Here is a 144,179-nt window from a genome sequence, read left to right as displayed (position 1 = left end):
AGGGAACTTGGTATGGGCTGGTACCCAGAACCTCCTTCATTACTTGGTGGTATGAAGAACACGGTGACTTTATCAAGCAGAAGAGAAGTGTCTGGCAGGCAGATTTCAGGAAAACTCTAGCATTGACATAACTCTGGTTGTCAAGTGCAGAATAGACTGTAAGTAGCCAAGGAATAGAAGCAAATGACATAGTGAACTACCTATTACAGCAATGTAGGCAAGAGATGGAAGCATCTAGAACATGGATAGGATCAGGTGCTGTTGGGAAGAGGCAACTGGAAAGTTAAGCGTAGTCTAGCTACATGATAGGTTGCTTGTAGCCTGAGAGAAAGACAAGCCATGAATGCAGCTTATTAACTTCAAATTTAAAAACTAATATAGCTCCATCAGGGCTTTGTGCATAGGAGTTGGGTCTTGGTACAAATGCAATCATTCATGATTATCCTAAACATAATGATTAGTAATGATAAATGAAAGTCACGGTGAGCATCCATTAGTAACATGGAAATGCCTTCCAGAAGAACTAAAAACATTCTAAATATTTGGCACAGGCCAGGGGGAGCAGGTAGTTTGGAGATGTAAGAGAGATTAAACAGATTTATAAAGCTATGTACATATGGCCACATAAGATGACATTAAGTGAAATGAACCCCAAGATAGGGACACAAGTGTTTTTTTTTTTCTTGCTATTGTTTTCAACGTATTTATAATGTACTACATGATTTTTTTTGTTTCTCTTGTATGTTTTTCCCTCATGATGTAACCCCTGTTTTCACTGTATTTGATGTCAGTGCCCTATATCTTGTATATATATTTTTCTAATGTTGGGAAGACCCATTGTAACAATGAGATGTACAAGACACTATGCTGAAAATGAACTTTACAACTTGGGGGGAGGACTTTACAACTTGGGGGGAGAGGAAGGGAGGAGTTGGGGAGGTAGGGAGGGAAGGGATGGTAGGGGAAAAACAAAACAGGAGGTTAAAAAAAACAAAAGAGGAGGTAACAATACTGGATAGGAAATGTACTCATTACCTTACTCATATAACTGTAACCCCTCTATACAGTAAAGATTTATGTGCTGGTCGCTGGTGGCTCATGCCTGTAATCCTAGCTACTCAGGAGGCTGAGATCTGAGGGTTTGAACTCAGGGCCTGGGCACCATTCTTGAGCTTTTTTGCTAAAAGATAGTGCTTTCTCATTTGAGCCACAGACTTACTTCTGATTTTATTCTCTTTTTTTGTAAATTATTGGAGATATGAGGCTCATGGACTTTGCTGCCCAGGAGGGCTTTGAACTATGGTTCTCAGATCTCAGACTCCTGAGTGACTAGGAAAACAGGTGTGAGGTACTGATGCCCAGCTCTCTACAAATTTTTCATACTAGCTAATTCAAAATATACTTGTATACATATTCATTTGATAAAAGAAGGATTCTCTGTGTATACATAGTAAATTTAATATATCTCTATTTACCTATAAAATGAAAATATAGTCAGACATTGGTGGCTCATGCTTGTCAGCTTGGCTGCTCAAGAGGCTGAGACCTGAAGATCTTGGTTTGAAGCCAGTGGAGGCAGAAAAGTCCATGGGACTCTTAACCTTCCCCCCCCCAAACTTAACCAGCACAAAGCTGGAAAGGGAGGTGTGACTCCCTGATGCAGAGTTCAAGTTCCACTACCCACATACACAGCATCATCATCACCATCACCATCACCACCATTATCACCATCATTGAAGCACTCCAGCTAAGGGGACAATCAGAACAGAAGAAATTGGCCAGGAAAATTTCACCAGAAGGAAGAGAATGGTGAGAAAGACTAAAAAGCCAGGAAATTGCACTATCCGTGAGAAAGAGGGAAGGCTGGGCAGGCAGGCAGAAAGCTTCAAAAAGAAGCAGCCATTACCGTTTTGTGAACTGCAGACTCATTTAAAGCTTGGAATCCCCATTTCAAAAAGAATCATCTAAATATTATAGTTTGTGTATAGACTTACTATAGGCAAGAGTTAAGAATGCCCTATCTAAGACGCTGCCATAAAGTATGCATTTTAAAGACCAAATGTGGCTCAAGTATGCAGACAACAGGAAGGTATAACACAGGCATAATGCAGAGATTAAGATGTGAATTTTTGTTGTTGTTAACCAAGGCCAATGGTAGTGAGAATCCATAACCTTACCTCCTTGAATAAAGATGGATTGGAACATGATGCTTCCAGACAAGTGCCTACAGGCTAGACAGATTTCCCGCTATTTCTAGAAGTGGAACACATTGCTTGTGTAGCCCTGCCAAACCCGTTCCCATTCACTCCATCTCCTGTTGCCTGGAAGATCCCCGGGATCGTAAGAGCTTCTGGAAATGGAAGCACAAGAAAGAGACGTGGCAGAGATGCCCACAATCAAACACAGCCACTCCAACCGAAGCACCGTCACAACAAATTGCTACTGTCTGAAGGCCTCTTGCCTTTAGAGACGCAGCATGATCAAGCCCGGATGGCTGTTCCCAAGTGAATGAACAAGCAGGAGTGAACAGATCATCACAGAGAGAGGATATCGCTCATTAATTAATAGCTTTAAATACAAATGTCTTTTATGGCCCTGAGCATGGAAGCATCTGTGAACTATTTATACTTTATCACCTACCCCTTCCCTACGGCGCCTAGTGGAAATCCTATACAAATTGTAAAGTCGGTCTTTAGAACATGTATCTTCACCTTGTAAGAATAGCACATGTTGATGTTTGCAGTGAGCTGTGGAACACTGAGGTAGAAGCAGTCTGTTCAGAAAGCCGGTTGTCAAGGAAACCGCACCCTCGTCCAATAGAAAACCCAAAGGATCTTCCAAAGGAATCTGGGGGAGGAAATATTCGAGCATGGCTTGCCTTCACGCATGCGTCCTATTGATCCATAGATGGTGACCTGAAGTTTTTATTGGTTATCTCATGTTTCAAAAAATCCCACTTCTCTCCACTGAACTCTAAGCAAGAGATCAACCCCATGTGATTATAGATTCAAATAAACATATCTCATGGCTTTTCCCTCAGTGTCTATAGCATATGTTAGAAAATGGTTACAAGAATTAAACAGGGGGGTAAAAAAAGATCTACCTGTCCTTCATATTATATGGCAAAAAAAATTATACCTATTTGAATTTTCTAACTAGCAAACTCTGTCATGTACACAGAGAAACCAGATGCAGGAAACTATCAAGTGTGAAATGGTTCTAAAATGGTCCAGAATTGGGACCAAGGCAATATTTATTAGCCAGCCTTCCATGTGTGTACATTCCACTTTTTTTCCTCTGCAAAGGGAAAATGAATATTTCATCAAGGTAACTCAAAAACACAGAGCGTTCTGCAAATCACAGGAACAACAAAAGGCAATTTTGACGGGAGGAAATGAGGCTACCTGGGGTGGTAGTTAAGAGGTGTGTGTAGGAGGCAGCTAGGCCGGTGCTATAACCCAGAGATGTCTGCTTCTTGCCTGTAAAGTGAGGGAAGGTTTTTTCCTCCTCACCTACCTTATCTGTGAAAGGAGTGTAATCATACATTCTTCACGGAAGTGTGCAGGAGATCACATTGAGATACTATATGTAAGTCCTATTAGTATTGTCTGAAGTACCTATGACTATCAGGTAATGCAAGAATGTTTCTCTTCTTAAGTCTAAATGAGTAGAACAGCAGTATATTGCTAGACACAGCCAAGACACATCTTATGATGATAAGTAGCAAGAATAGAGTTGGTTCTCTTTGTGAGGCACTGATTATTTCTAAGAGACGCAGAGTCTGAGATGAAGTCACAAAATGAGAAGACATCTTCAAATGGCAGCTAATACTGTGAAAGAAAGAACGTTTGTTTGTTCCACATTATAGCATAGTTGGAAAAAGGATTCTTGGCCTGCTTTTCTGAGTAGCTTTTGCTCCTGAGGAGTTTTTATTCCTACATGACAATATTTTTAATTATGTTTTATGACAAAAGACAAATTGAGAATTTGAATTTGGGAATTCTTTGCCTTTTTCCCTGCCACCAAACAATTTCAACTCCTCATTGTTTTATTCCAACATTACTGTATTATTCTTCTTTTCATTGGCCTCCCACTAATCTATCCTGCAAGTAGTTTTATTAGTATCATTTAAATGACACATTTTATTCTCATAGAATTCCCTGGAAATGTGAAGGGGCCACATTCCAATCAAGAACTGCTATCAACTGGGCACCTATAAATTCACACCTATAATCCTAGCTGCTCAGGAGGCTCAGGTCTGAGGGTTGTTTCAAAACCAGCATGGGGAAGACAAATGCAAGAGAATCTTATTTCTCATTAGCAAGCCCAAACCCAGAAGAGGACCCATAACTCACAGGGTAATGGGCCAGCCTTGAGTAGAAGAAGCTAACCAAGAGAATAGGACGCTAAGTTCAGACTCCAGTAACCAGCCCCCTCCAACCATCACAGAAAGAACTGCTGTCATCACACATGTATTTGCCTTCAGAACTCTCCCTCATCCACAGGGACCCCCTGTTTTCTGTAGGTCATACCAGTCTGTGACCAGCATTGTCCAGTTCTTAGCCCATCTTTTCGTCCTGCATCCAAATGCCATTCACTCTGAAAAGATCCAACTCAAGCTCTACCTTTTTATTAACTATTTCGACAGTCCCCGCAATACTCTCATGAACTTGCCCGACCTTCTCTCCCATAAATTATCTCCTCTTCATCCGGCAGACTCTTGTTTATGTTTCTATGGGGTCCTTTTTGTGTCATCCTTCCAATGAGTGACAATAAATGAATAATTATTACATTAAAATTCTTGCTGCCAAACCAATGACTGGATATAAATTTAAAAATACATTTGCACATGTGCACAATTTTGAAACCCTGGACTTGGCATTATTTACATTCCAACTATATTACATTTTCAAATAAATAGCATTCTCTCTCCACCTACACTGAAATCAAACTGACTTATTCTAAATCAATGTCTAAATAACAAACACGCTGACATCCGACTCAGCTGTCAAATCTTATTTTTAAGTAGCTAAATAAGAGAATGATCTGACATTTCTAAAAATTGGGGTACATATCTTTTCTTCAGCACAAGGATAAGTCTGTTAGCCTAAATTCCTGGCTATGAAATTCCCCTTTTTGCTCAAGTTTTCACTAAATGAAATATTTATCTCCCACACATTCCAACTTAAGAATAACATCAGGCACTGGTGGCTCACACCTGTAATCCTAGCTACTCAGGAGGCTGAGATCTGAGGGTCACAGTTCAAACCCATATTGGACAGGAAAGTCCATGACACTCTTATCTCCAATTAACCACCAGAAAACCAGAAGTGGAGCTTTAAGTGGTAGAGCGCTAGCCCTGAGCTGAAGAAATTCAGAGACAATGCCCAGGCCCTGGGTTCAAACCCCAGGACCAGCACACACACACACACACACACACACACACACACACACACACACACACAAAATAGAATAAAATAACATAGCTTACTAAAAGCAGGGCAAAGAGGTATCTTTTTATTGATTTGGGCAAAAGTCAAACTTAAGATTTTTTTTGTAGCAAACATAGTTTACAGTAGAATGATACGATTTAAAATCCTCAGTCCTGCCTGGCACCAGTGGTTCACTTCTAGCTCTTCAGGAAGCTGAGCTTTGAGGATAACAGTTCAAAGCCAGTGCAGGCAGAAAAGTCAGTGAGATTCTTATCTCCAAATAACCACCAAAAAGTCAGAAGTGGAGCTGTGGCTCAAGTGGTAGAGTGCCTACCCAGAGTTAAAAAAAAAATCTCAGGTACAGCACTCATTCTCTGAGTTAAAGCCCTGTACTGGCACAAAAAAAAAAGACAAAACAAAACAAAACTCAGTCTCTAGACAGACCTCATTTCACCTGAATGTATTTCATTTCTAAACTAACAAAACAGCTACAATCATGTTGCATTTTCCATTTTTCTCCACTTCTACGAGATGAACTGTACATGGAATTATTAGAGAGCTTTCTTCTTATATCCACTAGAAAATTTGATTTTAAAGTCAACATTTATTCGGTTTCTGCCCTTTCTAAGATTTCCTGACAAAATACAAAATGTAGGCCTTCAAAGAACTATCAGTTAGAATGAGGCTCCGCTTCACTGAGACAAAGGAACATGGCTGGGTTCAACAAGAGTAATAGTGTACTATTTGTGTAGACCCAAACCATATCAATCCCATATCATCTTTGAACACTGTGGTTTACCACATTCATTTACCCCAATCTCATCCTCAGAGACCTGACCCAGTTAGTTTGGACCCTACCCCTAGTCTACTCCTCTTACTTTGTTGGTTTTAAGTATCTGAGGAAAAGTATGGGAAGATGCTTTCCCAGAATTGTGGTGTTGATCGTAGCTGAGGCTCTGACATGTGAAGGGAGATCAACTGAAATGTTTCCTCCTATACCACTAAGGAAGCGGACTAACCAGAACCTCTGTTCATCCCTCTAGAGTTAGAATGCTGCCACCTCTTCCCCTCATCAAGGATTTACTATTTAAAAGATGCTGATTTATATAGGATGCAAATGTGGTTCTCTAATTATCTCATCTTAAAATCTCCAGAAACGGAGAAAAACAACCTTCAAACCATCTTCTATGATGAACCTATCTAAACATCTCTTGAAGGTTGGTGGCAGCCAGGTTACGCTTCCAAAGCAGAAACCATAGCAATAAGATAGGATGAGGAAAAATAGGAGACATTTCACAGACCCATTCCCACATTAAAAAAAAAAAAGAAAGACTGTTCCTCCATCCCTTTTTGTAGCATAATAAACTGCTAAGAACCAACAGTGCCCAAATAAGGAGAGTTTTCATTCCTAAATGAAGAGGACATTTGAAGGACTGTAAAAACTGAGTTCATCACCCAAAGGTTTGCATGGGTGCTGTTCACTTGTATCCAAGAATTTGGCTGCTGGTCTTTGTTTCTGGTTAAAATTAACTTTCACTTCTGGTGAATCTTAGAAGTTTATCGTGTGTGTGTGTGTGTGTGTGTGTGTGTGTGTGTGTGTGTGTGTGTGTGTGTGTGTGTGTGTGTGTGTGTACTCAGGACCTTGTGGCTCACTTGGCTATTTTGCTCAAGGTTACATCTCTCTAACTTGAGCCATGTCTTTACTTTTGGCTTTTGGCTGGATAGTTAGAGATCATTATCTCACAGACTTTTCTGCCCCAGCTGGTTGCAAGCCATGCGCTCCTCAGATCTCAGCCTCTGAGTAGCTAGGATCAGAAGCCTGAGCCACCTGTGCCTGGCAGATCTTTTCTTTTTTTTTTTTTTTTTGAACATTTACTCTCCTATGAAATCTCTGTAACAACAAAAAAGAGATACCAAAGCCCCCAAACAGCGGAGAGGTGGGATGCTAAGGAAGGACATGTCCATGCTGTGGTCACCACATCACGCAGATCATCACCAACGAACACGTCCTGAAGGTATCCACGTCCCGTGCACAGCTCTGCTGCAGGCCCCTCTCCGGTGCCATGTCCCCTTCTACATCACAGAAACAGGACTTGCAACCAGCACAACTAGAATTCACACCCATCTCCAAATCCCATGGTTTCCTTCCCTCTCCACGTCTTTCATCAGTTAGATCTGTATTATACCTTCTTGTCTCCTTGGAGGTTTTGCCAAGGATGTAGGATCAAAGAGAGTTATAGATAAAACTTTAAAAAAAAATCTGAAGCCCTAACAACAACACTCACCCATAAATGATCTCAGCCATAACTTCCACCATGCACACGGAAGGCTAGGAGGATGGAGAAGACTACAAGGAAGACCAGAACAACCAGTTCAGACTAAGGGATGCTGAGTCCACAGGATCTGCTGCAGAAGGGAAGTGACTGGGCATGGGGCTGTCTCCTGCACCCACATTCAGTGTTACTTTGTAGTGTATAAAGTAAAAGGGAGGGAAATAGGATGATCTTCCATTTTCTGTAACAAGCCAGGCTTTGTTGTACATCCTGGAAGGCCTACTTATTCATATGCCTCTTCAATGTCTACGCAAAACAACAACAACAAAACTGCCATCTCTACACAAAGGCAATAAATACCAAGGAAAGCAGCTAGGATTTGACAAAGACATTTGTACCACCAGTACATCAGGGTCATTAATTCCTATTTGACTCTGCTATGAAACTAAAAATCCTCATTAAAAATAGTATTTCCTGAAGTGCCACTGGGATGTATTGACTGTCAAAGCAGCACTTCCTACCTGTCCACGGAGGCTCAGTATTTATTACCCACTTACATTCGAGTCTTTTTCTTCACAGTATAATGAAAATACATCTGTTCACAGGCGCAGCCTTGATTCATCCCATTATATTCCTTCATAGAATTGGTAATCTGACAGATATTTGCCAGTCACTAGGAAAATGGGTACTGGGTTTAAGTTTGAAGCTCCAGGTGATTGAACTGAGATGTGTACAAACTTCCAAGAGAGAATTCGTGCTCATTATTTGTTCTTACAATGTGATTGGAACATTTGCCATTTCCAATATAATATGATTTAAAATAATGGCTAACTTTTACTGTGGGTTCTTGCATGTGCCAGATACTGGCATGAATCCTTTATCTACATTAGTCATTGAATTCCTTCAATAACTTTATAAAGTTGATGTATTTGTTGTGAGCATTTTATAGACACAAACTAAAAGTTGTATGAGAATAGATAGAACATCTGAGGTTCAGCAGATATCTGCCTGTGAAATGTAGGAGGTTTAGCAGCATCCTGGGCCTCCATGCTCTGGGCTTTCACCCTGCAGGCCTCCATGCTGCAGCTGCCAGGAACAGTTCCCTTTTCTCCCGGTGCTGTAGGTGTAACCATCAAAACTGCCTTCAGACATTGCCAAACTTCCCTTGGAGAACTAAAGATGCCTCTGGCTAGGCACCACTACCCTAACTCAAGAATTCTCAGTGGAAGTCATTTCACCCCGAAGAAGGCAACATTGGGTTGGGGTGGGGGAATGCAAACAAAAAACCTCCTTCTCCTTAATTATGAAGCACGTATGTGTATATTACAAAACCGTCTGAACAGACTCCTTAAGAGAGAACTAATGACAAAAATGTGGATTCGAGTTTATAGTTGTGATATCTGCAGGAACAGGCCAGATAGTCGGGTGTGAACTCTGAGATGAACCCTGATTTCAGTGACTCCCCTCTGAATGACTGGGGAAGGTCTCTGATCGCGATCTGCAATGAGAGCACTGCGTTCACCTTCCTGAGCGTTCACCTTCCTGAGCAAGCACTCTCCACCATGGCCTTAGCCCTGTGGATTAGCAGACTTGCTACTTCGAGGTTTGGGGGTCAACCAAAGACTTCAGACTATTTTTCAAACATTTTCATTCCAGCACAAACTAGAGTTGCCAAGAGCAATTTTTCTTAAACTTTTAAATCCTGGGTGTATTTCAAAGGAAATTTATCCATATGGTTCTCATTCATTTACTCTTAATTTATCAAGATGGTGCTTTGTGCAAACCAGTTGACAACCCAGGAGCTGTACACATGTTTTATGTTTTTTAACTTGACCCAAGAAGTTGGGGTTTGCTGGGGCTAAACGGAACTTGAAACCCTTTAAGTTTGCCAATACTTGGCTAAGTGTCATGTTTTTCCCCTTTCACTAATCATTCATTTAGAACCTATGGTTTTGAGGTGAAACATTTTATGGGAGGAAAATCAAGAGTGATATCAAACACTTTCTTAAGAAGTGGACTTTTTCTTTAAAACTGGAAGATAACAAAGATGTGGCCAGAGAATGATATATTTGAAGAACACATTGCCTCTATACTGACCTGTACTAAGGGGTATATAATACTAAAAGAATTAAAAAGCTGTTTTTAAAGGTGGGGGTAGGTCAGGCAAACATTTCTCTGGTATAATACTGTGCATTTATAGGAGAATGGCTGGAAATGTCTCCCATGTTTCTCCATGTCTATCCTGTCCCTGACAAACTATTAATACTTTAGCACTCTTCTTTTTTAATATAGTTCCATCTTCATGGAATAATCACAATTGACATAAAAAGGCTAAATATATATATATATATTTATATATATGAAATAAACAGGATGAATCTTTAAAAGGTGCTTTATGAACTGCATGGAATAAATTATTCAATGTGAAGACTCTAAAGGTAAATTTTAAACTTCCAAACATACCATCAAATGTTTTGGAAACAAGTCTTTCAACACTGAATAAACATGCTGTCCATGACTCTGTTCTGGGGGAACAGCCTTTGCCTGCTAGGAGACAATGAACTCAATTTCCCTTTTGTTTGTCTATCAAAAATCTGGTTCCTCTGTGCTAGATAGATGCATTAAAAAATAAGCAAAAACAAATTCAAGGGATAAATCTTAGCCCTCAGAGATGTGGCTGCAGGGGGAAGATGTAGAATTGTGCCAATTGAATATTGGTTCAGAGGTATTTTCAAATCATTTTCTCATCTCCCCACTCCAAACCTACTGAATACAAATCTGCATGAGATGTGCCATAAATGCACACTTTGTAAGTATCAATGTTTATAGACAGTAGGGCTTAAGACCACTTAACTTAGATCACTGTCTTCGCTAACTGAAAGGGTTAACAAATCAACTCAGACTTACACAAGGCAAACATATTACCTAGAATCAAACCTCAATGACTTTTTCATAAGGACACAGTAAGACTTCAAAACGAACTTGAGAACCAGACACACTGAGCATGGCTCCCGAGGTTGATGGAAATACCAGCCACGCCCCACGGCCCACAAGGGAGGGGCAGGATGCAGTGACATACGCCCGCCGTCCCAATCACGCAGGGAAGTGCAAACAAGAGGACCACAATCCAGGATCACCCGAGGGTAAAGCCAGACGCTATCCTGAAAATAATCAAGGTGGAGAGGGGCTTGTGGCATGGCTCAAATGGTGGGTTGCTTGTGTGGGGTGCTGGAGGCCTTAAGTCAGACTCCACGAGAGTAGTCAGTGAATCACAGGCTGGCTGCTTTATTGCCTTCCTCCAAAACCTGAAGGCAATGAGTGTTGTACAGACCTGCACAATCAGACTTCAGCCACACCAGATAGAAAGGTACCCACAGGGAACAGGAGAGGACCGCATGCCCCCGCTCCATCTCAGACCCCCTGAAAAAGGTCCTTCTCCACCATCCCACCCTGGTCTCCATCACCAGCACCAATCCAAAACCTTACAGAACCAAAGCTTGTGGTACCACTGGGCCCCTACTCTGGTATCATTTTTCACATTTAAGTATAGGTCAATTATTCTCACTGGAGACACTGTTTCTAATGAGTGGCTCCTCTCTTTTATTGATAGGATTTCCAATCTGATATAGGTAGAAATGCACAAGAGCTCCAATTAACCACCATTTTAAGCATGTATAATAAAGATTAATATGGATGCTCTTTCCAGTGCTTAATTCTAGACATGAAAGAGGTCTTGGTATGTTTGTAAGATGAATGAATCTAATTTACAAAAACAATATACTTCCCCTCAAAATGATAGCACCCTCCTTTCTTTTTCCTGACTATGTAAAATTAGATCAACGTGGTGTAATTCAAGTTGGTTCCTAATAAAAAGCTTTGTGTCTCAAGTGAAGAAGAAAAGTCTGTTCTTAGACGTTCAAAAGGGCATGAAGGCTGATAAACTATATCTATAGCTCAGAGACGGACAGCAGCTGTTGCAAGCCATCACGACGGGCCGATCTCGTTTTTCCAAAGTCCTGACCACCTAACTGCTTCCACAGAGCAATTGGGTGTGAACGCTTGAAGAGCTCAGCAATGAATGCCATAGAGAAAGCTCCCAGCATACGCTGCCTTTGCTAAGGTGTGACACAGTAGGTCAGGTGAATATTCAAAGTAGTATTCAGAAGAAAATTAGCACAAAAATCTTACAGCAATCATTTGCTTGTAGAAGATGGGAGATGAGACTATTCCGGAGAAATGGGGAAGAAGCGTTGGGAAAGTCTTCTGCAACAGATAAGCCCATTTGGTCCATTTCAGTTCACTGATGCCCAAAAGGGAAAAGAGGGGAATGCTTGGATTTCTAACATATAAACTGCCAAAGGAACCTGAGGTCAGATGAAATGAAAATGGAGGGTATGGTTGGGTTAGGCTAAGTCATGTGTGCATTCTACTTGTGTGTGTGCACATGTGTGCACAGTATATTTCTCATGAAGCTTGAGGATATGATAAGGAACTAATTATATAATTAATCAAATGTCTTTTGCTATCTCTACTTAAGTGTTCACTATAGAAATGTCTAACACAGAAATGCATATTTCTTCTTCAAGTCAGTCTCTGAATAGAATGATCCCTACCTCCTCCAGATTTCTATCACAGCTCTTGTTAGACCTAAAAAACCGACAACTGCCAACTTCCAGCTCTTAAGAGACCTAGCAGAGCAAATGTTTAAAAAGGTATTGATGAGGGCTGGGAATGTGGTAGAGTGCTTGCCTAGCATGCATGAAGCCCTGGGTTTGATTCCTCAGTACCACATAAACAGTGGCACTATGGCCCAAGTGTAGAACGTTAGCCTTGAGCCAAAGAAGCTCAGGGACAGTGGCCAGGCCCTGAGTTCAAGGTCCAGGACTAGCAAAAAAATGGTATTGATGAAAAATTGTTCTCAGCTTTTATCTTAAATACATTGACCTCTGGGACAACTTACAATCAAGAAAAAGAAATTCAAGATTGTAGAACTATAAACCAAATGGTGTTAAGGTTTCTTCTACAAAATTACAGACCTGTCATTCATGAAGCAGACTAGAACATGAGTTCACATCTGATTCTGGACCTCCAACCATACCTTCCATAGTAAGGTCTAAAATCTCAGCTAGGGGAAGATTCACCTTTCTCTCCCATCTTCCACGAGCATTTTTTCTTTAAGTATTCACCATTATCCCTAGAGTATTCATTAAAGAGAACTGCTTCTTATTCCTCTTTACTTAACACCCTGTAAATAAAAGTTCAAAAGTTTTCATAATAAATCTCCCATTTACAATTCTATGTGATTTGTGGTTCCTTATTAGCCCCTCTCTGATGCAGGCATATACATAATAATATCAGAATCAAAAGCCAAAATGTGTATTATTCATGAGGCTTGCCCTATAAGAATTGTTCAAGGGAAGTCTCAGTTAAGATGAAATAATACTACACAGCCACACTATAGCATCTGAAAATCTAAAGTAAAGGTGAGACAAACGCAGTTGTAATAATACTGTAATGTTTCAACTCAGGCATAGATTGTTTTTGAATGTCAGTTCTGGAGCTTGAACTCAGGACCTGGGATTTTGTGCTCAACACTAATGCCATACCACTTGAGCCATGACTCCTCTTCTGGCTTTTTGGTGGTTAATTGGAGATAATAGTCTCACTCATGGACTTTCATTCCCGGGCTAGCTTTGAACTGCAGTCCTCAGGTCTCAGCCTCCTGAGTAGCTAAGATTACAGGAGTAAGCCACTGATGTTCAGCTAGGCATAGAATTTAAAAGAGAAAGCATCCAAAAACCTGCAACTATAAGTCCATACAAATGTATATGAATAATAACAGATATGCACTTTATATTAATAACCTAAATAGTTTGTATAGAGTAGTAGAAGTTTTATATATAGTTAAAGAAGTTGTCGATAAAAAATAGATTTTTATAAATAGGAAATATTTAATCCTGATGGTTGCCACAAAGAATATATTTACAGAACATACATGAAAGGAAATGAGAAAGGAATCAAACGTCACTGCAAAAACTCAACAGAACAGCTGGGCATGGGGGCTCATACCTGTAATCCTTGCTACTCAGGAGGCTGAGATCTGAGGATTATGGTTCAAAGGCAGACTCAGCATGAATGTCCCTGCAACTCTTATCTCTAATTAACCACCAAGAAGACAAAATTGGAACTATAGCTCAAGTGGTAGAGTGCTAGCCTTGACCAAAAGGAGCCCCGTTATAATGCTCAGGCCCCATGACTGACGTAAATCAATAATAAATAACCAAAAATTTTAAATCAACAGAATGCGGAGAAAGTTCATAGTAAGAAGAAAACTGGAACACAGACAAGTCATATGGAAAACAGTGAACAGTAATGAGTTCTTGCCTGCCCATAATTGCTCTAAATATAAATGGATTAACCTCATCAACCAAAAACATAGTATGAATAATTGGATTTTTTAAAGATGTAATTATATGTTTTCCACAGGGGACCCACTTTAGGAATAAACAGATGGAAATTAATAAGGCATTCCATACAAATGGTAATCACAGAGAACAGAGGTGGTAGACTTAAATCAGGCAAGGAGACTTTTAGTCAAACTATCAAAAGGGATAAGGATGGATATTGCAGGATAACAAAATTATTATTAATTCATGAGGAAGATATACAATTAGCATATATATACACACCTAATATATGCCTAATAGTGGAGCCCCAAATAATAAAGCAAATGTTGACAGAACTGAAGACAGAATTGGATAACAACAAACAAAATATAGGATATGTTAATATCATACTTCCAACTCAGAAAGATCAACTAGACAGAGAGTCAGGAAGAAAGCATAAGATTTTAATAACACCATATACCAATTAGACCCTAAAAATACAGAAAGCAGTCCGCTTACTGCTCAATCTCACACAGAATATACTCTGATGCAGACTATGTTAGGTCCTAAAATTAGTCATAATAAGTTGGAGGAGATTAAAATCATTCTAACCACCTCTGTGTGTGTGTGTGTGTGTGTGTGTGTGTGTGTGTGTGTGTGTGTGTGTGTGTGTGTGTCCTGGGGCTTGAATAAGGGCCTACATATTGTTCTTTAGCTTTTTTACTGAAAGTTAGTGCTCTAGTCCTTGAGCTACAATTTTACTTCTGGCCTTTCAGTGGGAAATTGGAGATAAGAATGTCATAGACTTTCATGCCCAGGCTGCCTTTCAACTTCAATCCTCAGATCTCAGCAACTTGAGTAGCTAGAATTACAAGTGTGAGCCAATGGTATCTAGTTATTCTAATCATCTTTTCTAACCATGATGGAGCTAAATTAGGGATCAAGGAAAGAAGAAAAAACAAAAGTGCACAAATATATGAAAATTAAACAATTCACACTTAAAGAACAAATCAAACTAATCAAAAAAGAAATAAAAATACGTTCCAATAATTTATCACCACAATAAAACGAAATAACATACAAAAATCCATGGCATGCCGCAAAGCTAGTACTTAGAAGTTTCTAGTAGTAATTATAATAATAGAAGAAAGATCTGAATTATATTATATACATTTACATTATATTAATTATAATAATAGAAGAAAGATCTGAAACCAGTAACTTATCTTCTATTCCATAAAATAAGGAAAAGATGAATCTGAACCTCAGACTTCACAGTAGGAAGGAAACACAAAATGCTAGAGCAGAAATGAACAAAATGGAGGAAAGAAAATGAATAGATAATGTTAGCAAAGCTGAGTTATTCCTCTGGAAAGCTCAATGAACAGCTGCACTTAGAGCTTAGCATAGATAAAAAATGCAAATCAGAAATAAAACAGTAGACATTGTGAGGCCCAAGTAACAGAAGGATCACGGGACTCCTATGCATAATTATCTGCCAGCCACTTAGATAACCTACAAGAAGTTCCAAAGAAATGGACAACCTATCCAGGATGAATCATGATGAAATAGAACATTTTGTAATAAGGGTCTTGCTGTTTTGCCCAGGCTGATCTTGAACTTGTGAGCTCACGTGATCCTCCCATCTTAGCCTCCCAAGGGGAAGAAATAAATAAATAAATAAATACACACATTGCCCACTAAAGATAGAATAAGGACTTCAAGTCAGTGATCAATAACCTCCCAGAAAAGAATAGTTCAGACAGAACCAAAAGCTTCATAGGAAAATTCTACCAAATACATAAAGAACAACGTGATGACATTGTACTCCTAAACTGACATGTTAAATTAAAACCCCTATGCACAATTACTTAAAGATAAGTAAATAAATAGAATAATAAGCACTAGTCTTTCTTAAATTCTCCCAAATGAAAAAGAAAGACGCTTTTGTAGAAATGAAAATAATCCTAAAAAAATCACATGTAATCTCAAAGGACTCCAAGTAGAAAAATCAATCTTCAGAAAGAAAGGCAGAGACAAAAGATACACATATCCTCCTTTTATAACATAAAACAAGGTGACAGGCTTCGAAGTGGCATGGGACTGAAGACAAACACAGACCAACTGAAAAGAAGACAGAATCCAGGAATATACCCTCATGCATATGGCCAACGATCTTTAGAAGAAAATGTTATGGCAATACATAAGGATAGCTTCTTCAAACAAATGGTGTGGGTAAAACTGAATACACACATGCAGAAGAATGAAACTGGACCTTGTATTACACCAGACACAAAAGCAAACCTAAAATAAAAAATGTTAATAAACTTAGGTGAGGACCAGAAAGCATAACAGTTCTGTAAGGCCATGGGGCTTCTGGACATTAGCCTTGAGACAGGCTTAGGGGATGACTTCAAGAGCTTATACAAAAAAAAGCAAAATGAGGTGAAATGACACCAAACTGAAAAGGAAAAGCAAAGGGATTGATAAACTTTAAAGCTAACCTACAAGTTGCGGGGGGAGAGGGGAGAATATTTACAAACCACATATCTGATACGAAGTTACTACCCTGAATTTGTAATAAACTTCTATGAGTCAACAACGAGAAAAATCAAACAACTCAAGAATAAGCAAAAGGTGTGAATACCTATGTTTTAAACGAGATCTATAAATGTCTAATAAGCATATAAAATGTTCAACATTGACAGATCATTAAATCATTAGGAAGATGCAAATTAAAATCACAGTGTGTTATTATTAGACCACACCTGTTGGAGAGACCATTGTTAAAACTAAAATGAAAGAAAGAAAAGAAAACAGAAAATAACAAATGCTGGTGAGGATACTGAGAAATTGAGTCTCTTGTATGGATTTTAGTGGGACTGAAAAATGATGTGGCCCAGTATGAAGATAGGATGGTGTTCAAATAAATGTGAGTAGAGTTAACCTTCGATCCAACAATCCCACTTCTGAATATAGATATCTGAAGGACTAAGGATCTCAAATATAGATTTGCCCACGTGTGTGCAGTATGATTCATAACCATACTGCAAGAGGTGGAGGCCACCTAAAAGTACTTCAGTGACTGAATACATAATGAAAATGTGTCATATGCATGCAATGGAATATCAATCTGCATTCAAAAAGAAAAGAATCCTGTCTAGCTACTACATGGCTAGACCTTGAGGGCATTCTGTTAAGTGAAATAACTCAGTCATAAAAAGGCAACTATGGCATGGTTCCACCTATATAAAGTACCCAAAATAGCCACGCTCTTAGAAAGTAAAATACTGCTTGCCAAGGAATGGTGAGGAGATTGGGAAAAGGCCAACTGTTCAAGGGTAAGAGAATTTATCAGTTTTCCAGGATGGAAAACTTTGAGAAATATGTTGTACGACAGTAGTCATATATTTAAATACTATCGTGGTGACCATTTGAAAACGGCCAAGATGGAAACTTGAATGTTATATGGCTTTGATCAAAATGAAAATATGGTTTTGTTTGTTGTTGCGCCAGTTCTGGGGCATGAACTCAGGGCCTGGGTACTGTGCCTGACTGAGCTGGTTTGCTCAAGGCTGGTGCCCTCCCACTTGAACCAATCTTCCACATCCAGCTTTTTGGTGGTCTCATGAGCTTTCCTGCCAGGCTGGCTTTGAACTTCAGTCCTCAGATCTCAGCCTCCTGAGTAGCTAGGATTGCAGATGTGAGATGCCCTCGCCTGGCTTTAGAAATGTTTTATCTCAGAGAGTGTTCAATGAGGTTATCTCTAGACAAAGCTATTTAAAGCTACCCAGGATGCATTGCGCTTTACTCTGAAACCTTCGGCTTTCTTTATCAACTATTTTTTAGCTATTATTCCTTGAAATATCACAACCCCTAACATCCTTTCACTACTTTGCTTTGAAAGTGTTGCTAGAGAGATGCTCTCCGTCGTATTCACTGGTGTTTTCTTAGATATCTAGAACTTTTCTGTGCTGAATGCCAGGGGACCCTTTTACATACATGCTCATCAATTCAGTAACATGTCAAGCTATGTTTAAACTGTCCAATAGGCTTTAAATTTCTGGAGTCATGTTTTGTTTTCTTCCTGGACGCTTTGGTTACTTATTTTCAGTATATCCATCTTTGTGGCTCTACCTGGATGGGATCAGAAGGAATCTGTGGTTCACGGGACCGTAAGAGATCTGTTGACTCCCTTGGGTGAATGATTTCTCTCCACACATCAGGTTGGTAAATTCTTTCATGTGTACTCATAATCGACAGCTTTTCTGTTTGTTTGCTTGTTCCCTTGCTTCATTTTATTTTGCATTGGTTTTTATCATTTTAATTAGCATCAACTCATAGTATAAGGGAGTTCCATGTTGATACATCCCTCTAAGCATCCATCCCTTGACCCACCTCAACCTTTCCTTCACTCTGCCTCCTCTCCTCTCTCTTCCTCTTTTGGCTTTCTCTGCTGACAGCACTTGGGTTAAAGGCTTCCTCTGTGTCTCTGCACGTAGTCGGTGTGTTCTTTTCAGTCTCTATGAGTTTTTGCCTCTATGGGCCATCTGAAGCCACAGCGGTGGGATACAGAACGACATGGAGAAAGTGTACATTTAGAAACCACAGGCCTGCAGCTCTGCCAAGGGTTGTTTTCACAGGTGATGGTTTCGCTCCCTGCCTCAGCGGTGAACAGATTTCCCCTTGCTGTGTCTTGGGCACAGGAGAACATTTTCCTCATCTCTATTTGATGGTTTGGGTAGCGTTTATTCCAAGTCTGTAGAGGAGCTCCAGTTACACAGCAATACCAGCCGTGTCTCCCAAGCTTAGTGCTCAGCCCAGAGCCTGAGACTCCTTCTCCACCTTCCTGGCTGCTGTGGAATCCACTTTCATGTGCAGCCGTTCTAGCTCTGATTAATTGGACATTGTTTTTGTTCTGTTACTTTTAACACATGGCTCTATCTATTTGTATGTATGTATGTAGACATGCTTAGATATGCTTACAGATATGTACATGACATAGAAAACTCATATTGGAGTTGTAACTCCAAGTCAGATGCTTTTCTAGTTGCTTAACCCATGTGTTCTCCTGAAATCCCACGATGATTTTTCAGCAACTAATGATATATGAGTTGAGAAGAAAATAACTTATTCTGCTTTAATGCCCTTGTGGAATGACATGAAACCTATTTTTATCTCCACGTTGGGGTTAATGTGGCACACAAATTGAACTTCATAAGCCTGTCTAACATAAAACAGAGGTCACAAGAAACAAAGTCATTCTACCATAAAGGACCAAAACTTTTTTAAAAAAACAAAACAAAACAGACTTTTCAAATCTTTTACTTCTGGCTCTGAATACAGAAAAGACAGCAAGATTTTTTTTTTCCTGAAACTTGTTGCATCTATTAAGAACCTTCAAAGAGAACTCTTGTGTTTTTCACCTTTACATGTAGTTTCTCAAAGCATCTGGGATTTCTGGACATCTGAAATGCCTTAAACAATAATTCCAGATCTCTCAGCAATAATGTTTATGTTCTCTGAGTCTCTGCCAACATTTGCATTCCATTTGCTTCATGTAAAGTGTTTAATTCACAGGACAACATGGTCTTGCATTGTTATGGTTATCAAGTGGAATTCAAAGCATTGTGGAAGTTATTACTCTGAGAGTGGAGAAAGGCCTGGGGTGGTCACCAGAGGTTTGCAGCCTTGCTTCTGCAGGTTCTTGCTGACTTCAGAGGGGAGCCCTGCACTGGATGAACCTTTCTCCTGATGCCACCTGTAGCAATGTTAACTGCAAAACTCAACACTTCCAATACTTGCCTTATACATCAAAATTACTGTGCTCAGCTAGAAAAGCTTACAGACCCAAATGCTGTACTGAACAGTGGAATGAAGATGTACTGGTACTTCTGAAAAACATAAATGTCTGACATTTTTCCAGTAGGAAGTTTAAACACAGAAGTCTCTTCTTTCTCCATTTATTGAATACCTAATATTTGTCAGAAAGTTTAGTTTCTTTCTGTCTTTTTATTTTCTTCATGCATGTTGGTCATTTTTTTAAATTTCATAATTCTATGGGACTGAATATTCAGGTTTTCTACATTACAAATGAAAAATAAAACTACTGCTGAGTAATAACATTTGGAACTCTATGTCAGGTCATATGACTTACATGTTATAGAATCTGGATACGAACCTAGTCAGCCTAATTTTAAAGTGTCACAATGACACATAACATTAGTCGTTTAAATAAACTAAGGCCATGCATTTTACTGTTTCACCAAGATAGCTGACATAATTTGTTATGAATATTTCAGCAGCTCAGAGAAGTCAATAGCACCATTAGGCACTTAGAATTTTGTCAGCTATCATAAACAAAGAGTCTTCTTTCATCTCCTCTCTTTCTTTCTTTTTTTTTTTGGTCTGGTCCTTGGGCTTGAACTCATGGCCAGGGCACTGTCCCTGAGCTTTTCTGCTCAAGGCTAATGCTCTACCAATTGAGCCACAGTTCCACTTCTGGCTTTTTGTCAGTCAATTGGAGATAAGACTCTCACAAACTTTCCTGCCCAGGCTGACTTTGAGTTCTGCTCCTCAGACATCAGCCTCCTGAGTCACTAGGATTACAGACGTGAGCCGTGGGCACCTGTCTACCATTCCTCTCTTGTTTCGTATGTGTGTACTGGTTCTGTGGCTTAGACTTGGGTGCTTGAATTCAAATGATCATTTTCACTCAAGGCTGTTGCTCTACCAACTTGAGCCACACATCCACTTTCAGCTTTTTTTGCTGATTAACTGGCTTTGAGAGTCACAGATTTGTGACTCCTCAGACCTCAGCCTTCTGAGTAGTGAGGATTGCAGGCAGCCAGGCTCAGCATCATCTATTTTACATTCGCTTTCAGTATTTTCAGTATCTCTGCCACATGCACCAAAGATTGGTTTATCAATGGCTACTGCCTCAAAGTCAGTTCATTTTATCCTAAATTCAGACCTAGTCAACTTCCTCGTACGTAGAAGAAAAATATATGTGTCAGGGGAAAGCCGCACTTAATAGAAGACTCTTCTGTAAGACCAATAGTAGTCATTATCTGGCTTCAAACCTTGGTGCTTTCCAGAGCACTAAGAGGGCCGACTGAAAATGGTCTCCACAGCACTAACCAGAATAAACACTGAGATCATCCATATAGTATTTAGGACAGTTCTACAACACTAACATACCAATTCACTACTTACCATTGTTAATGAAAAATTTGAGGCTAAAACAGTAAACCTAAGATGGTAAGTTAGGTTAAAATGAGAAAATCCAGAATGCTAAAAGTTGTATTTTCTGCTTTTACTTGCTGTATATCTTTGGACAAGATACCCATCTCTGTGCCTCTCAGTTTCCTCACTTGTTGGATGAAAATTATTATCACGCACAACTTAAAGAATAATTGTGAGAACAGATACATACTCCATGGATGCCTTAAGACCAGTGTTATACCAAGAGAAAACAGTAAGTAAATTCATATGACCATTTCAACTATTGTAGCTTGAAAGTATTTTTTAGTACCAGAACTGAGGCCTCATGCTCTCTCACTTGCTCAAGGCTCATCTCTATCACTTGAGCCACACCTCCCATTTCTAGAATCCCTTAACTTTGTTTGTCCAGCCTGATTTTGAACCAGGATCCTTAGATCTTAGCTTCCTGAATAGCTAAGATTATGAGCCTCAGCCATCAGCATCCGAATGACAATATTTTTAAATAGCACAGAGTTGGTAAAGAACAACTGAGATATAATAAATAAGTAAATAATGTGATTAAAGCCAGAGTATATGGGAAGAACATTTTTAAAAATCTAAGGGACATGAAAACCAAGAGAAAGGCGGAAATGAAAAAGCTAAGAAAAATGTGGAGGCAGAAGCCGAAGCACTTAGAAATTAGTTTAAAATTCGAAAATTAGAGAAAACCTATTTAAAATACAAGAATAAAACCACAACAAACTAAAAGCATATTTCAACAAGCAAATGTGCTATGCCAAGAGTATGAACACTTACTCAGAACTCCGAAGAACATTGTCTCCCATTGGTCGAAGACCCTCAGTTACGGGGTTAACAACGTCACCATCTTCCAAGGGTGAACATTCCTAAGGGAACAGCAGTTAACTCTGATAAGGTTCTTACTAAGTGGCATCTAGTCCTCTAAATCCGGACCTATTACCTCACCTAATGCTGACAACCACAGCATGAAATATGAAGTGTGTGACTTTTACATGTGTTGCAGGTTAGGGATTTTTCCAAGTTCAGATGTTCAGTACTAGGAGGAACCAGGATTTCAGGTAAAGGAAAAATGTGAATATGGGGAAAACATGTGAATATGGAGATTTACTGAGCCAGAGATAGGAAGAAAGGGAGGATGAGAGGGAGGGAAAGTGGGAGGGAGGGAGAGTGGGAGGGAAGAAGGGAAGGAAGGAAGGAAGGAAAGAAGGAGAGACAGAGGGAGAAAGAAGGGAGGGAGGGTGAAAGAGAGGGAAAGAGGGAGGGAGGAAGGGAGGGAAGAAGGGAGAGACGGAGGGAGGGATGGAATAAGGAAGGGAGGGAGGAAAAGAAGGAAGGGAGGGAGGGAGGGAGAGACAGAGGGAAGGATGAAGGAAGGAAAGAAGGAAAGAAGACAGAAAGAAAGAGAAAGAAAGAAAGATAGAAAGAAAAGAAAGAAACAGAGAGAGAGAGAGGGAGGGAGGGAGGAAAGGGAGGAAGGAAGGGAGGGAGGGAGAGAGGAAGGGAGAGAGAGAGGAAGGGAGGGAAAGAAAGAAGGAAAGAAGACAGAAAGGAAGACAGAAAGAAAGAAAGGAAGGAAGAAGGAAGGAAGGAAGGAAGGGAGAGAGAGAAAGAAAGAAAGAAAGAAAGAAAGAAAGAAAGAAAGAAAGAAAGAAAGAAAGAAAGAAAGAAAGGAAGAAAGAAAGAAAGAAAGAAAGAAAGAAAGAAAGAAAGAAAGAAAGAGAAGTTGAAGAGAAGTTTTGAAGTCTTTGTGATTTGTCTAAACGCCTTTAACCATTCTGTGGAACCCAGTGTGGAGGCCCATGTCAGGTTTCAAGGGCTAAGCATCAGACTTGTGGTTTGGGTTTGGTTTGATGTTGTTTGGGATGAATGAGAAAGTTCAGATTGGTCTTTAAATAGCAGCAGGACAACTCCACAAGACCTATTACAGAGGGTCACACAAAGATTAATGAAGGTTGTCAAGCTTAACCGCATAATAAAACCAAGATCTTTGCGCACATTTTCTACCTCTCCCTCTTTGATAGTTAATCAGGATTTTGGGATGAATACAATTATGCAAGTAAACATGACATCTTCTATGCTTTCATAAATCATTTATAGGAATTGCTCTGTATAAGTTATGTCTTAAACAAAGAGAAATAGGGAGTCAATAGAAGAAGTTACAGAATGCCTTTCTTTGCTTTCTGGAGAGAATTACAGGCAGAATTGCCGAAATAGGTAAAAGGAGTCTTATGAAAGCCATTTGTATGTTTTCAGGCCTCAGTCATACTTTGTGGAACAATGAAGATCAATGACAAGAGTTGTTTCGCTATTTGATGAACAAATGTGAAAAATAATTTCCAAACTGTGTGACTTGTTTATCTCTTAGTTAGCCATGGTGGAACCAGAATGTATTTGGTAGAGCAAATTGGATCCCAGACAAGACGATGCAACTATCTATGACTTTCTAGAGTTAATTTTTAGAAAAGAATGTGTCACCTTAATATAGAGACCTAACGATGAATGTTTGAAAAAGAGAGAGAATACAGTGTTTTCTCTCCTTATGTTCTTCTGTATAATTACTTCTTATTTGATTTTTGAAGTCAATATTTGGGAGATAAAATGAAATGGAAGATAGTTAAGAGCATTTGATTCTCGGATCTGTCATGCAAATGAACCTCTTCCAAGTTTGCAGAAGAATGTCTATGATTGTAATTAGGGTTTGGAACGCTAATTCAGAGAATAAAATCACACTTGACCTTTTCCTGAACTGAGCTGAACTTTCTGGGGTTCACAGGAATTCAGTTCCCTTCTTGGAGCCTTGAAATAATGTGCTGTTTTTAATTATAATGACTATCAGAAATAGTTCATTGTCATAATTCTATATTACCCAGGCATGTGTCAGGCTCTCACAGTTCAGTGACGGATTTCATGCGGCTGCTTCTTGACCTCCCTTGCTTTCCACATGCTGAGTGTCCATAGGTGATTGATTGATTCAACAACAGGGCTAGTGGATATAAATAGCAAACATCCCATAGGAAAGTTTAAGGATTGAAGGATGTTTCACATGTAGGGGAAAATAGTTCAGGCAACCCAAAAGAGGTTAAGAATCCTCAAAACAGAAGATCCGATTTCCCCTGGAATGGAAGACGGGGTGCATACAGTTATTGTGTGCCTATTCCATCTTTACTGTGGGCTGTTAGTACAGATTTGGGAAGGTAGTTACAGTTTGGGGAACGGGGTTAGGAATTTAGTCTTAGAGACACATTTGAAATCTTTTACATTTGAAATGGTACTTTTTCCCATTTAAAAATCTTTGCTAATCTTTAAGAAGTTGTACAAAGGGGTTACAATTCAACCTAGTCATGTGTGAGTACAACCACACCTTCTGAAATTCTCCCTCCCCCCCCCCGCCCCCCCCCCCCCCCCCCCCCGTCTATCCCAGACCGCCCCCCTCCCCACCCCCACGTTACCTGGTACCATGCTCACATGATGCACATTGACTTTTATAACCACATTCTCCCACCCTTCCTTTCTACGTTTGTCTGCCCCCCTTCCCTTGCCCGCCCCCACTCTCAACCACACATTTAGGCTTCTTGGTATTCATTCTGTTTCATTATAAGCTAATTGTTCAAAGGGGTCACTCTATTGTGACACTCACCTGCAAATACCATACCTGAGACCACACCCTCAAAGACTACCTGCATGTGATGTTGTCATACACATTTAGAATCTAGATCTAATTTGCACACATGCAAGGGAAAAAATACCAGTGCTTATGAAATATTCCCCCAAACTTCAAACTTTAAAGTATCTTAAATATTTACAATTATATTTTTACTAATTTTATACTCTCTCTCTCTCTCTCTCTCTCTCTCTCTCTCATAAACCCATCCAAGTTTCTCAAGGCTTGTTGCTAGTTCTGCCTTGACCCCAATGGGATATGATCCCCTCCCATTATAATGACTGTTATTAAAAATACAACTGATAACCAGTGCTGAAAAGAATATGGGAGACAATATATTGCTATCACATTGCTGGCAGGAAAGTAAAGTGGTATAAGCCATTGTGAAAATGAATGTGGCCTCAAGATGTATTGTACTCATAAACCATTTTGTCGAATGGCAGTTCCTTTGTACAACTACTTAAAGATGATGAAAATATAATTTGGAAAAAGAAAAAGAAAATGAATGTGGAGATGCCAAAAATCATTGAAAATAGAATGATCTTAAAACCCTGAAAGGCCACTTCTGCCATTTATCTGAGGAAATACCTCCAGACACAAGTTTACAGCACTAGTCAAGCTGCGGAAACAACACCAATATCCATTACTGAATGAATGTATAAAATAATATGGCACATACTTATAAGGAAAGATTATTTTACCATAAGAAATGGAAAGAAATTCCTGCCACTGTGGTAACTTGAGTGGCCCCAGGGAACATTATGCTGAGTAAAATAAGCCAGGCTCAGGAAAATAAGTACTGTACAACTTCACTTGCGTATGGAATGTAAAATAGCAAAACCCATAGCAGCAGAGAACTGTGCTGATCTCAAGGAATCAAGGAGATGATGACTCACGGGCGTGATTTTAGTTCTGCAAGATGAGGTACAGAACCTGGCACAGCATGGTGAATAGCTCTATGATGAAGTTTAACATAGATTAGAGTATAGCAAAACACTCACAACCATAATGAATCATGAAACATAAAATGAAAAAGCATACATCTCAATTGACTAGATTCGCTTTCCCACCACAGTTGACCCTGAAACCTAGGAGGGCACAACTGCAGGTCAAGATAGTACAATGCACATGATTGTCATATTCTGATTTGCAATGGGTAGGTTATACATGCATATATTTGCCTATGTGCATATATGTTTATGTCAGGAGAAACAAGGATAGGTCGATCAAACTCAATAGAAAAACAGATAGATAGATAGATAGATAGATAGATAGATAGATAGATAGATAGATAGTCTTTGTTTGTATATATATGTAGTTGTTATATATAGTCTTTGTATATAGTCTTTATATATGTATAGACTATATATACATATATATATGCATATAAAAATATATGTACAGGGCTGGAAATGGGGCTTAGTGATAGAGTGCTTGCCTAGCATGCATGAAGCCCTGGGTTCAATTCCTCAGTACCACATAAGCAGAAAAAGCCAGAAGTGGCACTGTAGCACAAGTGGTAGAGTGCTAGCCTTGAACAAATGAAGCTCAGGAACAGTGCCCAGGCCCTGAGTTCAAACCCCAGGACTGGCAAAATATATATATATATATATGTGTGTGTGTGTGTGTGTGTGTGTGTGTGTGTGTATAATACATACATAAACACATATATACATACATAGATACATATATGTATATATATTTCATATATATCTATGTGAATTCTATGAAGGTACCTTAGTGCTAGCAATCAATCAGGAGAACAATAATGTATCTACTGTATTATGGGACTTCTAATCAACAAGGAGTATAAGTATATAGGAAATTTATATGAAGAACTTTAACACAGCATAGCAAGGAATGAGTCCTCCAATGAACACCATTGAACTTGAAACAGGAGTTAATGGTGAGTAGAGGAAATTGTCCCAGGGAGTGCTTTTTGCATTTGACTGATGAACAAGTGAGTTTTGGAAAGGCAGGTATAAATTCATTCCATCCCATGTAAAAGAGAAATAGAGGAAGAAAATGGAAGGAAAGTAAGAATATATATGTCTCATAGTTCACAATCTTTCCAGGAAGAAGGGTGGTTTGGGAGGGAGTCACGTACACACAGAAGAAAATGGCCAATGTCCCATGTGTGCACAGTGGACTGCTCTCACATTTTTCTCCTCATTTTTTACAACTATGGAAAACATGAGTGGAAAGCATGAGTAGCAATGCCCTAAAAGAAAACCCAACATGGGGCCCGAAGATGAGGAAGGTTCTACCAGAGACTCAAAAATCAGGACCACTTATATATACACAATGGAATTCTATGCCTCCATCAGTAAGCATGACATTGCCCCATTTGTTAGGAAATGGAAAGACTTGGAAAAATTACATTAAGTGAAGTAAACCAGGCCCAAAGAAACATAGGTCCCATGGTTTCCCTTATTTGCAATAACTAGTATATGTCTGAGACAAGCAGAAAAGGTCAGATAAGTTGATGTTAGGCAAAATGAACCCCAAGATAAGTATTCAAATTGTTTTTCTTTCATGCAATTGTTTCTAACATATATATAAGATGATTTCTTTCTTGCTTTGTATGTCCCTCCCCCACGGTATAACCCCTGTTTTCACTGTATTTGATATTGATATAATTTGTGGAGGGGAAGGGAAAAAACAAATTGTTTAAATAGAGATACATGTGGACCCATTGCAAAAATGAGATGTACAAGACATTATGTCGAAAAACAAACTTTACAACTTTGGTGTGGGGGAGGAGGTGGGAGGATGGGAAGGGATGGGATGGGAAGGGGAAACAAAGGAGGAGGCAACAATGCTTGATAAGAAGTGTACTCATTACCTTGCCCATGTAATTATAACCACTCTGTACAGTATTTTCACAATAAAAAATAAAATAAAATAATCAGTACCACAGAAACTATGGCCACTAATATTGATAGTAATAGTAAATACAATGCCAACATATTAATGTTTTCTAATATAACATGAGCTGCACCTGTGTTCACACTACTGATCATGGAAGCATCAAGAATCAACAACAAATGTGTTTCAAATCTAAGTCTAAACTAGACTTGTCTAAAAGACAAAGAATGCAATTAAATTGGACAAGTCTAACCTAGTCTAGACAGGTCTAGCCTAGACAAGTCTAGCCTAGTCAGGTCTAGCCTAGACAGGTCTAGTCTAGTCAGGTCTAGTCTAGACATGTACTTGAACACACTTGGCTTCCCTGCAGCCCTCATTTCAAAGCCTTCAATCTGAAAGACAGTTCAGCTCCCTCCTGTACCCAAAGACTCACTCAACAGAAGCCTTTCCCAGTGCCACTTGTATACAGTAAGTGGAGTAATGAAGAGGGAGAGAGCAATGAGCACAAAGGATGCATTCCTAAGAACATGTAACACTGTAAAGTCTCCCCCATGTCTTGTCCGCCTTCCTGCCTATAGCGAATGACAGAAAGCGCCAGTGCACCTGACCACACTGAATCCACGTCAGACCCAACTCTTCCACCATGAAGGGCGATAATAACATATTCATAAGACGCAGGGGAAGGTCTAAGCTGCTTTTCAGAGTCAACTCCGGCATGTCTCTTGGGACATTTGGGAAAATTAGACATTATATACTTTTGCCGGTTTCCACGGGGCTAGAGTTTGGAGGTGAAGCCGGTTGCTATGTTCAGGTTTCATGAGAAGTCAGGCCCAGGGTTTGTCCTGACAGCTGATCTGTCACAACCTGACTCCCACCTCCCTCCCTGGAAGGCTTCCTGGAGAATAGCTTAAGCAAGAAGGGAGCCAGAGGTGGAGGGGGGTGGGGGGAACAGAGGCTGGAGGGGGGCGGGGGGGGGGGAGGGGGGACATGGCCAGGGAGCAGCCACAGCTGGGGATCATTAGCAATAATCACAGCCCTCCAGCATGAAAGGAAGCAGAGCGTGAGTAGCCACTCTTTTCCCCTTTTCCTGTGAGAAGCCATCTGGACTAGGCAGTTTGGAATAAATGCTAGGAAGGGAGTTTTATTCTATTTGACTTTATTTAAAAGTCCTGGCGTAAGGCTATGTCTTTGCTTTGGCTTTGAAATTTGGGACATGGAAACCCCCCAAAGAAAAACACACCTCAGGGTTTTGCAGGACCACAGTGTTGTCCTAAAGGAAAGTTCATGGCCCGGGAGCAGCTCTCTGCCCTCCGAGGGCCTGCGGGGGGAGCGGGAGGCACCTCTGGCGGCCAGGGCATTGTACCAAGCTGTGCTCTGCTCTGGGGTGCCCTGCCAGCACTATCTTTGCCGTCTGGTAGAAATGTTAATGTGCTTATAATTACCACTTTGCTTAAAAAATGCAACCCTAATATTTATTTAGGAAGAAAAGAAATTGAAGGAAATGTTTTCAAGAAAAAGAACACACACACACACACACACACACAGGAACACACAAAACTCAAATTTCGTTTGGAGTACAAAATCAACTTTAATGAGTTCACCTTTTTCTCTAGTCATTAAAGTTTATTTTATTCACCAAGGTCATTCTATGTGAAAGCTAAAAAAGATGACAAAGCTAAACTATTGCAGTTATTCACTTAATGGATGAACAAAACTCCACTAATTCACTTACCCTCTCTGCGATTTTTTTAATGGCACTTTGAAGATTCTATAGAAATAACCTCAGTTAAAATAATATGTTGGAAGACACTTCCTTTAACTGGGTAATCCAATTTCTTCGTAGAGAGAAGTGATGTGATCTTCTTTGAATGTCACCCAAAATAATACTCGAAAATAAAACCACATGACTTTGAGTGGCCTTTTATGAAAAATTGGTTGTACTCTTATGGTTCTGTTTTGGGGGGAAAAAGTTTTTATTGTTCTTTTGGAACTAACAAGGACAACCCAGTGATGTGGCCATGATGATTTAAGTAAATTTAAGTCTAAATGTGACCACGGAAAGTTAGGTCCTCAGCTTTCGTAAGTTATGCATAAAACAATCACTTTGGCCAACCAAGGAAGAACTGGGTTCTGTATTATGGGCACTAAGATGCCCACAAAATATCCTACATAAGAAACCCAACTGACTTGTATGTAACCATAGCCAAAACCTGAGGCATTTTCACCCCAAAAGAATCATTTCTGTCTCCAATGGAATTTCATCTCTAGGATCAGTATGTAAGACTGTGATTTAAAGAAACAATTTAGTGTTTTATTTCTACATTTTTATCCGGGAAAGACTTCATCTTAGCAGCTTCTGCTTTATAAAACTTTAAAGTATGTTTCATGCATAAATATACCATTTTCAAGAAGGTTTTAAGTTTGCCAGAGACATAGCATACATTTAGCAGAGAAAATAAAAATAAAAATAAAAAATTATAATGTTATGCTTGACTTTGTCTTAGGCATTTAACTTGAAAGAGAAGAATAGATTTTGCTCTTGAAATTTTATTTTCTTGACTTCTGGGCTATGCTATTTATAAAGTTATATATTTAGCTGTGTTTCAACTGATCAATCTTGACATGAGATAAGAAAGTTGCTAATGCTGACTTCATCTTCAGAACCCTTCTGTGTGAAGGTTGGCTCAGAAAATGTCAGTTAGGTTTCCTTTTTTTTTTTTTTTCCTCCTGAAGATTCTAACTGGAGTTTGGTTTATAAAACTCAAAATGAATCCAATAAAAACAAGCTGGAAAAAAAAAAAGACCATCTGTCCTCATTTGTCTCCCTGTCCTCCTCACAAAACTATTTTCTTTCCTTTGGTGTTTCTAAAATGCCATCCTGGCTGTTATTTACATTCTGAATACCCCGTCCTGTGGAAGCTGTAACTGTATTGACACAGGTTTCGGTGACGTGTTTCTTTGAGAACCATCCAAACAGAATGTTTGGGGTTCACCAGCAGCTGCCGCCGCCTCTGCATATACAGCGGAAAGAAAAGTTAGTCCTCACAATGAGCAGAGCTCCTTCCACGGCTGCTAGGGTCATTTGAACAACCAAAACACCATGACGATCGCTCCACACACAGCATCACCAGAAGCATTCATTCAGTCCTCGTGGGAGATAGGCTTTCAGAAGAAGGACCCCGACAGAAGCAAAATGCCATGGAAAAGAGGGAAAGAAAATCAGCTAAGAACACCACAGGGAATCAAGTGTTCCTAGAGAGGAAAAGACCACGCAACGCAAGTGAAGCCACAGAAGCCATCCAAGGCGGCTGAGAGGTAACCGTGAGGCTAGAAGACCTGTCAGGAAAGCAAAACGCCACCCAGTGATTTGACCCTCAGCGGGTGGCCTGTCGGCTCCCAAAGTGTGGAAAACATGTACGTTGCTTCTTGGGCCAGTTTTCCTGCTGCAGAATAGGGATATCCAGATAGAGAGTGCTGCCTGCTGTAGCCTAAAAAGCTTGGACTAAGCAGGAAGCCAGGGACTCACTCTTCTGTTGAAGAGCGCCAACCTCTTCCCCAAGTCCACAGCCAGTTTTCAAGGACACCTTATACTGGCTCTGCCTTCATCCTGCCCACTAAAATCCACGTCCCACCACCCACCCTCTGACTTCCTTCAGAGAGGCTCAGCAAACCAGCTGCATCCCTGGAGTGAGCACCAGCTTCCACACTGTGAACACACAACCTCTGGATGCTTCAAAAGCAGCTCTAAGTACGCAGCACAGACATCTGATTTCCCCCCTGAACTGTGTCTGAACTCCAACGTTCCCATTTAATAAATGGCTCCCCCCGCCCTCTAATGCCACCTCAAGAAATCATCCTGGTTCGTCGTTTTCCTCTCATGATTTACACCCAGCTCCTCACCAAGGCCTGCTGCTTCTATGCCAAGGCTGGATCTTGACCTATTTTCGCAGCTACTTCTTTAATGGAGCATGTTTCTAGATGAATGTGATAGCTTTCTCCCGGGTGACCCCTCACCAGATAACCTTCAGGATATTAGCTCCTGAATATGAAACACAAACTGACCCTTCTTTGCTCAGGAGCTCTTCTCTCTGCTTTTAGAATAGAGCCCTGACACCGTAGCCTATAAATCTCTATAGGCAATGTCTCCGCCCTGGATGCCGATGGCTCACACCTGTAATCCTCACTACTCAGGAGGCTGAGATCTGAGGATTGTAATCCAAAACCAGGCCAAATAGGAAGGTCTGTGAGACTCTGATCTCTTCTTAACCACTGAAAAGTCAGAAGCAGGAGTGTGGCCATTCTTGAACACAAAAATCTAAGGGACAGTGTCCACATCCTGGGTTCAAGTTCCAGGAAAGAAAGAAAAAGAAATATCTCCTGACTTGCCCCTTCTGCTTTGTTCTGGATTCTACTTCCTGTCACTCAACACCACAGACACACAGCCCTTCTCTTGTTTCCACAATGAGCCAAACCTGTTCCTTCAGCTCTAGGAGCTGAGATAGCACAGAACCACCCAGAATATGGATGCCTGCCGTGCCCTTGTCCTTCTACACATGCACACACTTGTCCTAACCGCTGCTTTCAAATGTCAATCAAATCAGTGGCTTCCTCAGCGGTTATCCTCCGATGGTCTGGCTGAATCTATGGAACTTCCTGTATGCTCCCATCCTTCATGGCTTTGGAGAAACTTGGTGGTTACCAACAGGAGAAGAAATTCACCAGGTTAAGACTTGGATTGCTGCAGAAGCTAGGCTTTATTTCGAGCTGACACTTAATAAACACGTGACCATGAGAAACACCCTTAAAACTCTCTGAGAATCAGTCCACAAGGAAGCTACTACTTCAGGACGTAATCTACACAAAGTGCTTAGCACAGTGCCTGGTATGAGTAAATATTAGATTCACAGAGCGTAATTATCACATGGCTTAATAGGCTACTTTAAAGGAAATATCATTGTGTGTACCTAAATCAATAGTATTAGAAAAGAATGAGATTTAAAATAAAAGCAACCCTCCAAAGCAATTAAAACCCATTTTTTAGCCATTTTATTTATTGTCTCCCTGTACTTGAACTCTGGGTTGAGCACAGCTTGATCTCAAAATAATGGTTTCAACCAGTGGAGACCAAAAAAGCCAAAAATTTCCCCCAAGTTAGAATTGTGATTCATTTCAAATATGTTCTGTGTGATACATTGACCCAAATTCACTGAAGTAGTTCTAATTATGCTTTGGTTTATTACTATGACAAGTGTTTTGACCACAGGGGCCATGCTAGAAACAAACAGAGGTTCTACTAACCTGCCATAAATCTAAAACCTATGTGGGTTGTGTTTTGAACCAAACACACAACTCTAGTGAAATCATAGGATCATTTTTCTAATCCTTATGAAATGCATGGGTAGATAATCATTTTTTAAGAAGTGTTTAAATTGGATAATTGTCGCTTTGATCTTTTCCTTTTTCATAATGAAAAGAGACAGGGTTAACTATTGAGAAGTGGAGATAATCATATACACCTACAGGCTTCCAGCAACCCCGAAAGGAAAAAGCAAACAATCTCTAGGAAGCTCACAGCAGAATTCAGGTGAGCAGAAATATGCAAAAGAGTCTAGCTATAAAAGCAAAAATATCCACCACTCAGTCTTCCTGGGGATACCTTCCTTCCCCAGGCAGTGATCATTTAGAAGGCAAGGGATGTAAGTGTGGGATGTTGGATCCCCTCCTTAAACGCAAGACCAGAAGACCTTTGGCTTCCATGAGTTTGCTATGGGGAGTGTCACCGAGGCTCAAGATGAGCACACAGGTGCCAGCCCTCACAGGAACCTTCTCTAAGGTACCACTTGCTCTTTCGAGCGGCCAGGACAGAGCTGGGGGATGCTGGTCACCGTGACCCAGGTTAATGGATGCCAAGCATCATCATCTATCCAGGCCTGGACCTGGCAGATTTTACCCAACAAGCTTTGTGAAAACCTACTTGACATAGGGCAGCAATGTTACCACGCATCTGCTTTCCTAAGTGTCAGACGAGAGTCTCTCACGCTGACACCCAGTAACCACGGCTGCAGAAGCTGGCCCAAACTGCCTGTTCCCGGCCCAAAGCCAGGACTCGCTGCCCCACTTGCCTCCCGTCCAATGTGAGCTCTCCTCAGTTAAAATTCTTAAAGAGTTGAAAGCTCGGGACAGAAAGATAGGAGTATTGTTCATTTCTTTCCTTTTCTTTTTAGTGCCAGTCCCGGGGCTTGAACTCAGGGTCTGGGTGCTATCCCTGAGCTCTTTTGCTCAAGATGAGCCTTCTACCACTGAGACCACAACTTCACTTTCAGCTTTCATTGGCAGTTCATTCAATATAATAAGAGTGTCATGGACTTTCCTGCCTGGGCTGGCTTTGAACCGTGATCTTCAGATCTCAGCCTTCCTGAGTGGCTAGGGTTTTGGCATGAGCCACCGGTGCTGGACTGAGTTGTTCATTACTAATCCCTCAAAATGCCAAACAGACTGGCCAGCGCCTACGAGGCCATGAGTAAATGTGACTGAAATCAATGAACTATTGGTGAAGCCCTAACATGCAATGTTAGGGACACAGGAAAGCGTTGGGGAGCCACTGCTCTATAGAAACACTTAGAGTCCCCCTTTGTAACAAGCCTTCCTCTTAAGTAACCACGTATATTCCCAGACACCCCCTTAAGCACTCTCCCCATCAGAAGGGAGGGAAAATCTATTCAGCTCCAGACATCAACAGTGGATTACAGAGTTCTTATTTGACCACCAGAGAATTAACCAAGTACTTAGTTATACATTTCCACCAACTGCAGCTTCCTAAGGGGAATTTCTTTACAACCTAATTTGTCTAATTTTCATCTAAGGAATTCTGCCCATTACTTTTAGGCCCCAGACATAGGCAACTTAAACCTGAAGGATAATATTGCCTAATAAATAAGTGTTTCACTCTGCAGAAATGCTAGGACAAACTCAATAGCATAGATTATAGATTACATAGAATTATGTTGAATACAGATTCTCCCTCCATGCTCATAGTGGACAGAGGCTGTTGTAAGATAGAGACACGAAAATGACAGTTCATGCTGCTGATCACAGATACACAACGGGTTCCATTTGTCTTACTCCTCTATCATCCATATCCACTAACTACCCTTTACCTTAGTTCAATCATTTACATGGTCTTATGAACCAAATTATCATTGTCTGTGTCACCTAAACCAATTAACCAGCAGAAGGATGGACTGGGGGTATGGCTCAAATAGAACACCAACCTAGCAAACAATGAGAGACAACAAAACCAAGTTCAAACCATAGGGGAAGTTCACATCCGAGAGATTTCCCTACAATACAATGAAATCCCAAATTAAAATATATTCATCTTGTTTATTAGCCTATTTGGGAGCATTTGCATGTGCTGTTTTGGTTGTGATAATAAAGTCTCCTTTTCTTCTTACATACAAATTCGCATCACACATTTTTTATGGGGATGGAAATTCCTCCCGGATGTGTGTAGCCATCAGAATATTCAACACGCTTTCCACTTTACACAAGGAATTGCAAATGTGTTGGCTCAAATTCTTGTTTATTGGACATACAAATTTTGTGGAAGCTGATAAAATTTGGCCCAGCAGTCCTGAAAATGCTTGAGTCGATGTTTTTCTGCCCCCATGAAGCTTCCCCAGGCATACCCTTGCTCCCCAATGACATGGCGGCCCTACCAAATGGCAGAAAACCAAACGTCAAGTGAAATGAAGAGTACTTGTCTTAACTCATTAGAGACTTACACTATTTTTTCTCTTTGCTGATACTGGGATTTGAGTTCAATGCATCCCTATGTGTACCTTGCTTCCTCCACAGGCTCTCTACCACTTGGAACCATGCCTCCAGCTTGGCTTTTTGCTGATGATTTTGGTGATGGAGTCTCAAAAAGACTTTCCTACCTGGGCTGGCTTCAAAAAGTGATCATCTGAGCCCCATATCTATAGCTACGCCTGTAATCCTAGCTATGAGAATTTGGTTCATATCTAAGGATCACGGTTCAAAGCCAGCCCAGGCAGAAAAGTCCCTGTGAGACACTTATCTCCAATTAACCACTCAAAAACTGGAAGTGGCGCTGTGACTCAGGAGGTAGAGTGTTAGCCTTGAGCACAAAGAGATTCAGGGACAGTGTCTAGGCCCTGAGTTGAAGCCCCACAACTGACAAGAACAAAGTGATCATCTACATTAGAGCTTCCTGAATAGCCAGGATTACAGGTGAACTGCTGGACCTGATTTGCTTCACTGTTTTTGAGAGAGAACAAATTCTCAAAGTTTAATTTTGCAAATTAAAGTGACTTGACAAAGTATATCTAACATTAAAGTCTCTGAAAACTGGCACTGACAGCCGACTCTTCCACGTACAATCAAAGTCACAAGTTTAATGGCATGGTGGAAGAAGTATCTGATCTTAATTCTTTCTCCACTGTGTCTAGATATGTGTAAATGTGACTCATGTCTCACATTAAACCCAGAATTATTCAAGATCATCAGGTAAGGACCAGCTATTTAAACAAGACAAATGGTAATTATGAGAATAAGTAACAAGAACTAACTCCTACAGGAAGGGGCAGGGTGCTCCAAAGGAAGACTTAGGCACTGTCTGCCTTTATTTACCTGCTTCCTTGAGGTCCAAAATAGACACATTTCCTATCAACCCAACCTGCCTGTGATCAGTGGAGGCCCTTGCCGAGTGCAGGAAAATGAACCCATTGGCTTTATGAAAGCAGATGTCAACACCTGGACGGACCACAGTGCACACACTCTTTGCAATTAGTCCAAACACAAAAAGTAACAGCCGTGTTTCTAATGCCAGAAAAATAATGGAGAATGCTAGACAAACGGATGGACGCACTGTGAACACTCTTTGTTATTTCTCTACAAACAAAAAGTAACAGCAGTGTTTCTAATGCCAGGAAAAAAAATGGAGAAGGCCAGAACAATGGTGGGAGGACTGCACATCTCCAAGGCCCACCCGCATCTTCCAGACATGGAGTGCCATTTCCAAGGTAACGCGGCAGTCAGCTCTGTCCTCAAGGAGCCTGGCCCACAGGCATGCGAGACACCTTTCTCTACCCATCTCATTCATGCTCCCGAGAGTCCTAGGAACAACTCTTCAACCCACTTCCAAAAGCAACATTATGATCAGACATGATTCTCCCCCAACCCCGACAAATCCAAAGTACAGTAATGTGTTAAAACAGGAATCTGTAACAGAAGAGCAATTCGTTTGTCTGGCCTAAAATGTCTTTAGCTACTTCGATATTTTGAAATGACCCTTCTGGTAGTAGGGGAAGGAAATGGAGTCAGGTAGAGAGCAACCAGTCTGGTAATGACATATTTTACATATTCTGCAGGATTCCCTCTTCTCCCCTGTCAATGGGGACAGCGTCTTGGGAAAATTCATTAAAAGCTTTCCATTCTCTAGAACCAAACACCCAGGGACATTCCATTAAGGACTTTGAGTGTGTCAGGATTGTCCTTTCCCTTGCATCAGGAGGTTAAACAAGCTTATATTTTTTAGTTTTTAATGTGTGTGTGTGTGTGTGTGTGTGTGTGTGTGAGTGTGTGTGTGTGTGTGTGTGTGTGCAGGGGCTTAAACTCAGGGCCTTGCTTTATCTCTCAAGGGTGGTGCTCTACCACCTGAGTTAGACCTCCAGTTCCCACGATTTCTTTTTATGACCATCGACAACCTAGCCAATTTGGAGAAGGGCCAGTGTGTAAATTTGATTTTAAAAGTGATGACAATTTTCATTAAGCTTTATACACCAAGACAGATGTTGCCTCGCAATCATTCTGACGGTGTAATTCCATTTTCAGAGCTATAAACCACAGATGAACATTGCTGTGCTGCTCTCTCCATCCATCCATAACTTTCCAATTTTTAGTTCAGTTCATCCTGATACTTTACTACAAATTGCTCCAGTTCAGATTAGTGAAAATAGCATAATATCCTCTTAATACCATTGAGATATAATACAGATAATAAACAATTCACCCAATTACAAGTGTGTCTCTCTCAATATTTTTAGTATATGGACAGAATTGAGCAAGCATCTTTACAATTTAATTTTAGAATATTTTCAATCATTGCCCAGAGAAACTAGCCCCATTAACAGCTACTCCTTCTGTCTGAATATTTGCCAATTCTAAATATTTCATATAATTCTGAATATTTCATATAATGGAATCATGCAAATTCAATCTATAGAGTCTTCTTTCACTTAGCATGGTATTTTTAAGCTTTTTCCATATTGCAGCATAAATCGGCATTTCATTCCTATTTCTAGACAAATAATGTTCCATTTTTGGTAGATCATATATTATTTATCCCTACATAATTAATGAACTTTTGGGTTGTTTGGGCTTTGGGCAGTTATGAATAGCTGTGCTGTTACATTCATTCACCATGGAGCTTTTCAATCAATGGATGTAGAAGTGAAATTGATGAGTTTAATGATAATTGTATATGTAATGTTTTGGAGAAACGTCAGTTTTCCAGAGCTCCATGATTTCCTATACTCACCAGCTATGTGGCAACTTCCCCTTTCTCCACTTTATCTTCAACACTTCTTGTCTTTCTATTGGATTACGAATGTCTCAGTCCTTCTGTGAAGTGATGCAGCATTGTTGTTCTGACTTACCATTCTCTAATAATTAATAATCCTGAACATCTTGTCATTCATTTATTGTCCATTTGTAGATCTTCTTTAGAGAAACGTCATGTGTATACTTTCTATACTTTGTAACTTCCTTAGCATGTGTTCTAGTCCATTTGTTCAGTTTGTTCCTATTCTCGAGTATTTTATTCATTTCGAGGCTACTGTGAATGAAATTGCTTTACCATATCATTTTCAGATTCTACATGATAGTATATAGAAATGCAATAGATTTTTGTAAATTGATCTTGAATCCTGCCATCTTGCTGACATTGTTTATTAGTTCTCAGAGTTCCATAATGGACTCCTCACATTTTACTACCTACAAGGTCATATCACTGCAAAAAGATAACTTACCTCTTCCTTTCCAATAGAAATTTTTCCTTTCTTGGCAGCCCAATTATCCTGGCTAGAACTTCCCATTAAATCTTGAATAGGAATGATGTGAGTGGTGGTTCTTATTTTATTTCTGCTTTTCTAGGGAAAGAATCCAGTCTTTCAATGTTAAGAATACTAATGCCATTATCCCTGGAGAAAATTCTTTACATTCTGAGTTTGTTACATGTAAAAAGCTTTGGGATGCGGTTATCTTTCCTTGAGTTGTCTTTGTCTGTTTGGAAATCAAGATGACAGTATTCTCAGAGTGAGTTCATGATCTTTCCTCCCCCTCCCCTCTTTTTCAGAAGAGTTTGTGAAGAAGTTGGTATTAAGTCTTCCAATGTTTGGAAGAATTCACAAGTGGAACTATCTTGGACAGATATTTTTCTTAATAGATACTTTTAAATTCATAATTTAGCCTTTTTTAAGTCTGTTGTGATTCTTATTTCATATTGAATTGTTTTCGAGTATTTGTATCTTTCAGGAATTTGAAAATTCTATCAGTTATCTGACGTATTGATATGTAGTTGTTCAATGCATTTCCTTGGAGATGTACCTGTGTTTGCAAAGGCATTAGAATGTCAACTCTTTCAGTCCTCATTTTGGCAATTTAAGTCATCATTCTTCACAGCTTGTTGGTCAATTTTGTGGATTTTTATAAAGGAACATCTTTGGCTAGACATCAACATCTCACATCTATAATCCTAGCTACTCAGGAGATTGAGATCTGGGGATCAAGATTCAAAGAAAGATTCTTACCTCCAATTAACTAGGAAAAAAGCTGAACTGGAGGCATGGCTACATGGTACAATGCCACCCATGAGTGGGAAAAAAAAGCCAAGAAGGATTGGGAAACCTTGAGTTCAAGTCCTGGAACCAGCATTAAAAAAAGGAAAGGAAGGAAAGAAGAAAAGGAGGGGAGAGAAGGGGAGAGAGGGGGAAAGGAAAGACATCTTTTGATCTTGTCCATTTCCTCTATTTCTTTTATTTTCTATTTATTTTATGTCTTTTCTAATTTATTATTCTTTGCTTTATTCTGCTTCCTTTGGATTTAATTTATTCATTCTTTATGTTTTATAGAATAGAAACTGAGCATTTAATTTTAAGTTTTTCTTAGTATCAGATGTAGACATTTATGTAAGAAAAATTTCTCTAGGTGTTATTAAGTATATTCTACAATTAAATTTTAAATGAGTTATTCTATGACCAAATGTACATCTTCCATAGTCCAGGAAAGCTTTTTATGCTATTCTTCTTGAGTTTATTTAGTTTAAAGCATTGCTGATTACATGCTGTAAGACTGAACTCTTTGCCAGAAAATGCAATACCTTAGAGATGCAAAATAAAATACATAATCAAAATTCACACATATTAAAAGTAATTTGAAGCATTTTATCACAGTAGAAGTGAAATGTAGCTTACTGAGAAAGAATAATGCTATACACAAGTGGCAGTGTAAGCCATATTAAACCAAGTAATTAGATGTTACAATAGAGTATATTTTCATTTCAAAGTCCTAATCTCTCACACACATTTCTGTAAATATAGTTTATAATGACAGTTTTCATTCTGCAATCTTATGAGACATGAATATTATTTGAGTTTCCTTTCCAACTTTATTGGCAATTGTTTAATGGAAATAGTTCTCTTTTTTTATTAAGAGTTATAAACCAGGCTTGGTGACACACTCCTGAAATCCCAGCACTTCAGAGGCTGAAAGCAGAAAATCAGGACTTTAAGGCCAGCATGGACAACAGCAAAACTCTCTCAAGAGAGCAAAAATGAAAACTAAAAAACAAAAGAATTATTTTATATTAACTCTAAGTACATAAGGGGATGTAGAGGTTTAATAGTATGTCAATACTGTAAATAATGAGACTTTCTTCCTCTATCATTAACGTTTCAGAACACTTTTGCTATTGTTCTTTGTTTTGTTGTGGTGATTATTCGCCATGCTCCTCTTCAGAAATGGAGCTAAATGTCTGGGCATGGGGATGGATTCTCTGAAAAACTCCATGATCTAAAAATCAAGAAGCCGTTTTTGTTGTCAGAATAGGCAGTGTTTGTGAAAGTTGTCCAGCCAGTATGGACTCCCTCCATGAAACAGACATCATCCATTCTGCAATAGTGTTCTTATGTAACAAATCATCTTCTTAGCTTTATATTCTTTTTCCCCTTCTTTCCATCTTTGTTTTGTATATTCATGTGTATACTTTATGTTTTTATACCATTGTATTATATCTTTTTGTTTTTGAGGCAAGGTCTTGTTCTGTAGCACAGCTGGTCTTAAATTCAGGATCCTCCTGCCTGCTTCTGTGTGGGGGGGGAGGGGGGAGGAGGTGGGGGGGGGGGATGCGCGTGCGCGTCCTGGTCCTGGGACTTGAACTCAGGACTGGGGCTGTCCCCTGAGCTTTTATGCTCAAGGCTAGTGCTCTACCGCTTGAGCCACAGCTCCATTTCTAGCCTTTGTTGGTGGTTAATTGTAGATAAAGGTCTCATAAACACTTTTCCTGCCCAGGCTAGCTTTGAACTATGATCCTCATATCTCAGCTTCCTGAGTAGCTAGGATACTAAGCATGAGCCAGCAGCATCCAGCTCTCTCCTGCTTTTTTTTTTTCAAACACTACTGGTTGGATGACAGGTGTGGCTCTGCTAGTCTAAGTTCTATTGTATTTTTAGCTCTCAGCACTGTCGATGGTTTACACTGTGCAGGGCTATTTCAGACTTTCATCGCCTCCAGTAGTAGAGAAATTCATTATGTGAAAGGTGTTAAAAAGTTGTGGTTCGGGTGGGAGAGAAGGATGGTAGGGGGAAAACAAAGCAGGAGGCAACAATGCTAGACAGGAAATGTACTCATTAGCTTACTCATATAACTGTAACCCCTCTGTACAATATCTTTACAATAAAAATGTATTTTAAAAACAAAAAAAAAGTTGTGGTTCGTTTTATGCATTGTTTAGAAATTTGACTCTGAGAAAGTGACTTGTTGAATCAACATGTTGATACATAAAATTGTTGAAATTTCCTCAGCAAAGGAAGAAATTTCCTTTTGCACATTGGCATTTGTGCAAGATAAATGTTCTGTAGATCTCAGCTCTTTGGGTGACATGCTGAGGGTTGAATTAACCTGTCAAAAACTGATCGTCCATTATAATATTTCAGAGAGGCACAGTTCTAAAGTCAAGTGCACACTATCATGAACCACAGCCACTCATACTTAAGTATTTCACTTTCCAACCTATTTCTTCATGAATAGAATTTGTGTCAAGAAAACTGGATATCCATATGCAGAAGACAGAATCTGGATTCCTGTCCATCACCTTGCACTAATTTCAATTCAAAATGGATGAAGGACCTCAATTAAAACCTCAAACCTCAAACCTAGTACAGAAGGAAGTAGGAGAAACATTAGAACTTACTGGTACAGAAAGGAATTTTCTGAATAGAGTTCCATATACTCAGCAAATTGGAGAGAGAATCAACAAATGGGATTGCATCAAGATAAAAAGTGTCTGCACAGCTAAGAACTTAAGTTACTAAGTTAGAGACAACTATAGAACAGGGAAAGACCTTTGCCAACTGTACTTCCAACAGGAGTCTAATATCCAGAAAGCTTAATAGACCCTCAAATAATCAATAGCTAAACAAATAAGTGGGCAAATGAACTAAATAGAGACATCTCAGAGTAAAAGAAAACATAGCCAATAGACACCTGAAGAAATGCTCAACATCTCTGGCCGTACACATCAAAACAACATTGAGATTCTATCTCTCCCCCAGAAGAATGGCCTCCATGAACAACACGCAATAGATGCTGGTTAGAACGGGGAGGGAAAGGAACTGCAATGCACTCTTGGGTGGGAATGTAAACTGTGTAACCACGGTGGGAGACTCCTCATAAGAATTAAACACAGAACCACCCTATGATCCAGCAATACCATTCTTGCTTAACCAGAAGATAAGAAGCCAGGATATGGTAAAGACACTTGCTCTCCCTGTTGATGGATACACTATGCACTCCAGCTATGTTAGCCCACATGCCCTTCAACAGAACAGGTGAAGAAAACGTGAGATATAACTATAGCCAGATACAGAGAATAGAATTTTACTCATCCATCAGGAAGACTGATATTGTGTCATTTTCAGGGAAACGGGAAAAAATTATGTTTAGTGAAGTAAGTCAGTCTCAGAGAGCTAAAGCATGCATCTTTTTGTCATACATGGAAATTAGATCTGAATTGTAATCATACACAGATTCATTTGTGTCTATACATAAACACATTAACTGAAGTACGGTGTCTGCAGGGGTGGATTCTGAGGGTGTAACTCCTTTGAACAACTGACTTAGAGCGTAACAAAATAAATATCAGGAAGCTGGAACATACATTGTTCGGGGAAGGGGTTGAGGTCAAAGGGGTTGAGGGCAGACAAATGGGGAGGAGAAAGATGTGCAAATGCAGTCATCATATTCAACGTACATACGTGAAAATGGAACTGCGTACACTGCGGGGCTGAGGGGTTGGGAGAGATGGGGGGGAAGGATGGAAGGTTGACACTGATCAAGGTGCATTGTACTCGCTGACATGTGAGCTGAAACCCATTGTACAATTGCTCACAATTTGTCTGCTAAAAACATACACCTGTAGAGAATGGACTATGGCTAACGTGACTGGCCTAGCAAGTGTGAGGCCTTGAGTTCAGCCCCGAATTCCACAAAGAAATTATGCAGAGGATTGTATGCTTGTCATTAATGTATATACAAAAATGTTATGCTAATATTGCCTATTTTATTGTGTGTAACACCTGCTCTTTATCTTATTATGTTTCTCACAAAAATTGCTTTTAACATGTAACTAAACATCTTTTGAAACTATTTAAAATTTTTGGCAAAAGTACATTTTCAGAACTTTACACTTTTAAAAAAATTGATCTTTCAAGGGGCTGGGAATGTAGCTTAGTGGTAGAGTGCTTGCCTAGCATGCATGAAGCCCTGGGTTCAATTCCTCAGTACCACATACACAGAAAAGGCCAGAAGTGGTACTATGGCTCAGTTGGTGCTAGCCTTGAGCACCCAGGCCCTGAGTTCAAGCCCCCAGGACTGGCAGAAAAAAAAGGGAAAAAATCTGATCTTTCAAAAAATATGGCACCTGAGATTTTGTCTTTTGAGAGTATGGCTCAAACCCAATGAAATAGGCCCAGAACAGTCACGAAAAAAACTATCTGTACAAAGAGATACACTGAAAAACACAATAGATAAATCAAACTAGAAGCCTTTCAAGGCATGCTCAAGTTACCCACAGAAATCTAGGGACAAGAAAACAGAGAAGCAAAAACTACAACCATCAAAGAACTAGAAAATAAATTGTCAGCTTTCACCCCTCACACACCAGCAGTTACAGCAAACATAAACTAGTAGATGCACTGATTAAAAACCAAGTATTGGCAGATGATTGCCAAAAAAAAGCAGCTGGATTTGAAGGGTACTGAGCCTCTCAACGGAATGCCAGTGAATGTCACCGTCCTAGTGACTCCTCCACCTGTCCAGTGAAGGGCAGCCTGGCTGATGTCACCACGGATCTCATAAAAGCCATCTGCAATCGAGCAGAAAGCACAGAGCTCAAGTGGTCTCCCATGTGTTGGAATGAGCAAGGGGGAAGAAGAAAAAAGAAGGAACACACCAAGATGCTCCTGCCTTTCCATGTAGTGACAGATACAGTTGACATTCCCAAAGTTATGGGAGTACATGGCACATCGTCCTAAGTAATGTTGATGTTTTATCAGCACTGGTGTTTTACCTTCCTCCATCGACATTTTTACTAAGAGAGAGAAGAAAAATGCCCACACTAGCTTCTGGAAGAACTGACTTGGGGAAAACAAAAGCAAAAAAAAACAAAGGTACAATTTTGAGAAGTGACTGACAGATAAAAAAAAATATATATATATATATATATATATATATATATATATATATACACACACACACACATATATATATGTTAATGAAATCAATTAAAATAAATGTGATTAAACTTCTGAAATGGCCAACTGTCACCTAATTCAAACAGGACTAGTATATAGTAGGCAAAGTGTTATAGCAATACTAGAATCTAAGGGTGAATACGCTTTCTGGTATTTATGAGATTCAAAGTAGAATAACACAAGAGTTGTGTATACGGTATTATGAACTAAAACTACAAAGGCAGATGCAGAAAGTGAAGGTGTTTTCCCAATGCAATACACAAGCTTGAAAATCCACAATAATACTGAACTCGAAAATGAACGGAGGACTCTTTTGGGGAAAAAAATCAAAGCATTTAAAAAAATCCTTATTGTAATTAAATAATCTAGTTGGCATGACTTTTATGTTAGTGGGAAATAAAGGAAAGTAACCAGTTAACAAAGAAGAGTTCCTTACTAATTTCTCTGAAGAAAACAATGGTGCCAGAGATACATGCAAAAACACAGCTTACTGATAGTCACTGATGAAGAAGAATACGGGGGAAGAAGGCACCCATCGTATTCACTGTATATCCTGGGACACTAAGAAAGCTGAGGGGCGTGCTTGTGTTGGGAGGGACGGGGACCTTCCTAACCTTCGCTTCTAACATCTTTGTCAACCACACTAAAAACTAATGAGCAGGCTTTGGAAGAACAAATGTTAAGTCCACAATGCTTAAGATCAGAAATTATTTCATTTCTATCTCCAAAACAATGAGAAGGAATAGGAGAGAGATCAGGTGATAATGGTGTCATCAGAGAAGGCTGGCGGTGAGTCAAATTTAATATGATGACATCCGATTGGAACAAAGATAAATCGCCTCAGCTTATAGCCAAAGAAAAGTACAGCATGGGAAGGCAGCCTGCGGTTTATCATCCAGCTTATCGCCAGACAAGGACATTATAAAATCTGATGAGGAAAGGATAAAAGATGAAAATAGCATCTGCGGGGTTGGGTAATAGTAAAGGGGTGATGTAGTACTTGCTCAAGAGCCAACACTTGACAGAGATACAGCAGAGATTGGTCTGACTCGATATTGTATTTACTTTAGGAAAGATGAATCCAATGGAAGTCTAGAAGCATCAGAGAAATCAATAACCAAATTACAAGAAGACAAAAAATGTAAGACCCTCCCAGGCTTGTGAACACTGGTGGATGGCATTTCTGTTGAATAAGTATCTTTTCTTAAAGACTAAAAGCTTGATCTCTTCATTGAAAATATAATACATCATTGGGTAGCTGAGCAGGACCATAGTACATTTAGATGATTGGATTTGCTGAAAGCCCTGTTCCAATTAATAGTGGGGGTCAGATACCAAGATAATAATAATGATGTGATTACTTAGACGGAATTCAAAGAAGTGCAGTGTGAAGAATTAGTGTCTTGTTGGTACATGCACTAGTTCAAATTAGGACTAAGAGCTATAACTTAAAGATAAATATAAAACAGTGGTTTTCATTAAGACACTAAACTGAATAGAAAATGAAATAAAACATTATCAGGGGTAACTGAGACATTTCAGGTAAAGCCTGGTGATTGCATTCAAAATCTTGAAATCATAATGGATGTGATCTATTCTATTTAGATCTCAAAAATTCAACCTGAGATTAATGGTTTATCTGAAAGAAATAGAAGTTTTTATTAAATAGCTCCTGAAAAAATTAGACAATAAAATGAGCTAGAACAGAATGCAGCAAATTAAAAGCACGGTTGTAATTTTAAAAAAGAAAACTTTATAGAGAGAAATCGCAAACACTGAATAAGATGTTAAATAAGATGACTATGGTAGCTCTGACTTAAAGATGTCAGAGTTTTAATCATGCAGTGTCATGGGCGGGGCATGGTGGCACAAGCCTGTAACTCCAGCTGTCCAGGAGGGGGAGATCACGAGGGTCATGGTTGGAGAGCTGCCATAGAAAAAGCAGGAGACGCTACCTGAAAAATAACTAAAGCAAAAATGGCTTGGGGGTGCAGCTCAGGCATCACACAGTACCTGCCTCGCAAGCATGAGGATCTGAGTTGAAACCCCAATACTATCAAACAACCAAGAAAATAAATTGACCAGGTAGAATGTGTTGTTTTGTGTCTTTACTTCATACATTGAGGAAATGTAGAATGGGAGACTACAGATAAAAGCAAGTATATGAAGAACAAAAGCAGTTTTCAAGAAACACCACCATCATTTCTGTTCTGGCCCTGCCAGTTTCTCTGTCTTCACCGTTATCACCGCTAATACAATCAGTCGGTCTCCTTAAAGTTCCTCAGTGGGTACAAACCCTCATTCCTTCTGACTCAGCCTGGCATTCGAAACTTTCTCATAACAAATCAATCCGTACTGACTCTCCAGCCCATTTTAATTCAAGTCAAATTCATGCTCAGCTCTCAAACCATTCTTCCCTAGAAGAGTGCTTCTGTTCTTATCTGATTTGTTCCCACCGAGATTTCAGCCAGGATACCAAGCAGAGAGTAGCAGTGTCAGCAAACCATCTTGGTGTCCATCCTCTATAGACCACACCTGCATTTTAGAGCGGGATGCCCCCAAAAATCTCTTTGTTTTTCCTCCAAGATCAAAGCCACTTACCTAGATGTGGAATCAATGTTGAGGTTATCCTGTGCTTTTCTACCAATCAATGCCTAGACAGAGCCAATTTCAAGCTCAGAAAGAAACATCTTAATGCCAGAGCTACCAGAGTGCCTGCCCCCAAAGGAACGTATAATCAAACAGGGAATGAAGAGCAGAAAGGAAGTTTGTGAAATGCTGCGGTCTTCCAAGCTCAACGGGTGCCAGGGGAACCCCTAAAAGCGGTGCTCATCGTGACTGAGTGAGCCTTGTTCATCCATGTATTCATGTAAGCAAATCGAAGTTGGTCTGAAGGGTTGAGAGCCATCCGGGTGACAAAGGATCCTAAACAAGCTGAGAGGCGGTAGAAGAGACTTGTTCAACCAACTCCACATTTTTAAAGATCAGAAGAAGGGCATGATCAATGAAGTTGAAGAAGTGAAAAGTGACATCTTGACATTTCTCTGTTGCCATGTGAAAGACTTAATATTTAATTGTCTGACACCAATAATGAAGAAGACTTGGTGCTCATGAAAGGAGGACACTGGCCCCTGCTGAGTGGGATGTTCTCAGGGAGGGGGGGGGGGTAGTGGGTCTCTCACCATGAGTGAGCCGTATTGGGTCTTCACACAGAAGCTGAGCAATGCATTCACCTCAGTGGTGTCAGTGGTTTTGGGGAACCATGCTCAGCAGTGTCTCAGTTCAATGTGCAATGTCCAAACTAGGTGGAAGTAAAGCCCAGAGGGAGAAAATACATCCAGGGAAATACTTCGATCTACCTCCCCTGTCCCCCCAGACCAAATGGCATTTGTATCTATTTAGTTCCCAAAACAATGAGGCTTTGCTCTGACGTTACGTGCAAGTATTAGAACTCATGAAGCATTTCCTCAGGGAATCAGGGTGGCACACAGCAGCCAAATCCTCTGTGTGCCCCTGTAATTCACCTACAGGAGTCAGGAACACTGAATTTCCTGATACAGGAAGGTACTTGATCAATGAAGGCAGAGACTGAGTCAAATGAACTCTGTGAAAGACATGATGAACTCTACGAAAGAAACAGTACTTCAAGGTAGGTCCAGTACTCAAGGGGGAGGTGTCACTTCGGATGGGACTCTCCAAGGACCTTCCTCTTCCTCTTCCCCTTCCCTGCCTTTTGCTTTTCCCACCCTCAACTGCATTCGTAGCCAAAGGAATCAGCCAGCATTGTGTGCCTCCATATGTGTGTTCTAAAAGTCATGTGACTGTACTGTGGAATTCTTCCCACGAAGTGAGAGCCAAGTCAACACGCCCAAAACGTGGAGCCGCCATCCACCCCATTCCAAGGATTCGTAGTTTAAGGAAGAAATGATACACGACGAGAGTTCTGAGGGTGTACGCAGAGAAAGAAGTACGCATTCAAACAAATTTTCTTCCTTTGCTTTCCCTTCCTTTTTCTCTTGATCATAACTCCTCTGACCCCTCACCTTGAGGTAAAAGTAGAAACCAGAGCTGCCTTTCAAGGAAGGAAAACCTGAGAAGCTACAGCAACATACCTATGAAGATTAGAAAATCCTACCCTTTACCACCAACACCTAGAATACTAAAAGCACTCTTACATATGGAATTTTACTTCGATTATTTTAAATACATTTAATTTCAAATCATTCTGTTTTTAAGACCACACACAATATAAAGATAAAATGAGGAAAGCCAGGTGTGAGTGGCTCACACCTGTCATCCTAGCTACTCAGGAGGCTGAGATCTGAGGATCACGGTTCAAAGTCAGCCCTGGCAGGAAAGTCCATGAGACTCTTATCTCCAATAAACCGCTCAGAAAACTGGAAGTGGTGCTGTGGCTCAAGTGGTAGAGCACTCACCTTGAGCTGAAGAGCTGAGGGACAGCACCCAGACACAGAGTTCAAGCCCCATGACTGACAAAAAAAAAACAAAACAACAACTTGAGAGTTTGAGGTCCACTCCTGGATGGCAAGCAGACTCCACCCTCCTTACAGCAAAGTCTCCACCCAGTACCTGCATTACCTAGGCAACTGGCACACCTGGAAGAGGTCACATCTGCATCCTCTGAGGTCACATCTGAATTTGATGTGGTCACACCTTTCTCCGCCCATACCCTAGATAAGGCCTAGCCCAGGCCCAGATGCTCTCTTTCCCAGCTCTTTCCCAGCTCTCTCTCTTTCCCAGCTCTCTCCCAGCTCTCTTTCCCAGATCTTTCCCAGGTCTCTTTTCCAGCTGTTCCCAGGTCTTTCCCAGGCCTTTCCCAGCCGCGTGGAGGGCCAACATGGCCTGGTGCCAGCCAGAACAATGAATAAACCTACCCCTGACCTGAATACCACGTGCGTGGTGCTATTCTTACTCGGCTACCTCTTTTTAAAAACTTAATAGAGGGAAAGCTGGGCACTGGTGGTTCACACCTGTAATCTTAGCTATTCAAGAAGCTGTGATCTGAAAATCATAGTTCAAGGCCAGCCCAGGCAAGAAACTCTGTGAGACTTTTATCTCCAGTTAAACAGCAAAAAGCCAGAAGTGGAGCTGTGACTCAAGTGGTAGAGCACTGGCCTTTGAGCAGGAAAGCTCAGAGACAGTGCACCCGTGCGCACGCACACACACACACTTTCTCTCTCTCTCTCTCTCTCTCTTAAGGTAAAAATCTAACTTATGATAAAATTGAGCTTATCCTTCCAATATAACTTTATGGGTTTGGCCAACTCTTACTAACTAAAACATAAGCAGTTATTTTTGGCTACAGGTTCCTTAGTTTTGGTTTGTTTTTTTTTTTTAAAAAAAAAAAAAGCCCTTTTGGTAGAGGAAAGTATCTTCTTGTCTGACAAATTCACAAAGCATAAAATATTAAAGATGCTAAAATGGAAAAAGACAGAATTTCTCCACATACCCCTCAGACCAAAGCAGGCATATTCTGTCAGTGCTGAAAGGCATGCTGGGAAGTTCACCCCCTTGACCCTAAACAATCTGTGCTTTAAGTAAACCTAAAATTATGTAAATACTATTTCCAATATCAATAACACTCAAGATGCAAGAAATCAAATCCCAGCTATGATTAATAGAATGAAATTCAATACTGAACTGCTAAATATTACTAAAAAAAACCCACATGAATTCAGTAAAAAAAATGTAAAAGAAAAGAAGAGCTCTAAATCAAAACATCATTAGTATAAATTAACTAATTCTAGCCCAGGGAGAATAAGCTCTTTAAAATATAATTTTTAATATGGAACATATTAATAATTTATAATGAAACATTTTGAATATACAACATTGATTTAGAAGATATATATTATTAATCATAAATATCAACCATTAAAGTATTATTAAAGGAAACTAAATGTTTTAAGCAACAAATTCTCACCATTTAGAAAGTGGTACTGCAAAATTAAATGTTTAAGAAACAAATTGATATTCCTGCAAACTTGAGGGAGAATTAGAATAAAATGTTAATATTTTAATAATATCTAATTCTTCCACAGAAATGAGGTTTTGCTTTTCCTTTTTTCTATGTCTGTTTAAATTATCTAGACATTCATGGATTTAATCATTCTTAAGCTGCTCCTAAAAGTTAGGAAATATTCACTTATTAATATTCATATTCAAGCATTAATATTAATATTCCGTTATTCTCAGTCTCTCTTCCCTTTGTTTTTGCTTTTTGTTAGTCATGAATTCGGGGCCTAGAGCTTTTGTGCTCAAAGCTAGTGCTCTACAGCTTGGGTCACAATTCCACTTTAGCTTTTTTGGTGGGTAGTTGGAGATAAGACTCTCACAGACTTTTCTGCCTGGGCTGGCTTCAAACCATGATCCTCAGATCTCGGCCTCCTGAGTAGCCAGGATTACTGGTGTGAACCACCAGCACCTGGCTGCTATATGCTTTAAAGATAACCATCATTGGTTGTTGATTTCTACATCACATTGTTTGTTTATCTTATTATCTTTACGTAGTTGCACAACAGAGTTTCAATTCAGGATGTCAGTTTATAAGTGCAATGCATCCTCCCCCATCCTAGCCAGCGCCACCCCTTCCCTCAGGCTACCTGGCCCCAAGTTCACATTTGTACATTGCGTATCATGACTGTATTTGCCTACCCTTCCTCCCTCCATTAACCCACTTTCCCTCACCCTGACCTCAACCCCCTCTGACTAAACACGTGTCAACTTCCTAGCACACGTTTTGTTCAGCTGTAAGTTAGTTGTTCAAAAGAATGGGAATCCTGCCCTGTGCATGGCATGCTCTAGACACTCTGCTTCTGTCTACATGCATGCAGCCCTGTGTATATTTCCATAGGTCTAACTTCCACATCTGAGAGCAACCACGTGCCCTCTGTCTCTCTGAGCCTGAATCGCTTCATTTAATGCAGGTCCATCTATTTCCCTGCAAACGACATAATATACTCCTCTCTTTCTTTCTCTCTTCCTCTCTCTCCATGTATAGATAGACAGACAGACAGACAGACAGATAGTCTGTGTGCATGCATATGTGTTCATGTATGTATATGTGTCTGTACTTTGTTCAATCTACTTGTCTAGGGCATCTGGGTTGTTTCCATCACTTGGCTATGGTGAATCATTCCACAGTGAACATGGGTGTTCAAGTGGCTTTATCTGCATCCCACTTGCTTAATGAACGGCTTTATCAGGTAATACCACAAGCCCAGTTGTCCATTCCAGCATTGTGGCCCACATGTTACTCCCCTGCCATAGTTGATAGTCCCACTTGTCTTCCAGAGTGTGGTATGCTGCAGTGTTGAGTAGCATATTTATCATTATTTCTTCGAACGTTCTTCCTAGGACTTGGGCGGCCATCCCCTATCAGAAGCTGAATGCTTGTGTTTGATTAGAGAAATAAGCTCAGGCAGTAGCAATCATAGCTGCCATTCAGCAAAAGAAAAGGCACTTAAAGACAGTACCTGACCTTTTTTTCCCTATGTGTTGAAGGAACAGAATCCCATCCGCTGGTTAAGAATCTGTCAGGAATTGTGTCTATTCATTCATTCCTTCTCAACTGCTGACACTCATAAATAAAGAAGTCCACTTCTTACCCAGGAAGAGTCTACAGTCTGAACCTGTATAATGTCCAGACAAGACTTTGTGCATGCCTTAAATTCAGCAGATAGATGGGATTCATTTGAGGAGATTCAGCTATAGATCTCTTGCATAATGCTTGAATTGGGGAAGCAACATTAGATGAACATTTATTTAGTTCTAACTATGCGCCAAGCACTTTCACATCTCATATTTCATGAAAGCTTCTTGTCTTCTCTAGGGTAATTGCCTTTAATCCCCTTTTAAAAGTTAGCTAAATTGGGAGGCATTTTTTTTCCTAGACTCACACAGTGGATATAAATAAACTCTGTCTACACTCCATCATCCTGTTGTGACATAAAACCTCCTTTAGTCTTCACAATATTGAGGGCAATGCACGGTGCCTTCCACAGAAAATAGCGGTGAAATCCACAGAGTCCTCGCTGTAGTATTACAAGTCTCTTTGTGAGAGAGTTCTCCATTTCTAACGCATATGAATCTCCCAGGATGAGACTAAATACATACAGAGACAACTCTCTTGTCTCGCTGGGGAATTGTAGAAGTTCCTGAATACAGAGACTCCACTGAATCGTAGGTGCAGAGTCGTCAACCATCTCAGACCAGAGAAGAAGAAAACCTGCTTCCCTGGGGCTAAGATAGACTTATTTAATAGAGCTAAAAAAAAAAATCAAAATCAGAAATACCTGCATTTTATTCGGGAACACTCAGAAATGTGTGGAAAAGGAGGGATCAGTGAAGTCTGCAACTGAGTACTAGTTAAAAAAAAAAATTTCCCCAAATAGTCCTACGCACTGGTGTGGAAACACAGCAGAGTCAACACAGTTGAGAAGCAACAGCTGTCGTGATCAGACACAAATTTTAAAAGTGGATGGCACAGTATAGTATGGTGTCATCAAATCTTCCAGCCCTGGGAGCAAAATGATAAGACATGCTCTTTTCCTTTCTCTTCATTTTTCATTTGCAGGTGCAGTCATTTACAACTAAATGGCAGGAATGTCTCTCACACAAGCAGTTAATATGCACGAAAAATCTCCCAGTAACCAGATGGCATGCATTTCATACCAAGCTTGTTGAAATAAGAACTAAAATCATCTGCCAATAAGTTGCATGGCAGTTTTCCACCGTCTCCTTAGGTGACCCCATTTAAGATCTTGAGTTTTTGAGGTTAGAACGCTTATAAATATTCAGTTCTTTGTGACTCATTTTCGAGGCTGTGGTAGAGTAATTATAGAATAATTATAGTTAACCATCAATGAAGATATTCTGACTTTAGCTCATGTTAGGTTACACTTTTTTTTTTCCATTACCAACCTCTTGTTTTTCAATATGCTCCTCAGAGTGTCACCTACAAAAGTACAGATTAAGAGAAAAAAGTCGTGGGCAGTGTTATTTTTTTTCCCTTTGACTAGTGGTATTATCACTGTGAGTCTGGAGCTTGAGAATGTTGTATTAAAGTACAGAAATTACACTTTATGACTTTTTAATATAATAAACATTATTTTGGCCCAAGTAGTATATGTTGCTGATGCTCGTGTTTTCCCTTGGGACACTATTCCTACCCTTGGCCCATCCCTAGCTTGCAGAGGAGGGGAGGGGGAGCTGATCTAGACCTGTCCAATCAGAATGTCTCACAGAATTATGACCCAGGACGGTTACAGGTTCCATCTCAGCCAATCAGATCCATTGAAAAACAATGGGGAATTCTTGATGAAATTCTTAAGGAGAAATGCCTTTTTGTTAGGGAAGATAAACATGGAGCTGTTGGTACATATTTTCCTGCCATGTAACAGAGCTTGTTTGAGAGTAAAGACAAAAGACAAGAAGGAATGAATGCCTCAGAGGTAGAGATCAAAAAAAAAAAGGAGAGAAGCTGAGAGAAAGTGAATGGGAAGGGAGAAAAAGAAGATAGAGAGAGGAAAAGAATAACTTGAACTTCTAAATGCAACTGGAGGCTAATTCTGCATCCAAGATGATGATGATTTTTATTTTTAGTTGGAAGCAATAATACATTCCTTGTTGGCTTATGTGAGTGTGAGCTGGGTTTTCTGCTGTATGCAACCTTAGAAGGCTTGAGTAATGTGTGTAGCAAATGATATTTGTGCTCTGTTTTATTCTGGCAGGGGGAAAAAAAAATAAACGATGTGTTCTCAGGCATTGATTAAACTCCTCTCTGGGAATTTTCTACTCAACTTTTGGAATAGAAATCATTTTCTTGGAAGTACAAGTCAAAATTCTTGTTCTAGCTAAATTCACCAAGATACGGATGGCTGGTTTTCCTGCTCTCACACTGGGAGACAGTCTGGTGAGAATGAGTAGAGTTGGATAGGGACGTTCTCTTGCTCATGAATGGCTTGTTATTGTAAAACATTTGTACGCATGGACAGCAATGTCAGACGCTGCAGGGTGGTTGTGTTTGGTCCCGTATGGGAAAGAAACCAATCTCTTTCCCCTAAGAATAAAATTCTATGTCAGATACCCTCTAGACTTATGAGTTCCTTTGTCCTTTTGGGTTCGGCTTTCAGCTTCATTTGTTCAAAATGGCCCTGAATGGATTTATGAGGCACTGCTGGCCTCTCCAGCCCATTTTTCACAGGTACTGTTTCTGCCTCCTCATTCTCTTCATTTCAGTCCAGTGTTTCTCTTTATGGACCTCATACCTTGTTCACACAGGACTTCTCATTCTCCAACTTCACTTTGTCCTGAGTTCCTTAGCATTTCCCCTCTCTTTTAAAGACGCTATCTGTTATGCAAGCTTTTCTTTCATGTTTAACTCATCTGTGTTTCAAATACTAAATATATATATATATATTTATACTAAATATTTGAAATATATATATTTATACTAAATATATATATATATATATATATTTAAAATACATTACACACATTATATATACTTTGTGTGGCAAAAAGAAAATCCTTTCCAGCCCCATACTCCATGAATCATTAGTACCACCTGCCTCTATCTCGTTCTTGTCTCCTTGTGATGAGATTTAGTGCAAGAAGAATGTGGTGTCACTTCTTGAATAATTAATTTCCAAAGCCAGGTAATCCTGCGCTTCATCTCCATCTACTAATGCTTGCCAGCATTCAAGATGGCAGATGATCCAGCAACATCGGTTGCAGCTTGAGGTGAGAGGGATCCGCCCAGCCCGTGGCTGCGCAGTAGATGAAACTCTTGCTGAGTGAAGCCAGTAAGGCTTGCAGTTTCTTAGTATTGCTGTAGTGTAACCAGCATAGTTATTGATGGTCTGTCTCATCAATTTTATTTAATTTTCAGTATCAAACAGGAAGGCATTTTTAGAGCATCGTCAGAGTTTTCCAAGTATCCCTTCACTTCTAATAGGCAAAAACATACTTCTGCCTCCCTGAAGATGATAAACTTGAAAGCTAGGTCAATGTTTCCTCTCCTTATCCTGGACCATCTTAACTTTCTTCAGCATCTCACACCACTGACCACGGACTTTTGCTGTAGTGTTTGGAAGTTCTCACCGCTTCCTTTGCTCATCTTCTAGGAGAGTTCTCCTTCCTCTGAGAGTCTGGCATTCCCCTTTCCTGCCTGATTCTTCTTCAGTTGCCGAAGTCTCAGTCCTTGCGGGCCCAGAGAGACCAGAGTAGGCCATGAGATGTGAGAAGACCGAAGTGTAAATTCCAGGATAGCCACTTACTAGCCAGTCACTTAACTTCTTCAAGTCTCAAGTGCCTATTCAGCAGAATAGGAGAGTAGCAGCTTACTCAAAGCAATGTTGGACCGTTTAGCAATACAGAGCGCAAAATGCCTGGCTGCAGAGAGGACTACATCAGAGAGATGTTAACGTGGTGAAATCCTGGGACTCCAGTCTCTATACCTGGCGGGGGCTGGGGGGCGGACACGCAATGATTTTCCTTTTTTAAATTTTATGTTATTGTAAAGATGCTGTGCAGAGTAAGGCGATGAGTACATTTCTTGCCAAGCATTGTTACCCTTCCCTTGTTGCTCTCACACTATCCCTTCCCATCTCCCTCACTCCTCCCCCTCCCCCGAAGTTGTACAGTTCATTTCCAATACACTACCTTGTGGGGATCCTTGTTACAGTGGGTCATCCCGAGATTTTCTTTAAACAGGATCTGCTCGTAGTCAAAAAAGCTTCAGAAATCACAGAAGTCTCTGTGCTTTCTAAGCATTGTCCCCTCAAGACGTATAACCCCACGTCCATGTGACCTTTAGTTATAATATTATAGAACAGGATTTTTTCAAAGTTCAGCTATGGGTCCAAGAAACTCAATATATACTATTTTTCTGTTCTCATCTAAATCTGGGAATTCTTATGGTACGAATATGTCACCCGCCACCCAAGTTCAAGGTGGCTGTTGTTCAGAAAGTCTAAACAATCGCTGCCATGGAATTCTGGAGACATTTCCTCACCCGCTTCTGTGAGCCAGATGTGTGTGACCCCCTCAAAAATCATCTTCAAGCTTCAGCCTCTGTGAGAAGTAGAGCCCTTTGCAGGTGACTAGCTCCTGGAGGCTCTGTCTTCATGAATAGGATTAGTGGTCTTTTAAGAGATGCCTGAGGAAACGCATTTACCCTTGCGCCATATAAAGACATGTTGGTGGAGCATTAAGGAAAGCAGTGGCCCCTTCCACATGCTAATGCTTCTGGCTCAGAGCTCAGCCTTCCCAACCTCCAGAACTACAAGCAGTAACCATCTGATAAATTATTCACCACATTTCATTATAGCAGCAGGAACAGGCTTAGACATCGTCTCATTAACTGGATTCATGAAGCTCATATTGTTTGGCCCAAACCTGTATTTATCTCAAAAGTAAAACTAAGGCTGACAGAGCCCATGCCTCCAAAAGGCAAAGAGCAGTCAAAGGCTGTTGGTAAAATAGATCTGAGAACAGGTTACTACTCACTGGTACACAACTGGAGAGATGTCAACTACAAAAGGAGAAGGTCCAGCCTGGGAACAAGAACCAACACCTTCGGGGGAGGGGGGCGGAAATAGGCCATTCTCTGCTCCAAACGAAGGCCTACTTTTTGTTCAGAAGTAATATCCTCCCATTATGTCAAGATCATCAATTAGAGAAGCAGATTGTCGACAGGGAGTGGGATGAAGTGAAAAGCTGTGTCTCTGGCCACAAAGTCCTTGATGGTCAGTTTAGAAATGTTAGTACAGTAGAAAAACTTCCACAGGAGCAAGTGAATAGAGAAAGACAGAAGAATTCCATCTCCGTCACCTCTACTATGTGAATGACTGTTGGGAAGGCCTTGAAATTCCTATGTCTTAGTTTCTTTATAACTGAAAAAAAAGACTAATTCATAGTATATGTAACATAGAGTTGTTATAGGAATTGAATAAGATAATGCAAACAAGTACTTAGTACAGTGTCTGCTTTCTATAACCATGTTCTAACTCCACTTATCATTACTACTACTGCTGCGGCTGCTGCTATAAAGAATGGTTAGTATTCATTGAGTTCCTTTGCTAGCTCCATGCACAGTGTGAAGACATGTGTAAACATGTGTTTGCTGGTGCTAGGGCCTGAGCTCAGTCTCTCTCTCTCTCTCTCTCTCTCCTCTCTCTCTCTCTCTCTCTCTCTCTCTCTCTCTCTCTCTCTCTCTCTCTCTCTCTCTCTCTCTCTCTCGTCTTTCTTGCCCAAGGTTGATGCTCTACTCCATTTCTGGCTTTTTGATGGTTAATTGGAGACTAACAGACTCACAGACTTCACTGTGCAGGCTGGCTTCGAAACTTCATCCTCAGGTTTCAGCCTCCGGAATAGCTAGATTACAGGTGTCTTAAGGCATGTTCCACCACAACAAGTGCTTTGGTTTTTGTTTATTTGTTTTTTGTTTTTTGTCAGTCATGTTTTTTGCCTGGGCCTTGGTGCTGTCCCTCAGCATTTCAGCTCAAGGTAAGCGTGCTCTACCACGTGAGCTACAGCATCACTTCTGGCTTTCTGGTGGTTAATTGGAGATAAGAGTCTCATGGACTTTCCTGTCTAGGTTGGCTTTGAACTGTGATCCTCAGATCTCAGCCTCCTGAGTAGCTAGGATGACAGGTGTGAGCCATTGGTGCCTGGTTTGGTATTTAATTACTCTCCTCTGGGTTCTACAAGGAAGGATTTTTGCTTTTTTGCTCCTTAAGATTTACTATCCTGTGGGGCTGGGAAGGTGGCTCAGTGGTAGAGTGCTTGCCTTGCATGCCTGAGGCCCTGGGTTCGATTCCTCAGCACCACATAAGCAAAAAGAAAAAAGCCGGAAGTAGCGCTGTGGCTCAAGTGGTAGAGCACTAGCCTTGAGCTGAAGAGCTGAGGGACAGCACCAGGCCTCACGACCGGACTCAAAAAAAAAAAAAAAAAAGATTTGCTATCCTGAATCTTGTTGTCTAGATGTGTAATTAAGCATACTCAATAATGCGTTATTGCTGGATTCCTAGCTTCTATCACAGTCAAGATGACAAAGATCACAGGGCCTACTTTCTATCTTTAGTGATGGCCACACACAGACTGGTGCTCAGGGACTTTCCAGTCCCTGAGCACAGGAATGAATTATCAGAGCATTCAGCTTCCTCCCCCACGCTCAGCAGAGGCCTCCCCTCCTGCCTCCCACCTCGAGTCCCGCCAGCCCACAGGGTGCTCCACCCCTCGTCCAAGTCTCCAGGCCCACAGTGGGAGGGTCTGCCCCCAGGTCAGCACGTGACTCAACCTTCTGCCTTCCAGAAACTTCTGCCACCAGTTCACCCAATGATGAATTCCCCCCTCTCTCTCTGTCTTTCTCTCCCTATCCCTTGCTATCTCTCTCCCCTCTCTCTCCCCTCTCCCTCCTCTCTCCATCCTCTCTCCCCTCCCCTTTTCTAACTCTATCGAACTCATCCATCAGAACAGACCATCACTTAGCCCTGCTTGGTGACCACTTGGGGTATAAATATTCAACCCTGAATCCCTATTATCTGACAATTAACCTCCTCTGTGAAAATAGGCAACAGCCGGTGATATCCCTGCCTCTCAGGGAACGCCATCCTGGTGACCTAGATAATAGAAATCTTCTCCTCAAATTCTCAAAGGCTTCCTGTTTCAACCACAGAAGATGCCACCCCTGCAGTGACCCATGGAGGCCTCCAACGGTGTCCCTGCCAAGAGGCATGTGTACCTATTCTTCTTTTACCCGGGATGCTCTCTCATGAGAGATCCCAGCTCAGTTCTGGTCCTGCATTCCTCTCTGCAAAACCTGCACCAGTATTTCCAGGGTCCTGGCATTTCTCCTGGTTGTATTTCCTAGCGTTCCTCTTCTCACGATACAATATTCCTTGCTTTTACTGATTTACTCTCTTTCCTTCCAGTCTGTCTGATACATTCATATACTCACAAATCATGAGCTTTACAGATAGATTTGCTCTCATTTTCTTTCTTATTTTACCTCTTGCATTTTAGAATGCTACCTGCCACATCTTTCCACCTGATTTATATTTGTTAAATGGAGGAATAGCCCCCCCATTGATTTTGTTTTGTCTCATTCACTCATACTTCTTGAGAACTTGCTAAGTACAAAGTAAATTACCAGGAGCTGGGTAAGAATAATGACTAAGGACTGTAAGAAAATGCATCTTTTCTTTGAATATTATTTCCAACAGCATAACTAGTAAGAGTCTGAAAGGAAAGAGCTATAACTTCGTTTCAGTGTTACCACAAAAGTAATTCATAACTCCGAACCTAACACTCAGAATTTTCATAATCATTGCATATATGTTTGCTGATCTGGAGAAAGGCATAAACTGCATAAATAGGCCAAGATGATTGGTCCTAACATCCTTGATACTATAATGATCCTTAATGTGTGGATATGAAATACCAGTGAATAGATTTTCAGGAGCAGAAGCAGAAATGTAGAGAGTCCCTACTAGTCTATCGTAGCTTTCCAGGCAGAGGAAACCATGACTCGAACTGAGAGTGGATTCCATGATGGAATTACACAGGCAATGACTTCACTAGCATCATTCACTGTGCTATTACAATACGATGGGGGAGACTGCAGGGAGGAAGCGGGAGAGGCTCGGAGCTCCCTGTATGTGACAGGACTTGGATCCTGGGTGGCGGAGGACGGGAAGGGAGGTGGGCAGGAGTGCTCAGGATCGCCTTGCAGTCCAAGAAATGTTCAGCAAAGCCATCAAGAAGATGGCAAGGTGAAGTCAGCTGTCAGAGGAGATCTGCATCTCCCGGGAGCCTTGTCTGCTTTCGTGCATATCCAGCATTTGCTCCAGACACAGCCTGCACCCATGTAGGCAATTAGGATTGTAGGGGAAAGCTACGACATCCTTTGGAGATAATGTAACACTACTTCTTTAGAGACAGTTTCTACCTTGCAACTGGGTTCTATGGAAGACTGTAAAACAGATGGCAGGCAACCACACTGCCATGAAACAGGAGCTCTCCCTAATACCTTGGAAGCCTTCAGCCCACCCAGTCATAGGCTGGGCGGGTCATCTTTGCACTTTCTCACCGGAAGTGCTATGTGCCAACCTGAGCATGAGCAGACCTGATAACACACATGTTTTATATAAAAAGCTGCCCAGACTGTCATGGCTCTTCATCTGCTAGGCTGACCCCTCTCTCTCCACCCACAATGTGACCTCAGGAAGCATTTCTTTGTGAGTCGAGAATAAAAATACCAAATTCAGGTTGAGTGCCAATGGCTCATATCTGTCATCCTAGCTACTCAGGAAGCTGAGATCTGAGGACCCTGGTTCAAAGCCAGCCTGGAAAGGAAACTTCATGAGATTCTTATCTCCAATTAATCACCAAATAACTGTCAAGAGGACCCAAGAAGGTAGACTAGAGACAGAGAGCAATATAAAAGCTCTGTCTACTCAATCACCAAAAGCCTGGAAGAGAAGCTATGGAAAGGTGATAGAGTACTATCCTTGAGCACAAAAGCTCAAGGACAGTGCCCATGGCCCTGAGTTCCCAGGACTGGCACAAAAAAATCAGATTCCATTTTCCAATAGCTTTAAGTAATAGGCTCTCTCACCCACAACTGAAAAACTGTAGCAATCCAGCCCTACTAGAAGAAACGTAAGGACAATTGAGAATGTAAATCCTTCCAATGGTCAGAATTTCAAACAGTGCAACTAGTTATCCACTTACCTAAAAGAAGAGCCAGCCTAACCACGTGCCAGTGACTCATGCCTGTAATTCTAGCTACTCAGGAGCCTGAAATTTGAGGATCATGGTTCAAAGCCAGCCCAGGCAGGAAATTCCATGAGATTATCTCCAAATAATCAGCAAAATATCCAAAGTGGAGGTGTGGCTCAAGTAGTAGAGCCCCAGCCTTGAGTGAAAAAGGCCCTGAGTTTAAAAGGGAAGAAGAGAAGGAGGAGGAGGAGGAGAAGATAGAGAAGTCCTGTTTCACTTCCAGTGTCTTAGAGTGGGGATAAATAGTCAATAATTTTGAAAGAGCATTATTGGACAATTGGTGATAATAATGAGTTCATTATTGGAAAATTGGTGACAATGCAGTATTTCTCAGAAATAAAGAATAAGCTATGAACCATGCGTATCTCTCAAAATCATTATTCTAAGGAAGTCAGGCTGGATGAGGGACATCATTTCATTTATGGACACTAAGGAAAAGACGAACTCCATGGGCAGGAAACTGACCAGTTGTCACCAGAGAATGAGCGAACTACAAAGGGACATGGAGAAGTTCTAAAGGAGTAACCAAATTGTTCTACATCCAGATCCTAGTGGAAGCTAGTAACTCTTGGTATTTATCAACATTGTGAAATGGGCAAATTTCATGATCTAGTGAGTTTAATTGAATGATAGAAAACATAGCTGAATGACTGTATTAATATTGACCAAGGGCAGTTCAACGAAGACCCGCCATGAAAGAGGACATCTCCCAAGGGCAAGGAACTAATTCATCAAGCAAACACAGCAACATCATATGTAAATGAGGCAAACAACATGCAACACCTAACAAAAGTTGAGAAGAGAAGGATCATAAACAAGAACGGTAGTTGGACATTCAAGCCATCTTTTCTTTTGCAAAAACTATGATAGTAGACATCAGCACTTAGTGATGTTTTTTTAAAGCTCTACTGTCAATGAGCCTCATTTAACTGAAATTTATATCTCACACATGAAAACAAATAGACCTGGGAGAAAGGGGAAAGGGGTGACATTGTCCAAAAAGAAATGCACTCTTTGCCTGATTTATGCAACTGTAACACCTCCGTACATCACTTTCAAATAACAATAAAAATTAAGAGTAAAATATAGTAGAAGATTAAAAAACACAAATAGCCAACATATTCTTCTCAACGTGTACATAGGATACATAGCAAATGAACAAAATTTGAGCTCTTTCGACAATGACTCAACACATTCCAGGCAAATTTAAAACATGAAAGTTTGCAGTGTATTCTGATGTATTAATGGAAATAAATTTTTAAAAATAATAGAATGGATTCTGAAAAAAAAAATCATACAGCAACTGAAAATTAAGTAAACCCTAGCCAAAATGTAAAAATATAAAATAAACATAAAAAGTAGAAAATATTTTCAATGTAATGAAGTAAAGAAGCAACATATAAAATCTTGTAAAATTCAGGCCAAATAGTTCTTAATGTAAGATATGGAACCAACTCAGCTGCCCCTCAGTAGATGAATGGATCAAAAAAAATGTGGTATATATATATATATATATGTGTGTGTGTGTGTGTGTGTGTGTGTGTGTGTGTGTGTGTGTATTATACATATATTATATGCATTATATGCCTCCATCAGAAAGAATGACACCTCTCCATTTGTTAGGAAATGGAAAGACTTGGAAAAAATTATATTAAGTGAAGTAAGCCAGGCCCAAAGAAACATAGGTCCCATGGCTTCCCTTATTTGCAATAACTAGTATGTGTCTAGGACACACAGAAAAGGTCAAAAACTATGTGCATATGACCAGAGAAGATGATGCTAAGTGAAGTGAACTATTCATATAAGTATCTCAACCTCATGTTCAAAATCCCAATAACACACACACACACACACACACACACACACACACAATAATTCCACCTGCAGAAATACTATAGATTTTTAATAACCTCAAAACTTGCTAACTGTTTAGCTGGCAGATTTTTGACATACAATGAGTCTAAAGTCACTAGCTTGTCTCCCCAATAGGAATGGTGTGTGCTGCTTTTGTTCTAGCAACCCCTATAGCATTGTAAACACGCATGGGCACACAACGTCCCTGTAAAAGTGCTGAATTACCAAGAGTGGAAGTATATTTCTTTTTTAGAAATGAAAATGTCTAAGAGAAAAATCCAGTGAGAGTTCTCTCTTGTTCCATTCAGAGCAAATAAATATAGCCACAGAAGAAATTGACAGATTTGAATTAAATGGCAGCAAGATAAACTTACTGAATTTTTTTCCAAAAAATCTAAGCATATTTAGGTTTGTAGGGAAATGTGAACATTGAATATTACTATCAAAATGTAAAATACTTATGATTTTTACTCATCTTTCTATGTAAAAGTGAAATAAGTAATGTATAATTTCAATTTCCCTGTTTCTCTTTGTCTCTTTCTCTCTACATATACTGGGTTTTCTTTTCTTGCAATCAAATATTAACTGTAGCACCTCCCACTTACATACTGGGTTTTACAGTTCTTATTGCATGATCAGAATGGCATGAAAAAGCAGTTAGCAATATACTCAGTGCAATACTACTTAAAATGACTTTAACCTTTATCTTTCATAAACACATTCTTTGAATATGTAACTTCTCTCCTATTTAATATAAATTCTGGCTTACATGTTCAGTGGCTTTGTATTAACATTGTATGTAAAGACTAAAATCCAATACTTGTCCATGTTCCCTAGCAATTGGGGAGACTACAGAATGTTCATTGAAGCCTCCATTATCAGAAAGAATTACACCTGGCTTCAGGGAGCTGCCTTCCTGTGAAATGTCATTTGAAGCTGAGTAGAGGAGTAGTTGCATGCATGCTTATTCTTTTGTTCTTGAAGGAAGTGCTTTGGAAGTCAGAAAGAAATATTCATGAGAAAAATCCTGCTTATTGAAAACAAACTATTTGTCTAAGAAGCTAGAGGTAGGTGCTTCATAGATACTTTCTGCATGGTGAGCTTTGGGGCTGGGATATTTTGACTTTGGATGATAAAAGCAAGAAATTCTTTTCTTCAGCAATTTCAGATTTCTCCTGTGTTTTGTTTAACCGGATGGTTTGGTTTGCACCTGCAGCTTAGCTTGCCTGTAGAGGGCCTAGGGAAGGGTGATCCTAACTTTCTACCTTATTCTAATATTTCTATTGACATATCCTAATGTGGGGGTCAATTTATAGACTTACCTTGCCTTCTATAGTTCCTTTCTTTAAAATATTTTGCTCAGAATGACAGCGCATTCCTTATTCTCATCCAGTAATTTTTATTTGGCAGACGTATTTTCAGAGTTGATATGATTCTTTAGAGCTCAGTTTTATTTAATACCTAGATTTGACTGCATTAATCCTACACACGAAGTGGAACTAGTTCACATCTGGAGGCCCCTCCTCCCAGGCCTCTTATTTTTCCATGTTCCTGTTTTTACATCAAAATAGCAAATTTTACCCGAAGATAACTTCTCACCTCTAAATTAAGTTGAAAATGGCATATAATTAGAATTACGTTTGTCATCTGAGTTACTAACGTGCTGTCCTGGGTGGCAGGAAACAGGGCTGACTGCTGGGAAGAAAGCACCCGTTCTTCCTCCCTTTGTTTTGGCCCAATTCCTTCCTTCCTCTGTCAGAAAGCACAATGCACTCTTCAAAAAGAGCATGACACGAGTCAGAGGCTCTGCCGACCCAGCTCCCCTTCTGCAGATACCCAGCTCAACGCCAGGGCCCTGCCTGCTTGTCTATTAACCTAATTGACAATGCCTGTGACACGTGTCAGACTGACTCCTCTCAGAAGAGGTCACAGATTGGAGCAAATTGGAGAGGGTGAGGGAAGGAAAACATCATCTCTCTTCCTCCTTCAACACCAGAAGAATAAACCGCCAGCTTGACTTCTGAGGATCCTGTTACAAACTCAAGAAAGAAATGACTTGCAAGCAACACACACGCAAGGAGGGGAACCTTGGGGAACTGACAATGGAAGCGTGTTATTAAGCGTCTCCAGCGGGGCCTTGCAATCAGGATACAGCTGTGTGGCCAGCAACAAAGGAATGTTCAAAGGCTTCCTGGACATTGATGACTAAAATTATTCATCTCTAGACAGGTGCACTGAGAGACAGAGAAAGAGACAGAGAGAGAAAGAGAGAAAGAGAGAGAGAGAGAGAGACTATAAGTCCTAATAAGCAGAATTATATCAAGGTCCAAGGGAACAAGAGAATTAGAGAAAGCAAATGCAGATATGCCTGGCAATGCTGATAAATTAGTAATATGGCCTCAGGCTTTGTGCCAAGACAACTGCTAAAACCATGGCTCAGATTGTCATGAGACACGCCTAGTGGTACGTCAAGTAAATCAGATTCCTCTCCCCTTACCTTGTAGGGGAAATAAACCACACACACACACACACACACACACACACACACACACACACACACACACACACACACACACACACACACACACACACACACACACAAAACTGCAATCTCAGACCCAGCATACATGAAACCTGCTAGTTTCATACATCATAGAATTTCTAAAAAAAACAAACAAACAAAAACAAAAATGTATAGACTTTTCTATTTCATTGATAGGGTGACTTTAACAAAACTACTGAACAATCTCTCCTTGAAAGGGATTATAGAATGATCCTCAATTAACAGGAAAGAAGGACTTAGACTGCTGTCACTTCTGCATTCTTTGATGCACATTTGCAACAAGACAGACCTTGTTAGGCAAGAGACAAGAGGCAGGCTGACTGGACTTCCGGCCCCAATGCCCCACCAGCCCTGTGTATTCCCCTCAGGCCAAGCTAGGCAAACACAATGCCAATTCCTTTGAGATAAAAGATGCTGTGACTTCTCAGCCTCTAATGTTAACGATAGACATTTGCAGGCAATTCATATGTTTGTTAACTAATATTTATTGCGTGTTTATCAGGTGCCCAGCTCCCTAAGAAATCTTTTTTTATAGCTACTTAGGGTAAATTCTGAAGAATGTTAATAATACATAAATTTAAACTTTGCATTATTTTGATTGGGTGCACACTGCTAGTTAATGTCACCTTTAGCATAAATATATTAGGGATGATTACCATTTCCATCTTTAAAAAACTGTCGTCTCCTATCTTAAACTGTCGTCTCCTGCCTTTGGGGGGGCAGGTATTGAATCTCATTTATTCTAATTTTCTTTTTCTAGATATGGAAGTCGTTTTCTATAAGCACTGACTCAGATACCAACAGAATATTATGCAAAGTATTGTCATTTATTAGATCGAAATACAAAATATCACCACTGTCCATTCTCAGCTAATTCATTCATTCATGCGTTAATTCATCCATTTATTTTTTTCACTTTTATTGCGACTTTACCATATGTCAAGATTAATATTAAACACTGGGGAAGATGACAGTAAATAAAATGGTAAGCATATCTCACAGAGAATGTATTCTTCTGGGGGAGAAAGAATATAAATAAGCAAAAGTAATTGCCTAGAGTACTGAATGCACAGAAAGGAGCTAGCAAGGCAGCAGATGGAGAATAATGAGGAAAGTCCACTCAGATTGTACATTAGAAGGCTCTCTGGTGAGGCGACTCTTAACCTGGCAGAGGAATTTATTTTTTGTTGCACTAATACAACTCTGGGCAGGAGAAGAACATGGTGGCACTTAACGTACTGAGTGGAACACTAAAATGCACACCTACACAGAAACTCCACATGGGACCTAACTTGAAAATAACATCTTTAAATTATAATGATTAGAGTAAAGCCTAGTCCCGTGAGGGGTGACCTAATTTAAAAAAAAGGGGGGGGGGGATAGAGGGGAGATTTGGACAGAGATACAGAGAGAAGAAGCCATCTGATAAAAGCTAGAGATGAGTGAGATACCCCAGTCTGTGGGACACCAGGAGCCCCAGTACCTGGAAGAGACAAGGAAGGATCTCCCTTGACCCTCCAAACACCTTAATTTGGGCCTTCAAAACTTTTAAATCAAATGACAGTGAACGCCGGTTGTTTTACGCTGTTTGGAAATTTGTGATTTGTTTTTGCAGTCCTAAATATATTCAGGAAATGTTAAAAAAAAATGGCTCTACTAAAACCAATGGCAATAAGAACTAGACACACACACACACACACACACACACACACACACACACACACACACACACACACACACACACACACACACACACACGGGCTGCCAATATGGTGAATGCAAATCAAACTCTTACACAAAGTTGTCACAGACAAGGTAGAAGCAATAATAGACAAAGGCCTCACTAGACATATGGATTCAACTAAAAATCTTTATTGTAGAAGTCAGTTTGAGTAGAGTTCCTATTGCTTTTGGCTTAAAATAAAATGAGTAAGTAAAATAGAAATCAGTCATTGTAAGTATAACAATACATATGACAGATTCTCAAATATGGGACAGTCCATATCAAGATCCATTTGAGAGAGAGAGAGAGAGAGCGTAATCTTGCATCAAGCTGAGAAATTGGAAGGTCCTGGACATAGTAGCAATGCAGCTAAGTTAGCTGTTGTCTCCAAATCCACAAGCCCACTGCTTCACAGGGAATAAGTTTGAAGAATTTCACCAAATGTAGGCAACGTTAAGTTCTTCAACTATTAAAAGACTCCAATGAGTAAGACTATAAAAATAGAATGCAATAAAACAAAAATGGAAGAAAATATTTTCGTTAAAATTGACTGTCTTTGGCTAGAAACTGTTTCAACTGTTACAATTGAAATGGTCTTAACTGTAAGCAGAATAATAAGCTAGAAGCCCTGCTCTGGGATTTTAGCATACATCAGGCCCAGCTATTCACTCCATTTATTCCAACTAAAGAGGTGAGTGCTGACGGTAGGAAACGGGAGTGTGAGAATGTCAGCCCATCTTTGGGGTGCTGACACGAGCGTGGGGTGTAAATGGAGAAAAGATTTGGGTATAAGTGCAAGGTAAGTGTAAACAGTCCAAGGAAAAAGGTGACATGGTTGACCCTCCATTGTGTTAGTTCCAGTTCTGCTCCAGGTTCCTGGAAGTGGCTACTACCCTCATCTCCTCTGACAACAAAGTGTCTTTTGTGAGCTAATGGAAGAAGGTGCAGCCTCATCCACACAGGCCAAAGTGGCCCATCCTCTGGGGGCGCTGTTGTTTCTTTCCTCTGGGGATACTTGCTTGGTCCCTTTTCCTGAAGATGTTATGGATCCAATCCTGTCCTTCCTAGATCCCAAGGTGATTGCCAGACAGAGTCTCAGAGCAAAGGGCACAGGGGCAAGAGAGGAGGCAGCAGCTCAAGCCTTCCCCTGGCTTTTTAGTTAACCTGTCAGCACAGTGAAGGAAGTCAGTGCTTTTTTTGTAGCAACAGCAGTTTCAAGTGCCTATGCCTGGCTGGGTCCCAAAAGAATAGTTCAAATTTGTTGCCCTCAATTGAAGATCATAGGAGCAAAGATAAAGAGGCTGCAAAGGAAGCGGGAAGGGACCTTAGAGATGCCAGCCCAAGTCCTCTAACAGGGGCTGATACCTTCTGTTCATCACTGCCTGTCTGTTCATCACCATCATCCTCATGAGGGCCATTGCCAGGAGACCTCCTGTAGGCAGGAACTGATCATGCCTTCCTCCCCCGTGGGCCTTCCACCTGCCCAAGGTATGACCCAACAGAGCCCATTAATCTAGAGGCTTAAGTTCTAACCAGAGAGTCCTGAGTCTCATTTCTAAGAGACAAATAATGTCCAGCTGTGGTTTAAATTCAAGGACAATACGCAGTAAGGTCTGACTTGGTTGATTAGCTGATAGTAGGCAAAATTTAACAGAAACCCTCAAGTAAACCCTAAGCCTAGAAAACAAGTCAGGTGATTAATTGCATAAATACTAATGTACTACTCACATTGACAGACTCCAACCTCTAACACTCCATCCTCTAAAACAATGAAAAAAAAATAAACAAGAATTACAAACCAATGCAATCCAAACTGGTAAATTTCTGCTGTCTTATCTTAAGCAAATAGATACTATATTCCCTAAAATTGTGGTTTTCAAAGGGTGTGTTTTATTTGTGCCTATTTTAGTTGTACCCTCTTTTCTCTCTATCAGACATTTGGGTTGTTCCCCAATATTTTCATGTAGCCTTTACCCTGTCAACAAACTACACAAAGTCCTATCAAGTTGAGTTCTTGGGCTTGGGCTCAGATGTCATTACATGAGGCTTTGGGTCTCTCTTGCTTGAGAAGGACTGAATAGGTAGTTTCTTAAAGACAGAAGAATTGCATAAAAATAGATGGACTATTTTAAATCTCTGTATATTGAAAGAGAGGTTTATATAGATCCTACTATTTATATGGAATCTGATTATATTTAACACGCATTTTTTTTAATCTTCACAATATTGGTCCCTACTTCTCTGGCTTTTGATTTGCTGAGGAGTTATTTATGACCCATTTTAAGTCCATGCTATTTGGGGTCAGACTTGCCCCATCCCAAGATCCAGACATTAACACAAAAATACAGACTCAGAACTGGGTGCTGATGGCTCATTCCTGTAACCATAGCTACACAGGAGGCTGAGATCTGATGACTGTGGTTCAAAACCAGCTTGGACAAGAAAATCTGTGAGATTCTTATCTCTAATTAACTACCAGAAAAACAGAAGTGGAGCTGTGGCTCAAAGTGGTAGAGTGCTAACCTTGTGCAAAAGAACTCCAGGGATAGTGCCCAGACTTGAGTTCAAGGCCCACAACCAACGACAACAACAACAAGAAGAACAACAACAAAAAAAACAAACAGACTCAGGCAATGAAAATGTCAACTAGCAATGAGCTTGGGAAACTCATTAAAACCCAATAAACATGAGTGCCATGGTTGTTTGTCACATATTATTAATTTGTAACTTCCTGTCCTACCTTATCATTCTGAAAAATTTCAAAATAAACTTTAGATATTGCCTTTTCTAGACAACCTTCTTAACTTCCTTCAATGATAATATCTCTCCCTTGCTTAATTTCCTTCCTTCTTTCCTTGACCAATTCTTTTTCATTATGCCTTTACAATGTGACAAGCATTAGGCTCAGCATGAAGATAGGCAAAAAATGTTACATTTGCTACTTTAGGAAAATCTACAAATAATTTAGGAGGAAAGAAAGGAAATCGGTCCTTATGGTATAACATTAAAATGTGCATTTTCAAGATGAAATTTACACAATGATATCAAATTGTAAAATGACAGTAAAACTATGTTTTGATAAGATATAATTCTTCTAGTGGCAAATCTGTACGTCGTTAAATATTTACATTTGTATGAGTGGTACCTCTGAGACGTGAGTGGAGTGGCCCCTGCGAAGATGAACCAGCAGAGCCCAGAGAAAACCAGCATGATCACACCCAGGAAGGTGACACTAAGCCAGTGCTGAGGAGAAAAGACCTTCCCAAACAGATGGTAGAGGAACAGAAGGGACATGGCCATAAATGATATGTTTTAACATAACAAAATGATAAGTTTCAACAGAACAACAGTTATGGAAAACATGCAGGGAAATGGGGGGGGGGGAGATGGGAAGGGATGGGAAGGGGAAACAAAGGAGGAGGTAGCAATGCTTGATAAGAAATGCACTCATTACCTTGCCCATGTAATTGTAACCTCTCTGTATGGTATTTTCACAATAAAAAAAAAAAAGGAAAAAAAAAGAAAAACATGCAAAGGAGAGCCAGTTCTATAAGATCGCTTTTCCTAAAGAAGAACAAAAGTAATGGAGATAGAAAATATTTAGAAAAAAAACAAAAACTAATAATTAACCTAAGGATGTATTCTAATAAATTTATTAGGCTTCAGGGAGAAAGAAATTAAGAAAGGAAGAAGGGAGGGGGAGGAAGGAAGGGAGGAGAGAGGAATGGAGAGAGGGGGGAAGGAAGGAAAGAAGGAAGGAAGGAAGGGAGGGAGGGAGGGAGGGAGAGAGAGAGGGAGGGAGGACTAGAAGAAGAACAGAGGGAGAAAGAGAGGGAAGGGGGAAGGAGGAAAAGAAGGAGAGGAGGGGAAAGGAAGAAAGGTAGGAAGAGAAGGAAAGGGAAGAGGAAAGGGAAGGAAGAGGGGAAAGGAAAGAAGGAAGGTACACAGGAAAATATGAAATTCAATGTATCTATATATAAGGATGGCAAAAAAAATAAACACTTTAAGCAAAGTATACTGTAGTTATCCCTTTGTGCTATGGCCCTTTCCAATTTTCAAATGGAAAAAAAATGAATCTAGCAAAATTCCGTTTCCTTCCAAATAATTTCATTTCAAAAAGAACGGAGGATCAGTTCAAATAAGCAAGTGGTTATTGGGATATTTTGTGCTCTGGGTCACCAGAGAAGATCATGAAATCTCTGCCTTCAGGTTGTCCTGAAATTTTAAGACTCAGTTCCCCAGGAACTCGGCACAGCATTCTGACTGTACTACTGACTAAATCAGTGTCGCTGGGTTAATATTTTCTTTAGTAAGAAGAAATCCAATACAGCAAGTCTCTCAGGAGACTTTAATTGAAACGAGGAGGATAAAGCTAGTGCGGAATCCACAGGAACAAGGAGGCGTACTCTCTCCACATCAGCCCGAGGGGTTCAGACAGTGCTAGCCCCGGATGGGAAAACTCATCAGCTGAGTTCTTCAGGACACAGTCACGAGATGCGGGCTGGGGAAAGGATTAGTTCATAAAAATAGCAAGTATGGCGACATAAATAGCCTGACATTTTTGGAAAAACCACAGGCTCTTTGGAAAGCAGATACCCCAAGGATAAGTAAGAAAGGAGCTAGGGAAAACCTGGAGGGAAGAGTATTTTAAGCAGAGAAAACAGTGTGTGGGAAGACCCTGGGGAGAGCAGGGGCCAGGCCCAGTTACAGAAGTGAAAGGAGGCCATTGTGGTGGAGCATACTGAGCTCCAGGGAGGGTGACCGGAGGTCGGGTGGACGGCCAGGCGGGGCCTACCAGGGTCTCCTGGGAATGAGAAAGATTCTATTTCGTCCCCAGTTCACAGCAGACTCTTGAGGCCTTTCCAGAGGAGTGCTATTTTAAAACGGGTAGCCGGACACCCTGTGGAGAATGACCACAGAAAAAGCCATCGCGAGACTTGAGCCGGCTCTGTGGACTGGAGAAAGAGAACTCAATCTGAACAATAAACTGTCAAAAGAATGTGGACGGTGACTTGCTGGAGGAGGATGGCTTCACTCCACAGCCATCCAGGAATAATAGGAGGGGAACTGTAAGATTTGATTTCATGTGACTTTTCTATGAGAAAGAGAAGCTGGTGACAGATAACACACCAAAAAACCCACAGGGCTTCAAGAAGAAATGACAGATAATGGAACCCACCATGACCCGATTCTTGTCTGAACCCACTAGCTATAGCAGAGTTGAAACTATGAGGAGAGATCTGGGTAGTAAATAAATAAGTTTACTTCAAGATGATACGGTAACGATGAGATACTGAGGGGAAAATGCACAGATACATGGCCCCAGGGGTTAGGAAGGCTGGACAAACTGGAGTGGGAGACTTCTGAAGCCATAGGTTTGAATGGTTGACCAGTTCACCAGGAAGAACACTTGGAACAATTCAGATTCTGTATCTGTTTTGTTTTTGTCTGGGGTTCACATTAGAAGAGTAAGACACCTGCCCCTCATAACTGCTACTGTGACTCTGGCCATGGCAATACACTTAGTCAAGTGAACCCAGAGCATCAACCTGATTGAAAATAAACCCAGCAAATGCTACAGGAGTACTCACTAGACTCTGTGTGGAAAATGAACTATGCAGTACACCTTGTAGGCAGGAACAGGAGAGAAACACTGGGGGAGAGAGAAGAAAGGGGTAACATTGTCCCAAAATGTACTCATTATCTGATTTATGAAACAGTATGCATCAACTTTATAATAACAATAAAAAGTATTTTAATTTTTTAAAAAGACAGGAAATGAGATAGAGAAAGAAGATGGCAGAAGAAAGATGGAAAACTAGGAAGGACAAAGCTAAGCAAACCAAAGGAAGAGACAAACTCTAGGGGAGAAAAGTGATCAGAAACAGGTGTTTAAATCACCGGGTTTTAATGATTTCTCTCTCCCCTCTAATTTACATAACAGACCTTAGCCTTGGCATGCCCAAATTAAAAATAACTCCTTGGACAAAGAGAGCTGGCAGTGAACGAAATATGGGATGAACAGAAGTTGTGTTCAGTAAGTTACGTTTGTGTGAATTCCACCCATTTATATGGCACTCCAAACAAGTTTGCCAAGGAGTCAAAAACTTCACTCCCTTTTATTCATATTAAGTGCTGTTACAAGTTCTTTGTTTGCATCTAAACAATCTACCTTTAAAGGAAAGACCTTTCATCTACTTCTACAAAGTATTTTGGAAGCACAAATCATAGTACTACACTTAGAAACCCAGGATCAGGAACTAATTCAACTGGACCTTTTGCTTATTTTTAGACTCTGCCTTAGGAACTTTTTTTTAATGGTAGGTACTCAATGAAGTATTAAATATCTGTCACTGAGTTCTTTTCACTTGAAATTCCTCCTTCGTCTTCTAGTCTGCTCTAATGATCGTGGAGATATTTGCCACCTTCTTCATTACTTTGGTGTTTAAAATTACCGAGTGTTGTTGCGTACGAAGGTGCAGTGTTGTGATGCAAATGTGGGCTTTGATTTCTTCAAACTATCAATAAAATTTTGAACGTGAACTTTTTCCTGATCCTTCATCCTTAGGGTATTAAGTTTTCATTATACGAAAGATCCATTCCTTCCTTGTCTCTCTCTTTTGATTATAGTTCCCCCAGGCACAGCCAGACAAGCCACAGAACTTACAACAATGATATTGTCCAACAGCTTTTCACTGGGGAAAGATATTTGCAATCCTAAGTCCATCTTCATCTATGGTCGCTGAGCCTTTCTTTTCTTCGGGTTTATTAACCAACTCAAGGAGCTTACACAGATGTCAGGCGTGATTTCCTTTTACAGAAACTCATCGTGACTATCCCTCCTTTAGTTCTGCATGTGAATGGTTAATGACTTTGTTTTCCATCCCTTACTCAGCTAGTAACTTGTGAAAAACCTCCCCAGGGGTCCTCGTAGCTTCTGGGGAAAAACCTGGGCAAAAGATGTCAACTGGGCAGAGGACACCAGCTCTAAGCGCCTGTCTGATTGTCTCACGGCTCCTCTACAGCTAGGCCCCAAGGTGTATATTTTCTTTCAATGTCAGAGGACTCACTGCTAAGCCAACTGTGGTATTTCCTGCCCTCCCATTTCTCAGGAAGGGAAGATCATGGCATGGTACTATACACAGGGACTTGGTACTCCTAGAGGGTTGCCTCTGACAGAGTACTTTTTTTACTCTTCAGCTGCATGACGAGGAACATTGTAACCCTATCTTCCTTGCCTTCGAGGAGATACAATCTACTTCAGTTGCTTCATTCATTCATTCATTCATTCATTTACTGGTACTAAAGCTTGAACTCAAGGCAGCTCTACTTCTGGCTTTGTGGAGATGCAAGTCTCATGGATTTCCTGCTTGGGCTGGCTTTGAACTTTGATCTTCAGATCCCAGCCCCCTGAGTAGCTAGTGTTACAGGTGTGAGCTAGCTACAAGCACCCAGCTGCTTCATGAATGAATCATGCTAACTCAGAGCCACCCTCTGACATATCCTAAGTACTTCATAAATGTAGGCCTCCATATTGTATGTATCCCATGACAGTACATCGAAAAGATTAAATATAGGACCGAATTAGAATCCATTTTATAATAAATGAGTGGTCAGTGCATTGAATCACCACTCTGCATGACAAAGAATACAAACATGTGGCCATAAAGCGTCACGTGGTTTTTCTGGGCCGGGTTCCCTGTATGGCACCTGAGCTCAAAGCACCTCTCTGATGAAATTTCCCCCAGGTAATTCTCTCTCGAGTTTGTAACACGCAACATTTTATTCCCTCCGCTCCTCAGGTAGCCCTCTCTTTTCTTTTAATCACAAGGACAGGAGATTCCGGCTGGTTATTTCTCTGCATACTGGGAAGTTAGTGCTGTTTTAAATTAAGACACCATATGAGAGCACACAGGAAGCACAGAAAAATTATTTGACTTCTTCTTTTGTGACATTTCCATTCCTTTTTTTGCATAACTATTTAGAGGGCCCTTCCAAACCTCCCTCAGGGTCCTTCTCAGATACTCCCAAAAGGAAATATTCCACCCAACAGCTGAGTCCCAAGAAGTACGCTAAAAGCCAATGACTCTAAGACTCTCAAGTGGCTCCATCCTGCTCATCTTCCTCCCGCAGACTGGATTTTGTGCCTGCGGGGCCCTTTTCCTTCAGCAAGAAGGAAATTGCGTTTCTGCTGCTGCTCTTCTGTGTTTGGGGCCCCACGGCATCTTTGATCGCTGAGATGTTGCATAGTGAACGTTAATGGCGTGCTCAAGGCAAATGGCTGCTCGGGGACTGGCATTTGTTGCAAGCACTCTGGTAATGAGAATTACTGATCTGTTTGCCAACATAGCTGGCTTTCCCAGAGGTCAATGTTCAAACATAGCATGAATATCAATAATAAACGCTGAAATCCTGCTGTGAAGATTTTAGATGTTTCTCAAATGTGGTGCAGTATGTTTCTTTCCTATAGTCACTCTAACAAATTATCTTTAAAATACTGTATTTGGGGATATTTGTCAGCATAGGGTGGTTCAAAGTTCAAAATGGGTCTCATGAGGATAAAATCAGAGGCTCTTCATTTTGGCTGCCTATGGGGAGAATCCATTTCTTGCTGTAAATAGCTTTGAGAAGCTGCCTGTGTTCCTTTGCTTACAGCCCCACCATTAAGACTCCAGTGAGTCTAATCTATCTGTGTTAAATCCATCGGACTCCATCTTCATTCCATCCTCTAATCCACTGCTGTGAAACATAACCTGTGCTCAGTTTCTGGGAACGTGGCCATGGATACTAGTGAAGGATCATTACTCTTTCCACTCTATCTACACAGGCTTTAGTTTGTATAAACCAGAGGAAAAGCATATTCCATAGACTTTCAGTGACCAAACTACCTTTCATTATATACGTTTTTCTTTTATTAGAATTTTCAGGAGTGAAGCACAGAAGTTTATGCCTAAAATCCTAGCTACTTCGGGAGGTTGAGATCTGGAAGATGAGAGTTCAAGGCCAGCCTGAACAAAAGAATTCACGTCTCCATCTCAAACCAATAATTGAACGTGCTTGTTCATGCCTGTCATCCTACCTACCAAAGCCTAAAATAACAGGATTGTGGTCTAGATCCACTGGGCGGAAAATGAGATCCTATCTCAAAAAACTAACTGAGACAAAAGCAGCTGGAGTGCTTTTGAGTAGAGCATCTGCATGGTAAGTGAAAGCGCTGAGTTCAAACTCTAATAATTTTATCATAAATCTCAGCAATGTGATGCATACATGAAAACATTCTATACTGTGGACGGTTTCTACTTCCACAGACTCTAAGCAACTAAGAGTTCCATTTATCTTCTTCCCAGATATTAGACATCTTTAGGTCAACTGACTGAATGTCTGAATAAAATTTAAATATTTAAGTTCAAAATGGCACCAAAGAATACTGAAGAGCCAATATCACTACATTGCTATGCATATTCCAGAACTTGGCTCTAATACCTTAAGAATTATTTTTTTTAAAAAGAATTCTAAATTATTTTGCATTGAAGTTGGACTTCACTTTTTTTGTGAAGGATCCAAGAACCTAGAATGACAGATAGTGCTTGGTCCCGGGACACTGAAGCTGGGCGGTGTCATCTCCTAACCAGCGAGCTCTGCTGTACCACCTATAACCTATGTAACCCAGAAATCCTCTCTTCAGATCAGAAGTGTGCTCCCTTAATACCCACCCTTCTTTCTATCATGCCACAGCTTTTCCCTTTAAACCCAGTGTTTCCCCAAGCCACTCTCTGCATGAAGAAGGAACAAAGAAGGGAAAGAATCTATTTGAGCATTCATTACCATCTTCATTTTTAATACCATGCAATTAAACATGCTTAGATCTTCTTTTCCATCCATGTTGAAGAAGCAAGCTCCTACAATCACATGTGAGCTACTCAACATCTTGCATCACACATCACAGTATCCATTCTTACTCAGATTTTTGTACCATCTAAGTAAGTTCTGGAAGCTTCCCCTTGCTTCATTTCATTGGAATGTCCTTTGCATATTGTCCTGGCATATTCTCAAAAGAATGCTGCATGTATTTTTTACCCATATGGTCTTAATTGTGTATAGTGGTAAAATTATCCTTTTCTTGCATTATTGTTACAGTAAGGGGAGAGAGAGAGGGAGAGGAAATACGGAACCAAGTGTGAATTAAGTGGCACAAGAATCAGAAAAAGTACGTAAGATACAAGTCAATGCACCATAGTTTAAGAAGATGGAGACTTACCTGTGAAAATTAGTAAAACTTCTTTGAGACAAAATCAAAACATGGGATAGAGAAGCTATAAAGAAGGAGGACGAAGAATGTCATTAGGACACTGTTGCGGTTTGGCTTTTGAATGTCCCTGGAGTGCCATGTGTCCGACTTGGGCCCATGTGGGTACTGTTGGGAGATGGTGGAAATGTGGAGCTTAGGGAAGGCCTGAGGTCACTGGGGAGCTGAAAGGAGCTGAAGGACCCTGAACTCTTGCTGTTCTTTCTACCTCCTGGCTCATGAGCTGGGTCGATGAGTGTTTTGTTTCGTTTTTCACCACTTGATCGTGGATTGGAACATTTTCTCTTTAGGAGTTAATGGCCTCCAGAACGTAGAAAACTGGGGCTTAGAGGAGAGGACACTGGCACAATGCTACCTTACGATATGGAGAAAGGATTTGGAAGAATTCAGAGAAGCACAAACACCATCAATGAAGCTTTCCGAGCCATTCTGGTGAGGATGGAGAGCCAGAATGCTAATCAAAGTGGACACTGATCATCTGGCTGTGCTGATGAGGTTTCATGGGAATAAGAACCCTCCCAGGGAGTGGACTAAGAGATCACCTTGAGCTCTATGACAAAGACTTTGTGCACATTTTGTCCATGACCTAAACTCTGTAGGAGGCTGAGATTAAAGATGATGTTAAATGAAATGTCAGGCTCAGGAGAGATTATGGATTCATGTTTTCCTTTATGTGTGGAAGCTAGATTTAGCTTACAAACCTAGGCAGTCTCTAAGTTCTTGTGCTGAAGTTCTACCACTTGAGCCACAGTTCCACTTCTAGCTTTTTGGTGACGAGTGGGAGATAAGAATCTTTTCTGACCCGGCAGAAAACCACCATCTCAGACCACAATCTCTCTTTACGAGACTGTGGAAGCTTCTACTGAGATGTCAGAGGAAAGCCAGGGAGGCCAGGCAGTACACTGCTGGGTTGGAGTCCCTGACAGGAAGTTATTTAACCCAGCTATGGACCTGATCACTTGTCAAAACACATTCACAACTTTGAACTCATTCTCTGAGTTATGATAGCACTGCTCCAATGCGAGGCCCACCATGTTCAAATGGATGATTTCACAACCTCCTAACTGGTCTTTTACCCTTCACCTTCTGATCGCTTTACATCCAGTCAGATCCTGCCAACTTAACTGTCTTAGAGATCTGCCCCTTTGCTACATTTCTGATCCTTGCCTTATTTACTGGTCTCCATGTTATTTTTCAAACCTATCCATCATATTTCCAATTCAAAGCCATTAAATATGTTCTCTTCTCCCTCTAGATCCCTATTCTTTTGCACAGAGATACATGATTCGCTTCTTGACTTGGCTCAGGATTCTGCTCGAATGCAAAAGTACCAGTGAGATCTCCTGGACCAAATCCATTATAAACAACACCTTTGCTACTTTAAGGCCATCCTCTTGGGTTATTGCCTCGGTATGAGCTAAGTGTGTCTTACAGAGGCTCACCTGTGACCAGTGAGGCCTTCAATGTGGTCATGTAGGAAGGGGAGACCTTTAAGAGATGGAGGTTCCTGCAAAACCATTATGGCCCCCTAGGGAGCCTCCCTAAGAAGGAATCCAGAGACCATCTTCTCTGCTTCCTGCTTCTCTGTTCCCTCCTTGTCATGTGATCTGTCCCCACTCCAACATGACACAGGGTCCTCAGCAGAGCTGGGACCTGCCAAGCTCCCAGCTCTCTTTAGAAATTTACGCAGCTTTCTGCCTTTTAATAGAGCAGGGGAAATAGACTAATACATTCCTGACGACAACCTCAATGTCTCAGAATAGTAGGAACTCAACAAATATTTACAAATGAAAATAGAAAGGCCTGAAAACAATCCTAAAATTGGAAGGACTGGGGGAAATGTATGTATACATAGATACAGAGAGAGAGATCACGTGTTGCCATCACCTATTTTTCAATGGGAAAAGAGAATGAAGGTTTGTTTTCAATGGCCTAGGACAAGCAAAAGAAAAAGCTTCACAAGTACAGCAGAAGAACTGAACTTCAGATTTTCCATCTCTTCAGTTTTATTGCTGGCTAATCATTTTCACAACTCTGGCTTTGGTGAGGTCAAGGGTTTAACATACTTGAGGCTTATTTTCCTCATATTAATTGCCTATCATCTTCCAGGGCAACAGAGAGGCCCCCCTGAAGAATAAGCCATAGTGCTATGACAGGGAAAAGAATTGGAGCGGGAGGGGAGGCTCAACCAAAACCATCAAGGTTTTGCTTCCTACTTGTTTGCTTCCTAAGATCAGTGTTGATGCATTCTAATACTTATGAAAGAATACGTTATAAAACAGAAGAGTAGATTTATATGTGTTTGATGCCAAGGGAAATACAAAAATATAATATTGGGTAGTTGAACATTTAAATTTAGGAGGTATATTTAAAGCAGAGTGAATATTTATTAGCCAACAAAATGTCTCTTGGGTCTGGACCAACATTGTCTGGTATCTTTCCTAGTTCAAATGCATATTAAAATCTCTAGAGTTCAATTCCAAAACTTTGTGCTTAATGTTACTAATGTTAATGAACACTAGGAGCTTGTATGGATTTAGTAGTTTGCCACACTGGTTTTTCAAGTCTAGAAATATAGGACTTCTGAATATATTGATGCCAAAAAATGTTTTTACAACCTCTGCTTTTAAACAGAATTATCTCATCATTCCTTTGTTCTGCACAAATAAAAGCAGCAGTTCTCCGACATCAAACCCATCTTAGAGACTTCCTGAGCCTAAGGCAGAAAAGAAAGTCAAAAACTAGGCATAATCCTAACCTCAACATTTCAAAAATGGCTGTCCTACAAGTACACAGTATGTTATTTGCTTTTGAGAAAAGAAAACATTCTTTAAAAAATTCAGCTATTCTTGGATTTATGGTCCAAATGCATAAATCTTAAAGTGTACTTTATAGCAAAAAATAGGAATAATGGTTGGGAAAAATAACATTTTTATTTTATTTTATTACCAATCCAACCTCAAAAACTCCAGGATCCAAAGTTCCCAGATTTCTTCTCGGTATCCTCTTAGTCTTCCCCCCAACCCCATACCACATGCAAAGAAAAAAATTAATGAAAATGAAAGTGTATAAACACTATTATATATATATATATATTATCTTTCTATATGCTACAACACTTTTGGTATCATTATACATAGATGTGAAATTAGGAAATATATCTCAAAAAATCACTGGACCTTAGTGCTAGCAGGTTGTTCAAATTTTATATTATTAAGCATTCCAGCCACCTTAGGAATGTTCCTCTATGGGATCCTTGACAAAGGTCACTGGACAAACCTTAAATAATCCCAGTGACATAAAATTTGGTGGAACTTTTTACACAGTTTATTCCATACATATAAAAAGAATTTTTCCTTACACCAAATTAAAAATATATGTATATAATTTCTATCATAATGAGACACGTAGCTCACAAACCTTCTACCCTCTCTACTTGGCAGTGCTTATAATGCTTTATTTTTGTATCCTATAAAAACTGTTATGCCTTACTTTTTGCATGAATTCAGCAGTGCTATAGTCAGGCACTGGGCTATGTGCCCATAATTAAAGCTGAATCAGAGCTATTACCTATCCTTATGTTGGGTAACAAATCAGGACACAGCCTCTAAAACAGTAAGGGGGGGGAAGAGAAGGGGGGAAAGAGGGAGAAAGGGAGAGGGGGGGGAGAGGAGAGAAAGGAGAGAGAAGGAGAGGGAGAGAGACAGAGCATGGTAGTCATTTCCAGCATATGGAATTTAACACAGGGAATCGATTAGCAAGAATAGAATGTGTGGGGGATCAGAATGTTGGGGTAAACAATTATTGGATTCTAGGAACATGTACTGTTCCAAGTATGGGAATATCTCAGATACCAGTAATTGCTAAAAGCAGGAATCACCATCCAAAAGAGGTCGAGGTGACTTCTGCTAAGCTGCCCCGAAATGGAGGCAGGCCATGGGACTTGTCCTGGGACCACCAAGAGAGAAAAGGCAGGCAGTCTGTGACTCTGAAGGAGGCTGAACCATCTGGTAATGAAGGTGCTGAGAGATCCTAAGACCAAAGCAATAGCCATAGCCACCTCCATCTGTCTGAGGGAAGCCGGCAGAATTCAGACCCGGAGGTAATTCGTTATCTTGGCTTCTTCCCTGTCTCTCTTGTCAGAGAAGTCCGCTAGAGAAAAGGTCTACAATACAGTCTGGAAAATATAATTTGCAGAATCATGAAGTATATAGCACGAAGTTTCATGCTGAGGTAAAATAGGCAGATTATTAGCAAAAATCTACATTTTTGGCTATTCAGCACCCCTATTTCCTTCCCAATCTCCATTCTGACCTTCAAAAACAACATCTTTCTAATAAGACTTAAGAATCCTTCCCCCCCCCAAAAAAAAAGACTCTCCTCCGCTGGACAATGTTATTTCTCTTTCAATTCATTCCTATCTGAACATGCCGAAACACGAAAGCTGAGTTTTTTCACTTAAAGAGAGACTGCATGAAAGAACAGAACACAAAATAAAGGAAAGCCTCGTTAATATATACCAATTAATACTATAAAAGAATGCTTGGCTACCACCATGTTCAGTTCTGTATCCAGTCTCGATCACTTATCTCCTGGCTCTCACACCGGTCTTGGTCTCTTTGCCCTCAAGCTGACTAGAGTTCTGGACCTATCAGAACCACATACAACTTCATTCTGAGAGAACGTGATTTATCAGAAACACTGCTTTAACTCCTGCTGTTCAAGTTCCTATTAAAAAGGAAAATGGAAGTTCTACGATGCCTCCTTCTGATTTTGTGGGATCCAGATGTAATGTTCCTATGCCTGTGTTGTGGCAGTAACTTAGCCTCACCTCAATCATCAGGGCCAAGAAACCCATCCCAAAGAGACCATTCTATTCCCGCCCTCATGTCCCAGTAGAAAGAGAAGTCCAGTATGATCAGACAGACAAAACTCTCAGCTCCCCACTCAAGAGATCCGAACTGCTCAGTCTCCCGTAGGAGTTGCTGTCTCCAGGAGACAAGTGCCTTACATCACTACCAGAGTTCGTTGTTGATGTTGTTCTTAATCTTTTTTTATTGTGAAAATACCATAGAGAGGGGTTACAATTACATGGGCAAGGTAATGAGGACATTTCTTCTCAAGCATTGTTGCCTCCTCCTTTGTCTCCCCTTCCCAGGAGCTGCCATTTAATGAAGCAGTGTATAAATACAATGCATCTTGCTCAAAGTCACTCACCCATTCCTGCCCTACCCACCCCTGCTCTCATGCTTCTTAATTTTGTAGGATATACATTGAATTCTTGAGCGCATTCCCCCACCACCCTCGTCCCCACCTCCTGCCTCTTCTTTTCATCCTTTATGACTCTTCCCCGGACCTCACCCAAACCTCTTTCAAATATCTACTTTCTGGTGTTCATGTTGTTGAATGTTGACTTCAACTTTCTAAAGAATTACACTATTTGGGATTTTCTTTTTTTACTGTACCATGTTTTCAGTTAGTACATTTGTATACAATGGCATACCACCCTACATACTTACTTGTAAGTTAATAAGTTAAATCTAACTTCTAATTATAAGGGGAAACACATATCCTTTGTCTCTCTAGACAATCATTTGTCATCATTTTTTTCCAGGTCTTTCCATTTCTTTATAAATGGTACACTATTGTTCTTTGTAATGGACGTGTAAAATTCCACTATGCATCTATACATACGTGTGTGTGTGTGTGTGTGTGTATGTGCGTGTGTGCAAAATACCTTATTTTCTTGATCCATTTGTCCACTGAGGGGCATCTGGGCTGATACCACACATCAACTGTGCAATGAGTGTGGTTGTTTTAAGAAGCCAAGTTTTCCAAATGTTTGATTCTCTGTAATACTGAGAGGTACTTTGATAACTCTGCTCATTCATCTTCAGACCCAATTATTCTCCATTAATCTCTTGTTCAGAGCATATGGTATTAGATAATCATCCAACCTAGTAAGTGTTTCTCCTAGCTAACATGTTCACTGAGTCTTCTATTCATCCAACTACTGTTGGGTGATCAGGCATCTATTAGCATCAGGAAGCTTCTTGGCAATCAATCCATTGCTATGTCTTTTTGCTGTCAAGTGAGTTTCTTGATTAAAAGTGATGTTGGATAGAACGCGATGAAGGTAAATCAGAACTTCATTAAGTCCTTTTTGCAGTTTTATTGGCAAAACACTGCATTTACTAACAGTAAGGAAACCTCTATCTCTAGAATAAAGACTGTCCCAGAAATGACCTGCCTCTTTAGGTATGATGGAAAGTGTCCACCTGCTACCAAATGGCTTCCTGGCTCACTCAAACAAGGAAGGGATGAGTGGTGTGTATTTGATAGTCTAGTGAAGCCCTTGGCACGTATTCACATGAAGTCTCCTGAGAGGATGCTTTTGCTGTGAAATACATACCTGTACTTCATCCTCCCTCCAAAGAGTGGTTCATAGTTAATTTCATTGGACAACACTGAGGGTTCTGGGGTAACACTGACATCCACAGAAAGAATCACAGGTACAAGAGAGAAGCCATAATCAACTAGCCAACTTTAAAACTTCTAACTACTATTCCATCCATTCCTGTCTTCCACTAAAGTCAACACACCACCTTGCTCTTAGGAACGAATGTGCTGCCCCACCAATCTTGGGCGTCCCAGGATGTATAATCCCCGTTAACACTGGAAATTCCGGCCCTCAAGTGTCTTCTCCCTTAGCTATATCCCCAGACCACAGACAGGCCACCACTGAATCATTCAGGCAGGCTGGTGAACTACATGTGTGAACACCTTCCCCATGGCTTCGTGAAATAAACCCGTGGCCTTCTTAAGGAATTCTGGGGGATGGGGAGCCAAGTAGAGTGAGGAGATCGGAAGCTGTAATAAGTATACCCCAACAGTCCTAATCCTGTGGCTCTTTCCACTTCCATTGTGTTTCTCTGTATTCTGTACCTATGCAGGTAAGCATTCATATTTGGATCCTCATCCTTCTGGCTTCCGGCTGTAACAGTCTAAAGCCAGGTTGATAAACTGTAGTCCATAGCTAAACAGGGCCTACCTCCTACTTATAATGTTAAATGGATCATAGATATGCCTTTGTTTGCATTGTATTTGTGGCATCTTTTATACTGGTACAGGAGAGTTGATTCAGTATGATAGAAATAGATCATAGAAATAGATAGATGGTGATGATAATAAGAGAGAGATAACAGATATATATATATATAATAGGTGGTAGATACTTGATAGATTAGATGGATGGACAGATAGAGATAGATGGATGGATAGATAGATAGATAGATAGATAGATAGATAGATAGATAGATAGATAGCAGTGTATTGTTCTAGAGAAAACATTTAAAGGTCTGTTGTCACCTTCTGCTTAGAAGGTGAAAGATGAATTTCTGTCATATCAAGGGGTGACCAGACCCTGGCAGCTTGACTCCCAAGTGCTGAAACATACCCAAGATGGGCCCCGACCCCAGAATGATGTCTTGCTGATGTACAGTGAGCCGGAGACGAGAAATATGTGACGCCCATGTGCTCAGCACCTGCCGCCTGCAGCCACGCTGCAGGGAAAACCCAAACCTAATCAGAGTCACACTATTGATTTCCCAAGAATGACAACAGAATCACGAAAACTTCTAGCAACAGGTCTTCGTGTAGGTCATTTGTAGGGATTTATAAGGCTGGCAGTTGAACACAAACACGACAGAGAAGGTGAGGGGAACTGGATAATTAATACACCAGTCTAAGACATCTGAATGCACTCATCATACCAGAAAGACTTTTTTGGGGGGATCAATTGTGGGAATGAACTTGGGCTGGGCGCTGTCCCTCAGCTCTTCAGCTCAAGGCTAGCGCCCTACCACTTGAGCCACGGCACCACTTCGGCTTTTTTCTGCTTATGTGGTGCTGAGGAATCAAACCCAGGGCCTCATGCATGTGAGGCAAGCGCTCTACCACTGAGCCACCTTCCCAGCCTGACTATTTTCTTTTAAGTAGGTACAGCTATAGTTGAATCACAAGGCTGACAATTCTCTACATTATTTTTACCTTTCAGAGATCCTTAGCAGCTGAGACCTTAGCAGCTGAGCCTCGAGCAAATTCAAGTCTTACCAATTTTTTTGTCACACCTTTTCCTGTCCTACAAGTGACTATACTTTCTTTCGATTGACATTGTCTCTCTAGAGGTCTGTCCATGGCCAAATCCACACTACCACCTGCCACTCCCTGATGGATTTCCCTCTCTCCATTCTAGTGTATCGTGTGTCCATTCTATCAACCCTCAGATGCCATTCCTTAGTGACTTACTTGTGATCCTTTACGCAAAGCCCACTGTGAGGTTGGGTGAAAGGGTAATCTGTGAGAAGTGTCTGCACACTGTCAAGAAACAGCAAGGCGTTTCACCACGAAAACGAGATATCATGATGGAAGGAGCACACGGGAACCTAACAAAAGAAATCACCACGTGAGGCAAACCGTGTTCCACATACGGTGTGAGCAATGCTGAGTGCACACCCGGGTGATGCTCTCTCGGGACCTTTCACTGCCCAGCATACACAACTGGCTTCATGCAGAGCATGCGTACCAGGCTCCATGCGGGGGCCGGCCTTCCGCACTGCCCCTTACAGTCCAGCGCAGGCTGAGGAAGCGTCAACATCACGTCCCTATTAACTCATATGAGGCCACACTCGCTGCCCCTCAAGCTGAGTGTCTGGTTGTCCAACCCCTGTGGTTTTCACATAATGTCGTTCACACCCGAACTCTCCAGTCTTGCTTTGGAACAAGACAAAAACAAGAATCCAAAACAGGGCATTTGGCTGAAATGATTTCCTTTCTTCCAAAGCACGGAGATTGCTTTCTTTCTCTCCCATCCTGATGTCCTATAACTACCCATGACCATTGAAAGGTACAGCCATTGCCAAGAAAGCCAACAAACGTGGTGAGTTCTTCAGCCATCGCTCCATGGTTGACTTGGTCCCTTAGTATCTGATTTAATGGCTTTTACTTTTCATTGAAGAGCTCAACTAATGAATGCGTCAGAATCCATTCATTTAGTTCTTAACACTTAAAAACAAAATCCCACTTCATTTGCTCCTCTTCATATGTCTATGAGGAGCAAGTCTATGATAATCCTCACCCACAGAGCAGCTGTGGAGAGGCGCCCAGGCCTCGGGCTTGGGAGTGTGAGTCACGTTCTGCTGTGAGGCCGCTTAGTTCAGTTCCCCGTTATGTTTATCCTGATCTCATCTGATGACCCACTTGCTAATCTCACTCTCTCCAGCATGCTGTCTCCCTGTTTGAACTCATCATCCTTTTTTTTTTTGATGGATATAGCTGCATTTCTAAAATTACAGATAAAAGTACATGATTCCCAGACTTTCAAGCCTGAGATTCCTGCCTAGCAAAAAGAGGCAGAGTCTTGTTGACAACGAATGACTTGAAATAATGAGCAGAACATGCATAAACTTTTAGGATCTACCTTCAATCTTCCTGTTCAGCCTCTCAGCCTCAGTCCCCCAGCCTTAATAGAGGCTGTGACTAGATCCTGAATAACACCCTGTTTTGGCCTCTGTACTGCTCCTTCTGGCTGTACCATCTTCAACATGGCCCTATGGTACACCCTTTATACCCAGAGACATTAAATTCCTGTCACATCAAATCTTTCATCAAATGTCTTTGGTATCATCCACAGAATCACCTTTCATTCATAATAAATGAACCACATCTCTCAGTGTTTCTAAGACTTTCTCCTACAAAGAATGCTCTTGCAATATCGTCATAGCCTTTGTTATAAGTGTAAGTCAGCTTTCTGTCACAGATATAACATGCCTGAGATAATTAACTTGGAAAGGCAAAAGGCTTAATTTGGCTCACTGTATTGGAGTTTCCAGACTATGAACCTTTCTTTGGGCCTGGGATTTTGGGGCTCTTTTGGGGGTAGGGGGAGGGAGGTGTTGCATGGGCAGGGAGTCTGAACATTATGGAGGAAACACGGAGGATCAAGGAGTAATTGAGGAAGGGTCCAATGGGGAGACTCAACAATCTCTCCCAGGACACATCCTCCATCCTCCAGCCAGACTGCAGCATCCCCTTCATGGATTTCATCATGGATTCCATCTTGGACTGGGAACCATGTCTTTGTCACATACGCCTTTAGTGGAAGCCGATGAGCTAAACCAAAGCTAATGCCAGTAATGCCTCTCCCACTAAACAGGGAAGGGCTAGAGGTTAGGAGCTGTGACCTGTGCACCTTCTCGGGTGCACACCTTGTCTTAGGATTCCACATATCTGGTACACAAAACTGTTGTGTTAAAACAAAACGAACTCAATTTTAGCAAACAACATGAGCAAAAATCTAAGTCTATTCTTCCAAATTTTATAAATATAGCATATGTATTTACTTATTTATTTATTTTACAAATACTTCCTTGTAGGCTGGAGTGTCACATCTATCCACTAAACTATGGGTAATTATTCTTTCAATGACATGATAGGTTTTGTCAACTTACAGCTCTTACTCTGTATCTTGGTATACAACTTTTCTGTTAAGTTTTTTGTGTGTGTGTGAAATAAAAAAAAATTACATGAGCAAGATAATGAGTACATTTCTTATCAAGCATCCTTTGTTTCCCCTTCCCATTCCTTTGCATCCTCCCCCCACCCCCCCACCCAATCCTCCTCCCCCACCACCAAAGTTGTAAAGTTCGTTTTTCCACATAATGACTTGTACATCTCATTGTTGCAATGGATCCACCTGTATCCCTATTTAAACAATTTGTTTTTTCCCTTCCCCTCCACAAATTATACCAACCTCAAATACAGTGAAAGCAGGGGTTATACCATGGGGGAGGGACATACAAAGCAACAAGGAAATAATCTTATAAATGTGATAGAAACAATCACCTGAAAGAAAAAACATTTGAATACATATCTTAGGGTTCATTTCACCTAACATCAACTTATCTGGCCTTTTCTGCTTGTCTCAGACGTATACTAGTTATTGCAAATAAGGGAAACCATGGGACCTAAGTTTCTTTGGGCCTGGCTTACTTCACTTAATATAATTTTTAAGATTTTTTTTTTGCTAGCAAAAAGTGCTATTCTCACACATCAAATGTTATTTTGGTGATCTGGGCAATGTTGTAAGCTCATAATGGCCTTTTTAATACTTCCTTCTGTGTATCAAATTTCTGCCTCCAATGGGGTTATACAACACAAGATACCTATGGTCCCAAGATTACCACAATAAATTAGAACCAAGGCTTTTCTTTTAAGACAGCAAAGAATGCAATAAGTAAGTAAATAAATAAAAATTATAAAGAACTAGATATGTAGCTCTTGCATTTGCCTTGCTTTCACAAGGCTTGGGGTTTGATCCCTACCATCACCAAAGAAGTAAATAAATAAATCAAATCAAACTAAAATATTGCAAATGCAGTAGGGGTACTCAGTAGACACTATGTGGAAAAAGAACTATACAACTTATAGGTGGGGATGGGAGGGAAACACTGGGAGAGAGTGAGAGAAAGGATGACATTGTCCACAAAGAAATATGCTCATTACCTGACTCATGACACTGTAACCCTTCTGTACATCACCTTTAAAATAACAATAACAAATTTAAGGATTGAATATACGGAGCAACTAAATTTTCATAGTTTGCTAATGGTAGACCAATCTGTTTGAATGCATTTGGGACATTTCTTACAAAATTTAATGTATACATGCCCTGGTATTGCTTTGGGGGAAATGAAAACATGTCCACAGGGAGAGCTGAGTAAGGATTATTCTTTGGTACTGAGGCGTCAATTTAGGGCCTCACATTTCCTCAGCTTTCTTTCTCAGTCTCTAAGATTTGTCCATGTTCACTATATGTATAAATATTAATTTCTACTGATGGGTGTAAAAATAAAGACTACTATAAGCCTAATAGTAATAACCTGTTAGGCATTGTGCTTTCTGCAAATTGAGTACAGTTTGTGCCTTCTACAAATTATCTTTTAGATTCCATTACATGTTGGCAAAGTGAATCCTTCCCCACTAAGACTTGACTCCAGTCGCTTTTCAATCCTAACCAAAATTTTAATAAACAAGTGTTTTGTTCATCTCAAATTCATCCTTTTTACTTGCTGGTCAAAAGTTCTGAATTGTGCCCAGTAATATTAAGATGTATCCAATATCGATCCATCATTCGATGGCTGTATTCTTTATGTGGTATATGGTGTATTCACAATGGCTGTATTCTTTATGTGGTATATGGTGTATTCACATGTACATCTGAAGAAGGCTGGGGAGGGCATAGAATCGGAGGGGAAATAGTGAAAGCGTGCAGCAGTGGAGCTCACTGGCTTCACTGGTCATGGAGGAAAGTGAACGATGCAGCTTGTGGGTGGAGAAAAAGTGAACAATGCAGCTTGTGGGTGGAGAAGGGAGGGAGGGAATGGGAGGATGAGGAAACAGATGACCCTATGCAAAAGGAAATGTACTTAATACCTGATACATGTAAAGGTAACTCCGCTGTGTATCACTCACCTCTAAAACAATAAAGTATATTTTAAAAATAGAGAGAGGAAAAATGAAGATGAAATTAAGATTTAAATAATAATAATAATAGGGAGACATTTATTGATTGGAAGCTAGTAAAGTAGCCCCCCCAAAAAGTCCCTGGAAAAGTAAGGCAATATGGCGGACTAGAACAATAACAACAAAAACCTGTGGTTTAATAAAATAATTCAAACATAAGGTAAAGATTTAAAATGTTATGGTGAAATAATTCGTCATGTTCCTGGAAAATTTACTCAGTGCCAAGAAGACCAAGTGTGGCTGGAAGAAAAATCCTGCTTCCCCCCCCACAAAACACGTCTGGACTTGGACCCCCCAGACCTGCAACTGCTTGCCTGTAGGACAATAGGAGCCAGCCAGTATGACTTCAGTGAGAGCCATGATTTTTAGAGGTTATTCTGCATTGTAGGCCCAAGATCTCATGGGCAGCCTTCAAGGAGGAAAGCTTTCCTGGACGTGGTTAGGAAGATAAAGAAGGACCAGAGGAGGCCATGCTGGTGTTAACACAGGAATGAGTTGGGGAGAGAAGGACTAGGGGCAACCTCCAAATGCTGGAAAAGCAAGGAATTCTTTCTGATGCCCTCCTCACAGGACTGTATCTCTGCTGATCCTGGATTAGCCCAGTGAGACCCACTGTAGACTTCTGACCTACAAACTGTAAGATGATAAATTCATATTGCTCATTATGTCACAGCAAGATATAGAATTTTATATATTACATAAATGATCACGTCTGGACATAGGTACGTGTAAACAAAAACTCAGATTGCTATTATTATGAGGGAACAAACATGTAAATGCTGAAATCTGAATTTATATAGACAGTATCCCAATAGGTCATGACAACTTGAAAACATGACACCTAAAAACCAGGGCCAGTCTAGACTTAGTGTATGCAATCAGTGATTAAAACAAAGGCCTTGATCTCCAACCACTATTCCATGCTAAAAAGAACTCCTTAGGACTGGAGAGGCTAAGATACTTTACAATTCAAGATAACTTTAAATCTTCCCAAAACTCTTCAGATACTTTCAGATCATCTAAGAGCCAAACCCAAGTGGCTCCTACCAGCTAAAATGATTCAATTTGGTCATTAATACAGATACTGAAATAAACATGTAAGCATGTTTATTTCTCTGAATTTATTATAATAGAAAACAAAGAACAAGGGAATAAAAGGGAAAAAAGACCTACTTGGCCATTCTCAGAATAAGCAAGGAACAACAGCATATGGTGCAAATAAATAAATGGAACCAAATGTTCATCTTGCCTTCCCCATGCTAATGAACCATTGAGCAGATGAACAGCATACAAGGGAATCTGGCTCTATGGAAGTGTACATGCCAGGGAAAGAGGGCAATCTTACTACCCAGGAGAGCTGAGGTTCTCGGTTCAAAGCCAGCCCTGGCAGAAAAGTCTGTGGAACTCTTATCTCTAATTAACGACTCAAAAAACAAACAAACAAAGCCAGAAGTAGCGCTGTAGCTCAGGTGGTAGCTTTGAGCACAAAAGTTCAGGGACAGCAGCCAGGCCCAGAGTTCAAGCCCCCAAGACGAGGATGAGATAAAAAAAGATTACTACAAGTGTTACTACATCAACATCATCTTTATGCATTTTAACCAACGTTAAGCATTCTAAAACATTAGGTTACGGAACTGGAAAGTGGAATATAGCTCAGCTCTCTGCTGATCACATTCCCTCACTGTGAAGCTTTTAACAAAATGGTGTCTGAATCAGGTGTGGTGGAGGGAGAGAGCAAGGGGAAGGAAGGCAGGAGAGTAGAGAGAAGAGTGCATGAACCCATCGTAATAATTGTGTGACAATGGCAGCAAGTCACTTGAGGGCTGGGTGGGATTGGAGATGGGGAGGAGGGGGGAGGGTGACATTGACAAGAAGCATTGTACTCATTAACTGACATGTTGAATTGAAACACCCTGGCACAACGGCTTAAAAATAACTTTAACATTTTTTGGATAAACTCGAATCTAAACCTGAACTATCCATGATTGGTTTTCTTTTCAAGCTCAGGAGACTCATCTCTCAGGGGTAAAGTAAAAATTATAAATCCGAGTTCTCAGAAGCTGAGTTCAATATTCGATTACTCAGATCATATCATTAGGTTCTCAATGTTGAATCTAAAGACCTGCCTTCTTGAAGAGAAAAAAAAAAACCTGCTTATTTTTGGAATTTTTATTCTCATTTTCTCATAATTTAAAACATTCATTTGGTGCTTTTCTGCCTGTACCCCACAATTTCTGTGAGTCACATTTATTATGTGACTTTGGTGAAGAGAGAAATGGTAGGATTTATTAAAGGTTATATTCTCTTATCCCAACCTGAAATTAAGAGCTTATTATGAAACTGTTTGAATTTCTAATTTCCACTAGCATCGCATAGATGTAGCATCTATGTAGTTGGGAGTAACGCCGGAAAACCCAGCAATGGATTGTTTTACTAAACACCCTCAAATATGACATGCGTCAATTTTCTTCTTTTCCTTTCTTCTTCTTCCTCTTCTTTTTCCACTATTTTCCTTCTTAATTCCCTATTACTAGAACCATGCAGTGCCATTTGTGGCGGGTGATTTGCATAATAACAGTCTTCAGTTTCTGGGCTGGGAAAAGAATCACTAAAGGAACAAGACAGTCACACCAACAACAACAACAAAAAGAGATAATTGCCCTTTTTTTTTTCTTCACCGAAACTGCTCTCATTCTTCTACTAAATTTTTAAGCAATTTTTATCTTTTTAAATGTCAATACTTGTAAGAGCTGAGAAAAGCTATCCAGTGATTAACATTTCAGGTATAATTACTCTTCATCGTAATGCCTACCTGCTCTGTTGCGTGGTCTGCTTTAGAAGTATTATTACCTTCCTTCTTGTGGGGGCCCTCAGACACCTTCAAACGAACGTCTGGACATGGAAACTCTCTGATTATAAAGGCGGAGTGAAATTAATGTTATTAATGTACCAGGGTGTGAAGTATGAACGTCAGCTAGCTTCCCCTAAAGGACTCTGTTGATTATGTGTTTGGCACTACAGAAGATCCACCCAAAGCACCATTGTACTGAAGCATTTCCCAGGCCTTGTGCTAATAAGGAGAAAATCCGCAACTTCTCTGGATGTGGCCTCAGAGTGCTGGCCAGCAGCCTCTCAGAGCTAAGGACACTGCTGTGCTATAGCAGCGTCATCACAAAATGCATTTCACATCTGCCATTCCTTTCTTCCGGAACTGAGCACTTCTGAAAAGGTAGAGTGTTGCCAGCAGCTTTGCCTATGAGCTCTCTTTAGCCTTTGAGAATGTTTGCAAGCCTGATCAGCACTTGTGCACCCGTGGTCATTGCTGCACTAGCCACCATAGCCAAAATATAGCAACAGCCCAGATGCCCTTTAGTGGGGAAATGGATCATTTTCTTGATCCATATACATGTGTGCATATGTAATGGAATTTTACTCTCCATGAAGAATGATATTAGGTCATTTGCAGAAAAATGAATGGACCTGGAAAAAATTATGTGAAGTAAGTCAGGCTCAGAGAGGCAAAGGATGTATGTTTTCTCTCTTATATAGAAGTTAGATCTAAGTCAAAATATATATATATACACATATATATATATATATATATATATATATATATACATACACAGGGTCTTGTACACATATAAACAAACATATTTAACTAATATATGGTATGTGCAGGAAAGGATTCCAATGGCATGACTCCTTTGAACAAACAACGTATAGTTTAACAAAATGAATACCAGGAAGCTAAACATGAGTTATGAACAGTGATAAGATCAAGGAGGAGGAGGAGAACAGAGAAGGAAGTTTGGATGGATGCAGTCACAATATTCAATATACACATGTGAACATGGAACTAGTTCCATTGAGGGGATGGGTGGGGTTGGGGGAGATGAGGGAGAAAGATGGGAGGGGAAACACTGGCCAAGATGCCTTGTACTCACAATCTCACATGCTGAGTTGAAACTCCTCATTACAACTAATTAAGGCCAGAGAAAGAGGAAGGGCCAATTTTAAGATGATCTCTAGTCTCTCAGGGATTGTTTTCATATTTAATATTCTAATCATTTTCTGTGTATCTGGAATCCCTTGGGACCCATTGCTCATATTTCAAAGCATTTCAAGATGCAACTTTTAGAGTGATGCATCACGAGGTGTTAACAAGAGATGGAGACTTCCAAGACTTACTCCTGATGCCCCAGCTGATGTATCATACTGGCTGAATATAGAAACTCTGATTCTGTGAACCGTCTCCAACCCACATCCTTGGTCCCAATTATTCATTGTCATTCATCCATTCATTCACTTAGTGGATCCGTTAATAAATATTTACTGAGCTTCTGTTATATGCTCTAATGACTGCAATACATGCTGGTCATATAGAAGAATGTAAACTAATCCTAAAGCAACTCACAAGCCAGGAGCATACAAACATAGAATACTTTAATTAAATACTTCTGGAATGGAGGGTGAGTGGGAGGAGAGTGAATATTCCCTAGCCAAACAGACAGACTTCGCAGAGGAGGTAACAATTACCTTGGGCTACGAGGAGAAGGATATGATAAGAAATATTACACCATTTTTATAGTGTGTTCTTTATGATGCCAATCTGGCTTCTCCCTTGCCTTCTGCAGAAAAAAAAGTAAAGTAAAATAAAAATCAGGATTATAAACTGGTAACAGTACTTTGATCTTTAGTGTCAAGAAATTCTATCTCCAGAAAGTCCCTGTTAACCTGTGAAGGAAGTTTGCTCATTAACTTTTATAGGACTCTCCCATTACATCCACAACTGGTATGAGGTTCAAATGAAAAGACCACATTCCTTGTAAACTATAAAGTAAAATATGACAGCTGTTTGGGGTACTACTGCTCTCTGTCATTGTGCACACAAATCGCAACATTAATATATAAGGATTATTGGATCAATTGTTTGGATTCAAACACCAATACAACTTGGAGAAAGTTGTCAAACTTAAAAGATTCTATCTCTAAGCAGCTGTACAGAAGGGTTCCAATGCGACATGATAGTTTATGAGTGCAATGCATCTTTTCTCGAAGGAAGGGTATATGATGTTTGAACTAAGGGCTTCATGTTTGTCTTTACCCCCTTAGCTCAAGGCTGGTGCTCTACCACTTGAGCCACACCTCTACCTCTAACAGTTTACAGGTTAATTGGAGATAAGTGTTGTCAGCATGGGCTGGGTTTGAATTTGGCTCCTGGGATCTCAGCCTCCTAAGTAGCTAGGATTACAGGTATGTGTCACCAGCTCCTAGTTTACAACACATCTGGATAATAGCACCCATTCCATCATTCTCTCGACCCCACCCAGCCTCAAGTTACCTGATTCCATTCCTAAACAGACTTCCATGAGGAAACACACTTAAAGCTTAATAAATGAAAATCATTCCATGCCAACAGAGAGACAAAATAACAAAGAGTTCATTCCGATTGTCTGACGCAGTTTAGGAATTATGATGATTTCCACCTAGTTGTTACTCCCTGGAATCCAAAGTCCCATCTTCCTCTATTGCTACATGGTTCTTTGTTTACGAAAGGTCAGGCTCTTTCTCCATCCCACCAGGTTTTCCTGTGGCTAGCCTAGATGCATACTAAGAATGCCAAAACTATTCCAAGGAGTGTATTTGATATTTCAGTTATAAGTATTGAATTCAGCCTGGCACAAGTGGCTCACACCTATAATCCTAGCTTGTCAGGAGGCTGAGATCTAAGATCATGCTTCGAAGCCAGCCTGGGCAGGAAAGACTATGAGACTCTTATCTCCACTAAACTACCAAAACAAACAAACAAACAACTGGAAGTGGTACTGTGGCTCAAGAGGTAGAGCATTAGCCTTGAGCAAAAAAGAAGTTCAAGAACAGTGCCCAGACACTGAGTTCAAGCTCCAGAACCAGAGTGTGTGTGTGCGCGTGCACACACACACACACACACACACACACACCCTCTATTGCACTACTACTACATCACTCATCTTCTATACTTTAGGACTGATTTATTTTTGAATTGCATATAGAAGAGGCACGACATATTTTTCTGTATTTAAGGATGGTGAAAGTTTTGACCTATTCCTTCTTGGGCTTTAAAAGCAATCATAATGGTAGCTGTGCAAATCTAAGTCACTGGAAGGAGCAGCAGAGTGATCTCGTAAGAGAGGACAGGGTTGGACACCCAGATTTCTGATCGCCCTTCAACCCTCAAACTGACAAAACAGGCTCATGATGCTGAGTCAATGGAAAGGAAATTCTCCAGTGGCATGTAGTACTGGACGCAGCCCTGCAGTGGCCAACACTAGCATCAAGAGCATTCCCTGAAGCCATTGATGTCTCCTGATGAGACCATCTAGCCCCAAGTCTCCCTGTCTCTTCAGACTATGTAGACACAAGATGTGCACACTGGCTCCGTGGTATTACGCAGAGTGGGGATGAATTTCCCTTAGGATCATTTTCTGGGTATGAACTCTGCTGAGAAAGCTCTCTCATACAGCCATGGGTGGATTGGATAGAAGAGTCTTCTATTTCCTGGTAATGCATGTTATCCATGGGTAAGGTGAGAGGTTCCCAAATCAACAAGCATCATCTCCAAATGTCCAGGGGCACAGCTGTATTCATCAGGATTTTCGCACTGGAGCGGAGTGCCAAATTTATTATGGCAATGGTGATAGAGTGAAAAACATATCCATAATCACATAATTCACAATAATAAGGCTTGTGTCTGCCTTTCTAAACATACAATTCACAATTCAGTATTCTTCATGCCCTCCCTTCCTCCGGTGACTCTCGCTTTCATCCACAAATGCTCCTGTTTTCCTGGGGCTCTGCAGTCTGTAAGTATTTCCCCTTTCCTCTACTATTCTGAGTCCCTTTCTGAGTCCCTTTGTTGTTAATATGGAATCACTCAACCCTAACAAAAAAGTCTGTATGGGAAACAGTAGGCATTTCATTACAGGATATAGGAAGAAAGCCCCAAGTGGAGACACACTAAATGTCTAATAACTTTTGTAGATTTTTCTATTTGCATCGATCCACTGTGCAACGGGCTCCAGTTTGCTCTGTCCCTCTAGGTATACAACGTACCCGGATCACTTGCACACGCCATCCCTCTCCCTCCACCCCTCCTTATGTCCTTCCAGCCCAGTCTCCACCAGCTTCATTGCTCCATTTCCACACCTGGACAGGACGTATTTTGACCATGGCTGCCCTCCTTCACCCTCTCCCTCCCATTGAGCCCCATCGCAGACAAGACCTGCTTTATCTTCCTGGCCAAACGTCAAAGTGTGAGGAGGCAAAAAATTTCATTTTCATCTAAGCCAAGCAAGTTGTTATCCCAGAACGCTGAAGGTAGAGCCCTAAGTAGGTAGAATATGGCAGGCTAGTTGTATGGGTGTCTAGGTGAGCCTGAGAATCCGTGCCCCATCTAGAAAGGCACCAATGGGCTGATCAGAGAAGCCAGTGTGAAAGCCACCAGGGCAGGATTGTGCCTATGTTCTTTTCTCCTCAGAACAGTATAATAGAAGAGGTTTTGTTATCCCCTTTTATAGAGGAAGGAATCGGAGGAACAAAGGGAGGCTAAGGAATTTGCCGTCTACCCATCACCATGGTAACGTGGACATTCACCACCGTAGCTTGCTGGGCAATGTGCTTCTCCTAAAGTCACACCAGGGCCACAGGGGGAGCCTGGCCCTGGCCATGCTGGGACAGTGTTGCTGCCTGGAGGAGCTCCTTCACGAGATGGAAACTTGGTGCCAGACAGCATTCACCCACTGTGCCCACTGCAGAGGGTAGGAGCTAGCCTTTGCCCAATTTGGACGTCTACCCTGTTTGGGCCTGTCCCTGTAAGAATGAGAGCCATCTAATTCTTTTTAAATTTCAAATGTGAGCTGCAGACCGGAGTGGCCATCGGGGTGTCCGCCACAATCCAACCCAACTGCAGGGTGGTTCGTGCCAATGTCAAAGGAAGCAACGCTTCTCTCCTCCTCCTCACGAGGGTTAAAACTCCGTGCACCGTTCCGACAGTTTTATAACAGCACAATATGAACAAAAAGCTCTGCAAACCCGAACACCTTTTATACATTTTGCAGGGAAAAGAGAAGAGAGAACAAGGGGCACTTTGCTAGGCACAGGCGCCCCTTCCAAACTCACCCTCCCGCATTTCCATTCGAGCCTTGTGTTTGCTCCACAGCCTGTCGGCCATCTCCTAACTAGAGAGCCATTCTTGCTTTCTTTTAAAGTAAGACAGAATAAAGCCTACCATTTTCCACTTTTGGGGTTAAACAACAACAACAACAACAACCAGAGCAGCCAATTGGTTAAAGTCATTTTGTATTCTATTTTCCAAAGTGAACCGTATACACTCTCAGGTCGCTATAGAATTAATGACTCTTTTCTCATGCTTAAGGGCAGACGCTGATTACCAGTCTGGGTCAGAGAAAACACTCCCCCCCCCCAGGTGTATGATTTCACAGTTAAACATGTTGTGAAGAACGCTGCTCCCTTTGGATGCTCAGGTGTGTACACCTGCAGGGAGCAGGATGCTGGGCTAGGTCCACAGCCGGTGCCTTGAGGTGGGCCACATTCTTCTATTTCTATGCACACCGACAGTCCTCGGGGCAAGTCCCTCTGATGGCCCCGTGGTGACCCAGATGTCTACCATGGAATAGTCAGGACACAGCCAACCGAAACAATTTTTAACACTATGTGAAAGTTGATATCTCTGGGAAACAGAAAACAAAAGAGACCCTGCTGAATACATTTGCTCTCACTCAGAGATTGCTGATGTGTCACTTCTTGCACACATGAACACGTGTTTCTGTTTTACACCCTGTCTTGGAAGCACAGAGTAAAACTATAATTTTGGGAAAGGACATGGGACTTTTTTTTTTGCTGGTCCTGGGACTTAAACTTGGCCTGCACACTGTCCCTGAGCTATTTTGCTCAAGGCTAGTGCTCTACCACTTTAGCCACTGCTCCACTTCTGGCTTTTTTCCATCATTAATTGGAGGGGAAAGCTCACAGACTTTCCTTCCCAGGCTGGCTTTGAACCACGATCCTCAGATCTCAGCCTCCTGAGTAGCTAGAATTACAGTCATGAACCACTGGTACCTAGCTGTATAAGACCTTTATTTCTACTTAACTACCAAAAGGCTGAAGCTGTGGCTCAAGACATAGAAACTAAGCCTTGAGCGGAAAACTAAGAAATAGTCCTTATATCCTAAGTCCAAACCCTAGTACTGGGACATAAAATATAAATAAAATACAATAAAACAAAAAGTAGATAGATAGATAGACAGACAAACAGACAGAATGAGCTAGTGTGACCAAGAAACTCAGATTTTGATGTCTGATACAATTAATATTCATCTTGTTTGGTTCATTTTATTTAAATCAAATAATTTTGACTTGTTTAAACTTAACCACATCTGGTAAGTCTCTGTCAGAGTGGACAGTACAGTTCTAATTAAAACACATGGCTTGAATATTATTCTTCATGCAATGAGCAACTTGAAACAACATTAGTAAGTCCATTCTGACTCTCTACTGCAGGGTACATGCTGTCTCAGGAACCCATAACTTCAGGGAAGCATGCTGATGCTCACCAGGCAAGAAGAGACCCTGGCTCTATGCTTGCCCTCCCGTCTCTGGCCCTACCTCAAGACAAGACAGGAGGCCAACAGCAAATGCTAGCAAACGCTGGCACGGCTTCTCTTTTATTCAACCTCACTCGCCCTGATACTGCTTCATTGCACTGTGAAAGTAAGAGCGATTTGGCATCAGAACTTTGGAACCAAGAAAAGCCCTAATGCTGATGACAAGCAGTAAATGATAATCCTGCAAACCAGTGGAAAAGGGATCTAATCTCGCAATTTGCGAGATGAAATGACCCTGATTTCCCTTCTGTGAACTCTGCTTTCCCTCATCTTTCTTCCTCCAGGCTAGTTTCCTCCTTGTCTGGCTTGGGGCAGGGAGTGTGCCGAGGCTGTCATAACAGAATGCCAGCAACAGCGACTAAAGCCCAACAGCTTGTTGCTCTCGTGGTCCTGGAGGCAGCACATGAAAGTAAAAAGTGCCTGGTGTTCTCAGAGGCCTCTCCTCGTGGCGGGAACTCCTGGGGTCTCACCCACCCCCTCACCTCTTCTTGTAAGACACAAGCATGTTGATTAATGCTTTCATTTTAACTTAATGACCTCTTCATAGGTCCTACCTCCAAATATGGTCATATTCTGGGAAAGTTTGAGGGTCCAAATGTACATTGGAAATTGGAATACTATTCAGACCATAATAATGATTGTAGGCAATATAATATCTTTTTTTAACCACTCATGTTTCTACTTTATGGTTTTGGTGCATCAATTAATAATAGAGAATCCTCTCTTCTTATTTAAAATGGACCAAAATTGATGGAAGAGGTGACACTGATCCAGATGCATTGTACTCATAAATTGACTTGCTGAATTGAAAACCCTTTGTACAACTACATAAAGGAAAAATTATTTTGTTTGCTGTAACCCATGAACGTGGGATTAAATAACTCTGTGTATCTACATTTTATATAATACACACAAACACACACACTCCTATGTCAGAAGAAATAAACATAGATTACTTCTTAAAATATGTCTAGTCTATATGATCATAAAGATCTGAATTAAAGAACAAAGTCTGTGTACGTCTAATGTTTCAATGGTGTGAATTTATTAGGTGTTAATATTTTTAAAGATGTAAGCTGCTTTTCAACCACCTAGTGGGCTCACCTTATGAATGTCTTTAAAGATGCTTTGACATTATTAAATAATGATTATGAAATACAAGAAAGAGTGACACATTTTTAACAGGCAGAGTTACTGTTTATAAATTGGGAAATAATGAGAAATTTTCAAAATCAGTTTAAGAAGTGGTCAACACTCAACTGAATGTGCTGAATACATAATGTTTTCCCACACATGCACAAAAAGCCTAGCAAGCCTGTTGGAAGTTTTCTGTTGCTTTCTTTTGTTTTGTTTCACTTTGCTTCTAGTACTGGGGATCAAACTCAGGACTTTATGCATGCCAATCCAGTACTAAGTCACTAAGCTACAATCCCCAGCCCATAGAAGTCTTTTTGATTAAGAAATGGCTACATTCAAACTAAAAAAAAAAAATCTAAATTTTATTTTATTTTCTGAGAAAGAATCTTACTATATAACCCAAGTATATGTCTCAAACTCATGATTCTCCTACCTCTACCTCCCAAGTGCTGGAATTACCAATGTGTACCAACATGCATGCCTTCTAATTATTTTTTTTGGGGGGGGGCTCCAGTTGTGGGGCCTGAACTCTAGGCCTGGGCGTGCCCCTCAGCTGTTCAGCTCAAGGCTAGCGCTCTACCACTTGAGCCACAGCGCCACTTCCGGATTTTTTTCTTTTGCTTATGTGGTGCTTGGGGAATCGAACCCAGAGCCTCATGCATGCAAGGCAAGCACTCTACCACTGAGCCACCTTCCCAGCCTGCCTTCTAAATTTTTTAATTATCTTTAAGTAGTTGTATAAAGGAGTTACCATTTAACAAAGCAGTTAAACCCCACTCCTTCTTAGTAACCACTTTTATGTTATATTTTGCTGAATTTTGATTTTAGCTTTCTAAGTTCTTATACTCTTTAAGGCCTCCCTTGAATCTACCATATTTAAGTTTATGTGTGCCAGTTTATGCATTCATATACACTTGCATACCACCCAATGTATTTATGAGTTTGTAAGATAAATTTAGCTTCTACATATAAGGGAAAACATGGATCTTTTGTCTCTCCTGGCCCAACTTACTTCACTTAACAGAATTTTTCTGAGTCTTCTTATTTCTTTACAATATCATTCTTTACAATGGATGAGTAAAAATCCATTGTATATTTATACCACATTTTCTTGATCCATTATCCATTGAAGGGCATCTGTGTTGGTTCTATACCTTGATGATAGTGAATAGCATTCCACTCCTGGGTAAATTCCCAGAAGTGGAATTGCTATATAAACCTACAGGCATAATAGCAATATAATATCCAATAAGAGAGCCAAAAACAAATGCTGGACAAAAAACAATCTCTTCAGTAAATGGAGTTGGCAAAACTGGATATACACATGCAGAAAACTAAAAATAGGTCCTTACATATCTTTTTATACCAGCATCAATTCAAAATGGATCAAAGACCTCAGTGTAAGACCTGAAAACATGAAACTATTAGGAGGAATATTGGGGCTTTCTATGTAAAGATCCAGAAGCATAGTAAATCAAAGAAAAACTTGATAAATGGGATTGCATGAAATTAAAATGTTTATGATCAGCAAAGGACACAGCCAACAAGCAAAAAAGACAACCTATGGAAGACAGCTATACATCACACAATGGCCTAATATCTAGAATATACAGAAAACTTAAAAAAAAAACCTCAGAAAACCAAGAACCCAGTTAATAAATGGGCTAATGAACCAAAGATGGTCTTTTCAGAAGTAGTAGTAAAAATGGCCAATAGACACACAGAGAAATGCTCAACAACTCTGGCTATAAAGGAAGTATAAATCAAAACAATATTGAGATTCCACCTCACCCCAGTTAGAATGGCCATTATCAAGAAGACAAACATTCACAGATGATGGTCAGGCTAGGGCCAAGAGTGAATCCTAATGCACTGTTGTGAGAATGTAAATTTGTTCAACCACTCTGGAAAGCAGTAGGGAGGTTCCTCTAAATTATTTTTCTTAACTTCGCTACTGAAGCTATATTTGGTAGTCAGCCTATGTACTCAAAATTGCTTGCATCTGTTGACAGAACTTGCAGACTTTAAATTCTCAAATTTACTCCTCTTCATATCTTAAATGAACATCTACTTGAGAACTCAGGAACCTATTTTGCTGTTTTACTAATTAACAAAAAAACTTTACTTTTATGTAGCTTACTATGTCATGATCACTCAACTACTAATCATCCAAAACTAGAAATTAGTCAAAAATATCCTTGCTATTGTTACAACTGGCTATTTTGGTTATACTGCTGAGGAAAAGGGTCCTAGACAAAATATAATACTCCTACCTTATCTGACATGGTTACAGCCCAAGAGCCCCAAGGGACATCAGAAGCCATAAATAACTCTAAACTCGACAAACACAGTGCACTGCACTTTTTCCTATACATACATATTTAAGAAAGAGTTTACCTAAGTCAGGGTTTAATTTACAAAATAGGTGATAGATTAACAGCAATGAGAATAATTACAACACACTGCAATAATAGCATATTGAACTTATCCTACTTCACATGCATTTTGTCACTGCATCCTTACAAAATGGGTCGGATTATTAGCCCCATTTACACAGGCAAAAACTTCAAGACATTTATCTGCTTGTTGTTTTGAGACAGAACCTTGTCACAGCCCAGGTTGCCCTGGAATTCACCATGTGGCCCAGGCTGACCTCAGACTCATTATCTTCCAGCCTTCTGAGTATGGGGATTATAGATCTGTACCACACCCAGCAAATTTCTGTCTGTCTGTCTGTCGGTCTGTGTGCACATGTGCAAATGCACACAACATGCCAGTCCCAGATATAGAAATCAGGGCTTGGCACAGCCTTTCAGCTTTTGTGCAAGCTTGTGCTCTACCACTCAAGCTATAGTTCCACTTTAGGTATTTTGTGGTTATTTAGAGACAAAAGAGTCTCATAAATGTTCCTGCCCAGGCTGGCTTTGAATCACAATCCTCGGATCTCAGTCTCCTGAATAGCTAGGATTACAGGCATGAGCCACCAGCGCCAGGCCCACACCCAGTAAATTTAAAGATATTTTTTAATCTATCTATGAAGTTGCAGCAGGATAAGAGCAAAGACTTAATATCTCATGAAGGCAGTTTGATTCAAAACACTGAGGGCAAAAATGCACCAAGGCCTCCACAGGAACAGATTATTTTTATTTTATCACAGGAGAAAGTAGGAGATTGATGGAAGACGGTAGAGCGGTGAATTTGGAGAATTAGAGAATAAATAGTCCCCTTAACTAAAGACGTCACAACACTTCTGAGTACATCTAAGTGAGCAACATGCTGTCTTCCCATCCCTAACACCTGGGTGCCCTTGGCCATTATCTGTCTTCACATAAGGCAAGCTAAAGTGAATGTTCTCCCTTTCCTGACCTGATCAGAGCTTCTCTGAATCTCCCTGTAAGGACTCAACATGCCTAAATACCAGAATAATTTAGTGATTCGCATTGAGACTCTTAAAGCTAATCAAATAATTCGTTAATTATACACCCCTTAATCAAATAATTCCTCTTCTCAGAATGTGCTCTAAGGAGAAAAAAAAAAAATAGGAGTCATGAATCAAATTTGCTATAGAAGAATACTTAGTGTGGAATTATTTATAATGGAGTGTGTAGATGAAAATATAAAACAAAGGAAAAAGAATTACATAAATTCTGGGAGATGTTTAGCACAGAACATGACAGAAATACTAGTTCATAACTGTTCTGTTTAAATGTATTTGATAACTGAAAAAATCCTTATGAAATAGCACTTGCGTGCACGGTGTCTACTGCATAAATAACATGGCCACTACTTTCACAACACACGCAGTGAACAAATCAATAAACACATATACACAAACCCTTAAATGTATAGGGGCAGAAATAAATCATTATCAAATGAGAACACTACTATCTCTGGCAAGTTCACAGGCTGTTCTTATTAGTTGCCTTTATTTTTAACAGAATTTTCCAATTTTCCTAGATGAGTTCACTTTGCTTTGTAGAGCATTTAAAGTGGCAAAATGTCATTGGAGAGCTAAGTTGTTGTTGGGGTGGGGGTGTTTTTGTTTTTGTTTTTTTAAGATAAACAGGGAACTGTCTCCTTCAATGAGACCTTCAGTCTGCCCTGGCCATTTCCCACATGATCATAGGCTAATTGCCAAGGGGCTCTTGCTTTTCTTCATTTGTTAAGCACAATGATCCCTGTGATTATTTCGTGATTGTCATTATTCCTGTGATTCACCATTGTTGACAGAATTAGAGAGAGCAGCCGGGTGCCAGTGGCTCACGCTTATAATCCTAGCTACTCAGGAGGCTGAGATCTGAGGATTACAGTTCAAAGCCAGCCCGGGCAGGAAAGTTAAAACCAGAAGTAGTGCTATGGCTCAAGTGGTAGAGCGCTGGCCTTGAGCTGAAGAGTGAGGGACAATGCCCAGGCCCAGAGTTCAAGCTCTACAACTGACAAAAAGAAAGAAAGAAAGGAAGGAAGGAAGAAAGAAAGAAGAATTGGAGAGAACAAGTGTAAGAGACTCTCATAGTTGTTCAACAAATGGCAGAGGGTCTCTTTTTTGGTCATATTTTGACATATATATATATAACTACACTTTTGATGTCTACATCTTTAAAAAAAAAATACTATAGCCCTCCATGGGAAGACAAAATTTATTGTTGTTTCTCTCGATACCACACACCAATCTGTATAAAGAGCAGACCTTCAATTGTATTCACAGACTTGCAGAAAAATAAAGCAGGAAGTTTTACAAACCCCTCCTCATTTAACCAGGATCCACAGCTGCAACCACACAACACCATGGAAGAAGAACAGCACACCTGCAGCACGGGGCTGCCAGGACTTCACCTCACACTGCAGCCTGTGACCCCCTGAGTCTCTCCCTGTGGAACCCTTATCTCCAAATAACTACCAAAAAATCAAGAAGTAAACCTGTGGCTCAAGTGCTAGCCTTGAACAAAAGAAAAAAACTCAGGTACAGTGCCCAGGATCCTGAGTTCAAAAACCAGGCAAGAAAGAAAGAAAAAAAAAAAGAAAGGAAGGAAGGAAGGAAGGGAGGGAGGGATGGAGGAAGGGAGGGAGGGAGAGAGAGGGAGAAAGAAAGAAAAGAGAAAGAAAGAAAGAAAGAAAGAAAGAAAGAAAGAAAGAAAGAAAGAAAGAAAGAAAGAAAGAAAGAAAGAAAGAAAGAAAGAAAGAAAGAAATTACTATAGAATTCTCTCCATACCAAGTAGAGTTCTGGGCAGCAGCATCAAATGCACACTTTTGTTGCTTTCTTTATTTTTTTTGCTTGGGGGGGGGGGGGACTACTGACACACAGCAACATTAATGTGTGTACTATGCTTTCTACCCAATCTTCAAGATTAATGTCCTAGAAAGATATCTACTATTGTCGAATCAGTCAAACTCATTAAGAGATGGCAAATCTTCCTATGGTGAAGTATGGATGAGAGACCTCACTCACCATCTTCTATTTTTGTTCACTCAGCTGCAATGATTCATCATCGTTGCAAAACAAGAAGAGTTTGATGAGAGGCTTTGATAAACAGAATCATCCCAACTAGGTGCATGAATGAACACCGCCTACAGATTCTGCACAAAAAACAAGTTGCCAACAAAATGATATCCCAGATTCTAGATAACACTTCCTTTCCTCCACCCCAGGGAAAACACAATCGTGAGTTGTTAGAGGAAGTTTGGGCTCAGTGATTTCTAACACAGATTCCCCACCCACACCCCGCCAAGGCCACGGCCACCCAGGGAAAGCTTCGGTTATGTTCTTTACTAGCTTGCTCTTCTTGCCATTGTCTATCTTAGTCTTTATGCAAGAGAGAACTAATACTAGTTCTTAACTGCTCACTGCTGCTGCAAGTGTTCAATGAAATTCAGGGGCGGGGAATTACAATAATGCCAGTATGTAAAGGTTTTCTGTTACGACTCTGTGCAACTTACCACACATTACAGGTGAGAAAATGGAAGCGAAACTGAAGTACCCAACTCGTCCAAAGTCATGAATCCAGTGTGTGATCATATTTTATCACCTTGTCCATTTGCTTTGACATCATCGCCTTGCCTTTAGATCCTATCTTTAACATATACCCCAAACACCCATCCTTTTAGAATAAATGTTACAGCCACAGCCACGTGCTGATGACTCGTCAACCTCTGGAGGCTGAGGCCTGAGAATGGAGTCTGAGACCTGAGAATGGCCATTCGAAGTCAGCTCAGGTAGGAAAGTCTGTGGGACTCATCTCTAATTAACCACTAGAAAGCCCGAAATGGAGCTGTGGCTCAAGTCGTGAATCTCCATCCTTGATCCATAAGTTCAAGCTCCAGTGCTAGCATAATTTAAAAAAAAAAAAAAACAGCAGAATAAATTTATACAACAAAACATGAGAACATACTTCTTTGCCTCAAATCTGTACCTTACTTTAGACACTAAATATTTCCAGGTGTGCAACTGAACATCTCTGAGAAAGATACACAATCCAAACTCTGCTATCAAACCCTGCTAACTATTGTCTTGAGGTCAACAAAACCGTTGGCTATCCCAAGGAGGGCAACGAGCAATATGTGTCTTGAATTTCTGATACAGCTATCTCCTTGCTTTGCGTAAATAATGACACATGTCTTTCTGATACACTGCAATTTCTCTGCAAATGAGCTTCAGCAGAGATCCACTTAATAAAGCATGGAATGTGAAAAAAAAATTAGAAAAGCTAAGAGTTGTTTGTATCCCATATCTGGGCAAGCAAGAGTATACCCCAGCACCGGCACGAGTTCAAGGCTCAGAGTCCGAGGTGCTCCGTGCTGTAGTGGAGGATGCTGCGCTCCAAGTCTGGCCTTCCCATACAAAGCAGAACATGAAAGCCCAGTGTACCACCTTCCTTTACCTGCCCACTACCTCCTTCCCCATAGTGTTAATGGCGATGAAACTCTGGATTCCATATTACACGTCCACCTGAGGCTATATCCTCTCTACCCTGGCATTTATCATCAGGTACGCCCTCGGTGCTCTCTTCCAGGCTGGGCTGCATTCTTGCTTGTCACCACGCACAGGACAGAGGAGACAGAGCTGAGGTGAACGTAAGCCAGGTAAGATGTAATGTACCTACTGTGTCACACTGCCCCGTCAGGAAACACTGCACTGCCTGGTCAACACTGTTTCATTTGTGGCAATACTTATTACATGAAATCTATGTGCAAACCCGATAGGGTTGGAAATGATCTGGAGGTAAAAGACTTGGTACCTCTTCAGAAGAAGAGGCAGGCCTTGGTCTTTGTCATTCTCAGGCAAACGGATGGTGTTGAAACATATTGTGTGTCTTACAACACTGGCTGCTTCTGTCTTGGCACTCATGAGTATATTACATGATTGAGTGTAAAGACTCATAAGCTAAGAAGGCGGAACTGGTTACCTCTAACCTGTAAAGAGTATTGAAATTGACCATAGTATTTGTGAGTAACATTTAATCTTTTCATTTCTCAAGGATGAATTTGTCTTTCTCATTTCATCAAGTATTTATTTAGATCTGAGAGGCACGTGGAGAACAAAATCCACCAGTATCCCTGAGGAATCAACTCATACCTATTATCCCAACTACTCAGGAGGCTGAGATCTGAGGATCACAGTTCAAAGCCAGCCCAGGCAGGAAATCTGTGAGACTCTTACCTCCAATTAACCACCAGAAAGCCAGAAGAGTGGCTGAGGCCTTGAGCGAAATAGCTCAGGGACAGCTCCTAGGTCTTGAGTTCAAGCAAGAAAGAAGAGGAAAAGGAGGAGGAGGAGGGGGGGGAGGAGGGGGGGGGTGGAGGAGGAGGAGGGGGGGGGGGGAGGAGGAGGAGGGGGGGTGGAGGAGGAGGAGGAGGAGGAGGGGAGGAGAGCCAAAAGTGGTTGGAGGCTTATCTGCCTAACAAGTACAAAGCCCTGACTCAACCTATAGCATACCAAAATAATAATAATACCAATAATCTCCAGATAAGATCATGGTAGTTTAAGAAACCATCAATCCAATGATTTACAAGGGAAGAGAGGAGAAGACATGCGATGTGAAGATACAAGGGGTCAGTGGTGGATCTGTAGAGGATTCTAGGCAACAAGCAGAAACCAAGAGGAAGGAATGAGGTAAGAGTCTTCTCCAGAACTCTGAACCAGTAAATGTCAGTTGTTTGAAGCCACTACTTTGAGGCAACATTTTGCCTCAGTTACAGGAAACAGCCGCTGGAGTAAGTGCTAATGCTTAGAGGCTGCTCATTCTCAGTGGGCACCTCTGGGTGTGTGCCACATTTGGGGTGCTCAGGGAGATTTGCAACTATCTATCCTGCTCTAAAATGCAACTGAAGGTTCTAATTTGAGGACATAATTCAGAGATCCAATAAGAAAATGATTTTTTGTGCCAGTACCAGGGCCTGAACTCGAGGCTTTTGCGCTATTCCTCAAGGCTGGTACTCTACCACTTCAGCTACCCTTCTACTTGTGGTTTTCTGCTGGTTAATGGGAGATAAGACCCTACAGACTCAGCTGCTCGGGCTGGCTTCGAACTGCAATCCTCAGGTCTCAGTCTCCTGAGGCGTTAGGCTTACAGCCTAGTGGTGTGTGGACCAAATAAATATTTCAAATGAAACATTTGTTTCATTTGAAATTTGGTTCATTTAAAAGAAACAAATGGTTCTCTTTATATCCATTAGAAAATGCTTCAGGGGGTCTGTTTTAATTTCTTAGAAGATCTAGATGGGCTAAGATTCAGTCTCTAGGGAATGAAAGACAGAGCGGGGGCCAGTGCGGGGAGAATGTGCGGAGCCATCAGTGGCTGAGCCGGCCACCGCAGGCCCTTTATGTGAGTCAAGCCTGACCTCAATTTTACTCTTCATCTATAGTGACTCTCATCACCCTTCCCACTTGTGACATTCCTATTTGCCACTAATTGACCAAATTAATCAGTGGGATGGGAAATAATCGCTCACTAGCTGTCAAGCAAACCCTGTCACTTTGTGACTTCCAAGGGCTCAAAGCCACTCAATTCAATTAGCTTCAGTATTTTACACACAGTACTCTGAAGCCAATTGTGCAATTCCTCCATGTTTTGTTTCCTTTCCTCCCAAGAGACAATGAGACAACTTCATAAATATGCCACAAATAAATACAGAAATGGGCCATCAGAAAAAGGACTGCTTTGGAAGGATGCACTATCTTCTGACTCTGAATTATCTATGGTAAAAGTTCAATCCTTCCTGAGAGCTCTTTGAATGTCTGGAGGAAAGCAGGGGAGGGGGGGGGCAGATTTTCTGGTTGTCCAAAAAGATCAGTAGCTAATTACAGCTAATTGCAGTCAACTTTCACCTCTCCGTGGTAATGGGAAGAACACTGAGACAGCCAATCCCCAAACGGCGCCTCTTCCATTAGACTTGATCAAGAAAAAATGCACAGAAGACATTTGCAGGGCAAAGGATTCTCCCAGCTCTGAGAAAATAAAAAAATCCTGATCAAGTCAGGGGTTGACGTGTAGATGGTCTAAATACAGATATGTTTCTACCACACCCCCTCATCCTATTATTACAATTATCTTTACACTGGAATTACAATGAAATTCACAGACCTTCACAGACCTGGGCTGAGGAATGAATGGACGAAGCTCAGAGGTCTGACAAGACAATGAGTCCAGGTCAGAAAGCCTAAAGCTGAGCCCAGACAACAGCAGTACAACAATGACAGCGCCGTGGCGGGTACCATCGGTCATCCAGCTCCCCATCCCGCAGAGAAGCGATGCCTTCCTTTTATAAACAAGGAACTGAGACTGGGAGGCACTAGGTTTACCTGATTCTACGTTCTCTACATCACAGAGAAAACCAAGCATCTTACTCCATTCAGGCCGTTAGAACCAAACGTGTTGGTAGCTGATACAAAACTGAAGTTCCATTCTCACCGTTCATTCTCACAGGAAGTCTAAGCTGGAGGCCATTGGCTTTGCGGTGTAGTTCAGCCTCTTCCTCACACGCCGCCCCTCCCGCTGAGCCTCACAAACTCCCCTGGTTGTTGGTCATTCCATATGTATGCCCATCCAGGGGTTTGAACTCAGAGCCTGGACACTTTCTCCCTCAGGCTACTGCTCTCATCACTTGAACCACAGCTCCTCTTTCAGCTTTTATTTGGTGATTTATGGGAAACAAGTGTCTCAAGGACTTTGCTCTCCAGGCTGGCTTTGAACCACAAACCTCAGATCTCCTCAGTAGCTAAGGTTTCAGCAGTGAGCCACTGGAGCCCAGCACTTGGGCCTATTTTTAAAGGGCTCCATTTCTGCATCCTCCATTGCTCCCCTAAATCCTAAACACTTCTTAACTCTACCACATCGGAGATTAAATTAGGTCATGGGATTTGAGGGGAGTTGACACTAACATTTAGCTCCCAGCCTTCAGGTTAGATTTAAACCGGGACTGACTCCAACACATAGGTGTCTTCTATGAGGCTGTTTGGGTGAAAGGCATGGACAACATTTACTGATCCTTTTTAAATTCTCCTGTCACCATTACAGGTGTCTATTGCATACGCCAATGATCCAGACTTACGATAGAGTTACAACCCATGACATCCATCGGGTGACAAAAGTCCTATAAACCAGACATGTGTTGGGGACACCTAATGCACAAAACACCATACTCCACACAGTCCACTGCACCAGCCACCAGTGGTTAGGCATGGCCGGCTGGTACCTGTGTCTTGCTGACATCGCCCACTATTGACAGATTGGGATTGCATCCATTTCTAGCCCAGGGCAGGGGCAGGGGTGGTGGGGGGAGAGAAAGAAAAGAAAGAAAAAAAAAAGATGAAATTTCAACATTTGAAACATAGTCTCTTTTATACTCTTTTAAACTCAAAAAAAAAAAAAAGATTCAACCCAGAGAGTCAGAGATCATCACTTTACATCACTTTACAAAATTGGATGCTCCTCTAATTAACAAAATATATATTATTATCTCTCTAAAGGACAGAACTTGTGCATGACAGATGGTGTCCGCAGGCTTCATTACTGAAGTTTTTGAAGAACTTGGTTAACGGTTGTTTTTTTTAGCAGGCCATCAACAGGAAAAGAGCCTCTTAAAGGCTCATTGCATCAAGAGTGCCATATAAAAAGTCATAATCTCATGTCCACGTTCACTTAGCCCTCTGCCTGGTTGAGCTTAAATTAAAGCACTCATTGGAGAGGTGTAATTCATGTCTTCTTAGTTTGTAAACAATTGTTTCCTGGAAATGAACTGTTGAGTGTGTAGTGGATATTCCATAGAAAAATAAAAACAATAAATGGAAGAATGATAGGAGTGACACTGATCAAGATGTATGGTACTCATACACTGACAGGTTGAACAGAAATCCCTTTGTACAACTACTTAAAGATACTTTTTTAGACAAAGTAAAAAAGATAAACTCACAAGCTACTGTGTTGAGTTGAAACCCCTTTGTATGACCACTTAAGAATAATTTTTTTTAAAAAGAAATACTCAATAAAGAGTAGGTATGCTTTTGCAAGATACAAGTCATGATGGCGTATTCTAAGTGTTGTGTTCCATGATAGTATTGCTTTGAATGATATTGATTTAGCTAATAAGTCTATGCTAGGCCGTGGTGACCAGTCCATTCTCATTTATACAGAGATCTATCTAGGTATTGTGCTAAGTGCCCCAATTGCAAAGACATCAATATTCCTAGACTGACTTCATTTTCACACACACACACACACACACACACACACACACACACACACACACACACACACTCAACACTGTAATAATTTTACTTCATACATTTATTCTGCCCTCGTTGCCTGGGGAGATTCAAGACTATCTCCTCCACATCTGTAGGCATCTCCCAGCACCTCTGGGAGGAACACATACTTTGCTCTCCACACCACACCTTGGCATCACGGGCTAAGTAAGTCTAGACTGTTGTTACTCTCCTTTTTCAGAGACTGATCCGCAGAGCTGCCCAACCCCAGATCCCAATCTTCCCAGGAACAATCTCTATGCAGAACCCAATCCATACAGGAGAATAAAGGCCAGTGCCAAAACCTCTCATGAGAAACAGTAAAGCTTTCCTGAGTTCATATCACAGTTCATGTTTTTCTTTGCTCAACACAGATTTCTTCATACTCAAAGGAGCGGGTCCGTAGAAATATCTCGAAGCCCAAAACTGTCACAGAATCTTTTCCAGAGAGCTTCCCATGTCATGGTTGGGTCCAGAAGTTGAACTCTGCACCTGGACCGTTCACATCCTGTTCCCATGTGAATTCCCACCCCGGTGGGAAGTGGAGCACAGGATGCTGATAGGATTGTTGAGGGTTGGTTTTTTTATTGTATTTTTTTATCTTTTCTCTGGTACTCTTCTCTGGTACTGGGGATCAAACCCAGGGCATTGCACTTAGAAGCCAAGCACTTTGCCACTGAGCTGCCCCAGCCCAGTGATGGTATAATGGTTAAAACTGGTAAGGACCTGAAATATCTCTGCTTAATTTGCTACTCTACTTCTTCTAATAGAGCCTAGTGAATGAGTGCAGACCAGCCAGCACTCAGCAAACATTTTCTGATGGGCCAAAAGGCAATATCAAAGATAAGTAATCACTTATATAAACACTGGAAATGTAAGCATTTTAAAATATGAAAGCTCACAGCCAGTAAAAGAAAAGAGTTATGCAAACAGATTTGACCTGCGGGGTCATTGCCCACCAACTCATATTATAAAAAGCTACAAGTTCAGCCATGTAAAAGCAAGGGGCCTGTGCTACCCAGGGAGGAGAACCATTGAAGTGTGTGAAAGTTAAATCTAATTTATAAATATATATATATATGCATACATAAACTTATAAATATATAGGCTCATGTGCACAGACAGACAGACAGACAGATAGATAGATAGGTAGATAGATAGATAGATAGATAGACAGACAGACAGACAGACAGACAGACAAACAGACAGATAGACAATTTAATTCAAGAATGATAGTTGCAGGGAGGTGTAACTCCTTCAAACAGCTGACCTGCATTCTAACAGAATGAATTCCAGGAAGCTGGAGCTCAAGGTATCAGGGTCGGGTCCTGGTGGGGAGGAAGGGGGTGAATAAACTAAAGAAAAGAAGAGGGGAGAATGAAGCCATCGTAATAGTCAATGCATCTATGCGCTGATGAAACTAGGAAGGTTGAGGGGATGGGGTTGGGAGAGACGGGGTGGGGGAGGAGGGGGGAGAGTGAAGGAAGGGTGACATCGATCAAGATGCCTTGTAGTCATAGCAGACATATTGACTTGCACCCCTTTGTACAACTGTTTAAAGCTGATGAAGATGGATGATGATGATGATGATGATGATGATGATGATGATGATGAAAGTGAACTATTGAGAGCCAAAGGGAAGGTTGTCTACATCACCACAATTGCTCACACACAGCACGTTGACATGGTCAGTAAGGAGTTTATGCGCAAGTCTCTTTAGAAGTGACTTGCACAAATTCCAGGCATGAGCCACCAGCACCCAGCCACATCTAGGACTTCTTCTGGAAATAAAATCCTATCTTTCGCAGCTCTAGCAGAAGTGCACAGGAACGAAACTCTTCACGAGGGATTGCCGGAAGGTCTTCAAGAGGCTGCAGACCATTCTGCTGCCCATCAGCAGCACGGCTGCTTCATTTCTGAGAACGATACCGAGGTGCTTCATGTTAATGTAGTGATGATTAATGGTCCTTTTTCTTGGGGTGCTGACGATCCTTTCATGGAAGATTCATTAGCTTAAGATCTTCTGGAATAAAGTCCCTTCTTCATACCATTCATCCACTCTATCTGGACTTGGAATTTATATTCTGCTTTCCATATTCTAGGCAAATATTCTTTGTTAACTATGATGCTATTGGTGTGTAGCTTTTTATTTTTTCATTTAGTTGAAGTGTTTTGCTTTCTTATTAGGATATGTTTAATTACAGAGAGGTTTTATTGTCATATTTCTGTATTTGCATATAATGAACTTTGATCAAATTCACCCTCTATTCCTCTTTTTTAATCCCCCTTTAGAACAATTTTAATAGATTCTATTACTATGTTTTCATCCATATGCATGAAATACTTTACATACTCACTTTATGTGTTTTTCAGAAGCTAAAATTTTTAGCTTTCAGAAATTTCAGTTTACCAATTTTTTCTCTTATGGGTCATGATTTTAGCGTTATATCTAAGAGTTCTTTGCCTAGCCCAATATTTTCTTACAGCTTTTAATATTTTCAGTTTTACATTCAAATATGTGACCCATCGGGAGTTAAGTTTTGTAAAAACCATTAAACCTAAGTTGATATTCACTTACTGTTCTAATACCATTTATTGAAAGACTTTATCCTTTCTCCATTCTAAACATTCAAGAATTGACTGGCCATATTTAGAGAAGTCTCTTTCTGTCACCTATAGTCTGTTCCAAACAACTTGAATGCTGTAGATTTACAGTAGGTCAAAGCTTAGTACATTTCTGGAGTCATATAATAATTGTCTCCAAGGAGACACAAATAAACAGATACAATCTAAGAAACTTACTTTACCATTACCTATAGTGCAGGTAAGTTTACAAATGCTTTACTATTTTGTAGCACGCACATGCGCATGCGTGTGTGTGTGTGTGTGTGTGTGTGTGTGTGTGTGTGTGTGTGTGTGTGTGTTGGTACTGGGTCAGGATTTCTCACTCTCCCGCAACTGTTTTTTCTCAAGGCTAGAGCTCTGCTACTTGAGCCACAGGTTCACGTCAGGAATTTTAGTGGTTAATTGGAGCGAAGGCTTGTGGATTTTCCTGTCCAGGTTGGCTTCAAACTGCAATCCTCAGATCTCAGCCTCCTGAGTAGCTAGGATTAGAGGCGTGTGCCACCCCCAGGTACCCAGCTCATAATTTATATTTTACTTAATTTTTAAAAATTCCTTGATCTAACAAATGTTTTTATTGGATGTAGAATTTCAAGTTTCCAATCATTGTTCCTTCAATGCTTTAAAAATGTTACTTGATGGTTCCAGGTGACTATTTCTGATGAGGAATTTGCTCTCTATCACTTTTTTGTGTTCTGAAGTAATTATGAAAGTAATTATCCATGCCCTTCTGCGCCCCAGCTACTTCAAATCCGCTTCTCTCCTGCTCGTCATGGTGTCTGAGCATCCTGCCAAATCCGATGACATCTGATGGACGGACAGTGATGTGCAGACTCCACTGGCAGGCCGTGGTTCTCAGTAAGCTACGTATGGTCCGCAAGGTCAGAGAGAACCCCTCTGACAAGTCCCGCCCCTAACAGCTCAAGAACACTCATAGGGATCTTAGGATCAAAAGTGAACCCGGACCACCCCACCAAAGGGAAAGACAGTTGCTTCTTACAATCCCATTTTCTCTCTTAATGGATGGATGTCGGCATGGATGCATTTAGGATGGTCACTCCCTTGCCCAATGACAATTACAGCCCTGGCCCCAGGAAGGAGATGGCTACCCAGGGTTCACACCCATTAGGTATGAGGTCTCAGATTCCACCATCAACTAAACCATGAAGACCCGAAGACTGCAGCCTGATGGCGGAGGCTGGAGAAACATTTTCAAGGGATGCCAAATACAAGTCTCAGACATGGGCCCAACTGCCTGCCCCATGAAACTGCAGTTCCTCATACTACTCCCCTTCCTCAGCCTCCCCCTTGGGAAGAGACGCCCAAGAAATACAAGTGAGCCCACAGCGGTGTGGATGTGATAGCAATACAGCCAAAACACTTCTGCTTTTAAGATGGACTTCTCAGCCAGGCGCCAGTGACTCACGCCTGTAATCCTAGCTACTCAGGAGGCTGAGATTGAGGATCACGGTGGAAAGTCCATGAGACTCTTATCTCCAATAAACCACCAGAAAACTGTAAGTGGCACTGTAGCTCAAGTGGTAGAGTGCTTGCCTTGAGCTGAATTGCTAAGGGACAGCCCCCAGGCCCAGAGCTCAAACTCCATGATCAGAAAACAAAAACAAAAACCGAAAAGGACTTCCCCAGGTTGGAACTGCAGTACAGTTGAGCTCTGACTCCACCCACTTGCTTCTTTCTCCCTTTACAAGTGCCAGCCTCTAGTGACTGCTGAAGCCTCAGTGACTAAAGTCATGACTACTCAGTAGTAATCACCCCCCAGTAAATCCCCAGCACTTCCATTCTACTTTGGCTTATGCTTTGAAAGCACAATCATTTTTCTCTATTCTTCAGCTCTGGGTCTTCGCATACACTGTTGTGTCCACCCACCTCCCTCCACGTGACTGGCTTCAACTTAGAGTACGTTAGCCACAGACAAATAGCTTCCCATTTAGGCATCATCCGCAAACACTCCCATCAGAAGTTCCTGCAAGAAGAGCCATAGCAGAGTTACCATCCCACGTAACCCTCCTGCCTCCGGTGCTCATTTATGTCAGTCCTGCTCCATCCCTTCATGACAAGGCAAGGGTCATGGAGAAGCATTTCTACATCAACATCTGTATCCATTACATCCTACACCTGGAGGCTTGGGGGATAGAATGCATACAGGTTAGACACAAAGAGAGAGAAGGAAACGCATGCAAAACGAGAGGAGTCAGAGAGGAAAGATGGAAGACAAATATAGAAGAAATGCACTGAATCAAAAAAAAAAAAAAAAAACCACTCTTCCAGTCCTTTTAAGAGGCACCCGGCGGTCCCAGAAATGAGCACAAGGGCACGGACCCAGCCCAGAGGCGTCCTCAGAACACGGGTGTCCAGCGGGCTGTTCCCCCCTTGGGTGCCGCTGCCAGCTCTTGCTGAGTTCAGATTGAGGCTGCCACTTGCGTTGGAAATAACTGAGTCTGATGATGGCAATGTCGGAACTCCCCACAGTCATCGCTGTATCTGGGTCAGGGCTGACACCCACTCTGTGTTCAGGCCGGTGATGGTGTCAGCTCAACTACACCAAGATTCATGCTCAACACCTCAGAAGCACACAAGGGGAGTGAGTCTAGGAAGTCGCTCCTCTCCTCAGGGGTGCTTTCAATTCGAGGGATTCTGTTTATGACCACTACTGCCATTATTCTCTGTAAGCAGTTGTACCAAGGGATTGTCAACAAAGCGTTCATGAATACAATGCATCTGGATCAACGCCACGCCTTTCAACATTCCCACCTATCCCTCCCAACCCATTCCTTCCCTCACTTTGCTTGTTTTTCATAGGCTCTCCATGGAATTATTGTTTTCCCTACGTCAATTTGCCATTTGAGTTTTTATTATCTTTCAGTAATTGTAGGAAGCAGCTTATGAACACAATGCATCTTGATCAATGTCACCCCTTTCAATATTCTCACCCATCCCTCCCCTATGCACCCCTGCCCCTCACTCTTTTGAATTTTATATTCATTGAACTGTTGGCTACATTCTTGCTGCTTCTCCTCTTCACACCACCCCTTTCAAGTACTCATTTCCTGATGTTCCTTTTGTTGAACTTTGACTTTGCCTTTGTGAGGAATTACACTATTTGAGTTCTCCCTTGAATCCACCATATTGTCATTAATACATTTGCACACACTTGCATACCACCCACTGTATTTAATTAGAAGTTTATAAGCTAATTCTAGCTTTTACATATAAAGGAAAACATGCATCCTCTGTCTCTCTGGGGCTTACTTTTTTCGTCCTTAGAACCTTTGCCAGGTCTTTTTATTTCTTTACAAATTTCTTATACGAATGGATGAGTGAAATTCCATTGTGTATCTGCCCCACTTTCTTCATCCATTCTTCCATTGTAGAACATCTGGGCTGACTCCAGATTCCATCCTTTGGCTATTGCTGCAGTGAACATGGTTACGCTGGTGGCTTTACTGTATCCTAGTTTGTAATCTTGTAGAGAAAAACCTAGGAGTCAAATTGCTGGATGATAGAATAGCTCTGTTTAGTTTTCTGAGGAACCTCCATACTGCTTTCTAGAATGGTTGAACATTAACATTTCCATCAGCATTGTGATTGGATTCCCTTCCGGCAGCATTCTCCCCAGCATCTGTTATTGTTTACTTTCTTGATAATGGCCATTCTAACTGGGATGAGATAAAATCTCACTGTTGTTTTGATTTGCATTTCCTTTATGGCCAGAGATGTTGAACAAATCTTTGTGTGTCTCTTGGCCATTTTTATCTCCTCTGAGTCATCTGTCTTGAACTCATTAGCTCATTTGTTAATTGATTTGGTTATTTAAGGATTTAATTTTTTAAACTCTGTGTATATGCTGGATATTAGACAAAGATCTCCCATTCCGTCTTTTTTAACTTGTTGGCTATGTTCTTTGCCTTGCAGAAACTTTTTAATTTCATGAAATCCTATTTATCAAGTCTTTTTTTAAATCTTTGCTCTGTTTCTGTAGTTTTACTCAAGAAGTTAACAGAGTAAACAGGTAGTTTACTCTACCTGTGTCAGAGACTCCTAATGTTTCTCCTACTCCTTCCTGTCATAGTCAACTCTCCCCACACCTCTTCAATATAGTACTGGAATTCCTAGCAAAAGCAATAAAGTAAGGGAAACACATAAAGGAGATCCAAATGGGAAATGAAGAAGTAAACTTTTTGCAGGTGATGTGATCCTGTACTTAAAGGACCCTATAGACTCCTCCTCCAAGTTAGTAAACCTGATTAAAAACTTTGGTAAAGTAGCAGGGTATAAAAATCAACCCACAAAAATCAGAAGCTTTTCTGCATGACAAAAATTAGAAGATCATGACTGAAATCAGGAAAGCAACCATTTGCAATAGTCTTTAAAAAAAAAAAAAAAAGTAGAAGCTAACCAAGAATGTGAAAGAGTCTACTACAATGAAAACTATAAAAACTTGAAGAAGGAAATCGAAGAAGATATAAGGAGCTGGAAAGAACCCCCCCATCATGCTCCTGGATTGGCAGCATTGATATGAAAATTTCAAGACTGCTGAAAGCAATCTAGAAATCCAGTGCAATACCTATCAAAATCCCAACATCATACTTCAACAGGATAGAGAAAAGAATCCAAAAATTTATATGGAACAACAAAAGGCCCCAAATTGCAAAAGCAATTCTGAGCAGAAAATGTACACTGGAAAAATAACAATACCAAACTTCAAATTCTATTCTAGAAACATAGTAATGAAAATAACTTCCTACTGGCCCAAAATCAGATGGGAGGACCAACAGAACAGACTAGAAGACCTAGAAATAAACCCACAAACGTATAGCCATCTACTACTTGATAAGGGAGCCAAAAATGTAAGCTGGAATGGTGACAGCCTCTTCAATAAATGGTGCTGGGAAAACTAGATATCCACATGCAAAAAAGCAAAACTAGATCCTCATCTAGCACCTTGCACCAGCATCAATCCAAATGGGTCAAAGACCTCAATGTAAGATCCAAACCCACTAAACTAGTAAACTGAATTTTGACTGCCTTCTTCTCCCCCACCTTCTCTTCATTCACCTTCACCTTACCCACCCCCCTTCTTGAATACCTGTTTCCTAGTGTTTATTTTGTTGAGCTTCAATTTTGCCTTTTGAAATTATACTGCTTGTTTTCTCCCCAGAATCTACCACATTTCATTTATTACATTTGTATATACTTGCTTACCACCCAATGGGTTTACTTATATGTTTATAAACTAATTCTAGCTTCCATATCTGAGGGAAAACATGTTTATATCTCTCTGAGCCTGACTTATTTCACTTAACATAATTTTTTCCAGATCATTCCATTTCTTTGCAAATGTTGCAAGATCATCCTTTCTAACAGATGAACAAAATTCTATTGTGTATATATACACCACATTTTCTTGATCCATTCAGCCAATAAGGGATTCTTAGACTTGAGACATTCATTTTTATTCCAACTAAAGATTCTCCATCACCCAGAAACACACAACTTTCATCCTCATAATTATAGAGGACATTTTATTTGGTGGTTGAAAAAAAATTACTGCAATAATGTTTTTTTTAATCTATTATCCACAAACCATGGGAGTTGTGTTCATTTGGGGGGATAGGGGGGTGATTAAAGCCTACAATGCATGTAGTAAAGTTTGCTAGAGGGTAGATCTGATGAGGCCATCAAAAACTGATGTCACTTCAATTAGACATCCAACATTGACATGCCCAGAAATATAGCTTATATGGGAGAATTGGGTCTTAATGTATCACTTGTCAGTAAATTCTCAAGGAGAACATTTGTTCAAAAGCAATGCTTAAAATATAGACTATTTTCTCACGATGTTTCAGCCTTCTTTTCTGAGAAGAAGGCGGGGCAGCACGCTGCCCAGGTGGGTACACACCCTGTGAAGGTGAAAAGGTAGCAGGTACACTTCTGTCAACCCTCGATGCAAAGCACAATATTTCAAAAAGTATGTCTCCACAAAGCTTTCAGAAGCAACCTATCTCCATGGATAGGCAAGACAAGAGTAGGTGAGGCGAAGATAGCAGACAGAACATGAAGAAAAGGAATCTCAGGTCAAAAAGGGCACGCGAGAGAGCAGGAAAATATTAGACACAAAAACGTACAGCCGCATCGCAATCCAGATGGCAATTTATTATACCTCAGTAGCCGCAGCCTGGAGAGGGCAGTACAGATCACTTAACATGTGGGCCTTCCAACGTCCTGAATGTTGAAGCACTGGAATTCTTTGTGTGTACCAAAGGCCTCAGTCAGAAAATCCAGAGGGACTACATTAATTAGAGCACATAATTTTAGTAGTAGACATGCCTATTCCCTAAGCCTGGACATCTTCCTAGAGCCTGTGCAATGCCTCCTTGTCTCGAGGTAAGAAATGTGGTTGGTTCAGCAGCATTTGTTAATTTATGGAAGAAGGAAAATGAATCACATATAAGCATATGGAAATATCCAAATGCCAATTTTCTCTTTTTTAGCTTAGCTCTTTGTGTCCTCATTTTCCTTTTAGCCTGGGATCAGCACCAGCGACTTTTAACGTGGAACAGAGTCTGCTCCTACTTAGTTTTCTCTGTGTGTGTGTGTGTGTGTGTGTGTATGTGTGTGTGTGTGTTTCAGAGTAAGTAAAATGAGTGTTTGCTTTGGACAGAAAACTGACAAAGGACGGGAAATTCTTACTTTAGGATATTACAGTTAAGGGTCAGCAGCGTTTAAGCAGGATTTACTGCCACCCAGAGGCAGAGAGCCACGAACTGCCACGGCCTGTTACAGTTGTACTACAAAGGAAAGAAAGCCAAGAAAAATGTGTAGGTTGTTGCAGTTTTGCTCATTAAATCATCAAAGAATGGAAAATAGCTAGGCCTGAGCATTCCCTGGGTCTGTGGCGGCCGCGTCATCACAAGTGATGAGGTATATTTAGATCTTCAGAGCTAGTCATAGTGAAGGAGAATGCAGGGTTGTGGTTTTCGTTGTCTTGTTTTGTTTTGTTTTCATGAGTTTGGGTGAATCATTTTCTCAAATGTGTCCAAGCACAACAGGGTAAACACACCTTGAAAATGGACTCCCCCAGCATGCTCTGAAGGTATTTTTTTCCTTCCATGGTAGCCCAGTGAGCCCATTTCCCTTGGGCATAGGTAATACCTCATTTATTTCCAGGCTATTAGGAAACACGTCAGTCCATTCATAGAAAATAATGTTCAGCTTGGAACGTACATACATGCACATATTACATATATTACATATTACATACATGCACACACTCATTGATTTCGATGAAATTAGTAAGTAAAATACAGAGAGGGCCGGGGACACATAAGCCCTGTGTTGGAATTGTACTCAGGGACAACCTTACTGTTCAGGATTATGCTTAGAAAAAGAGACCCAAATACCTACCCGAGTCCCATCATTGGACATTACTATTTAGCTGCTTGAAAGTTTCTACAGCATCCCAAAGGCTAAATGTCCCTCCTGGTGATATATAAATAAAGAGATACATTCACTCTAGACCTTTCTCCATGTTGGTAGTAATTTAAATGTAGATCTTGCATCAATTTGAGATGTTAAAAGCATAAACAAATAATGACTCCAAACTATATTTTCCCCTTCACTCGTTTGTTATTGTTGCTGTCTGTCTTTCTTTCTTTCCTTCTTTCTTTCTTTCTTTCTCTCTCTTTCTCTCTCTCTCTCTCTCTCTTTCTTTTTCTTTCTTTCTGCCCCGCCCCCCCTCCAATCTGGGGCTTGAGTTTTGGGTGGGTACTCTCCCTGAGCTCCTTTAGGCTCAAGGTTAGCACTCTACAACCTGAGCCACAGCTCTAGTTCTGGACTTTATTTTTGGTGCTTAATTAGAGAGAACAGTCTCACAGACTTTCCTACCTGGGCTGGCTTTGGACCAAGATTCTCAGATTTCAGCCTCTTGAGTAGCTAAGCTATCAAGCAAGAGCCACTTGGCACCAGACATGACAAGCACCATCGTTTTTTAATGATTCATCAGATACACAGACACCCAAACACATCCCTGTGCAGTGTACAAGATCAGCCAGGTAGAAATCTCTCTGTTCATAAAGCCTATTTCCGTATTCTAGCTAGATTCCCAACTACCCAGGTGATTTCAGTGTGTAAACCTTGGGATTCAAATAAAACAATTCATAATTAGGTCACAAAGTATCCCTAAATAATTATTTTTACTTTTCTCCAAGTATTTACTGTGTTAAGTCATAGTCTTTTGAAAGCCCATACTCAAATGTGCTAAAGAGAGACGATGCTAAGGGTCCACTTCTTTGTAACATAAATTGTTCTATCCTTCAAAAAAGACACCAAGGCAAGAAAGCCTCCTGTTCTGTAGGTCTGTGGTTCTCTGATTGGTGTCTGTTCCCTGCTCCAGTTTTGTCAGTACTGTAAATATATATATATTCACTAGGCTTTTTGCATGTTCAATGATATCAGCGCCCTCTACTGGTTCATTCCTGACATAGACAAAAATAAAAAGGGGTAAAGAATACAAGACTTTGTCCTCATTTCTTCGCCTGTTTCTTGTCTTCATCTACACTTTATATCAAAGATAAGTTGTGAGATGGATTCTTCCTGAGGAGGTCTAACTCATGTTTGCCTTAATTTCTCCCCCAAGAAATCAGTTGCAACATAGAATAAGGGGAATAGGAGCCCAAGGGGAGATGGAGAAAACCAAGGTTAAAAATATTAATTTATTGTTACTTGGATGTGAAGCATTTGGCGGCACAGAAGGATTCAAAGACACTCAAACGAATGACAGTACAAGGGAGCTAAGCCGAGGAACGCGAGGCTGGAATGCGCAGAGAAAACCCGCACTATGATTCTAATGAGGCAAAATGCGCAGACGTGTGCAAGAAGGCGAAAAACGCACGCGTTCATTCTTCCATTTTTAGATTCCCATTATTCCTGATTTATTATTGTTTGTGTCCCAAGGAATAAATCCAGTAATCAACACCAATTCTCCTCAAAACCTACTCTAGACACGTAATCTAGACACAAAAGAGGCTGGGCAGTAGGCTAAGAAAGATGGTAAAGAATGTTGGTCGCGTATCAAAAACAGTGATCCTCGCCACTCACACCTGGCGTGTTGGATTTTTCCTCGTTGTCTTCTGCACTGCCCTTTCCTTACTTCATGCTTCAGTTCCAGAACCTGCCTCCCCTTCCCCATTCCCCTCAAAACTCAAGCCACACGTGACTCACTAAAACCATCCAGCTGAGGGTACGTCTTAAATCCCCGTCTTATATTTACTTGTTTGCATGAGATGCATCCTATCTTTCGGGTTTATCATTAATGAACTGCTATGAAATCCCACATCTTGTCCAGCAACCATAACCAGAAGCCAACAGGTAATATAATTGAGACAAGTAGAGATTGATCTGAGGTATAGAAGAGAGAGGAGTTAGATTCCTTTCCCAGCATGACAGCCTAAAATTTCTAAAATTTAAATTAAACAAAGCCACCAAAGTGACAATGTGGCCCTGAACGGTCTAAACGACGTGATGTGTGTCAGCGGAAGCGTGGACATGCGGCCTGTTCTCATGGAGCTGTAAGCAATCTTATTTTGTGTGTGTGTGTGTGTGTGTGTGTGCGCGTGCGCGTGCTCCTGTGAACAGCCCACCTTCCAGGATTTCAATCAATGCAGCTTGTTGCTTTGTTGCTGTTTTCCAATACTTAGAACTCAAAACCCAGTCAGGAATGCCACGTGCTATTGACGCTTTGATTAGGGTATAATTTAAATCACGTCTGCATCAGACAGGTCTTCTCAACTGGACAGTGTCTGCCCAAGGGATGCTTGCCTAGCGATATGCCTGACCTCGACAGGAGAAGTGAGTGAAAACATGATCAACTAGAATTTGAAAGAGAAATTCTGCCAGTTCTCACAAGGAAACAGTCATATAGTCAATGCAACCATTTGCAGAATGGAATTAATACACTGAGTCTTGAACAACGCAGAATGAAATATTTACCAAGGAAAAGTTTTGACTATTAAACTATTTCATATTTTGTTGTATATTGAATGTATACCAGATTAAATATGTATCTACAAATTCTCTTAACATATAACAATATAAGTTAATAATAATAAGTTAATAATAATAATGTTTAAGACCTGTGAAAAGAAAATAAGATTTTTTTTTTGTCAGTTGTGGAGCTTGAACTCTGGGCTTGGGCACCGTCCCTCAGCTCTTCAGCTCAAGGCGAGCATTCTACCACTTGAGCCACAAAGCCACTTCCGGTTTTCTGAGTGGTTTATTGGACATAAGAGTCTCTGGGACTTTCCTGCCTGGGCTGGCTTTGAACCATGATCCTCATATCTCAGCCTTCTGAGTAGCTAGGATCACAGGCATGAGCCACTGGCAAGAAAATAAGTTTTTAACATAAGAAATAGATGATAGAACTAGGCTCATACTGGCTTTATCATGAGTAATCAATATAAAACTTAAAATAGATATGGTAAAATTATTGTTTAAACAAATATCTACTCAAATATCCATAAGCCTTATACTATTTAGAAGACTACACGAGTTAAATGGGAAACTCAAGACCAAAAGAAAAAAGAAAGGAAAAATTATTACCACCAAAATTAAAACCTCAGTGAAGATTGCATACAACTAAGGAAAGGGATTATGAGTTGAAGATTAACCTGAAGGCTAAAGACTAAACCAGAACACTGCAAAGAGAGACGCCAAATATGAACGAGAGGCTTGCAGAGGTAGAAAGCAGAGCATTGTGTGTAGCCAAGGTTGAGAAGTGTAGAACTGAATAATCAGGGGCAGGATGGCCTATCTGCAAAAAGGCTTATGACTGAGAACTCAAATAGCAGAATCATGCTGAGTTACAAATAGGATCAAAAAAAAACAAGCCAAGCACCTATGGCTCAAGCCTGTAATCTTAGCTTCTGAGGAGGCTGAGACCTGAAGATTGAAGTTCAAAGCCAGCCTGAGCAGCAAAGTGTCTGTCTCTTTGTCTGTCTGTTTCTCTCTCTTTCTCTTCTCATTCCACCCTTCCCCCTCCAAGGGTCCCATGCCTGAGCTAACCTGAAAAGTTTCCAAGGCTACTTTGATGGAGGGAAGTAAGAGATATGTGGGAAAGAATCCATTTATTTCTGATGAGATCATCCTAGCTCTGCAGCCTGCCTCCCACCTGACAAATGGCAGTAGAAAGATGGACAGGCCTAGCAGAGAACAGAGACACATCAGCAAGCCACCCAGCTCCAACTCAAATTTATGAGAATAGCTTGGTTTGATCCACTAAAAGGTGGAGTAGTTTGTTATATACCAAAGCTGTTAATATAACCACAAAGAAAGGTTCATTTCCAAACCAAGAGAATAAAAAGAATTTTTAAAGACAATTTCTGTGCGACAATACCAGAACTTATATAGTACGTGAAAGAACTAGAAGGTGTGCTGGGTGCCAGTGGCTCACGCCTGTCATCCTAGCTACTCAGGAGGCTGAGATCTGAGGATTGTGGTTCAAAGCCAGCCCGGGCAGAAATATCCTGGAGACTCTTATCTCCAATAAACCACCAGAAAACCGGAAGTGGTGCTGTAGCTCAAGTGGTAGAGGGCTAGCCTTGAGCTGAAGAGCTGAGGGACAGCGCCCAGGCCCAGAGTTCAAGCCCCATGACGACCAAAAAAAAAAAAAAAGAGAGAGAGAGAGATAGAAGGCGAGGGGGGAGATAAAAAGAAGGAAGGAGGGAGGGACAGATAGATGGATGGATGGACAGATGGACAGTCCATTTAGGCTCAGATGGGCCTCAGACCACAACCCGCTTTCCTGTGTCCTGCGGAGCTGTAATGCCAGGTGAGCACCACCACACCCAAGCTGTCCTCAACTCACAGCCACCTTGATCCCCATTCTCTACATAGGATCACAGGCCTGAGCCACCATATCCAACTAAAATACATCATTTTAAAGGCTGAGAACTCCTGGTATTGACATGGATAAATCTCACAAATAATGAAGCAAATTCTTGGAGATGATAGACAGACACATACATACATACATACATACTGAATAAATCCACACATATGTGTGTATACACGTGTATTTGTAGTTTACACATTTCTAAGTATTTAATTTGAAGTTAGGAATACATTAACATACAATGAATAATAAACACGTGAGCAATACACTCACAAAATGCAGAGAGTGCCTACCTGTGGTGAAAAACAAAAGCCACGTGATCGGGACTGGGTGCAAACACAGAGGAGTCCAGTTGTACTCGCCAGTGTTTGGAATCTGTGAAGCTGGTCACAGAGGCCTTCCATCCTGACAATGTTTGTGTGGTCATCCTGTCTGTTCTCTGCAAGACTAAAGAGCATAGAATATGCAATCAGCTTGTGAATCCCAGCTCTGTGGGGAGGGGTTAATGAACAGGGTCTCAGTTACCTGACTGGCATGGAATGACAATAATGCCTGACTGGCAGAGTGCTGGTGAGAATTAATACATCATCCATCACATGTGTAAAGCACATAGCGGAATGTGAAACGTGGAGGCCACTCAATAAAAGCGGTCACTACCTGTGTGTGGCTCAGCCCCTAGGGGAATTTTCTCTCCCCCTGAATTATCACAGCATCTACCCGGTGTGTAGTTTCAGACCTGGGTTTCTCAAGATTGGAGACAGTCCACTCATGATCACCAAGCCTCTCTATCTCTTTGTCACTCAGGTTCAAAGGGAGGGGAAAAAAAAAAACCCACCACGTTGAAGCAGTCAAGTAACACTGAGTTAATTTTTGAATCTACAGGCAAAATGATCAGAGAAGTTCCACTTCCCTGTTAATTGCAAAATCAACAGCTCTCCAATCAAGAACTAATTCAAGGCTAGTGTTTAAGGGAAGTAGGTAAATGAGCTATTCGGGGAGCCTTAGGGGTGTTTCTGTTAATAACTTTTCTCTCCTTTAATAAACTGAGCTTGGCATTCGCAGACAGCGTGGAGGGTTTTTATTCTTTTCTGTGTTCCTACAGCAAAGAAACAAATAAGCAACCCTTCTCAAGACAAGTAGTCTTCAAAGGACATTCTGCTTTTTTTTTGGTGGGGGGGGGCGGTCATGGGGCCTGAACTCTAGGCCTGGGTGCTGCTGTCCCTCAGCTCTTCAGCTTAAGGCTAGCACTCTACCACTTGAGCCACAGCGCCACTTCCAGCTTTTTTTCTTTTTGCTTATGTGGTGCTGAGGAATTGAACCCAGGGCCTCAGGCTTGCAAGGCAAGTGCTCTACCACTGAGCCACCTTCCCAGCCCTGCTTTTTTTTTTTTTTTTTTTTTTACAGAATCTGGTCCTCAAAAAATTATCTCATACGGAACAAAACAGAAAAGGTCTGTCTGAGGCTTATCGCAAAAGCCATATTTGGCTTCTTATATGATTTTTATCTCAACATAAAAAAGAAAATCAGTTAGAAAGTTAGCATGCCTACCACTAGGTTGATATTCTATTTGTTCTTGATCTAGCTACTCCCAAACTTCAAAAATGGCATAGTGACTCCTGTCTATAATCTCAGCTATCTGAGAGGCAGAGATCAGGAGGATCATAGTTTGAAGCCAGCCAGGCCGAAGTTAGGGAAACTATCTCAACCAGTAGGTATGGTAATATATAGCTATAATCCCAGCTACACAGAAGGTATATGTAAGAGGATCATGGTCCAAGGCCAGCTCTAGAATAAAAAGATAAAATAGGGCATTGCATTCAAAATATAACAAAAGAAAAATAAAGGCTCAATGTGGTGGCTCAAGTGGTAGAACAGCTACCTTGTAAGCAGAAGGCCGTGAGTTCAAACACAGTGCTGCCAAAAATAAAGAAAAAGAAATGACTTCTAGGTACACCACTGTGACGTCAAACATTCATGGAAAAATCCAGACTCAGTTTCTGGCTGGTGAATAAACTATATTTGTTCATTTCATCTCTAAAAATGATGGGTAAATGTTATAGGTAATTGTTATAATTATAGGTAAATGTTATAGTCTGAAACTTTGGAAGTAGAAATGTTCCATCCAAGAAGCACACATGAGTTATTGCGAACATTGATGTCATACACAAAATCAATAAATTGAAAATAAAATAGAAATAGTTCACAAGTATTAGCATGAATAATAACAAAATAGGAAACTAATAACATTTTAAAGAAACTCTTACTTGCAATGTTCTTAAATAATATGCAACAATCTCTGGACAGAAGAAAAAAATAAAATACATTCCACAGCTTTTCTTGACCCTAGACTACAACTCTATGGAACTCTGAGGTATTTTATAGGGAAAAAATACTATATCAATAGTAATCCTATTTATTTATTCATTAAAATGTACCTTGGAAAGCCAGAAAAAGACTGACAAATGAATAAAATAAACTATAAGAAAGAAAAAGGAAAACATTTTTATAAAAATCTAAAAGACTAGCAAAACAGAAAGCATAAAAGAGAAAAATCATAAGCCACTTAGAAAACTAATTGCTTGTTAAAGAGAATACATAATAGAGATACAAAATATAAGATGCATAATCAAAAGGCAAGAAATAAAAAGGGAAGGCAATCACACTGTACATCTCTAGGCATATCAAAATTTATACATTGAATAGATAATTGATTTACTAATTTCCACAAGAAACACAACAGAATATTTACCAAAATAATCACTACGCAAAATGGTTTTGCAGTTTATTTCTATCAAGCTTTTAACCACAAAATAAGATCGACGCTTAAAAATACCGTAAGAGTGGTATTGATGAACCTCCTGGTCATTCTGTGTTTAGTCTGTTTTGGGGGACTCTCCATACTGGTTTCCCCAGTGGTGGAAACACTTGCATCAGCAGTGGAATAGAGCTCTTTCCTGCCACATCTCTCCCTGTTTGTGGCTAGTGTATGGAAAGGCTACTGCCTTTGTGTGCTGATTTTATATGTTGTGACATTCCCCAAATTGTTTATCAGAGCAAGGAGTTTGCGGGCTAGAACGTTCAAGGGTCCTTTACTACAGAACATATTATCTGCAAATAGGGATTATTGGATCTCTTTCTTCCTTCCTTGGATCCCTTTCATTTTTTCCCCTCCTGCCTCATTGTTCTAGCTAGGAATTCTAGTACTGTACTGAGCAGGCATGGAGAGAATTGACACCTTTATTTCATTCCTGACTTTACAGGAAATGATTTTTTTTCCATTTTCCCCCATATAGTGTGAAGCAGGCGATGGCTTAATTATATATAGCCTTTATGAGGTTGAGGGATAGTCCTTCTATTTCTGGAATGAGGAATTAATGCTGAGATAATGGATCGGTATTTGTAGGCACCAAAATAACTGTTCTTTTCCTATAGAGAGATGGTTCGGTTAAATTGCGTGAGGTACAAACCTAATTTCACACCTAATCCAGAAATTTTGCATGCAAAAAATTTGCAAAGGTAGTGAGGATGACTACCAACACCGCATAACAGGTGAGTCCTGGCTTCATTGTCCCGTTTGTCCATCCGTTTAACATCTGTGCCAGGCACCGTTCTCGGACTAAGAAGGGTAACAAAAAGGAAAAAGCCAGCCACCCACCCACCACATTCACCCAAGTTGTAAACTCATCTTTGGAGAAGGGGTTTGCTGCCGCTGCAGACTGCCTGAAAGAAGATGACAACGATTGTACAGCAAAACCAACCATCATGGACAGAGGCAGAGACCTTTGCGGAGGGATTCAGAACTGAGTATCGTATGGCCTGCTTCCCTCAGAGACACAGCACTCCAAATCCATTTTCCCAATTGAAGAAAACCAAAGGTCTCTCTGGGACATTATTATTTTCTCGATGTCATTGCTTCCCACAAGCTACGGTTTCATACCAGAGGGTGTGAGCTCTGCACCTATCCCAGCAAAAGATAAACCCATCCAGAATGTGTGAACCTGTTATATTCACTGCTAATTTAACAAGGAGGCTTTCATTCCTAAGAGAACATGCTTATTTCAGAACTCCCAAAATAACCGTTCTTTCATGCTCAGAGAATGATTTCTTTTTGTTGAGCACATTGTTAATAGCCAAAGAGTATTTAATTCCCCGTGCTGTTAATGTAATAAAGGGGAAATGAAGCAATTTATGTGACTAAGAGCATATGGACAAAATATGTAACCCTTTGTTAAGGTAACAAGTTAGATGAAAGACTTCATGGATTCATTTAATAGGATTCTCTTCACACTGAAAAGAAATAAATAGCCTAAGTTTTTCCTGGGGTAGCCTGTAATTATAATAAATTGCAGAAGAAAAATAGGAATATGTTTCCCTTACAGAAAGAAATTGCTGTATCTATTGAGAATAGTCCGCAAGCTAGGTTTCTGATGGCAGATGCCTGCTTCTCTCGCTTCTCCATCCTTGCTGCCTTGCTGTTTTGGTGTAGGTGATAGTCTCCTAAAAAGGAGCAGAGGAAAACTAGGATAATTTGCTACATGATAGAAGCTCTGATTTTTAAAAAAAAACTGGAGACAAGAAAATTGAGTATGTTGGAGAAATCAAGGTGATGGACTGACAGAGAGTCGGTGTCTCCCATCACCTCAGATGTATTCCGTTTAAAGGCTTACGTTAAATATTGTAACTTTAAGAACTCAATCACACCAAAGATAGATTTGGTCTAGAAATAAAATGTTTTGCTGATTCCTTTTTTATATGTTTTTCCTGAATCCATTTGATAATAGTTGTGAATTATAGATAGATAGGTGATAGATAGATAGGAAATAGAGAGAGACAGAGACAGAGGAGAAGATGAAAGATAGATAGACAGATAGATAACATATACATAGATAGTAGATGATATATAATAGATGACAGATACGTATATGATAGACATATACATAGAGCAGTAAATAGATGATAGACGACAGATAAATATAGAAAGATAGAAGATAAATAGGTGACAGGTAGATAGATAGATAGATAGACATTTTAACCATGTGAAATTCACATTTCCATGGTTCAAATGGCCAAACATACATATGGAGATTATCTATGATTCTTTTCTTAATTAGAAATAACAAAAATAGATATGTAATTTTCTCTTTTTTCTTCTAAATATATATTTTTGTAAAGATACTGTACAGAGGGGTTACAATTACATGAGCAAGGTAATGAGTCTAGTTCCAGCATTATTACATCCTCCTTAATTTTTCTCCTACCCCCCCCAAAGTTGTAAAGTTCATTTTCAACATACAGTCTTGGACATCTCATTGTTACAATGGGTCAGATATGCAATTTTCTTTAAATACTGAATTCACAATTGATATCTCCTAAATTGAAAAAAAAATTCACATAGTAAATATATGAAATTCAGTCCAAATTTAGCAAATGAATCAGATAATTTAATTCTAAATCTTTGAGATGCTTTATAGTTGGAATAATTTATAGTTTCCTAGCCAATTGATATTTCCATTTTGTGATCTTAAAGTTAAGATCTCCCTATAAATCCAGGAAGTATTACATGTACTCCTATAAATTCTAAAATCATGATCTTATAAAATGGCTATTTTTTTATCTGTTTTCAGTGGTGACTATAATAGCAAAATTGCAGTGGAAATCTATTTTTAATTGAAATTCTAAGGTCTGCCCAAAATAGGAAAATCCTCGTTCACAACAAAAATAGTGTATTGTGTAATAGTTCCATGCTACACTCTTCTGGTCATGTTTCAACTACATTTGGAAGCTAAAGTTGGCCGGTCTTCCTAAAATCCATGTCTGGCCAGTGTCATATGGATAGATTTCTGCAAATGGTCGAGGCAAAAAAAAATTCATAAAGCTCTCAGCTCTCATAGGTCCATATTCATGAGCTAAGCTACTATAGCTGATTCTTTATATCTCCATTCTCAGGCTACTATAGTCTCTTTTTTCATTCCTGTTTACCTGACTGGTGAGCTTTAGGCAACATTCAAGCTTCTTTATTTTGTATCTCCACTATTCTCTTTGAAGCAGAACTGCATAGACAAGCACTGTGCAGATGTTTGAAGGTATTCCATTCTATGTGTAAAACAGTGAGGTGAATTCCAGGGAAGGAATGAACCTGATACTGTTGTTGCTACAACACTCTTTCCGGAGGATAGGGGAGTGGCTGTCGGATATAATCCAGTCCCCTTACTCTGTAAAAGTCTAGCCAAATACTCCACTGATTTTTTTTTTGGGGGGGGGTCCAGTTGTGGGGCCTGAACTCTGGGCCTGGGCACTGTCCCTCAGCTCTTCAGCTCAAGGCTAGTGCTCTACCACTTGAGCCACAGCGCCACTTCCGGCTTTTTTCTTTTTGCTTATGTGGTGCTGAGGAATCGAACCCAGGGCCTCAGGCATGCAAGGCAAGCGCTCTACCACTGAGCCACCTTCCCAGCCCCTACTCCACTGATTTCATTCAACTATCCATCACAAAGATATTCAATGAAGCTGGTAGCCTGAGAGGAAAAACCACAGTGCTCAAGCCTCGGACCCAATACCTCCATTAGATCACTACAGCAAATCCACCAGCAGCAAGAGATGATCTATGTCGATAGCCATCCATTGCAGACAATAGATAACTTCAAAGTAATAACCAAGAAAACCAGTACCAAAATCACTTGTGTGTGAGTTCCTAATTCCTATCTCTGGAAACAAGTTTTTGAGGAAGCCTAAAAAGCATGAATTTCTGGGTTTTTTTCCCCAGAATCTTTATATAATCTGTATTTTAAAATCTATTCATGCTGATCAAAGTCAGAAAAAAATTCAGTGGGTTGCATTCTGTGTAAACTGGCAAGGCTAACAGTGTACAGACATTGATGAACTGGGTCTCAAAATCTGAGATGTCATCTTCCATCATGCTTAACCAGCTAAGCATACACACACACACACACACACACACACACACACACACAAGTTTTCACTTGCTCGTGGTTTTAAAAATACTGTCCAAAAAAGGGCAGAAATCTAAAAAGAATGAAATCATTAGAGCAAGTTATAGTTGTGCATTTTTGGACGGTCTGCAGTTCTTTGAAGGTAGTTTGTGGTGCTGATTTTATGCATATTTCTCCTATTGCCTGGACCTGAAATCTGCTCTGATCTGGTGTCTTGGCTTGCTGCCCTTTTGTAGGCAGAAAAGAAAGGAAGGAAGGAGGGAAGGAGGGAAGGAAGGAAGGAAGGAAGGAAGGAAGGAAGGAAGGAAGGAAGGAAGGAAGGAAGGAAGGAAGGAAGGAAGGAAGGAAGGAAGGAAGGAAGGAAGAGAAAGAGAGAAAGAAAGAAAAGGAATTTCACAAGGCATTGCCTTGGAGACAGGCACTCTACTGAAAAGAACAGAGCACCATGATGGTCTTGCGTTAGGAAAAGGAAACATTTCACTGGATTCAAGATGTGGCCACAGAAGGCACGTTGGGCCTTGTGTCCTTCAGTATGAGCAGTGAGGAGGAGAATGGCTGTAGACCAAGAACATCTCTTAATGGAAGCACTGGGTTAGGTATGGAAAGCGCCTCACATCTGCTGAGCTACATCACTACTGTACCAGAGAGAGATGACAACTAACATCCAGAGCCCCTGCACCAGGCCTCTCCCCAGCCGAGCACATAACTGGCAGAGCTGAAGCTCTAACTCCTCCAGCAGTCAGGCAGCTGACGCGCCTCCAGAGTCAGAATCCACAGTCAGCTGACTCCCGGGCAAAATAATACATGATAGAGTAGTGCTTTGGACAGAGAAAGAGGGGTTTAAATGGTCCCCTCGCTTTCAAACACACAAAGTTGCTCACGTCTCAGTAATAACTAGAGAAAGACAAATGGCAAATGTGTGAGATGTTGTGTGAACATGAACACCAGAAAGAATATTTCCATGTATCTTGAAATAGAACTTTAATCCTAGCTGAGTAAATTCAATGTCTCCTTGGTGACTATGGGTGACTGTGTTTACAGTTCTGCTGTTCAGTAATCCTTATTGAAAAAAAAAAAAAGAAAGATAATTTAAAATTTTAAAAAAACTGTGCCATGACCTTTAGCACATGCAACAGAATCCTTTCCCTGTGGAATTATCTAGCTTTTTTTTTTTATTATCTAGCTTTTATGGCTACAAATTAGACTAGCAAACACCACTATGTAAATGATGAACAATGTATTTTGAATATCAAAATTCAAACTCAGGAAGAATTCCAAAGGAGTTTTTTAAAGTCACAATTGAGTTGGTCACCAGTAACTCACACCTGTAATTTTAGCTACTCAGGAGGCTTAGATCTGAGGATCATGGTTCAAAATCAGCCCCGGCAGGAAAGTCCAGGAGACTCATCTCTCATTTAACCAGCAAAAAGCTGGAAGTAGAGCTGTGGCTCAATTGGTAGAGTGTTATCTTTGAGCAACAAAGCTCAGAGACAGCACCCAGGCCTTGAGTTCAAGCCCCAGGACTAGTATAGTAGCTAGGATCACAGGTGTATTATTGTTGAAAAGTTGTTCTGAAAGGGCTGTGCTCGTTTCCTTCTAGATATGAAGTGTTCACTTTTATCTTTCAGACAAAATGATGGTAGACTTTCTCACAGTTTCTAGTGGCTAAGAGCAGAAAGACAGAAGTCTGGTTATAATGGATTGGGAAGAGGGGGGAGGCAGTACCCAGCAGCATATAGACAGAGTAGGGGGTAGACAGCCCAGCAGCAAGGCGTAAGCACAGTTGATAGAGTACCTCTTCCTCTCATGCCCACCAACTTACAGTGGTAGTTGACAAGAGGCAGTACAATTACATGGTAGGAGACATCTGAATGCGGAGGAGGGAAGGCTGGGCGGTCTCTGCTGATGCTCTGTCAGGTCTAGCACTAGTAACTTCGTCCTTTGAGGCTGGTCTCCCCACATGTCAACTGGGGGAACTTGAACCAGGAAGTTGGCAAGCTCCCTTATCTTCCTTGTAGCCCCAGGAAACACAGAATGTATGTTCTCTTTCACTCCAAGGAAGAACGTGAACACATCCCTAAATGGAAAGATTTCATAGTCTGGAAATAACATGAGTCTCCCAAATGGAAACTTGTTTGCCTGTGGCAAATTAGCTGCATGGTAAACAGCACGAATGGTGGGAACTTATGCCCAAAAGGTGAAAATGAGAAGCAATTGGCCTATCATCGCCATCTACAGTCCACGGAGAGATGAGTGCATTTTACTTATTATTAATTTTGTGTATTAGGTATTTCATCACAGTAACACTTGCTGCCTCCCGTCGTTTGAGATACAGTGTTTCACTAGCTCTGCTGACATTCTACCATGATGGATTCTTTTTCCCAGTTAAGACATTATCTCTGGGATTTCGCATCTGAGATGCAGTTGCCCTTAGAGAACTCACTGTGATAAACCATGAGCAGAAAGAACTGGGCAGCTCCAGGTATGGAAACATAGATGATGATAGAGGACAGACATGGATGGGCAGTAGGCTGCTCGGAGGGGTTTCTCCAGAGAGCATTCTGGGTAATCTGGGGCTGGTGACAAGAAGTGTGCAGGAGGGACACCTGGCTGCATGGGGAAGACAAACACCGAGCCAGGTGTGGAAGGATCCAGAAGGCAACACGGGTCTACTTTGTCCTTTTTCCAAGGGTTCAGTCTTGGTGCCAGATGTTTGTCATCTACTCTGTGAACCTCGGGGTGGCTTAACTCTCCCTACTTGATCCTAAAACATCTTAATTGCTTTGATATGTTCATAGACATGTCAAGAGTAGTTGAAATTAAGTGAGATATTGCACATGAAATGATTTGTATCCACTCAAAAGCATGACACAGATGGTATTGTTTTCATCTGATAGAGAAACAAGGGCAAGGGGCTTTGGGGGATAGAGGGTAAAGGAAGTAGCTGTATAAATATATAAAATTGTGTCTGGCAGCCTAAGCTAATCTAGTCCCCAAAAGCAATTTGGTTCTCTTTTAATCATAACATCAATCCTTCACTCCTGAGCCAAAAGCGTAGGTAGATCTCTCGGCGAAAACCTTTTCCTGCCTTCGCATAGCAGGAAAGGAAGACAAAGAATAAGCTTGTCTCTGAGAAAGAGGCATCAGAAGCATCTAAGCCACAACACGAGAAGATACTAGGCTTTCAGCTGGCAAAAAATCCTGTTCTATTTCATGTAGGAAATGATGCAGAGTAAGATCCAAAACCTCAGCTGGAATGAACACAGGTACCCAGAATCCACACGTATAACCCTTACGGGTAGCAAGTTCAAGGCTACCCAGCCATCATATCAGCCCTCATTGGAGAATGGTTGCAAAAAATACATTCTGAAAAGTCTGCCCAAGAATGATTTCTAATGGGATAGAGAACCAATTCTTCACTCTCGAATCGTTGCAATGTTCAATCTTGGACCATTTCAATGTTCAACCATAAATTGCTAACAGCGTATAGAAACTCCAGCCTCCAAGAGAGAAGCAACACATTTGAACTTCTAAGAGGAAAATCTGGAGCATTCTCTTCCACGGTTTTCTGGTAACCCCAACTTCTGTGCGTGATGCTTGACTCCCCAATGTCACACGAAGCATTGAATCACAGGACATCAAAACTCAGTTTCCCTGGTCCCCAAACTCCCATTCTATGGCTGCTGGGGTGTGCTGGTTCTGGGATCTGGTGAGACAGGTCTCACGGTGATCAGCATGTGTTTGCGCAGTGCTGCTCACCTTAGAGCAGGCAGGAAGCAGAAAGAAAGAAGAGAGGCCCGGGGACGAGGTCCATCCTTCAACGCCTCACTCTCCTGTGATACACTTCCTCCAACCCACCCCATCTCCTAACGGACCCTTCCGTGATTCACCAGTGAATTAACACCAATCTGGTCACCTCTCAGTAGCCTAACCAGCTGAGGACACACAAGCCTTTTGAGGGTACAGGTCATAATCACACCCTAAACTCAACCCAGGTGAGTTTAGGCCAGGAGGCCATTTGCAGAGTTAATTTCCATATAAATGGGGAGATTAGAAACTGACAGTAATTCCTCCTTCACCACTAGTGAAGGAGGAAAGAAAGGTAGGGTAGATTAGATGGATGCCTAATTACAGTGAGTCTCACACACCTAGTACTGTAGGGGAAAATAATCAGTAGAATGAAACAAATAATGCAATGTCATAGGCATAACCTAAAAATACAGGTATGGAAAAGCACAAATATGCACTTAAGAAAAAGGATAACCTGGCGAGCTGCGTGGGAAGAGGAAGGAGCTCAACAGTCCTCAAGTGAAGTAAGCCAGGCCCAAAGAAACATAGGTCCCATGGTTTCCCTTATTTGCAATATCTAGTATAGGTATGAGTCAAGCGGAAAAAGTCAGAGAATGTGATGTTAGGAAAACGAACCCTCAAATATGTATTTTAATGTTTTTGTTTCTTTCATGCATGTGTTTCTAACGCATTTATAATATTATTTCTTTGTTGCTTTGTATGTCCCTCCCCCACAGTGTAACCCCCGCTTTCACTATATTTGATGTCAGTATAACATGTGGAGGAGACGGGGACAAACAAGTCGTTTAAGGATTCAGGTGGACCTGTTGCAACAATGAGAAGTACAAAATGTCATGTCAAAACCAGCTTTACAACGTCGTTGGGGGGGGAGGGGGGTATGATTGGGTGGGGGGGAAGGGGGAGGCTGGGAAGGGAGGTGAAGGGTAAACAAAGGAGGAGGCTGCAATGCTTGGTAAGAAATGTATGCATTTTCCTGCCCATGTAATTGTAACCCCTCTGTACAGTATGTTTTCAAATAAAATAAAATTAAATTAAAAAAAAAATGAAAAAAAAAAAAAAAAAAAAGAAAAAGGATAACAAGAGGGGAAAAAAGACCCATTATAAATACTATGGTTGACCACCTAAGGGGACTTGAGAATGAAACAAAAGAAGAAAGTGAAGGTAAACAAAGAGAAGGGAATAAAATAGCAAAGAGAGTCTTGTACAGGACTCTGGTGATCTGCTGAGAATTAGGACTTGTGTCGAATGCACTCGCCTGTGTATGGTGGTTAACTGGAAAAGGCTCATAAACTTTTCCTACCAGGGCCGGCTTCGAACCTTGATCATCAGACCTGTCTCCTGAGTAGCTAGGATTACAGGCACGAGCCACTAGTGACTCCAGGCTTTAAAAGGTTCTTCTTTTGCCACTGTTCTTAGCCTGGGACAGCAAATTAATTGAACTGCAGCTCAACACAGAGATCAGTACTTTCTATGTGCCAAGTCCCTTGATCTGATACTGAAGGGAAGATGGCAAACGTAGCTTTGAGTGGATCTGGGAGTAAAGTGGCTCTCCTCCTGCATGGCAGGTTAGTCCAGCACCTCTGGGTTTTGATCAAGCCCCCAAAACCTGAGAGGACACCAAGGCCTGGCTAATTTCCACTCATCTTTTGAAACTGACTCAGCTCTCATTTCCTGTCATTCCCAGGGAACTCCTCCAGCCCTCGCTACACACTCAAGAAATGTGTCTGTGTGTCTCTCCCTTGCCAACTTGGGTCAGAGCTCCAAGAATTCGGGAACGAGGAAGTTTATTTATCATGGTTTCTGAATAGTCCTAGACTCACAATGAAGGTTCAGTAATTGGACAAAGTAATACAAAATCAGGGCCCCCAAATGATTTGTTTCCCTAATGTCTAAATTAAGAGTTTGCTGTCTAAGCTAGCAACCAGTGACTCATCTGTAATCCCAGCTACTCAGGAGGCTGAGACCTGGAAGATCATGGTTCAAAGCTAGCTGGGGCAAAATGTCTAAGAGTCCATCTGTAACAAATCAGCAAAATTCTAGACTAGAGGCATGGCTGAGGTATCAAAGGATCAGCCTTGAGCAAATGTCGAAGGAAAGCAGGAAGACATTAGTTCAAAACCGAGAAAATGCATGTGTACACAGTGCGCACGCAAACACACACACACACACACACACACACACACACACACACACACACACACACACACAGAGTTTACAATCCAAAGGAGGAAGGAGTTCCAGAGGTTCAGGCAGACAAACAACACAGGTTCGAATCTGGTAACTGGTTCATAAAATATAAGTTTTAAGCAAAAGAAAGCAGTTTGTTCCTCAGGCAATGAGCTTGAACACCACAGTGTCAAAAACTCAGGCAGGACACTGGATAAAAGCTAAACACCAGGAACTCACAGCTGCATACAAGGTCAAAACTCTGAGGCTCCGTGTGAACTACAGAGCTGATCTTAGAAGATTCAAGCTGGCAGCTGTTACAAATAAGTTGTTAGTGTGGACTGCCAAGAGACTAAGAACAAACCAGTTTTCAAAAAACGTCCATGGAGCTCAAAGCAAATTCAGTAAGAAAACACTACATCCAAATATCTGTGGCCAAAATGCCTAAGACTGAAGCTCTTATAGAAGTGCCATCTAAGCACAGTATGTTCTTATAAGATCCTGCAGCCCTGTTTCAGTGCATATTCTCATATATGAAAGGAACGGACTTACTGCAAAACAACTGCATTCAAGGTCTACAGAGCATTTAAAGTGCTCTTACCACAAAAGAAAGATAAACATATGAGGTAATGCATATGTTAACTAGTGGGGTCTATTGGTCCCATATGTATGCATATTAGAACAACCTGTAATGAATGAATATATACAGTGTTCATCAATATGGAAGGAAGGAAGGAAGGAAGGAAGGAAGGAAGGAAGGAAGGAAAGGGAAGGAGGGAGGGAAGGAAGGATAGTTCCTCCTTTAAGGAAATGTCTGTGCATGTTCAGAATCAAAGCATTTGAAGGGTATTTTTTAGCACATTTTCAATCCAATTTGTACTGAAAAATACAGTGGGTGCAGAGCCCCGGTTCACATAGCATATAAGTCTGCTGCTGTGCTCCTTGCAAATATAATCTTAATTCTCATGTGATTGAGGCTCGAAAATTATTTATTCAGGTAAAATATTAATTTAAACTTCCTGTTTATATCTTTATTTTATATATTTTAAAATATGCCTTTCTAGCTTTCTTAGAGCTAATTAACTACAAAAAAAAAAAAAAAAGCCAGAAATGGGGGGGGGGGGTAGTTGTGGAGGTGGGAGGGAAGGGATGGTAGGGGGAAAACAAAGGAGGAGGCAGCAATGCTCAATAGGAAATGTACTCATTACCTTGATCATGTAACTGTGACCCCTCTGTACAGCATTTTTACAATAAAAAAAAACATACAAAAATGTTAAAAAAAAAAAAAAAAAAGCCAGAAATGAAACTGGGCTCGGAGTAGTAGAGTGCTAGCCTTGAGCAGAAAAAGACACTGCACTGGTGTGTATGTGTATGTGTGTGTATATATACATATATATATATATTTCTTCATGCTTACGTCTTCAGGTTTATTCCTCCGAAAAAGTCTCGATGTGGACTAAGAATCTCCGCAGCGTTCTCTTATAGCTTGCAAAGTCGTTGTCTCCTCCCATTTCTTGTGTAACCGTGGCTGTGAATCAGTGCTAATTTTTCCAAAGCCGCAGGAAGGCAGCTTCTCCACTAGTGCCTCACGGCCAGTGCGTGACACCACGTCCCCAGAATCCTGCGGGGAAGAAATTCCGTGGCTGTCAGCGCGCAGAAAGCGGATGACAACAGCCAGTGATTTAGAAATGCTCTGCAATGTTTGTTTGTGCCAAACACGTCTCCAGACTTCCTTGTCCAATCAAAGCATTCAGCTAGAAGAGAACCAGGCTGTGTGTGTGTGGGGGGGGGGTGCTCACTTGGCTTCATGGAGGATGCTATGGTGGCCTGCTAGCAAAGACCGCCACTGCTCCAGACAGAACCTTCATGAAGACTGCCGATTACCGCGGTGATTGAAAACGGATTTCGGGTGTGAGAATGCTTCCCAGGCTATCATCAAAGGCGGAGAAGTGGGATGGGATTTAGGATGGAGAGTTACTCAGGTGTGCAGCGGCTTCCGGATCTACTTAACTGGATGAAATGAGGAAAATCAGAGCAAGGGGATTTAACATTATCTAGCAGACAGACGATGAAAGGGTTTCCTGGAAGACATCTCCCCCGGGAGCCCGCAGCCCCTTCCCACTTAGATCTGAACTTGAGATTATGGGCTGGGTGTTAGATGCACACCATGCATTTTCCCTTGGAGGTAGATACTTGCTCTCAATTGCCAAATTTTCTTCCAATAAAAGTGTGGCTAAATGCTATGTGGTAAGCTTGATGGAATCCTTGAATGGCAGCATAAAGGATATGTATGGAAAACCTGGAGAAATTTGAATTCAAGTCTGAGGCTTAGTTGATAGTGATGTGCAAATGTTGGTCTCTTAGCTTTTCTGAATGCATCAAAGTCACACAACATATCAATAAGGGACACTGTGGGTCAAAAGTACAGAGAAACTGTCTCTGTTGTTTTATAAACTTAGAACTATTCCAAAAGCAAAATGTTCATTTTTTAAGCTCTATAGTATCACTGTGGATATGTGTGACATAATGAATTTATTCTTTTGCCCAAAAGCCAGGTAGCCTTTGAAATGCACAATAAAATACATCACATCACCAAGTAGTTAAATTAATGATTTTAACTGTACTAGTACAAATATTTATAATGGCATCTGGAAAACATGTAATTTCCTTAAGATCAATTTATAGATGAAAGAGGAGTCATGATTGAGAGGATACACGTGTCAAGACCTAAGATACAATCTTGGGGGAAAAAAGTCAATTAATGAAGGCTCTGAATTCCACATTTTTCTAAGGGAGTATTCTAAAATAAATGAAGCTTCTTTTCACTATGACTTGCTACAAACTCACTAAAACAAATCATTAGTTAATTTCAATTTAATAGACTTTCATGGACAGCAGGTGGCCCACTGCTCTGATTTGGGGTTAATGGTATTAACTAAATATAAAAATATGCTACTAGTCCAGCACTAGTGGCTCACGCCTGTAATCCTAGCTACTCAGAAGGCTGGAATCTGAGGGCCGAGGTTTGAAGTCAGCCCAGGCAGGAAAGTCCATGAGACTCTCATCTCCAGTTAACCACCAGAAAGCCAGAAAGGTAGCTGTGGCTCTCAAACGGTAAAACGCTAGCCTTGAGCAAAAACGCTCAGGGATGGCACCCAAGCCCCAGATGGCACAAATAATGCTACTTAACCTTTATTGATTCACAGAATCTACAGGTGATTTGACCCTGTGTATACCCAATCAATGAACCAAACTGATAAGTAAAAATAAATAGTATATCAAACAAAAATGACAGAAAGAAAAAAATTAAACTTATGTCTTCGCTTTTTATTATCCACCAAATGAATTCCTATCTAAAGATAACTTTAAAGAAATTTAGCCACTGTATATTTTATTTTTTTTTTAATTTTTTTTTTTTTTGGTCAGGTTGTGGGGCCTGAAC

This window comes from Dipodomys spectabilis, unplaced genomic scaffold (assembly GCF_019054845.1).
Source record: "Dipodomys spectabilis isolate Male_0828 unplaced genomic scaffold, ASM1905484v1 ptg000288l, whole genome shotgun sequence".
NCBI classification, from domain to species: Eukaryota; Metazoa; Chordata; class Mammalia; order Rodentia; family Heteromyidae; genus Dipodomys; species Dipodomys spectabilis.
Note: the sequence above shows the minus strand (reverse complement) of the source record.